The sequence below is a fragment of the Cololabis saira genome, chromosome 11 (genome assembly GCF_033807715.1).
Source record: "Cololabis saira isolate AMF1-May2022 chromosome 11, fColSai1.1, whole genome shotgun sequence".
Classification (NCBI taxonomy): domain Eukaryota; kingdom Metazoa; phylum Chordata; class Actinopteri; order Beloniformes; family Belonidae; genus Cololabis; species Cololabis saira.
Window position 1 is genome coordinate 23382741 of NC_084597.1, and position 144179 is coordinate 23526919.

At 41.5% G+C, this 144179-nt stretch overlaps 6 protein-coding genes across 11 annotated transcripts; 4 read left to right on the top strand and 2 right to left on the bottom strand.

The window, feature by feature from the left end:
- Positions 1-1695: 1695 nt before the first annotated feature.
- kctd9b (potassium channel tetramerization domain containing 9b) lies at positions 1696-30708 on the bottom strand. Of its 2 annotated transcripts, none has more exons than XM_061734076.1 (12): positions 30575-30708; positions 27181-27302; positions 26870-26913; positions 25115-25205; positions 24942-25000; positions 24736-24864; positions 24601-24668; positions 24426-24521; positions 16045-16194; positions 13792-13897; positions 12250-12383; positions 1696-2503 (listed from the first exon to the last, which is right to left on the bottom strand). In XM_061734076.1, exons 1-12 carry the CDS (start codon positions 30620-30622, stop codon positions 2387-2389), a joined length of 1164 nt encoding a protein of 387 aa, XP_061590060.1. In that variant the 5' UTR covers positions 30623-30708; the 3' UTR covers positions 1696-2386. The 2 variants fall into 2 exon arrangements, with proteins under 2 accessions (XP_061590060.1, XP_061590059.1); XM_061734075.1 differs by lacking the exon at positions 1696-2503 and adding an exon at positions 9451-11078.
- Positions 30709-32472: 1764 nt separating this feature from the next.
- marchf5l (membrane-associated ring finger (C3HC4) 5, like) lies at positions 32473-39842 on the bottom strand. The gene is made up of 7 exons (XM_061733358.1): positions 39758-39842; positions 38976-39051; positions 38271-38473; positions 36811-36941; positions 36420-36582; positions 36068-36231; positions 32473-33297 (listed from the first exon to the last, which is right to left on the bottom strand). The coding sequence occupies exons 2-7, from the start codon at positions 39002-39004 to the stop codon at positions 33097-33099; spliced, it is 891 nt and encodes a 296-aa protein (XP_061589342.1). The 5' UTR covers positions 39005-39051; positions 39758-39842; the 3' UTR covers positions 32473-33096.
- Positions 39843-42404: 2562 nt separating this feature from the next.
- On the top strand, positions 42405-60626 carry actr1b (actin related protein 1B). The gene is made up of 11 exons (XM_061734091.1): positions 42405-42599; positions 47850-47914; positions 48007-48082; positions 50067-50192; positions 50269-50393; positions 52347-52563; positions 52638-52730; positions 52804-52978; positions 53166-53227; positions 57032-57072; positions 59485-60626. Exons 1-11 carry the CDS (start codon positions 42552-42554, stop codon positions 59585-59587), a joined length of 1131 nt encoding a protein of 376 aa, XP_061590075.1. The 5' UTR covers positions 42405-42551; the 3' UTR covers positions 59588-60626.
- A 6088-nt stretch (positions 60627-66714) lies between these two features.
- LOC133455170 (drebrin-like protein A) lies at positions 66715-88440 on the top strand. Of its 5 annotated transcripts, none has more exons than XM_061734077.1 (16): positions 66715-66789; positions 68479-68579; positions 68656-68711; positions 72662-72774; positions 74504-74578; positions 74701-74844; positions 78967-79044; positions 81850-82001; positions 82071-82125; positions 84280-84345; positions 84493-84604; positions 84783-84989; positions 87142-87210; positions 87558-87655; positions 87842-87911; positions 88192-88440. In XM_061734077.1, exons 1-16 carry the CDS (start codon positions 66727-66729, stop codon positions 88326-88328), a joined length of 1596 nt encoding a protein of 531 aa, XP_061590061.1. In that variant the 5' UTR covers positions 66715-66726; the 3' UTR covers positions 88329-88440. The 5 variants fall into 5 exon arrangements, with proteins under 5 accessions (XP_061590061.1, XP_061590063.1, XP_061590062.1 ...); XM_061734079.1 differs by having other exon boundaries at positions 87561-87655; XM_061734078.1 differs by having other exon boundaries at positions 87145-87210.
- A 22563-nt stretch (positions 88441-111003) lies between these two features.
- On the top strand, positions 111004-121891 carry cfap298 (cilia and flagella associated protein 298). Its single transcript, XM_061733359.1, has 8 exons — positions 111004-111127; positions 112183-112338; positions 115834-116001; positions 118810-118877; positions 118947-119105; positions 119572-119703; positions 120144-120239; positions 120891-121891. The coding sequence occupies exons 2-8, from the start codon at positions 112200-112202 to the stop codon at positions 120999-121001; spliced, it is 873 nt and encodes a 290-aa protein (XP_061589343.1). The 5' UTR covers positions 111004-111127; positions 112183-112199; the 3' UTR covers positions 121002-121891.
- A 5157-nt stretch (positions 121892-127048) lies between these two features.
- On the top strand, positions 127049-133593 carry LOC133454638 (cytochrome c oxidase subunit 5B, mitochondrial). Its single transcript, XM_061733360.1, has 4 exons — positions 127049-127204; positions 130983-131053; positions 132501-132600; positions 133233-133593. The coding sequence occupies exons 1-4, from the start codon at positions 127108-127110 to the stop codon at positions 133343-133345; spliced, it is 381 nt and encodes a 126-aa protein (XP_061589344.1). The 5' UTR covers positions 127049-127107; the 3' UTR covers positions 133346-133593.
- The last annotated feature ends 10586 nt before the right edge of the window (positions 133594-144179 follow it).

The following is a 144179-nucleotide window of genomic DNA, read 5'->3' on the forward strand; positions in this document are numbered from 1 at the left end:
TTCTGCGTGACGTGTGTGCTGCGTGTGTAGTTCATGTGCAGTGTATTGAGGATGCATGTTGGCTTGTGAGCATATCCAAGGTTCGGGATGGGGAGGGTTGATATCTATAAATGACATATACATAATATATTTGACCGCTTATACATATTATCATATTTAAATATACTAATATGACGTCATATACATGCAGTCAACTAGTACATATGATTATTATGGGAAAAGAAAGGAATAAGATAAAAATATATATTGTGTATATACACACACACACACACACACACACACACACACAAATACATATGTATACATACACTCATATACACACATCCATACATCTACTGGATGTTAGTGTACCTACTGTCACGACCGAGCTCAAAAGTCACGGCAAACAAAAAGGGAGGTATGCAGGAGACAAGGAGGTGGGAAAATAATTCATATTTATTTAAAAAAACAACAAAAAAAACGGTATGAGGTGTGCCCATCAGTAAGATCAGTGGTGAAAGTTGTTATGGATGTGTGAGCAATGGAAGTCAGCATGTTAAGCATAACCAGAAAGAAAGGAATGCAGGGAGAAGAGGGCAGACGGCACCCGGAGGTGGAACAGGACCAGGCACTTTAACCTCCAGCAGTCTTCAACCTCCAGAAGCCTTGAGCTTTCGACCTTCAGCCTTCAATCTCACATGGCCGAGGATGAAAAGGAGGTTTCGAAATAGCGCTTCAGAAACATGTGGGTGACAAATTTGTGTGTCCTGTTCTTTTATAGTCTCCAATGTACCCAGAGTTAGAACCAAACATGGTCAGGTGGTGTGTAACTAACTTCCAGAATTGCAATTGTCAAAAACCTTTTTATTTCCTGCTGCACTTCATTAATCTCCCACAATGAACTTCACCCTTTAATTCTTGCATCTCATTTGTTTAATTATTTTTAACTGATGTATGTTTCTTAAATGTGTCATACAAATAAAGTTGCCTTGATTAAACATCTCCAAGTTCCAAGACCTGGATCTTGACCTGAAACTAGACTAGAAGAGCTCAACGTTGTCACAATTCAAGACACAAAGCCCCAAACTGATAGAATAAGACCTTCTTAGCGCAGCGTCAAGGATTTCTGATGAATTATGCCTCATCATTTTTGAAAGATCTGATCAGGTTCAGTGAACCAGGTCTCTGTTGTGAAACCAGAACTAAACTATGATTGCACTCCTCACCACTAACCACCAATCACGGCCTCTGCCAACACCTCATTTCCTGGAGTAAACCAACAATGGCTGCTGTGGAGCTGACCTCCATCGTGGTCCTGTGATGGTGTGCTCAGACCCAGCCCTCAGTCCGAGTTCTAGTTTTAGTTTACCATGTGGAACACAGACGGAAACAAACTGCTCCAGGCGGCCTCCAAAAAACGTTAGGATTAAAAACTGTACACGTTTCAGGTCTGGAGGCCCACTTCCTGTCTGCACCCATGTCTGCAGGCAGAAAACGGTTCTCCATACCTGCAGACCTGGATGCAGATAGGAGGTGGGCCTCCAGACCTGCATCCAGGTCTGCGGGTCTGGAGGCTGGTTACCTTTCTGGAACCAAGTCTGGAGGTCTGGAGGCCCACTCTGTCAGCAGTTGCAGGATTGTCCCGGTTCTTCCTGTTTTTGAGTCTAAATCACCTTGAATAAACCGGACCAATCTGGTTCAAGAACAATTTCTTGTCAAATCTTCCAGTTTATTTTTAAACAAACATGAGAACATCTTAAAAAAATGGTGAAAGTCATGAATTAGGGAGCAGAAAGGTTCAGTGAAACCAACAAACACACATTCATCTGTCAACGATTCAGCAGGACAAGACATGGAGGAGGTGGGGGTCAGGGTCAGGCTGGTAAAAGTCCATCGGAGTCCATCAGCGCCTAAATTCGCTGTTTGATGCCCATCATCTAAGCTGAAGGCTGATGTTTTATCCGACGCTGAGCTCATTGAACCTTGTTGACGTCTTGAAGACATATGTTTTTAAAACGGCCTCCACGTTCAGGTTCAGATCAGCTCAGTTCTGGTTGGAAACATTCTGGTCCAGGTTCCTGTGAAGAACTTAAGTGGCGGTAGAGCTGGAAACAGTTGATGATGATAAAAAGAACCAAAACCTAATAAAAAATAGATTCTGGACCAGCCTAAATCCAGGTAAACTGTTTCTGTTTCAGCTGCTTCTTTCCATGAATTTTTCTTTCTTCTGGTTTGGTGTGGACGGGTCCAGGGAGGCGCTCCACGAGGCAAAAGCACGACTCGTCACGGCACGATGAAAGAACAAATCCATCCAGAAGACAGCGAGGCATTTAAGACAGATGAGGTCATGAAATCAACGTTGTATACCACAGAGTCAAAAGAAGCTTTGGTGTCGGCGGCATCGACTTCAGCGCACGCTCTGAGACATGTGCAGAGGTGTCAGCATCTCCTCGAAGATGGCTCCCTTCACATTGGAACCTCGCAGGTTCGCTTCCTGAAGATCGCAGCCTGACAGGTCACAGTTCTGAAAATAACCAGAACAAAAAGGATGTGTGAAGAATCATTTTTATGTTTTGCGACTTTAAATCAACTCCACTGGCAGGACGGGTCACGTGAGTGTGTGTGGATGCCACACACACACACACACACACACACACACACACACACACACACACACACACACACACACACACACACACACACACACACACACACACACACACACACACACACACACACACACACACACACACACACACACACACACGATGGAAAAGGCGCTGTCAGCGATGCTGAAACAATGCCCGATCAATACGCCTTACACGTCGCATTTACATAATCAGACAAGTACTTGTTGATATGAACTCACTTCAGGTATTAGTTTCTTTATTATTTTATTTTGAAACACATCGGAATTTTTTGAAAAACATGAAGCAGCATCAAGTGGCTACATTTCCGAGTAGCAGATTGACAGTGGTCGCAACATCCCATCATTATGTAGTTAAAATGTACCTGAACAGATAACAAAAAACTAAATGTGTGTGAGCACTAGATAGAAGACTAGATAAATACCAGGGGACTTGATAGTTGATTGATCAGTTTGACGTTAATGAAGAGTCATCCTCACGTACCAGACTTAACCACAGAGCTCTCCAGGGTTCAGTGTTTGGACTGATTATTGTCTCCTTATATTTGCTTCCATTGGGTAATATTAGATGGCATGGTATTAATGTCCATTTCTATGTTGATGATACTCAGTTATACCGGTCTATGAAACTCGGGGGGCACTAACCAGTTGGACAGACTACAAACATGTCTTAAAGACATATTGACCTAGAAGAGTCAAACCTTTCTCCAGATAAATTCAGATAAAACTATAGTTGTTTTATTTGGACCAGATTACTTTAGGGAAATATTGTCAAGCTATGTAGTTACTGTAGATCAGTGTTTCCCAACCCTAGCCTTTGCAGCACACTGTCCTGCATGTTTTAGATAATACGGTACTCTGTGTGATGGAAAATGTTGCCTTGGTCACTTTGATTAAATCAAAATTGCTGTGAGGAGCACATTTATTATAGAGAGTGCAGACTGATACTTTGGCCCTAAAAGCTCTGACGTTACAGTGGTTTGTCTACCATAATCATAAGGATGAATCATCATTTATGCTTTAAAATCATTATGCTTCCTTTGTTCTTTGTCATTCTCCATCAAGATGCCTGATTTATGTTCTGACCCTTTTGCATGCAACTGCTTAATTAAATCTACAAAAATCTGGATCATCTCTCAAGTCTTCCTAGTAACCTAGACACTCAGTTTCAGTCTGGACATTCACCTAGTTGGAAAGAACATGTTAAAGAGTATTTAACAGGTTTTTCCACAGCACTCTGCTTAAGCACATCTGATTCTAATTAACAGTCGCCACCAGCTTATCCTCAGTCTGTACAACTCTGTTGTTGCAGGGTGTCTACAGGTTTGACCAAGTTAAATTTAAGATTTTTTTAATACTATTTTCAAACTAAATGTAAGACCAACAAGACAGTCACACACTTTGAACACTTGAAACGTAAGCTCACTTATGTTACTCACACAATACGATACTCACTCACACAATACTATCTCACTCACAATACAATACTCCGCTTCTCCGTTAGCGGTGTCGGTGCAAAACATGTTGATTTGAGGCTGGCATAGGCGGGATGTAGCGAAAGCTAATTGTTTACCGCTCTGCATACGAGACTCCAGCGCTTTGATCCCCATTGTGTCCAACTTAAAACATTTACAGCAAACCACACAGTAAGCCTCGCTGTCATCTTTGGGCACAACTTTCAGCCACCACGAGAAACTGGAATTTTCAAGCCATTTGTCGCTAAATCTACATTTACTCATATTTGCTTGTCTTGTCTCGAGACTACACCGACTAAGAAATCCAGCGCTGAGGTCAAAGTTGCCAGATCTGGCTGACAGGTTCCAGCTGTTGTGCAACTCATAGGTAGCTTGGCTGTCCAGTTATCAAGGCTAATGATAATTCTATTAAAGAATTATTAATAATTAATAAAGTTGACTATTTATCAAATTGTATTATCAAAAATGATAATTCTCGTAGGGGCACCACCGCCGGGGCCTTACTTCCGGTGGGATTCGATAACTAACAGCAGAAAATCAGTCTCATTATGATTTGAATTATCCTGCAGAACAGCAAATCTTACAGAATAACAGTGAAGGCGTGATATCCGAACACTAGGCTCTGCTTAAACAAATCAATTTGTGACCAAATCTTGCATGAAATAACACAACCACTCATAAAGAAATCAATCAGAATTTATTTACATACGGGTGTCAAAAGATGATAAACGCAACACCCAAATAAACCTGATGGCAGAAACTACCTTATTACAACACCATTAACTAACAAGAAAAACAACAATCAATAAAATGAAACATAAACGTTAAATGCATGGAATGAAAAGAAGAGAATCAAATGTAATAATAATAAAGATGATAAAGAACACAATAATGATAACGTACAGTAATACGCATACAGTAATCTCATTAAACATAAGTTCAGCTTTACACCGTTCTAACTGACTGATCGCCCAAACACAGCCTCACGTCTCCTCTGGATTCTGCATCTGGAGCGGGTTCTGTCGGGGGTTCCAGTCCGATGCGGCCTCGTTCCTCTCGGCTTTCAGTCCAAGCAGTCTCTCGTCTCTCTCTCTTCTCCTTCGACTCTGAAGAAATAAAAAGACAGGGGTGCAGCAGCCGGGCGATCCCGCCCTGGTCAACGGAGCCTATCACGGCGTCTCGGTGCGCGCGGGGATCCGGTCCACTCGTCGGACCGCGGGCTCCCGTCCGGGCTCCTGAGCGCGTGGGCCTCACGGACACAGGTGGCTGGGTGCTCCTCGGGCTGAGCTGGCAGGCTGACCGGAGGATCAGGCCCTCCTCGGGAGAGAACTTAGAGCGGAGAGAGAAATTAGAAAAGAGAGAAACTTGGGAGCGCAGTGCGCTCCGTGGTAACGGGTCTTACGCTCCGCCGGACACTCCAGGCTCGAAGCGGCTCCCCCCCCGTCTCGTCGCAGCGCTCAGGAATAAATGGGTAGATGCGGCCGTGGCTGCCTCGGTCGGCAGGCACGTCTTGTCCGGTCCGCTGGCTGAGGGAGAGAGAGTGAGCACTGGGCAGGACGGGAGTTTGAGTTCCGCGGGCTGCGTGATGTCACCAGCCCCTGGCAAGTGATTGGGTGCTTCCCGCTTTTGGGCTTGGGGCGGTTTTACTGAGAGGGACAGTCCCCCCCTTCAGGGCTCGCTTCCTGGGGCTCCATATAGTCTGAACCCCCCCTGGTGTCGTCACCCCAGGGAGTCTGTTCCTGGTCCCTTTGCGTTGTCTTTTCCTTTGTTCCTCCAGGTCTGGCAGGAACCCTGCTGGGTTTGTGGGGGCTATACTGCGCCTGACCCCCCTCCCAGGTGTCGTAAACCCCATGGAGTCTGTTATCTGGTCTGGAGTCATGCAGCATAAACTGTGGCTTGGCTTCGGCCCTTTACTGGCCCAAGAGAAATGTTCACCCACTCACATATGTCATGAATTCATAATCATATTAGTCCAATAGTCCAACATCCCCCCTTAGATTTGACGGCGGGAATGCAGGGTCTGGTTGTCAAATCTAACAACAGTGCAACAGTCCATGAGATGCAGTCCTGGTTGGCAGAGGGGTACAGTACTTAAGAGTTCAGAGGTTAGCATAGCGTGGGAGGCTTTGTCTGGGCAGATCAGAATCATCTATGCAACGGTGTAAGAGTATGAAAATGAACAAAACACATTCAAATAATACAAAAATGGTTAACTCGCATAATACAGTGACATCACTTCTTAAGGTGAGGTAGATAAACATAAGGGAAAAACTGGAAAGAAAAGGGGAGGTTCGTTGGATTACAGACCCTTTATACGTAACTGCCAGCAGCAGACCAGGCTCAGTGGGTGTCTACTACGTGTTAATCCCTTGGCAGAGCGGTGCTGAGGAAGGAAACGGATAGGAGGGGGTCTGTCCCGTAACAGAACCGACCTCGGGTAACGGAAGAATGAAGTCTCGTTCCCTATTTGGTACTCTCGAGAGGACGTACGATCATGGTAAGGCCCGGTGCCTTCAGCGCCGGCGTCTGTGTTCCTTTGTGCCCATGCAAAAGTCGACCGAGGGTGGTCACGCAGGTCTGTCACATACTGGCGCGCGGTGCTGGCGGAGGCGACACTAACATTGTCAGGCGGGTACAACGGGTGAAGTGGCAACTTCATTTGCTGACCAGCCGTCCGTTCGAGTGGTGTCATCGCAACCGAGCGGTGTGGCGTGGACCTGACGACCCTGAGATCTAGCAGCATATGGACAAGAGTTAGATTAGCTCGTTTGATCTGACGTGGGGATCGGGTGTCAAAGGGAGCTGTCATGACATTTAAGGCCAAATGTGTGATTCTGTCCGGACCACCCGACCGGGGAGCCCCCCGGCGGCTGAAAACATGGCTCAGGAGGAGGACAGTAATCACCCATTTGGTAAACCAGCAGGTGGCAGCGAGGAGATAACGGTTCCCTCCCAAGGATTTCGGGACCGTCCCCCCACGATCCACCCGCAAGTGTGACCCTGAAACTGTCATGCGTGCGCGTGCTGCAGTCTCCACTATTTGGGAGCTGCACAAACCTGACCCCCCCTTTTCCCACGAGGGCAAGAAGGGGGTGTGGTTGACGAGGGGTACCTGGCTGACCTTTCGGTCCCCGTCCCCTGGGGGCGGGGGTTCTGGTTCCGGATTCGGTCCCAGAGGGGGCATGACGTGGGGCAAAGCACCGGCCTGCCAATCTAAAGACAAGAGTCCCTCACGACCTTCAAGTGGTCTTGGGGCCCCCGAGAATGGCACGGCATCTAAGGAGAAAACGTAGGCGGGACTTATGGGTCTGACCCCGGGACCGGTATCTAGGAAAGCAAGGACACAAACACAGCTGTTAAGAACTGATGAGCAATCAACACGCCGATCCGGTCCATTACGGACCAGTTTACCGAGGGAAATCAGAGAAGGGGGGCGTGCGCCTGCACGCGCTGCCCTGTCCACCCCCACCATGCAGATCCTGGCCACGGCTGGGGGGGTGGGTCCGCCTAGTCATTCTATCGGTGGCCTGGTGCCCCGGTCCTCAGGGGGCCCGGAGGAGCGAGGTGGTTTAATTAATCCCTCGAGGGCCTGGCACACGTCCTCGATGAGGTCATCTTTGTGGCGCTTCCGTCTATTTTTAATGTATTTCGGCGCAGCGGTTTCATACTCGTCATACTGTCTGGCCGGGTAGTTAGACCCCCCTTCGTCATGCTGCTCTAACCTGTACTGTGGTTGGAACTCTGACTGACCTGGCGGCGGGCGAGGCTGGTAGTGGTCCCTGGGACCTGGTTCAGGTCCAGTCCAGGCACGGAAAACCTCGTCTCCGAACTCTACGTGACGGTTCTCAGTTCTCTGGACTGCAAGCACCTCGGTATCGTGCTCAGGGGCCCTCGCTGGTCGCGCCCTAGCTTCCCAGGCAATCTGTGCGTACCTTCTGATGTCCCGCATCTGTAGGTCCCTAGTTTTACAGTACATGGTTACATTATACTTTATGCTATCGTGGAGGTTATGGAGGAAAAGTGACTTAAATGCCTGCTCCTCCTCTAACCCTGGGGCGTTGCACCCCTGGAAGTAGGCAGCCCGAAGTCGCCAGTAGTAATCTCTCGGTTGTTCGGACCTCGTTTGTTTGATCGCAAAAGCGCCGAAGGTGGCGGATGCCCGATCAGAAAATATCGAGTATTCTTCACGCAGCGCCTGACATAAAGCTGAATAGCGATCTCTTGTGTCGGGGTGCAGGGTCTCCAGGAAAACATGCACGCTTCTGGAAGTAGTCTTCCAGATTAATTTAATTTTCTCCCGGGAAGTTGCTCCCGGGAGGTCGAGCAAGCATCGTTCAACCTCCCTCAAATAGTCATCAATGTTAGATCCTTTGATGTGGGGGTCAAAACGCTCTATGTCTCTCGCCAGAGACTCTATTTGGCGCGTGCGAAGACCGTGCCCGTAGAACGGAGCTGGTCCATCATTTTCATCATCTGAGCTTTCCCAGTGATGGCGTCCCCTGTAACGTGGGGGGGGACGTTCTCTCCGATAGGGCGGAGACGGGGTCCTCTGCCGTGAGCTGAGGACCGAGCGGTAACCCCGAGTGGGTTCCGGCTCGAACAACAGCGGGTCATCCGAGGCATAGCGACGACTTCGACTCGGCCAGGGATTTGAATCAAATTCTCTCCGATATTGTACGCCCTGACCGCGGCTCCTCCCTGGAGGGATCATTTCTGGGCTAACCGTGCGCCTTTCCGCTGCCAGCTGTCTGGCCTGCGGTCGGAGGTAAGGGTATTCGGGGGATCGTGAGTTAGCAGCCGGTCCCGAAGGCAGTCCAGCTGTTGAAGCTGGTCCTGCGTTCGGGGCCCTCTGCGCAGGGGGACCCTCGGCGTCCGATGATTCGTCTTCGATTTGTGCTCGAGCCGCAGCTAAGAGGCCCCTCAAGCTTCCAACCGCTTTCTGCAAATCACAATTTTCCAGCCTCTCTGCCTCATATTTCTCTCGCCACTCGTTAATTCTATCCCCGTGCTCCGCCGCCTGCAGTTCTGCCTTACATTGCCCTAATAAGGCCAGCTGGCCCAAAATGTCGGCTTTAAGGAGTTTTTTGGTCGGGTTTTTAGCAAAGTTAACGAGCTCCACTATCTTCTCCTCGCAGGTTTGGAGGTTATAGCTATTTATCGTAAACAGTTCTTCTCTAGGTATTTCCATCATACGTGCAATTACTTCTTGAGTGTCGGAAAAAGTGACGCTGGGGGAAGCCTCGGCCCCCCCTTCATGGTTACCTGAGCTACTCATCGCGCGTCTGGCCAGGGGACCCAGGACTGAAGGGTACCTGGCGAAAAGCTTCCTATTCAAACGGAACTTGCCTGATGGTCCTTCTTAGTCAACCTCGGGTCACCTCTGCTGGCTCTGCGTCCAAATGCGATGAGTTTCCTGCCCTGTGCACCACACGCAGTTCACGAACCGGACACCAGTGTTTCGCTTGCGACTCTGCCAAGAGATTAACACTCAGTAATGAAGTAGATTCACGTTATCACCCAGATTAGGAGGAATGAGACAATAAATGAAGCATGAGAGACTGAACCAACTCTGATCTGTGCCTCAAAGCAGTTGGGTTCTTGGTTATCATAAACAGAATTGAGATAACCTTGGAAGCACAAAAAAAAACAAAAGAGAATCAATAAGGTGGATTAAAATTTAAATGCCACCAAATTAAAGATTCAATTTAACAAACACGGTAGAAATTAATCCGAAAGATTAATAACTCACATGGGGTAATCCCGACAAAGTTCTATTAATAGAATTTAAAGAACTTGAAGCAAAACCAACCATTAACTTCAGTGAAGCAAGGTTGCAGAGAACAGGGAGGTTTTAAAATAACCGTAGGAATCAGATAATGAGGGGAAGAAAAAAAAAAAAAAAAAATATTTTTCTTCTGATGACAATTAATGTTCAATTATTTCATACAACTTGGTCACAAATATTGTTATTAGAGAGCCTCACACGGGGCACCATTTATGTTGTGCAACTCATAGGTAGCTTGGCTGTCCAGTTATCAAGGCTAATGATAATTCTATTAAAGAATTATTAATAATTAATAAAGTTGACTATTTATCAAATTGTATTATCAAAAATGATAATTCTCGTAGGGGCACCACCGCCGGGGCCTTACTTCCGGTGGGATTCGATAACTAACAGCAGAAAATCAGTCTCATTATGATTTGAATTATCCTGCAGAACAGCAAATCTTACAGAATAACAGTGAAGGCGTGATATCCGAACACTAGGCTCTGCTTAAACAAATCAATTTGTGACCAAATCTTGCATGAAATAACACAACCACTCATAAAGAAATCAATCAGAATTTATTTACATACGGGTGTCAAAAGATGATAAACGCAACACCCAAATAAACCTGATGGCAGAAACTACCTTATTACAACACCATTAACTAACAAGAAAAACAACAATCAATAAAATGAAACATAAACGTTAAATGCATGGAATGAAAAGAAGAGAATCAAATGTAATAATAATAAAGATGATAAAGAACACAATAATGATAACGTACAGTAATACGCATACAGTAATCTCATTAAACATAAGTTCAGCTTTACACCGTTCTAACTGACTGATCGCCCAAACACAGCCTCACGTCTCCTCTGGATTCTGCATCTGGAGCGGGTTCTGTCGGGGGTTCCAGTCCGATGCGGCCTCGTTCCTCTCGGCTTTCAGTCCAAGCAGTCTCTCGTCTCTCTCTCTTCTCCTTCGACTCTGAAGAAATAAAAAGACAGGGGTGCAGCAGCCGGGCGATCCCGCCCTGGTCAACGGAGCCTATCACGGCGTCTCGGTGCGCGCGGGGATCCGGTCCACTCGTCGGACCGCGGGCTCCCGTCCGGGCTCCTGAGCGCGTGGGCCTCACGGACACAGGTGGCTGGGTGCTCCTCGGGCTGAGCTGGCAGGCTGACCGGAGGATCAGGCCCTCCTCGGGAGAGAACTTAGAGCGGAGAGAGAAATTAGAAAAGAGAGAAACTTGGGAGCGCAGTGCGCTCCGTGGTAACGGGTCTTACGCTCCGCCGGACACTCCAGGCTCGAAGCGGCTCCCCCCCCGTCTCGTCGCAGCGCTCAGGAATAAATGGGTAGATGCGGCCGTGGCTGCCTCGGTCGGCAGGCACGTCTTGTCCGGTCCGCTGGCTGAGGGAGAGAGAGTGAGCACTGGGCAGGACGGGAGTTTGAGTTCCGCGGGCTGCGTGATGTCACCAGCCCCTGGCAAGTGATTGGGTGCTTCCCGCTTTTGGGCTTGGGGCGGTTTTACTGAGAGGGACAGTCCCCCCCTTCAGGGCTCGCTTCCTGGGGCTCCATATAGTCTGAACCCCCCCTGGTGTCGTCACCCCAGGGAGTCTGTTCCTGGTCCCTTTGCGTTGTCTTTTCCTTTGTTCCTCCAGGTCTGGCAGGAACCCTGCTGGGTTTGTGGGGGCTATACTGCGCCTGACCCCCCTCCCAGGTGTCGTAAACCCCATGGAGTCTGTTATCTGGTCTGGAGTCATGCAGCATAAACTGTGGCTTGGCTTCGGCCCTTTACTGGCCCAAGAGAAATGTTCACCCACTCACATATGTCATGAATTCATAATCATATTAGTCCAATAGTCCAACACAGCCCAACCTGATGTAAAACCGGAAATAATGAAAAACCAGCCCAAATCATACATTCTCTATGTTAAAACCGTAAATTATTGAATGCGTAATAAATTTCAAATCATACGCAAATTAAGTTCTTGTTCTCTCCTCTTTCCTGACCTCTCAACCCCCAACCGGTCCAGGTGATGCTGGTCCTTCCCGAGCCTGGTTCTGTCTGAGGTTTTTTTTCGGTTAAAAAGGGACTTTTTCTTTCCACAGTCGCCTGGTTCTGGATCAGGACACGGAATTGGATCCAAGAAAAGTTTGGATGCTGTTGGTTTCATTAGCGAGCCAGTTCATTTTGTAATTGGTTAAGTTGCAACGAGAAGAACTGTATTGTTAAAAATCCTTGAGATGACATTTGTCACCAATTGGCATTGTATAAACAATGCTGGAGACCTAGACCAGTCTCTCCTCCCGGTGACAGAGGCCGGGACATGAACAGAATGTGTATGTGTGTGACTTCAATTCTTTTGTTTGCGAGTTCTTACCTCCAGATCCGTTCCAGCCAACGTGGCCCCCCTCAGATTACAGTTCTTCAGTTTGGCGTTTTTCAGGGTGGCGACCCTCAGATTGATTCCTGTCATCTGGCTGCCCTCCATGTCCACGCCCTTCAGGTTCGCTCCTGACACAAGACACCACAATCATGACAAAACCAAACATCTTCCACTTTTCCTTCCTGAAGCCAATGCAGAGGTTTAGTTCTTCCAGTGTGAAAATATCTCTTAAACCCTTATTAATGGCGTAAGGTTTTCTATGTGACAGAAACGCTGCAGTTTATTGTGTTAGCGGCTAGCTGTCATCACGTTAGCTAGGCTGTGAATAAGGAACCAAATGAGCTTCATCATTAGAATTTTACAGGCGAGATCTGAGTTTGGTCAGATCACCACGACCAGGTCTGGATGGGCCTGGACCGGACTGGTGAAAACGGGGACCAAACCATTTTAGCAAAGCTTATGCTAGCCCATGAAGCTAACTAATGTTAGCTCACATTCACTTTGTCTTTCCACCTGTACGCCGGGTGTCGTTAGCATGAGCTAAACTAGCTAACTGGTGGTGACTATGCTAAGGTGGGTGTGGCTAAGGTGAGCATGTTTTAAACATCTGCCAGGTTTCTAAAGCCTGATTAATACTTATGCATGTGTAGCAGCGACACACGTATGCAATGCAAGGCACCTACATCGTCGTTTGTTTACTCCTGCATTGTTGCACTGTAATTATACCACCAAACAGCAATGGATGCAAAGTAGCTTTTTTTCTGCAACATCGTTTGTTTTGTTTACTTTCTGTATGTAGCTCAGTCGTAGCGACAGCGTAAGTAAATATTTTGTGTGAGTTGGAGCGGATAAATATTGACCTTCAGGCGTTGCACCAAGCTATTGCTCTACCCAACTTGAAAACAAAGAAGAATGAATAGCAGTGGGGAAATCAAAAACAAAGAAAAACAAATCTACCAATTGCGTATTTTGCGGTCTGCATCGATGTGTAGTTTTGGGCATATCAAGGTGCACGACTACGCCATAGCCTACACTATCTGGTTCACACCTACGCTGTAGATATGGCGCAACTTTGATGCAGAAGTAAAAGGCCCCATCCACACAAAGAAGAGCTTGGGCCTAAATGCAAAAGTCATTCATATGAAACCGGCGTTTCGGGGGTCTGTAAATGACCATCTATGAAACCTGGTTGCAGAGTGGAAAGATTTGAAGATCTGTTGTAACTACCTCTCCGTAACCTTTCTGACACGATTGTGTCAAACACGTCACTCATACTACTGATGTTTTTCCGCCTGTTTTTGCTTGTTTCTGTCATCACAGCGCCACTAACAGGCCTGACATGTATTGTACAGCATCTTCAGGCGTATTGAGGACATTCATGTGGATGCACACATTTATTGATACATCTTGTCTTCACAAAGAATGTTTTTGAAGTTATAAACTTCTAAATCCAGCTTTAGATCTGTTGATCGGTCCAGTTTTGGATCAATCAGGGTTGGGAGGAGTCAGCTCCTCCTGTGTGATCTGCTGCGTCACCTTCAAGGTTGGCTTTGATTCCTGCAGGATCTTCAAAGTTACAGCCCCTGAGTGAAGCCCCTTCAGCGTTTGTGCACAGCATCTTCACACCCTGAAGATTGGCTGCCTGAAAACGCAAGTACACACACACACACACACAAACACACACACAGGCGCATTAAATATGAAAACCGGCTCACTCACTCATCCTGAGTGCACTCTTCAATACAAACTAAGATCTCTGATTATTCTGATTGGACTTTGATTTCCAGGGGGTGGTGACAATGGTCGCAGAAGCAACAGACATCCAACCAATCAGAGAAAGGAATCCTGTGATGTCCACAGAGTTACAATCAGACTACTATCAACTAAAAACACCCAGGGCATCTGCAGTGGAGCAGTAATGCAGAATAGATCTGCTTGGTAAACAGATTACACTGGAGATGAGGGTTTCCAGAGGCTTCATCATATGGCGCTTTTCCACTAGTACCTGCTCGGCTCGACTCGCCTCGACTTGGTTTTGGTGCGTTTACACTAGAGTTCTACCCGTGCTGAGTAGATACTTTTCTTCAATTACTCTGCCGAGGTAAAGCAGGCTGAGTGGGACTGCATCTGACATCATCACACTACAGGTCACCGATTGGTCGGGGGTTGGGAGTCAGACGTCTGAGTCAGGATGTGACATCAGCGAAAGAGCGACTCTGACGGCGGCTTCTTGTTCATTTTATTCGACAGACAATGGCACCGCAAAAGTCTGTTTCGTGATCCAACTCTGAGGTGCAGATGTTCATAATAAACCTGGTGGCTGAGGAGAGAATTAAAAAGGGATCTAGACGGGCGATAAGGAACGACCAGATCTACCAGGAGCTCTGTCACTTCATAGCTGCTCGCGGCTGCCAACGGACTTTTCAGCAGCGCCGAGACAAACTAAAAGAAATTAAAAGCGTCACCGCTTAAAGCTTCTCTCACTCTCATTTTTTAACTTGATATCAAAAACAAGTCACAATCCAAGCAGCACATATACCATCTCCTCCAGGTTCTACATCTTTCGTTGTTTTTTCTTTATTTGTGTCACACATTCAGGTAAGTCACAGCAGCTTCGCTCCAACCCCACCCATTTCTGCTGCGGGTACTGGATTGTAATGTAAAAGAAACTAGGTCAAGTTGAGTCGAGTTGAGATGAGTAGAGCTGAATAGGTACTAATGGAAAAGCGTCATTACTGTCACCATGGTTACAGATGACAACATCTAGGATCAACACTGTTCATGTACCTCAGGGGTAGATTACATTTATTTACAGTTAATTTGTTAAATCTGGAAAGAACTTCAGATCTACAGATCTACTATTGACTACCAAACTTTAAAGTATACCTTTACTACCCAATGCAAGATTAAAGTATACCTTTACTACCTTTTAGACAGCACCACCGCACCAAGACTGCTCTGACCAAAGTCAATGACATTTGTCTGAATACACACGGTGGAAACATTTCAGTCTTAGTTTTATTGGATCTCAGTGCTGCATTTGATACAGTTGACCACAATATTTTACTCAAACGACTGAAAAACTGGGCAGGTTTTTCCGGAACTGTACTAAACTGGTTCAAAACATACTTAGAGAACAGGAAGTACTTTGTGTCAATAGGAAACTTTACATCTGGGCAGACAAGAATCACATGTGGAGTTCACCACGGTTCCATCCTGGGACCCCTCTGTTCAACATCGACATGCTCCCACTGGCACAGATTATAAAAAACAACAAAATAAACTACCATAACTATGCTGATGACACGCATATATATATACACACAACATCACTAGGAGACCAAGGCCCTGTACAGGCTCTTGCTAAATGCATTGAGGAGATGAATGACTGGATGTGCCACAACTTTCTCCAGCTAAACAAAAACAAAACTGAGGTAATTGTCATTGGAGCCAACGAGAAACAATTACAGGTCACCACAGAGCTTCAATGCATACACCTAAAAACTGGTCTATGAAGCTCTGAATGGTCCAGGAGCAGAATACGTCAGTGACCTCCTGACCCAGTATGAACCTTCCACCCTCAGGCCCTCTGGATCCAGTTTTTTTTTTTTTAAATGAGATTTTTAATCACCCAACAGATAAACTTTCTGGTCATCATTGTAGCTGGTGGATGGAATCACAGACTCATCCCACAGATCTACACGTTAATGTTCAATATCCAACATGAACATCATCAGCATGTTCCTGATAAGACAACCTTCAGATTCCATGTCAGCTGGAGAAACTCACGTCAAGGCATGCCACGGACAGGTCCGCTCTTTCCAGGTTGGCGCCACTCAGGTTGGCGTGGGAGAGGTTCGTTCCACGCAGATTGGCCATCTTAAAGTTGATGTAACGGAGATCCAGACGAGACAGATCTGCTCCGCTAAAGTTCAGACCCTGACAGACCATAAACATAAATGGAGATGCACCATGAACAAACAGAGCAATGCAAGATGAAGATCCAGAGGCAGACTAGCTGGAGTCGTCTGGCTACCGTCTTAAAACCAGAACCTTCCAGACCAGGGGTGTCCAAAGTCCGTCCTCGAGGGCCGGTGTCCTGCATGTTTTAGATGTGTCCCTTTTTTTTAAATCAAACCGTGATACAAGGAGCTTGGTCATCAACAGAAGTATCCAGACTTTGATGACAAGGTGGAGATGACCGTTAATTAGAATCAGGTGTGTTGATGCAGGGAAACAACTAAAACATGCAGGACACCGGCCTTCGAGGACCGACTTTGGACACCCCTGTTCCAGACCAACCAGACTCTGGTGGTCAGTGGAGGAACTGTAAGTCTGGATTGAGAGCCTGGTGTTCAGTAGAGGAACTGCATTTCTTTTAACTAGGGATGCAAATTATCGATTATTTCATTAATTGACAGTTGATAACCTTATCGATCGATCATCGATTAGTTGATAAGCGGCGTTTTTCCCCCATCTGAGATACAAACATCATTTTTTTTGCTCATATAAAATACAAAGGACATTTTAATGTATTCCTTAATCAAATATTTATTTGATACAAAAGTAACAAAAAGACATTTTTGTACCACAAGGAATATAATATAAAGTGCACTTCAAGGCTATTAGTAGTAGCAGCCATAATAGTGTCATTTGTGTCAAGCAAATTTTAAGTTCTAGTTACGTTTTAAGTTAGAGTTTTGGCAGTGTTCAAAATAAAATTATGAGACCTGCTGTATTGGAGCACATTTTCTTTTAGTTAAAACTGTAGCGGGGACAGATGTTTAGAGGAACCTATGTATGTACCGGGTGAAGGCTGATTTATGGTTCCGCGTTACAACAACGCAGAGCCGCCGCCGTAGTCGATTTAAGGCGGAACCTTCAGGCTTTAGGGGAGCATATCGGAGAACAACCAGAAGAATATAGAGTGGATTAAAAATAAAAGTTAAGCACTGAGCTACATGTGTCTCCCGTCTGGGCCATTGCAGACTCATTGCCTGAGCATGATGTTACTAAAACCAAACATATCCGCCGTCTCTTTCTTCTTTTTTTTTTTTTTTTTTTTTTTGTAATTTACTGTTTATTCAGTTTTTTTCACAAATACATGAAAACAAAGACAAACACTGAACAACCACAAGTGAACAGGGAGGACTACAGGCAGATACTGACTAGCAAGCTATACACTGTACCGTATATAAAAGTGAGTATAACTATACGCATATTGTACACCACTGAATGTTAAACTATAAAGAAAATAGAAAAGCAGAAACAGAAAAAAAAGAAAGTATGCACACTGGCTTACTGTAGGATGTCCAAATAAGCCCCCCAAATTTTCACATAGACATCCTCCTTGTTTATCATTCTATAGCACAACCTCTCATAAGAGGCAATCTTGGACATCTCATTAAACCATTCCATCATGGATACAGGTACTTGTATTTTCCAATGGCGCAGTATTATCCTGCATCCAGTCATTAGAGCCGTTCGACACCATGAAGATTGGTGGGCATTTAGCCCGCTTCCCTGTGGTACCACACCCAAGAGACAGAGTAAAGGTTGGCGTACCAGAGCAGTGGTCAGCAAATTGTTGATAAAAGACACTATCTCAGACCATAAGGAATCTATCATGGGGCATGAGTATAACATATGTAACAGAGTGCCACACTCAGTGTCGCATCTCCAACACACATCTGAGTTTCTAAGCCCCAACCTTGCCATTTTCGATGGGGTCCAATAAATCCTATTGATAATTTTATAGCGCATCAACCGTGTCTGCATTTCCCTTGAAACTTTGTACCATGACTGTATTACTTCTTCCCACGTTTCATCTGATATAATTTCTCCCAAGTCCCTCTCCCAGCATCTTTTTAAGCCCCGGTAGCCCGGAGGTTGGGATTTCCGTAAAATACAGTAAAAGCCTGATGCTTTAATTGGGAAAACCTTTTCCTGTTCCACTCTGGTTTGTAATTCAGTAGTTGGTGCAAGTGGTGACATTTTAAGACGTGACAGAATACAGCTCCTTAACTGTAAATATTTCCAAAAATCCTTATGTTGGAGACCATACTTTGCTCTTAGCTGTTCAAAGGAAAAGAGAGTGCCCCCCTCAAATAGGTCTCCAATGTAGACAATGCCTAGCTTGACCCAGTCAGGCCACGAAAATGTCTTTTTACCTATCTTGAGGTATTTATTATGCCATAGGGAAGTTTGATAAGTAAAATTTGTTTGTAAGCTAAGGAGTTTGTGGGAAACTTGCCAAGTCTCGTGAGAAAATGCCAGTACCGGGTTATCATGAGGAATCTTACCACTAGTTTGAGTGAAAACGGCCTGTGTCGGGTATGGGTAGGTAAGGGCCCCTTCAATAGACACCCAAGATGGAGCTATATCTGTAGGGATGTATATCTTGGATAACTGTTTAAGACAAAATGCATAGTGATACCAGGCTATGTGAGGCAGACCCAGGCCTCCATCTTCTGGAGCCGCATAGAGTTTTGTTTGATTTACATATGGTTTTTTGCCTGCCCACAGAAAACCATAAACCGCTTTATTATATTTTATTAGTGTAGTACGTGGGAGATTTAGTGGTAGCATATTATTTATGTAATTAATTTTGGGAACAATTATCATCTTCAAAATATTTACCTTACCCAGAAGTGATAAGCCTAATTTAGTCCAGTTTTGGAGTATAAGTTCTATTTTCTGAATCAGGGGGAGGAGGTTGACGTCCATAATATCATTTAATTGTGGGGTGATTTTTATGCCCAAATATGTAAGACCTGAAGGCTGCCACGTAAACTGCCAACCCGTTCTGACAGCAGGGGGACAGACCTTAGATAGGGGCATGGCCTCAGACTTCGACCAGTTGATTTTGTATCCAGACACCAGTGAAAAAGAGTCGATCAAGGTGAGAATATGAGACACTGTGGTTGATGGACGTCTGCACAGTAGCAAAATATCATCTGCATATAAAAGCAATTTGTGCTCTTCACTCCCAGTCTTAATACCAACTATATTTCTATTTTGCCTAATGGCAATAGCCAGCGGTTCCAGGGCCAGGGCAAATAACAGGGGGGATAGGGGACATCCCTGCCTTGTCCCTCTATGAAGCTGAAATGCAGTAGACTGTCTGCCATTTGTCACGACTGATGCTTTGGGGTTGTGATAAAGTAACCTAACCCAATTAATGAAAGAATTTCCCAGTCCAAATTTCTCCAGCGCCTGAAACAGGTATGGAAACTCCACCCTGTCAAACGCTTTCTCCGCGTCCAATGAGAGCGCTACAGTTACATCTGGTTCCCTCCCAGCTTGCCACATCAGATGAAGAAGCCTGCGGAGATTATCAAATGATGTCCTATTCTTGATAAAACCTACTTGATCAGGATGGATAAGTTTAGGCAATAACCCTTCTAATCTAGTAGCTAAGATTTTTGCGAGTAACTTAGCATCAACATTTATTAATGACACTGGGCGATAATTGCCACAAAGTTGTGGATCCCTATCCTTTTTGTGAATTAGAGTTATTATAGCTGTCTGCATGCTATCTGGGAGACACCCTCTCAATAGGGCATTATTATAAACTATCAATAGTCTTGGGGCCAGAATATCTGAAAAGGCCTTATAAAATTCTGCCTGAAGTCCATCTTCCCCTGGAGATTTTCCACTCTGTAATTTCTGAATAGCCCCTTTAATTTCCTCTAATGTAATATCAGCCCCCATTTGTTCTTGTTCATCCTGTGATAAAGTTGGGCAATTCACTGTAGATAGAAAAGTGCTAATATCCTGAGAAGCAGGTTCATCTGATTTATAAAGATTTTGATAAAATGTGAGAAATAAGTTGTTGATGTCCATATTATCCGTTTTCAGTTCCCCCCTGTCATTCTGTATTCCTGTTATAAGTGATTGTGTATATTGTTGCTTCGCCCTCTGTGCAAGAAACCGTCCTGTCCTTTCCCCTTGTTCATAATACTTCTGTTTACTTCTGAATAAGGAATATTCCACTTTTTTCTGTAGTATAGAATTATATTCTAGCTTTAATTTACTCAGTTCATGAAGTGAAGAGTGGTCAGAGTATATTACGTGCCTATTTTCCATTTTTTGAATGTCTCCTTCCAATTCCTGAAAACGATCGGCCGCTTTCCTTTTTAGAAATGAACAAATTCCAATGAGCCGGCCTCTAATGACAGCCTTAAAGGCATCCCACTCCACAGCTGGGTCTGATGCTGTGCCTTCATTGGTCCGCCAGTAATACATTATCTCCCCTTTAATAGATCGTACTAAGTCTTCGTCTCTGAGCATGGATGTATTAAATCTCCACCTACTGGGACGTTTTTTATTTGCTTGGCCTATGGATAGCGCCATCTCTACTGGAGCATGGTCTGATATTAAAATTGTGCCTATTGTTGTTTGTGCTGTAATAGAGATTAGTGATTTCGAAATTAGGAAATAATCTATTCTGGAATAAGAGTTGTGTGGGTGGGAGTAAAAAGTAAACTGTTTATCTGAATGATGAAAAAATCTCCATACGTCCTCCAAATCCAGCTCTTCCATCAATGTGTTAATTTCTTTCCTTGCCTGTGAAGGTCGTTTTATACCCCCTGTGTATGTTTTATCCATGATGGGCACCCTTACACTGTTAAAGTCCCCACCTAAGATTATATATGGATTTCCCAGGCCAGTTATTACATTGCTTACCCTCACAAAAAACCCTGGCGCTTCCATTGTTGGTGCATATACATTCATAAGCGTATACTTAATGCCGAGCAGCTCGGCCTCTACTGCTATCCACCTGCCCTCTTCATCTGCTTGTTGTCTGAGTATTTTAATATTAAAGTTCTTCCGGATCAAGATGGCTACTCCCCTCTGGCTGGAGGAACCCGCACTGTAAAGGACTTTCCCAACCCAGTCTCTTTGCAATAATAATGAATCTTCTTTCTCTAGGTGTGTCTCCTGCAGGAAAGCTAAATCTGGATTTTTCTGTCTCAGATACCACAAAATTTTCCTCCTTTTTAAAGCTGAGTTTGCACCCTTAACATTCAATGATATTAGTTTAAACAATTCACCCATTAAATATAACTATGCCTATAATAGGGTAAGTGCTAGTCAAAAAAGTTTTGAAAAATATAATAACTCCCTGTCCTGTTAGTCTACTCCCTTGTGGAAAAAAGAAACATAAACAAAACAAAACACACTGATGAAAATACGTTGTACACAAATACAAAACTGTCAGGAGGCCACAAAGAACATTAGGCTCTCCTGCACTACTAAACCTGCTATAGTGCATCCGCATGATGGTGTCACCGGCCTGTCCCGGCTCCTCACACCCAGCCCCCTCCCCTTATGTATCTATAACCAGTAACAATAGCCAACAATAACATGATGCCACTTGAAGTAGCCTGCCTTTGTAAAAGTCAACCAACCAAAGCCATACAATTTTTGATGTCAGTCAATCTTGATAAATGAGTTAAATAAAGTTAATTAAAAGTAAATAATGAATTTTTCTTTTTTCCCATTTCCCTCCTCTTGGGAAAAGGAAAAAAAAGAAAGAAGAAAAAACAAAACAAAAAAAATATTCTCAAACTTTCAGAAAGACTGACTGACCATAATAAACCTGCTCATCACACTGCGTGGGCGGAGTCCTGCGCTGTGAGGAAGGCAGTCACTGCGCTCGGTGACGTGAAGGAATGGCGCTGGTTATTTATAGAGCACTTCAGCGTGGCTGGATACTGCATGAAGTAGCGGATCCCGCATCCTCTAAGTTGCTTTTTCACATCGTCAAATTTCCTGCGCTGTTGCAGCACCTCTTGGGAAAGATCCTGGAAGAAGGACAACTTCTTGTCCTCCCACTTGACCGTTCCTTTTTCGCGGGCCGCTGCGAGGACCGCTTCCCTCGCGCTGAATCTCAGGAAGCGGATGAGAACGTGGCGAGCGCGGGCGTCCCCGGTCTGCCCGACGCGGTGCGCTCGTTCAATTTCAAATCCAGCATTCACATCCAGCCCCAGCTGCTCCTCCAGTAAACCAAGCACGAAACACCTCAGGTCTTCACCCTCTGCTTTCTCAGGAATGCCCATCACACGCACGTTGTTCCGTCTGCTGTAGTCTTCTAAGTATGTGACTTTATCCTGAAGTGCTTTAAGGCTCGATAAAGCCGAGTCCATGCCAGACTCTCGGCTGTTGTTAGCATCTTCCAGATCTGAAATTCTGGTTTCAGCCTCCGACATCCTTGAACCCAGCGACTCAACTGTATTTTGCAGCTTTTCCATACCCGTTTTCATACTGCTGACATCTGCCGCTATGCCTTTCAAGAGACCTGTGATGCTGGCGAGCTCAGCCTTAGTATCATCAGGTGTTGCTTCGTCTTCCTCCATCTTATTTCCAGACGTCGCGTTCTTTTTCTGTTGCTTTGCCGTGCGAGTAGGGTTGTTTTTTTGGTCGGTTGGCATATTTTTTCACGTTGTTGATTAATATATCGAAAGGGTCCCGTTTACTGGAATTTTAAAACATATATCGGTGTAATATAGGGGAAAGTAAGGTCCAGCTGAGTGGAGCTCAAAACTATGCAGCCATGCTGGTGTCGTGCCTCCCCGGAAGTCCGCCGTCTCTTTCTTCTAACTTTATGTGCGCGGCGCAGCGCGTTGTGTCGCATTAAATGTGGTCCGGGCGCAATACCAGCTGGTGAAATTAAACGAAAAAAAATAAATAAATAAATAGATTAATTGTAATTGTTAATTTTAATCGGGTAATTTCATAACGGCAATTAATCGAAAATCGATTAATTGTTAACATCCCTACTTTTAACTAAAACACGTCACATTGAAACCTTCCCAAACAGCATCAGCTACTTTCTAAAAAACAAGAAAGCCATCGGAGCTTAAAGGAGACCTATTATGGCATTTAATGTATATTTTAAACAGGCCTTGAATGTCTTAAAAACAATCTAAAGCTTGTTTTTTCTACATAAATCATAAATCCAGCCTGTGGGCCCTGTCACTAGTTTTACCGCTTCTAACCTCTTTTTCTGCGCCTCATTTTTAGGGAAGGGGGGGGTATGATAATGAGGCTCTGTGCTGATTGGCTCCCTGAATGACGTGTAGCAGGGGAGGAGAATAAACCTGCCCCGCCAGAGCAGCCCGAGCCTGTAAATAAATACAACACTGAATTTTCACAAATGGCAACTTTATTGTTAAAAAAATAAAATATGAGTTGTATATAAATAACATTTATGCACTATTTAAGCCGGATCTGCCCGGCGGAGTCTGAACGCTGGCCGCGGAGCCAAGCCAGGCGCCCGGGAGCAGCGCTGCTGGATCAGCGCGCATCACCGCGGCTTTAACCGGGAAATATGACCGGTTCCCACCGGCCGGGACCGCAGGAACCCGCCTGGACTGGTAGCAGGGACTCCCGGGGACCGACCAGCGGAATTTCAGCCGGATCTACCCGGCGGATGCTGCGCGACGGGCGCCGCAACTCCACGGCGGGCGCACAGATCCGCTCCGGAGCGCATCCGCGGCGCATCGCCCGTTATCGGGGATCAAACCGACAGATTTCGCTGAAAATCTCGAAGGGTGAAGCTGGTCCAGCCTGGGACAGACCCCCGAGGACCCAGCTCCCAAATCACCCGGGAACCTGCATGATTTAACCTGGATCCGCGGCGCTGCGGCGCCGCGTCCGACTGGCTGAAGGATGGACCGCTCCAGCCAGAGCCAGAGAGCTGGTTGTGGGCGTGGTTTCAGCAGCGGAGGCTGAACCTATGGAAATGAGCGCCTATGGTGACGTCACCCTAGGCGCAGATTCAGAATGGCTCAAAAAAAGGCCACGTGACACTGGGGACTCAGTCCGGCGGGGGTCAGAGAGCTTGCAGAATTTCATGGTATTTTGTCTCCCCTGTGCTGGCAGGGTGAGGGGAGACCACTTTATATATGTTAAAACAAGAAAAAACGTGTTTTTCATAATAGGTCACCTTTAAGCAGGAAAAGATGGCAGAGTCATATCAGGCCTCTGGGATGGACCAATGAAACCAAATGAAAGGTATAACCATCCCTGCATTGCTGTTGCAACAGGAAACACATATACGAGCAGATTGATCTGAGTCCATAAACAACTTAATCCTCAGAACAGAGGTCAGTTTTGTCTGGTTCTTTTATGTTGTGAACTGTTGTGAACATTCGTGGAGGTACCTGACACCGCAGCTCTGCCTTGGTGGTTGTCGCCAGCAGGAACCTGGTGAACTCTTTTCGGGTCAGAGGAGAATGATCATCGGGAGGCTGAGACAACTGAATGAAGGGAAAGACATGAGAAAATTAACCAAACAAGACTAAAATCTAGCTGCTTGCATAAAGTTACACCCCTGACCTTTATGAGTGTCTCCAGCTGTTCAGCCAACTCCTCAATTCCAAAGAAGCGAGCTTCTTCCAGCACACCTGCAGCAGAAACCAACAGGTGAGTTCAGGTAGGCAGGATGGCTCATCGGCGTGATAATGTTCTTACCCAGCGGGTTGATTCCCTCATTGATGATCAGCTGTCCGTGTCTCAGGAAGTTCAGTATTGGTTCAAAGTAATCTGGACTGCGGTCGATGAGATACGCCCCCTCAGAGTCCCGTTTGTTCCCCCAAACGTCTGGATAAAAGAAAAGACGTCACTTAATGAAGGAACGCCCACAGAAAAGTGATTGATGAGGTCACTGATCAGCTCACCTTTCTCTCTGAACATGTGGGCCAGCATGCTCTCCGGTTCTTTACTGACCAGCGTGCTCCTGAACAAACAGAAACAATAGTTACTGCGGACATGAACGTGCTCGAAATGAGAAGACGCTGACACCTTCAGGTCTCACTGGAAATGACACGTCGCGCTGCAACGCCCCGGTTACCTCGTGGTGGTGAAGCGCCGTCCGCCCACGTTGAGCGTCAGCCAATCGGTGTGAGTCTGAGTCTTCTCTGGGTCTCCATCATTCTCAGGATCTAAACAATATCTGAGTTAGTGAAGAAAACCGTTGTCCAACCGCTGACAAAGACATATGGGTGTCCAAGTTTCAAAGCTTGACAGCAGACCTTGAAGATGTTGCCCGTCCGAAGGCTGCTCTTGCTCAGAATCACAAATGGCATGATATTGAAAGCCTCCCCAAACCAGACAAAATTGTGTTTGAAACTGGGAATGCTGCTATCCACGACGTTTATGTGAACATGAAAAAGTATGCACTTGGGGCCTGATTTACTAAGATCCTAAATAAACAGTACTAAATTGCGTGTGCACTGAAAAAGTTTGCACGTGCTGTTGTTGTGTGTTTTGCGGGTGATCAACTAAGATTGCGTGCGCAATTGATAACAGGTGCAAACCGCAGTATTTAAATGAGGTGTTGCGTGTCTTACGGTTTGCGCCATGGAGAGTCTGGATGGAAAGCAGGATAGTCGCAAGCGCAAAATGAAATTTGACGAGTTGGAGTTAGAGATATTAGTGGAAGAGGCAAATAAACACATTCATGAACTACAGCAAAGAAATTTAAACATTACCAAAAGAAACGCAATATGGAAGAAAATCTGCGATAGAATAAATGCAGTTGGTAAGACAAAAAGAACGGCAGATGAGGTTAAAAGATGGTGGCAAGATATAAGGCGAAGAACTAAAGAAAAAGTGGCCTTTAATAAAACTTGTGCAACCATTTTTAAAATAGCATGCAGCAGAATAAAGACTCTCTCTCTAAGTATTCTTTGATTTTGGCGATGTCGCCTCCTTGCCACAATAACAGCAGCCATCGGTGCGTAATGCTGGGCAGATTAGCACCTTCCTTTCGAACGTATTAAATACAGACGCAATCACAATCCCCGCAATTACTTTCAGGCTTGGTAAATCTCATTGCGTGTGGTAAATTAACATATTTGCATTTTCCCCACCCAGTATTTAGCGCTTTCTGGCGGGTACGGCCCATATTGATTATTCATCAGGGCAAAAGTACTAAATGAACAGTGTGTGCTATTTTGCTTATTTCAGAGACGCAGTCCTCTTTGCACGCTGTTAGTAGATCAGCTTGCACATTGGTTTGCGGGTGATGTCAAGTTTGCACACGTTTTTACGCACGCAAACCTTTAGTAAATCAGGCCCTTGGAGTCCTGTCGATATTTGGATCCACATATGTATGTGAGCAGATGTTCTCCAACATGAACTTTATTAAAAGCAAACGTTGCACACGCCTCACAGATGACAGGTTACGGTCCTGTGTAAAGATGAAAGTGACGGCATACAGTCCTGATGTGCAGACGCTGTGTGCTGAGGTTCAGGAGCAGAATCACATTAACCAAGTATGATAAATACTTGAATTGCCTATTATTGTGCATATATTCATATTGTTCCATTGTTCAGTGAAACAATCTTCTTATTATACAGGTTGACAGCTGATTGCCGCGCCAGTAAAAGGATGACGGTACACAGAGAAAGGACAGCATTTTTGGTTTGTTGCAGGTGGATAATTTAAGTTCTGCGTTTTCTTTTTCATAAATAACTTCTTCGCCTCATATAAAGATCTTAATGACCAACTTCCATCAGATCTTAAAGAGCTCATAGTTCCAGATTTTCCAAGCAGAACATTTGTCTCTCAGACAGCAGGTTTACTGTTGTGGTTCCGACTCACCTTCGAATGTGTCGCTGTTGGATATGTAGAGGACATCATCATCTCTGTGAAAACACAACATTGTGATCGGTTTTAATGAAACCAAGAGTTTTCAGACCATTTAAAACCAGTTCTGAGGCAAGGACCAATAGGACGTTTCTGGAACCAGTTCACCCCTGCTCTCCTTTGTAAAATGATCACATCATTAAAAAAAAAAAAAAGACTTGCAGTTCTTAACTTTGCCCATACAAGATGACAAGCTCATCAAGTACACTGATGACATCACAAGGGTGGGACTCATCTGCACAAAAATAAGCACAACACAAGCTCACCTGATCAGGGACACGTCGTCGATGAGGCCGCCATTCCCATTATAAACACTGGAGGCTCTGATTCCCAGCTTGGAACTGGCCACGCCCAGGAAGTCCTCCATGGAGCCAAACACAGCTGCCACCTACAGGAGACACACCAGCCCCGTCAAAGCTTTCTGGTGACAAAATCTAGAGATGCACCGATCGATCGGCAACCGATCGGTATCGGCCGATAATGCCCCTATCGGTTTTGATCAGTGTTCTCAAAATAATAATAGTTCAAAGCAGGTCGATCCGATGACGTTTACAACAACAAACCGCCGCCCGCGTGTGTGTTCCCACATCTCTGACCGACGTGTCCTAAGGGGGCGTGGCAGTCTCTATAGATCATTAACACTGAAAATGGCATCGTTTTACAATGTCCGAATACTTAGGACAACAAATTAGCAGTTTGCAAAAGTGTGTTCAAAGGAAGCTGATAAGACATTTGAAAGTTTCTCACACGCAGTATATTGAGTTTTCAAAATTGGCTGCCACTAAGGCAGAGAAAGAAAAGGAGCGCGCAGTAATGCCGCTAACTCACCTGTAACAGAGACCTATAAACAACAGCAGGAACAGCAAGAAAAAGTTGAGTCTAAGTTGTCTCTAAGATTCTCTAGACTAGAGGGTGAAATATTGCACATTGCCTCAGCCTGAAATAAAACAGTCAATTCATGATACTTTCTCATCTCCAATTTTTTATACCTAATAAAACAATGTCAGTGATGTATACATGAGACAACAATATTGACAATATTATCATTCACATTGGTTTTTTTCCAATAGAATTCTGATTCATCTTTGTCCCTGCACAGGAAGTTAAATCATATTACTTTTCAACTTCCTGTCTAGAGCCTCCAAGTGGGGGATGAGCGACATGATCACCAAGCTTGCTGTGGCATCATGCTGGTTATTGGTAAACTGTCAGAAATGAGAGAAATCTACTAACCAGGTGGACAAAACTGCAATATTCATGTAATATAAGCAGCTAGGTTCAGTTGTCTGGGTCAGAAATCTTTTGAAGGTGTCCTTTTTCAACCATCTGAGATCATAACTGAACATCTGTCACATTTATGACAAACATTTAGACCTCCAACACAATGTCTGACTGGCACAGGATCAATATTGGTCCAGGCCTGGAACAGAATCAGTAATCAGTAATCAGCCCATGATGGTTGAGGTGATGATGTCTCCATCCATGATGCCAGCCAGCATGACGACCTCAGGGTGTCACATGACGTGCAGGTTTGCTCTGCCATGGCTGCAGATTTAACTCTTACTGTGATTTTGGGACATTTTCTGATGGGTTTCACTTCCCACCTGAGCCGAGTGCGTGCCAGTTAGAGAATGGACATCGTTCCCAGCTGAAGATCCAGAACTGAGAGTGTGGTCTTCAGCACATCCAACTATGTCTGAAGTGAAACTGGCTGAATGTTTACTTTGAGATGAAGATGTGAAGAGGTCTCCTGCCTCCACTCTTATAATGTATGTTCCTGCCTCTCCCAGAAGAAGAAAAAACAAATCACTACAACCATCTCCATCCTTTTTACAAAGTCTACCACCATCTGTCCTTCTGTGTTTCCTGAGACCAAACCTGTCCATCACTTCCTCGTCCCCTCTGCCATCTTCTCCAAACATGTCCACTTAAAGGGAAAGTTTCGTTTTTTACAACCTGGACCTTATTTCTGGCATTTTTTATGGTCGTATACTCACCCAGAAAAGTTTGGTGTCATTTGGAGTCCTTCGGAAGATATTAGGAGTTTTGTTCGAGCCGCTTATCCATATAATGGTAGCGAATGGGGCACAGCGGGACACAGACGATGCAGCGTCTAAATAACACATGATTGCCGCGAAACTCGTTCATTTCTTTTGCCCACTCTTGCTACATCTTAGTCCCCAGGTTTTTATTCAGTTAAACTCATAATAACTCACTAACAACAAGGAAATCAGTTTGTAAACAAGACCTCTGAACTCATGACGTCGTCTCTGTGCGCGCATCCCAGACACAGCTCCGTGTACAGCTGAAGTTCGCTACTGTTAGTTTACTGTTAGTTATTTGAAACATGTCTGAATATTTGTCAAATTCTGAGGTTGTGGACGACGACTTTGAATATGATGGACGTCCTTACCGTTTTCTAGTCTAAGTTACCGTTTTAAATCTAGCTGTACCTGTCCGGGATGCGCGCACAGAGATGACGTCATGAGTTCAGAGGTCTTGTTTACAAACTGATTTCCTTGTTGTTAGTGAGTTATTATGTGTTTAACTGAATAAAAACCTGGGGACTAAGGTGTAGCAAGAGTGGGCAAAAGAAATGAACGAGTTTCGCGGCAATAATGTGTTATTTAGACGCTGCATCGTCTGTGTCCCGCTGTGCCCCCATGCGCTACCATTATATGGAGAAGCGGCTCGCACAAAACTCCTAATATCTTCCGAAGGACTCCAAATGACACCAAACTTTTCTGGGTGAGTATACGACCATAAAAAATGCCAGAAATAAGGTCCAGGTTGTAAAAAACGGAACTTTCCCTTTAAGTCTGCACTAATCCCCACTCTCTCATCTCTGGGGATGCTCTCCATCTAGGGTTGCCACCCGTCCCGTAAAATACGGAATTGTCCTTTATTTGAGAAAAAAATGTTGCGTCCCGTATTGAACTAATACGGGAGACGATTTGTACCGTATTTTCATTAACTTTTACACCAAATTCTAGTTGAATTATTGAAATAAGTTAACCTTTACACCATATTCTAGTTGAATTATTGAAATAAATTAACTTTTACACCATATTCTAGCTGAGTTATTGAAATAAATTAACTTTTATACCATATTCTTCACCTGTAGCTTTATTCTACATCTGGGCTGATGTGGACATACAGTATCATAAGAGGCTATTTCAGTTGCTAGTATGGTTGGCTGTCTGGACAGTCATGCAAGTTCAATGCTATTAAAGCACTTTAAATCAAAGCGTTTTGTTTTTTCATAGAAAATAAATACATTTTTATGCATTTAAAAGTTTTGTGGATGTTCCTTTTTTTTGGCGCCTGCGCTGCTGAAATCGGGGCGTCCCTTATTTCTATTTCTGAAAGGTGGCAACCCTATCTCCATCACAACCTCCAGAACATTCCTAACAAGCTCCTTCAAGATAGCTCCTCCCATCCACACCATAATTAAACCAGCTTGAACCCTGGTCTCCTGAACAGAGAACATCCACCTCTCTGCTCTGCACCACGTCAACCCCTTCCAGCATTCATAGCTCCTACTGTCAGCTCTCGTCTCTCCATCCTCCGACAACAACATCAACCCAACCACCACCCTGGAGCTGCTTCCGCTCTGTCTGTTCCGTCCGTACGCTAGTAAACACATTTCCCGCTCGTTACCTTCCCGTTGGTGGAGGTTCCGCTGAGAAACAGCGTGACTCTTTTCATGACGAGCTGAGATCAAACCATGGAGGTATTATAGATCAAACGCAGCGTCTCGGTCTGGATGTTATTCCTCCTTCCTGCTTCTGGTCCGTTCAAACACCAACGGCGGCATCAGCCAATCAGGGCTCGAGAACGAAACGCAGCAGCCAATCAGAGAACGAGGAAGGCGGGACCTCTACGTCTCCTCCTTATAAGGTAATTGGATAATTGATTACTTCCAGTTTTTAGACCTCCGTGATTGTTGTCACCAATAAAGTTACACGACGACGGAGTATTAGGGCCAAACTAAGACAAAAAAAAAGCAAATTACGAGAATAAAGTCATAATAATATGAGAATAAAGTCGTAAAATTACGAGAATAAAGTCGTAATATTAAATATATTATTAATATAACTTCACAAGATGCTCAATATTCCTCATTTTAACACAGGGAGAAGACTGCTCTTCCTGTTATTCTCATAATATTACGACTTTATTCTCATAATATTACGACTTTATTCTCAAATTACGACTTTATTCTCGTAATGTTACGACTTTATTCTCATAATATTACAACTTTATTCTCATAATATTACGACTTTATTCTCGTAATGTTACGACTTTATTCTCGTAATGTTACGACTTTATTCTATTACGACTTTATTCTCGCAACACCATGACTTCATTAATTAATTAATTAATGACGTAATTGTACGACTTTATTCTCATTAAATTATTACTTTATTCTCGTAATTTCCCTTTTTTTTGTCTTAGTTTGGCCCTAATACTCGTCGTAGTCGTATTATACAGTTATATTCAGAGTAACTTTAAATTCTGCACAAAAACCACACAAAAAAAAAACAGCACACCTTTACTCTTACTGTTCATGCACACACAGACACGCCTCAGGGTAGGTTGTGGTGTTGTTGTTTTCTAGTTTTTGTGAAGTACTGTATATTAAGATGATTGTTAGAAAAGTAAAGAGTCTCCTTCTCACGTATATAAGTACTCAAGTACTTCAGTAGTGTGGAAGTATTTTGGCACAGAAGTGGCACAGAACTGCGTCTTATCTCACAAAAACGATATAATATTACACAAATAACTAGGTACACACACAATAATAAAGCTTAAAAACGCAGTATTTGAAGGCCTGAAAAGTGTTCAGTACTTTAGTGTACTTAAAACCAGACCAGGGGCCGGATTCACCAATATGTTCTTAAGAACGATCTTAAGAAATGTCTTAAGATCTAAAATTAAGAAGTTCATAAGAAAGTTCCTAAATGCAATTCCTCAATATTTTCTTAAGAACTGTCTTAAGAACTGTCATTTCTTACGAATTTCTTATTTTTATTCTTATTTTTCCTACTTAAGAACTTCTTAAAATACTGTATGTCATTGCATTGCACGCGCCAACAAACAACATTTATACAGGTAGTTTGGGTCTTAACCGTCAGTCACTCACTAAACATGGAGAAGGAGAAAAAGAGATGCAGGAACTTTTCAAGGTTATGGTGGATGAGATTAATGTGCGAAAAAAAATACTATTGGGGAAAATGACTAATAATTAACTACCACGCTAACTAACATGCTAACAAGCAGTTAACAGGCTCTTTGTGTAATTAATTACAAAGTATATCCTCAAACTATGACCTACTAGTCTAAACTTGTCTAAAATGTGTTGAAAAAGATGATATTTTTTAAGACAGGTCAAAGTTGTCTTAAAGTTAAGAAAAAAGTCAAGAACAAATTTGAGAACTTTTATTTCAAGAATACCATTTATTTTATCAAGTTTTTTCTTAAGAAGAAATTTAAGAAGAAAATTGAGAAAATACTACTTTTTTGGAGAATATATATGACTTTTTTCTTCTTAAGACTGAACTTAAAAAAAAATTGACACTTAAGAAGATTTTTTTTCTTAAGAATGTTTTGTGAATCCGGCCCCAGAACCAGAACTTTGTGAAAAAGAAGAACACTTTGGAGCAGAACAACTCGATGAAAACCAAAATCCCAGAGGCCCATGGAGGAAGTGTGCATGTCTGTAACACCCTCTGGTGGCTAATGTAGGTAAATGTCATTAAAGACTACCCTTGTTGGCTGGCACAAATCATCGCAAAAATCATCAAGACTCCTTCAAGGCTTTTAATAGAAAGATCTTGGTTCAGCATTATTTGTGTTTTTCACAATCAGTTCATTGATCACGTCCAGCAGGTGAAGGCCACGTGGGGTCATCAATCTGAAACTGTTGCACAGCTACATTTTGAACGCTAATCAGCAACAGCAGTAATTAACTTCCTGACAGAGACTGAGGAGGCAGCAGATCCTCACCAGAGGAACCTCCAATAGTACAATGCATCAGAACCGCTGAGTTGAGGGTGTCTGGAGAAATGATATCATGTGATGGGTCCAACTTAGTCCAGATGAAAACTGCTGCCTTCACTGGCAAGAATGTGTTTATCCAACAGCACCACCCTCCCCTCACTCCATTATCCCTGTCCTCCTCAGTCATCGCCGCTGTCCTCAGCGTCTTCCTCTCTGGGTCTGTCTCCCGGTCCATCTCCTAGCCTGTCTCTGGGTCCCTCTAGTCCTTCTCCGGGACCATCTGGGTAGTCCAGGATGTGTTTGCTTGCCTGAAGGATGAACTGCTGCTGCTTGAAGTACACCTTCAACACACCTTTGATCAGAATGAAGGCGATGCCCCCCTGCAGAGACAGGAGGACAGGATGTGGACCAAAGACAGGAAATCATGTTTGATGACATGTACAGACCAAAAATAAGCAAACACTCTACAAATATTCAGACTCTAAACAAAAGCAACACATGTAATGAAACTTCATGATCCGACATATATGTTCACTCTGGTGAAAGAGGTCTGGGACGCCCCATTCACAGCCATTACCGGTACAGAATGTCACAAACTTATCTCATCAGGATGGAAGTGTACAACGGAGTATTAGGGCCAAACCAAGAAAAAAAAAAAGGAAATTACGAGAATAAAGTCATAATAATATGAGAATAATGTTGTATAATTACGAGAATAAAGTCATAATATTACGAGAATAAAGTCGTAATAGAATAAAGTCGTAATATTATGAGAATAAAGTCGTAATATTACGAGAATAAAGTCATAATATAACGAGAATAAAGTCGTAACATTACGAGAATAAAGTCGTAATATTACGAGAATAAAGTCGTAACATTACGAGAATAAAGTCGTAATATTACGAGAATAAAGTCGTAACATAACGAGAATAAAGTCGTAATTTATGAGAATAAAGTCGTAATATTATGAAAATATCATTTATGAGAAATCTTAACAGGAAGAGCATCTTCTCCCTGTGTTAAAATTAGGAATATTGAGCATCTTGTGAAGTTATATTTATATATTTATAATATATTTAATATTACGACTTTATTCTCAAAATATTACGACTTTATTCTCGTAATATAACGACTTTATTCTCGTAATTATACAACTTTATTCTCATATTATTACGACTTTATTCTCGTAATTTCCTTTTTTTTTGTCTTGGTTTGGCCCTAATACTCCGTCGTCTCAACGAAACAGCAAACAGCAGCATCCAAGAGCAACTATTTAAACCAACTGAGAAAAATCCCTAGTAAAAACTTGGACCAAGAAGTTTTTATCGTAAAACAACCACATTCACCAGTGTGTGCAGCACCTTCACAGGGTCGCGGGAGAAGGAGGGAAATTTTTGTCTGCATCCTGCATCGTATTCTTTTTCACTCGCCAATAATTTAACAATGCTAAATTTGGGAAATACAAAAAAATCTATTCGTTTTCAAAGAGAAGATGAAATAAGGCGCTACGTTATGTTCCAATTGAAGAAACAGTTGAATGAACACTGCTGGAGCCGCACCCTAATGTCTGGACAAGGAACTGGTCACAATTATTCAGTATGACGTGAACATGGAAAGAAAACACTGATGAAATTGGCATAAAGTAATATAAATATTTTTAACCGTTCCTTTTTGCCGCCCGTACTCATAAGCACAGGAGCCGCACTTCACTATTAGGGACGATAAACGGCAGCTGGTGAGGAAGACCCAGATGCTTCCAGCAGGAGGAGCTGCAGCGTTTTTATTTACTGTACTGATGCTGTACATGCAGCTGAATCTGTCTAGTTCAGAGGTTGGCAACCCAAAATGTTGAAAGAGCCATATTGGACCAAAAACACAAAAAACAAATATGTCTGGAGCCGCAAAAAATGAAAAGTCTTGTATCAGCCTTAGAATGAAGGCAACACATGCTGCATGTTTCTATATTAGTTATAACTGGGGGAATATTTTTTTTTTCATTATGCACTTTGAGAAAAAAGTCGAAATGTTGAGAAAAAAGTCGAAATGTTGAGAAAAAAGTCGAAATTTCAAGATTAATGTTGAAGTACAATTTCTAGAAAAAAGTCGAAATGTTGAGAAGAAAGTCAAAATTTCGAGAAAAAAGTAAAAACTTTGAGAAAAAAGTCGAAATGTCAAGAAAAAAGTCGAAATGTCGAGAAAAAAGTCACATTTTCGAGAAAAAAGTTGAAATGTCGAGATTAAAAAGGAAAGGAAAAAGGAAGAAAAAGAGAAAAAAAAGGAAAAAAAAGAAGAAAAAGGAAAAAAAAGAAGAAAAAAAGAGAAAAAAAGGAGAAAAAAAAGGAGAAAAGGGAAAAAAAAGGTCAAATATTTTGGAAAAAGCTCCAGGAGCCACCAGGACGGCGCTAAAGAGCCGACCCCTGGTCTAGTTACATTGTTCAAACATTCACAGTCAACCAAGTTTCCTTCTTTTCCTTTGGGCAGTATGTAAAGGCAGATGGAGTAAAATTGGTGGTCCACTTTTACTGAAATTTTGCAGAACACAACAACAGTTCTGCCATGCAAAAATGAAGACTGCTAAATTGTAAAATCATTAATTAGCAGATTATATGGCAATATTTTAATTTACACATTATGAAACTTTAATTATTTTAATAGATTTTTTAAACCCACATAATTAATTTATCGAAAATTTCTCTTCAAGTTTTTTGAGTCCATCTAATAAGCTTAATCTGAGTCTCTGTAGTTGTTCTTGTACCAGCTTGATTTGTTCTGTGTCTTGCTGGAAGCGCAGGTTTACATAGAATGTAAATAGATGTCTGAGATCATCAAATATTATTTATTTAACAAGGTTTAAGCTTATTAAACTGTAGATGTACTTGATTTAGTTATTGAATACAAAACAAAACAAGACTGTGTTAAAGTGTTAATTTTTGAATGGAACCCGGGCCAATTTTGTGCTGGGAAAATTGGGCCCAGAGATCAATAAGGTTAAGAGCCCCTTCTCTAGAGAACATCAAACAGACCATAAGTGCCAAGTCTTATACAGTTTGGGTACTGACATCACTAGATACACACCAAAAATTAACTTTGTGCCACACCCCCACATAAATCTGAAATGGATCATCCAATCAAAATTTCAGGGGTACTCACCAGAACTGTACGCTGTAGGTTGGAGGAAACCCGGCGGAAAAGCAAGCGACCCACCATGGTGGCGATGGAGGGAAAGATGAGTGCTCCACACAGGGTCCTGGACACCGACAGGTGATCTGAACCAATATTGTCAGCAGGTGATCGGGGGAGGTAACCACTGCTGCCTGACAGTCATAAAACACAGAACAAGTTCCACCATAACAGGACATGTTACACTGGTGAACGTTACCAATTACCTCCTTGTGGTTCCTTATATTTATTGGTGTATTTTGCATAATATTGCACCATTATTGTACATAATGTATATATGTGTGTATATGTAGTCACACGTGACTTGTATGTGCTAGCATACCTGGAGGGAAGTAGCGGTATCTCTGCCACAGCCTGACCACATATTCCTCCCAGCGGACCATCTTTCCAAGCACCAGCAGGACTGGTATGGTGGGCAGGCCCATGAGGAGGAATATTGGGTCGGCCCGCTCCATCACATGCAGTCCTTTCTTATGTCCAACTACCTGGAGGCAGAAACATACAGGTTAAAGCAAGGGTCCATCCAGTTATAGTCCTGGAGGGCCCTGTCCTGCATATTTGAGATGTTCTCCTGCTCCAACACATCTGGATCAAATGGCTGGTTCATTAACAGACCTGTGCAGAGCTTGATCCTTTCATTTGAATGAGCTGTGTTGACACAGGAAAACATCTAAAAGGCAGTCCAGGTTCTATTCAGAGTCCAGTGCCTACACCTGCATGACAGTCACTGCTCCATAGGTGACCGCTGACCAGTACACCGTCCCCACCACCACTCCTACTGCAGCGAAAGGACTGACCCGAGACAGGGCTCGATCTACCTGCTGCAGGAAGTAGACCAGCGGACCTGAGGAGAACGTTTGAACAGATGTAGTTATCAAACAAAACGACTTTATATTGGTTCTGGATTCATCATAACAACTGTATGACACAATTTCACGCAGATGTGATTATCTAACCTATAATGTATTAATTACTACAGACACAATAAACAGATTTTACTGTGATTCAATTCCAATCAGATTTATTTATAAAACAGTCTATTACAATACAAACTATCTCCAGGATCTTTCCAGAGACCAGAACATGACCCCTGATCAATTACTACTTAATGGCAGGTAAAAACTCCCCTTTAGGAGGGAAGAAACCTTGAGCAGGACCTGGATCATAAGGGGGGACCCTCCTGCTGAAGACAGTTGGGCAGAGCAGGAAAGGAGAGAACAGACAGAGATAATGAAGAAGAGAGAAAAGGATAGAGACAGGCACAATGGCTAACTGGTGGACAACTGAGACCACGATATAAACAGGTGGAGACAGCAGACACTGAGGTGTTCAGAGGGGGTCAGTGGATCATGTTATGTCCCCCTTCAGCGTAGGTCTATAGCAACATATCTAAGATGAAGCTTTAGACCAGGGGTCGGCAACCCAAAATGTTGAAAGAGCCATATTGGACCAAAAACACAAAAAACAAATATGTCTGGAGCCGCAAAAAATGAAAAGTCTTGTATAAGCCTTAGAATGAAGGCAACACATGCTGCATGTTTCTATATTAGTTATAACTGGAGACGATTTATTTCTCATTATGCACTTCGAGAAAAAAGTCAAAATGTCGAGAAAAAAGTTTAAATTTTGAGAAAAAAGTCGAAATTTTGAGAAAGAAATCGAAATTTTGAGAAAAAAAGTCGAAATGTCGAGATTAATGTTGAAGTACAATCTTGAGAAAAAAGTCGAAATGTCGAGAAAAAAGTCAAGATTTCGAGAAAAAAATCGAAATGTCGAGATTAAAAAGAAAAGGAAAGGAAGAAAGAAGAAAAAAAGGAAAAAAAGAAGAAAAAGAATAAAAAAAGGAAAAAAAAGGTCCAACATTTTTGAAAAATCTCCAGGAGCCAATAGGGCGGCGCTAAAGAGCCGCATGCGGCTCTGGAGCCGCGGGTGGCCGACCCCTGCTTTAGACCTTTAGACCAGCTGCTCTAATCTGGATGAATAATAAGTTGTTCTTGCTATGTGAAAGGCTTTCTTATGTACTACTACAGACACAAGCCTCGTTGAACTGGAGTTAGAGTTTTAGGTCTTTCCATGAATAATATTCAGTGTTATTGTTAGTGTGGATTTGTGTGAAACTGAACGTCAGGTTGAAATAATCCCAACCGTGACAGGTCAGGACGCTCTGACCCACCCATCTTGGGGAAGACGACGTGGTACTCTGTGCCACACTGAGGACAGTTGACTCCTGCTCCACTGTTGGACTTCTGCTTCTCGTCCAGCCAGCGCTGCAGACATGACTGGTGGATCCATTTTGTGCACCCTTTACACCTGCAAGGACGAACCCACTCTGCTCCACGGTCGTCACACTCAGTGGCAAAACACACCCAGCAGTGTCTGCACACACACACAAGCAGATGTTAAAATACAATAAAACTCATCTGATGGATGAAGACGAATGATTCCCTGTGGCGACAAGAAAAGGATGTTGGTGTCTGAAGATATTTTATAAGCATATTTTCAACATCAGTTTCTTCTTCTTTTCCTTTCACCTGCTCCTTCCAGAGGTCGCCACAGTGAATCCTTCTTCATCTAACCCTGTCCTCTGCTTCCTCTTCTCTCACACCAACTAACTTCATGTCCTCTTTCACTACATCCATAGACCTCCTGGCAGTTCTAACCTCATACTCCTTCTACAGATGTCTTCACCATCCCTCCTCTGGACATGTCCATACCATCTCAGTCAGGTGTCTCTGACTTTCTCTCCAGAACATCTAACATGCACCATCCCTCTGATCTTGATATTTTCACCATGAGTGGAGAGCTAATACGTAATGATCACGTGTTTGAAAAGTGTTTTGAATGTTAGAGGAAGATCTCATTAAAATGTAACTGTTACTTCTCATTGTTCTCTTCAGTGGCAGCCATCTTATCAAACAGAATCTGCCGAGGAACCCATCAGACTGCACCAGGCCCTGCAGAACACACAACGCGGGCATCAGATGCGGCTGAACCGTCAAAACAGCCACACTCAGCTGCAGTGGCTGTTGTGTCCACCAGAGGGCAGCACTGTCAACCTGTCCTACCTACAATAATAATAATAATAATAATAATAATAATAATAATAATAATAATAATAATAATAATAATAACAACAACACATGGATAGAATGTATTAATTTACCATTAAATAAAACAATATATAAAACATTTACATTATTTTCTACAGGATTACATGTATATTGTGAAGCCTATTTGTGAAGGAAACTTCACAAAATGTATATATCTATGTCTGTCTGTCAGTGTATTTTTTGTGTATATATATATATACATTTTTATTTATAAAAAATAACAATAATAAAATAGAAAACAAAGCATAAAAATACAAACATAAACCAAATGAAATGTACTGTATGTATATATGTATGTACACACACCTATATATAATATATATATATATATATATACACACACACACACACACACACACACACACACACATATGACTTTTCAGAACCATAAACTGCTGCTCTGACGTCAATGCTGCAGTTAGCTCCTGTGGCTAAGGAACTTTAATCACGAGTTTAGAACATCAGATAAACCACAGACATGCTCAACAAACACCCCTAAACCACGGTTTACTGAATAGTGGTGTGTTACTGACGACAAGCTGAAACTTACCTGACATAAATCCAACCTTTAAGAAACTTAAACCGGTTAAATTTGGTTGTGTCTTTGCTCTGACAGCTGTCAGGAAGGGCCCACCCATAGATATATAAACATAGTTGCCTCACTGAGCGCTGAATCACACGTCAACGCCGCCGCCATCTTGGATGTGGCAAAAAGTGGAGCGACAGGAAAAGATGCCTCATTTATGTTCTGTGTGGAACTGTACGAAATCCAGATAGGGTCTGAGGATGTGTTTTTTATAGAGGGGAACTTTCAAGAAACACAGTTTGGAATTGACCACCACAATTTTGTGTTGATGTCACAAGTCGTGTCTGTCTTCCACAAACTGAGGCTGCACCAGTTGCAGAGTAGCAAGACACAGAAAAAGCTCTGCGAGGCTGTTCTTCTTGAAAGTTTTTAACTTCTGCAAACATAGATTGAAACATAGATTATCAGGGTTTAAAGAAATTAATCAGAATCAGATTCAGAATCAGAATCAGGTTTATTTGGCCGAGTCAGGTCAAACAAGACAGGGAATTTGACTCGGTTATTTTCGCTCACTGTACAGTAAATAGAGACATAAAAGAACAACAATCAAGTAATAATAGTGATAATAAATCAATGAGATATCTGCAAGAGGTAGGTAAATATAAACATACAATGGATCGATTAATAAAGTTAAAAAGTGTTTTATACCAAATGAAGTTAGACAGGAATTACATGGTATGAGAGAGGAAGAATAATACATTAGGAGGGACAAATAAGACTCAAACAGGAGAAAAAGGGAGGGACAAAACAAAATAGATAATCATATTTCATAAAAGAATTACTGGTAATAGAAGTGTTGTCTTTGTACTGTGGTGAGACCAGTGATGTTGTTTGGACTAGACTAGAGACAGTGTCACTGAGGACAAGACAGGAGGCAGAGCTGGAGGTAGCAGAGATGAAGATGCTGAGGTTCTGTATAGGAGTGAACCAGATTGGATAGGATCAGGAATGAGCACATCAGAGGGACAGCACATGTTAGAGGCTTTGGAGATAAAGTCAGGGAAGCCAGACTGAGATGGTTGGGACATGTCCAGAGGAGAGATAGTGAATATATTGGTAGGAGGATGCTGAGTTTTGAACTGCCAGGCAGGAGGCCCAGAGGAAAACCAACAAAGAGGTTTATAGATGTAGTGAAAGACATGACGGTAGTTGGGGTAAGAAAAGAGGATGCAGAAGACAGGCTCAGATGGAGGCAACTGATTCGCTGTGGCGACCCCTGAAGAAGAAGTTGTCTTTGGTGCTTGTTTGATTTCCAAATATATTAGTGTTTGTGTGTGAATGGATCAACGACGGACATTACCGTAAAAAAAACAGAAAAACATTCAAGTTCGGTCCATTTCAATCGCTGCGTCCGAAATCGCATACTTCCACCCTAATGAGTATGCAAAATGCGTGTGCGAGTTTTTTTAGTGCGTCCGAAACATTAGAACGTACTCAATAGTATGCTCTATCCATACTCATTCCGGAGAACTTTTTTAGTGTGGATTGATGGACACTAGCCGAGCAGAAACTTCCCACAATGCAATGCAGCGGCGTTTGGCCAAGTGATACGAATGTCATAAGTATAATATTAAGTATAATAATATTATTATATAATATTAATATTATAATATTCGTATTTAATAATATTATATAATGTCATCTTGTTTCGGCCAGAATAAACGGGAAGCAGCGGAGCGCTGCTACCGCTGCTACCGCTGCTACCGCTGCTACCGCTGCTACCGCTGCTACCGCTGCTGTGACAGGTTACCATGGTAACAACCCCCCCCCCCCCCCCCCCTCTACGGCAGGAAGTGCCGTGTGCGCTCTTAATAGTACGTCCGAATTAATGCACACTACTGATATTTACTCAAAAGTGTGCCGAATTTAAAGGAGCTTGAGGCTCCTTTTAAGAAATGAGACTCTCTAGCGCCACCCTTCACCACGACGGCCGTCGGGGGTACTACAGCCAACAGCGAAGCCGGCACGGGAGAACGGGGAGAATGCGCATGCAGCGTCATGTGACGTCACATCCGCAGCCCAGCGCGGGAAATTTGGGCCCGAATTGCAGCACATTTTGCAGCACACAGCCTGTTCAAGGCAACGGACAGATACACTAGAGGGCTCATTCTTTTGGGTTTGGAACGCTTCATCTGACAATATTACTAGAAAACTTAAAACGTATACGAATTTTTTTCATAAATCCTGCCTCAATCCTGCCTCAACCTCCTTTAAGTATAATAATATAATTATATAATATTAATATTATAATATTCGTATTTAATAATATTATATAATGTCATCTTGTTTCGGCCAGAATAAACAGGAAAGAGCGGAGTGTGCCGAATTTAAGTATACTTTTTAGTATATACTTTTTAGTATGGCATTTCGGACGCACCGTACTTGCCACATCCAATATGGCGGACGCAGTGCCGTATCACAGCAACGGGCCAACTCGCGCTGCGAGGCGTCTACGTTCATATGTCTATGGCCGCCCTCCAGAACGTCTACTCATTTACTCCCTCCCCACATCTTCACTGTGATTGGTTAAAGCGACTGTCGTTCAGAACGGTCCCCTCACATGATTGGTCCTCGTCGCTGTCAATCACCGAGACCCCGCCCCTTCATATTTGTGTGGCTGGTCTGACGACACCAGGCTCATCGGCAGCGGAGGCGCGGTGACCGAGCGTTATTCTTCTTTAGATATCAATAAAAACACTAAACCACGACCGAAACGCGCGCGGACTAATAGCAAGGCACCTGAACAACCCTGTCAGTCATGGAGTGTTACGACATCTTGGCTAACCAGCCGGTGGTGATCGATAATGTGAGTATGATGATGTCATTTATCCACACCCAAACCGAGGCCATTAGCCGCTAGCTCCGGTCTGCTGTGCAGGAGACAATAGTTCCTGGTAAACCTCGAGCCTCGTCCGTGCACGGGCTTCACACCTGGCTTCTCCCCTGACGGGAGCTCGTACCCGGGCGTCCCCTTGGAGCGGTGCCGGCAGGGATCCCGCCGGGGCGGCGCCTGCAGCTGGCCGGCTAGCGACCTGCGGTCCCGCAGCAGGGCGGAGAGGATACGGGCATCATAAATGTGTGGACGAGAGGGACGTCAGCTGTTTGCAGAGGGATTGTCACAGGTCCTCTTGCAGGCTCCGGAGCGTCGTCACTAACCTTCCAGTTCTGTAGTGTTATTGAAAAACTACCTGTGCAGGTGAAGTTAGTCTCTGATTGATTGATTGAGGAATTTATTAGAAGAATTGCATAGGATCAGGTACAGTTTCATGACAGTACAGATTCGCTGATACAAAGTCAACTATTTCATTTCATTTCATTTATTTATTTATTCAAACAGGTTAAAACTACAAAAACAAAATAATCAGAATACATAAAATGTATATACCGAAAAAACAACAAAACAACAAAGAAAACCATAAGCAAAACAAAGCAAATTAAAGAGACAAATCTATATGTAAATAAATATTTCCTGTTTGAAAGGGTGTAAGATGAAGTTTCAAAAAAACTTTTCTAGTCCTACCCCTTCTAATGTTCTATTTTTACCGTTTCTTCATTTCACACAACTTCAAAAAGAAAAGCATAAAAGAAAAGAAAAAGTGGTTCAGCTGAGCAAGGCACTTTGGTCATTGGCTGTCAGTTCATGTGTCCATTTTCGTTTTGTATCCATACAGAGTAGTGTTTTTAAAGATTTGTTTAAACTTACTTAGTGATTTGCATGATTTCATTTCGTCTTTACAGTTGTTCCACAATTTGACTCCCTTAAAACTAAAAGGCATCCAAGAAAGCATTACACTTGGAGACCTTTTTTAACTCATATAACATTGAATGACATACAGGTAAGAAGCAGCACTTTATAGGGACGATTGTAAAAAAAAAAAAAAAAAAAAAAAGGGGGGAATTACTGTTATTTTGCACCGAGAGAGACTAAAAAGGTGATGAGACAAATAGAATAAGCTAGGTAATACAAAACAAAAGCAGAAAACAAAACAAAAACAAGAAACAATAATCAGAAGGAACAGCGGGATGTGCAGTAGAGGCTTTGATTTTTATTTATCCTTTATTTATTCAGGAAAGTCCCATTGAGATACAATATCTCTTCTGCCAGGGAGTCCTGGTCAAGATAGCAGCAAAAAAATAAATTCAGTTGTGATTATTCCCAGTTACGAGTAGCAGCCTCCTGTAGGTGGCTTTTTAGGGCAGTCTGGATCCACCTGTGCAGGTGAATTTAGTCTCTGCTGTCTGGATCCACCTGTGCAAGGCAAGGCAAATTTATTTATATAGCACAATTCAACACAAGGTAATTCAAAGTGCTTTACATTGACATTAAAAGCGGCAAGACATAATTAGACAGTAAATAACAAATAAGATTGAAAAAATTAAGAATAAGATGATAAGAAAAGAAGTAAAATAATAAAAATACTAGCTGTTAAAAATAAGGGCGGTAGAGTGCAGCAGGTACGTTTAATTTAGGAGTATGCTTGAGTAAACAGTAATGTTTTTAACCCTGATTTAAAGGAGCTGACAGTTGGAGCAGACCTCAGGTCTACAGGAAGTTTGTTCCACCGGTGAGGAGCAGAATAACTGAACGCTGCCTCACCTGGCTTGATTCTGGTTCTTGGGACAAACAACAAACCAGATGTATTTTGGTCCAAGACCATTCAGTGCTTTGTAGACCAGCAGTAAGATTTTAAACTCTGTCCTTTGACTCACTGGAAGCCAGTGTAGTGATTTCATGACCGGTGTAATATGGTCCAGTTTCCTGGTGTTTGTAAGGACTCTGGTGGCAGGATTCTGGATCAGCTGCAGCTGCCTGATAGATTTCTTGTTAAGGCCTGTAAAGATGCCATTGTAATAATCCAACCTACTGAAAATGAAGGTGAATTTAGTCTCTGCTGTCAACTGATTCTTATTCTTCCAATTTATTATTATTATTATTGTTATTATGGGCATGCCAAGTAATGGCATGACCATATTGCAATCGTCCAGAATGGCCCAAAGGGCAATGTTGCTAGCATTTTGCTAACAAGTCGCAAAAGTCTCACTGCGCACCAGTAGGGCTGCAACTAACGACTATTTTAATAGTCGACTAGTCACCGACTATTGAAACGATTAGTCGACTAATCGGATAATTAGTAATTTTTTCTTAAGTTTAGTATGAGGTTGCTTTAATTATGTGGCAAATGATAATAAACAGAAGAAAGATGGGTACTTCAATGAAAATAGATATTTTATTCAACTTTGCCGCTGTTCATACAATAAAATGTCCTATCTAAAACCAAGGACAGGCACAGTGATCAGTCAGTATAGACATAAATCCATAAATAAATAAACCTCTGTCCATTATTTTTCATTTTTTAAGGACAGGCAATTGTGTTATATATAAAATAAAACATCTCGTATTTTTTCTCCATCAAGTGGGTGAAATGGGTTCTGGATGGCAGGACGTTCTCTGGGTTGAACTGGTGTATCATTTGTTGAAACCCGTCACCATCAACCATGGAGAGCTGCTCATATCACAGATCAGCATCTGCAGTATTGATCAGTGAGGGCAGTCGCCTGTTGCAGGGAACACTTCTGCTGCTTTTGCAGAAAGGGGTCCATGGTGGCTCTTCATCGGTCTGCATGCATTTAATTTGAAATACTTTTGTCAGGCACAGTCAGGCATAACGTTAAAGCTGTCTAAAGCCAAAATACGCTTAATATCTTACCAAGGCGAGTCCGTTTCGGACAACTGTCCGACGTGCTTTTTCTTCAAATGCTCGTGCATTACTGACGTGCTCCCGTGATAAGCAAGGTCTGCTTTGCAAACCTTGCAAGTCTTCTTTTTATTTGCCGTATCGAGGCTAAAATGCTCCCAAACTTTTGAAGTTTTGTTACGTGCAGCTGCTGTACAGGACGCTGTCATTTTTGTTTAACCGCTACCCGCTCGGCTGAGACGCAGAGATTGTATTGAAGTGAGATGCCTCACTCCATTGGAAAAACACGTCTGGCGACAATTGTCGACAATGGAATTCATCGTTGACAATTTTGATTATCGATATTTGTCGACAACGTCGACGAATCATTGCAGCCCTACTGTCTGGATCCACCAATGCAGGGGAAGTTGGTCTCTGCTGTCGACCGATTCTTATAATTCAAGTTTATTATTATTGTTATTATGGGCATGCCAAGTAGTGGCATTACCATTTTGCAATCGTCCAGAATGGCAATGTTTTTAGCATTTTGCTAACAGGCTAAAGTCCCAAAAGTCCCACTGTGTACAGCCTGACCCCGCTCTGATGTAGAAAAAAAAAAATCCACCTAAAATAAAACACGGCCAAGAAAACCTGAAAAATGAAGGCGATATATTAGTATAGAATAGAAAGCCTTTATTATCGTCATACTGGTACAATGAAATTAGGCAGCAGCTCTGTCAAAGTGCACATATGCAAAGACAAGTACTGTAAACAACAAAACGTAAACAACAAAAAAAAAACTGTAAACAACAAAATGAAAAACAGGAAATATATATATATATACACTATAAAAAAAGAGTGAATGGGAAGATAAAAATGTACATGAATGGATGGATATTGGAACATTATGGATAGAAAATAGAAAAATATTGCACAGTATGAGATAGTTTATTGGTTGAGAAAGTTCACGGCTTTGGGGAAGAAGCTGTCCCTGAGTCTTTTTGTTCGGGTTCGTAAGGACTTGAAGCGTCTCCCAGAGGGCAACAGGTCGAAAAAGTGGAAACCGGGGTGGGTGTTATCCTTTACAATGTTCCTTGCCCTGTTGAGGCAGCGGGAGCTGTAGATGTCAGACAGGGATGGCAGAGAGGGCAGAGGGCAGCCCATGATCTTCCGTGCTGTGTTTGCCACCCTCTTCAGCCTCTTCCTGTCTGCTTCCGTGTAGCTGGAGTGCCACACTGTCACGGCGTGGGTCAGCAGGCTCTCTATGGTGCAACGGTAGAAGGCCACCAGCAGCTGTGTGTTCAGGTTCTCCTTCCTGAGCACCTCAGGAAGTGCAGCCGCTGCTGAGCCTTCTTAACCAGTGCAGTGGTGTTGACAGACCAGGACAGGTCTGCAGTGATGTGGACGCCCAGGAACTTGAAGGACTGCATTTGCTCCACGCAGTCACCGTTGATGTACAGGGGGGTGGGGGCAGCTCGGTTCCGCCTGAAATCCAGGATGAGCTCCTTGGTTTTGGTGGTGTTCAGTGCCAGGTTGTTCAGTGCGCACCACTCACCAAGTTTAAGGACCTCATCTCTGTAGGCCGCCTCGTTTCCCCCTGTGATCAGCCCCACCACCGTTGTGTCATCAGCAAACTAGACAATGACGTTCTCTGGGTGGGCGGGGCTGCAGTCCGATGTGTAGAGATTAATTTAAATACAAATTGCTTGCTTTAATTCAAAAATATTAATGTTCATTGTCACTTGATATTAACTAGTGTTAAAAATGTTGATCAATTCTTGGTATATTCAGTGATAATTCTGCGCATCAGCAACATGCATAGTCTATATATATATATATATATATATATATATATATATATATATATATATATATATATATATATATATATATAATTTGTATGTATTTGAGCACATTGAGTCAATGCTCATCATGTGAAATGTGCTTTATAAATAAATTTGCCTTTGCCTTTTATATACGGGATCTACGTTGTTAATACTTGTTTGTTGTTGGTTTTGTGTCTCTGTAATTCCACGTCCAACAACCAGGTGACACGTGGGGTCTTTTCCAGGATGCGGTATCTTCCTGGAAGTTACTTCCTGTAGTTTACTTTCTGTTTGTGGCTTAGACATGATGATGAGCTGACGTTAATACAGTAACCTACTGAAATTCTACCAGTCTTGAATTTATGAAGTTGTAGCGGGAAATACCAACCAGTAGTTGGTGGAGAGGTTTCAACCCAGGCTCCCCAGCTATGGTGTACTTGTGTCATCGGTTCAACACAGAAGCATAAAGAAGCATAAACCACTCTCTATGTGCTTGGACTCAGATTTGAAAAGTTGAGGTTACTCTTGAAACATAATTTTCTGTCTTCTCTGCAGGGTTCAGGGGTCATCAAGGCTGGTTTCGCTGGTGACCAGATCCCCAAATACTGTTTCCCCAACTAGTAAGTGTTCTTCAACCTCACGCTGATCTCCTCTCAGATCTGCTGATCATGGAGATTACTGTCGGACGTTTATCTTAACCGTTTGTGTGCAGTGTGGGACGTCCCAAACATGTGCGTGTGATGGCCGGAGCACTGGAGGGAGACCTGTTCATCGGACCCAAAGCAGAGGTGGGAACATATGAGTCTAGGCCAGTTGACACCACAGTAGGTGTATGATAATTGAACAGCAGTGGTCTCATTCTGCTCTAAACTACGACGGAGTATTAGGGCCAAACAAAAAAACAAAAAAAGGAAATTACGAGAATAAAGTCATAATATTACGAGAATAAAGTCGTAAAATTACGAGAATAAAGTCATAATATTACGAGAATAAAGTCGTAAAATTACGAGAATAAAGTCATAATATTACGAGAATAAAGTCGTAATATATTATAAATATATAAATATAACTTCACAAGATGCTCAATATTCCTCATTTTAACACAGGGAGAAGAAGCTCTTCCTGTTAGAGTTCTCATAAATTATATTCTCATAATATTACGACTTTATTCTCGCAACATTACGACTTTATTCTCGTAATGTTACGACTTTATTCTCGTAATGTTACGACTTTATTCTCGTAATATTACGACTTTATTCTATTACGACTTTATTCTCGTAATGTTACGACTTTATTCTCGTAATGTTACGACTTTATTCTCGTAATATTACGACTTTATTCTATTACGACTTTATTCTCGCAACATTACGACTTTATTATCGTAATTTTACGACTTTATTCTCGTAATTTCCAATTTTTTTTGTCTTAGTTTGGCCCTAATACTCTACTAAACAAAAACAAATTAAATAAAGAAAAAGAAAAAAGTGTGTAGTTTTTTAAGAGTGATGTGTGTTGTAACTTAGGTTACCTCCACAACGCATTCATGGACCGCGTAAAGCGGAAACTCAGACCTTACCCGGTAACAAAAAAGTCTATTTTCTGATTGGCTGATAGGTTGGTAACTCCAGAGAGCTGCTTTGAGCTGAGAGCTCAGCACACAGTAGCATACCTTGACTCGTTTGTAAGATGGGTTGTTGGAGTTGCTGTGCAGTGAAGTTAATTTTTCAGCATGAGAAATGCCATGTGTGGCGTGAGAGCATGTGAAATTGTTGAAAAGCGTGAGTCTCACGCTCAATGCATCAGACTTGAGAGCCCTATTATTTCGTCCACGGCTATGTCAGCCGCTTCTTCGTTTGAACCATCAGCCATTTTTCTTGGGTTCCTTTTCTCGTTCAGTCTGGATGGGCGGAGTCACGTGACTACACACATACAGTCTAAAAGGGGAATGGAAATGGCCATCAGCACAGTCAAAATGGACAAAAGATGTTTTTTTTTTGTTTTTTTTATCAAAACACAGAATTTACTGTCACCTTTTCTTTTTGAAAAATGCAGGTCTGAACATTGAGGTGCTGATTGAGAGTTAAACATCACTGAAAAAAAAACTGCTGAAAATGAAAAATTGTTAGTCAGGTGGCAATGTGGAAAAAATAGTTATGTTTATAATATAATATTTTATAAACATATTATATGATAATATGTTTAAAGTGTTAGGAGTTGACGATCAAAGGTGGCATTGAAATGAGGAACAATATCTGAAATGAAGAAAGGAGATATAGACCTCGAGAGGAAGGTGAAATGAAGAGAACTAGATACTGAAAAATGGCAGAAGGATCACAATAGGTTGAATGCTGACTCAGCCACAGTTTAGGTTATTGAATTCCCATTTAAGCTTTAAGTTCAACACTTAATATTCCCAGACTTAAAATACACACGCAGCTTTATGATACATGGTTTGTTCAGGCTTCATTGGTCCTACTGGGACGGCCGATATTTCAGACTAGCTGGTCCATTCCATTAATCATGATGCTGGCCCTGTGGTTCATAAGGAGGATGGTTTCTACTCAAACCGGAGCAGGCCATTCATCACATCTCACGGCACTCTTCTGATTTGTATGATTTCACATCACAGTGTCTCTTCTGCTGTTTCAGGGAAAATTCTTTCTTCTATGAATCATGTGACAGAAACATTGAGTCTGAGACCTTAGAGTAGCAACATGTTTTCATAATGTCACTGTTTTTTTTTGTTTTTTTTTCCACCAATCTGTGGATCAGGAGCATAGGGGTTTGCTGTCGGTAAGATACCCGATGGAGCACGGCATTGTGAGCGACTGGAATGATATGGAGAGGATCTGGCATTACATCTACTCCAAAGAGCAGCTGCAGACCTTCTCGGAGGAGGTGAGGTGCTCTCCAGAACCTACCTTTCATCTACCAGCTGTCTGAGCACCTGTAATCCTATTGGTTTGTTTCCCAGCATCCTGTGCTCCTGACGGAGGCTCCTCTCAACCCTGGCATTAACAGAGAGAAGGCTGCAGAGATTTTCTTCGAGACTTTCAACGTACCGGCACTCTTCATCTCCATGCAGGCCGTGCTGAGCTTGTAAGAACTTCCTGTCACACAGGTTTCATCATAAACCGAAGATAGCTGTAGTTTTATCAAACTGTGTGTTATTTTTTGAGTTTTTAAGTACTAACACTACTGCAGCGTGACTGTCTCCTTGTTACATCATACACTGTTTCTTTTTAAAGATTTTTTTGGCTCTATTGGCCTTTTATTCAAAGTGTAGACAGGAAGGGGGTAGAGAGAGAGAATGGAGACGACATGGGACTCAAATCTGCAAACGCTGCAGGAGAACTGTCGCCTCAGTACATGGTTGATCTAACCCAGGGGTCGGCAACCAAAAATGTTGAAAGAGCCATATTGGACCAAAAACACAAAAAACAAATATGTCTGGAGCCGCAAAAAATCTTGTATAAAAGTCTTGTATAAGCCTTAGAATGAAGACAACACATGCTGCAAGTTTCTATATTAGTTAGAACTGGGGGGAGATTTTTTTTTCATTATGCACTTCGAGAAAAAAGTGGAAAAGTCGAAATTTCGAGAAAAAATAAGAAATGTCAAGATTGATGTTGAAGTACAATCTTGAGAAAATAGTCAAAGTCGAGAAAAAAGTTGAAATGTTGAGAAAAAAGTCGAAATGTTGAGATTAAAAAGGAAAGGAAAAAGGAAGAAAAAAAAGGAAAAACAGATGAAATAAAGGAAAAGGAGAAAAAAAAGAAGAAAAAAAGGGAAAAAAAGAAAAAAAAAAGGTCAAACATTTTTGAAAAAGCTCCAGGAGCCACTAGGGCGGCGCCAAAGAGCCGCATGCGGCTCTAGAGCCGCATGCGGCTCTAGAGCCGCGGGTTGCCGACCCGTGATCTAACCACTGTGCCACCCAGCAGCCTGCATTATACACTGTTATAGAAAACAAAGAAAGTCCATTGTAGTGGTTTAAATCAATCAATGGGTATTTTACTTCCTTAGCCACTGCTCCTAAAATACAACCATGGAAGTAGGGAAATGATAATGATAATAATAATCAATTTTAGTCCAAACACCACTGATGTGGGGTTAGGCAAAGGTGTGATGTGAGTTAGAAGAGAAGGGGAAGTTGTGGAGTGAGGTAGATGAAGTGATGGAGAGCATCCCTATTGTCTAAGAACTAGGTTGCTACCCTGCTGAGTATTCTCTGTTGGTGGCTGAATTCTGCTACTGACCTGAAACATGTTTAGTCGGAGCAACTGAAGAAGATGCATGTAGATGCTGTTGTCTGTGGGCTCTCAATATTGCAATGCTTCCCACAATGTAGGGCCGGGCTATATATCGAGATTTTAATATATATCGATATATTTTCAAACACGATATGGTACGAGACAATATCGTTTATATGATTTTAAAAAAAAATATATACATTTTGTTGTTTTTTTTTTTAAATGATTTTGATATAGCTTATTTTGTAACAAATTGACTTGAATGTTTTATTTGAGATTTGCACACATGTTTTGTTATTTGCACAACTGTCAACCTCAGTGGAAAAGTCTGCCTGTTACTGTCTACATTGTATTAATTGCACAGTGTATTTTAATTTAATTGTTATGCAGGAAAGGAATATTTGTTTTATTTTATTCAAGAAGCATTTTTATTCTATATATGCAGGCAGTTTATTTTTATTTCATTTGTTTTGTACATTTTGATATTGTGCAGACCTCTGTTAACAAAGGTACCTGTGTGACATTTGGCACGAGGCTTTGTATTAAAACTGACTGTTTTTTTAAGGGTTTGCCTCAGAAAAAAATGAAGCTAACAGAGATGCTATGCTATAATGATTTGGGGGAAACCCCAATTAAGGCACAGAAAAAATATCGAGATATATATCGAGTATCGCCATTCAGCTAGAAAATATTGAGATATGACTTTTGGTCCATATCGCCCAGCCCTACCACAATGCATTGCACACATTGGTTTCTGTAAACGTGTATAAACCCCAACGCATTGATGTCCTCCCTCCTGTAGGTATGCCACAGGCCGGACTACTGGTGTGGTGTTGGACTCCGGTGACGGTGTGACCTATGTGGTGCCCATCTACGAGGGCTTCGCCATTCCTCACTCCATCATGCGTGTGGACCTTGCCGGTAGAGACGTGTCACGGTACCTCAGTCTCCTGCTGCGTAAGGAAGGCTACAACTTTAAAACGTCAGCTGAGTTTGAGATCGTCCGCACAGTCAAGGAGGTGAGCTGGAAACCAGTCAGATAATCATAAAGGAACTGTTTAATAAAGTCTAATCAGATGTTTCCCGTCTATAGAGAGCCTGCTACCTGTCTCTAAACCCTCAGAAGGACGAGACCTTAGAAACAGAGAAGGCTCAGTATGTTCTGCCTGATGGAAGCAGCTTAAATGTGAGTCCAGAACCATGTTCTTCCTCCTCATCCTCCTGAACCCCTCCCTGAAACCTGAGTTCTCCATCTCCAGATTGGCCCGGCCAGGTTCCGAGCCCCAGAGCTGCTGTTCAGACCTGACCTGATCGGGGAAGAGAGCTCTGGTATCCATGAGCTTTTGGCCTATGCCATCCAGAAATCCGACATGGACCTGCGGCGCACACTCTACTCCACCATCGTGTTGTCTGGAGGGACAACGCTCATCAAAGGTGGGCGAAAACAAAACTCACCCGTATGGACCACAGCAATACAGGCAATTCAGTTGGGCTCAGGAACTCTGAAAGATTGAAAATAACACCTTGCCGTAGGTGTCTGAATCGGTGGCCTTGTTCTGAATGATGAACGAACCTCATCTCAGATGTATGTTTGACTTCAGCTGAGTCTGGTTTCTTTCAGGTTTTGGGGAAAGATTACTAACTGAAGTCAAGAAGCTTGCACCCAAAGATGTAAAGATCAAGGTATGTCCTCTTCATGTTTGTTTAAATGTAGCACAGAGGGGCGAGGCCATCACCGAGGCATCAAGTGTTTACAGATAAACTGTTTTACTGTAACTGGTAGGGTTGCACGGTATACCGGTACCAGTATAGTACCGCAGTACTAGAGTTTTGAAAACGGTACTATACCAGCATTTAAAAACAAACGGTACTTTTATATATTTTTTCTATGCAAACGAATTGGTAAATTGGAGCCTGTCTCTTTAAGCACGGCGAGCTCAGCGAGTGTGACGTAGGTGCAGAAGCAGAGCCGCCTCCCCCTCCCACTCGCATGCGGAGGAGAGAGAAACGAGAAGTCGCGTGTTAGACAGACAGAGCGGGTTGAAATAAAGTTAAATAAATAAATATATAATAAATGGAGATGGCAGCTAGCTGAAGAAAAGCCCGTACTTGTGGACAAAATGGGGGCCCGAAGTACGGTGTGGAAATATTTCGGGTTCAAACCGAGCGATAAGGGCGAGCCACTGAACCAGAAACCCTGCAGTGTAAGCGCTGCTACAAAGTGAGTCTCGCAAAAGGAGGCAACACTTCAAACTTGTCGAAACATTTAAAGGACAACCACGCGGACTTGTTCCCCGACTTCAGTCAAAAACGACAGCTGATAACTTTGTTCACCAGTTCACTGCACTGTCATGTCATGAAAGAAGTACAGAGCCTCTCCCAGCCCGTAGTAAACCTACAGCAGCCTATACAGAGAGTTAAAACATGTCCATGGTTAATAAATGCAATTTTTAAAATATTTAAATAAATTCCACAGACTATAATATAACTTTAATATATTTTTTATATTTTAATATTATTTAATGTTTCATATATATTATAAACCATTAAGGCAATTAATTATATTAATTAATATTATATATTAAAACACACTTTTGTAAAACATTCCATTAGCCTACAATATCTAATCCTATCCTAAAGGACTGTCTCAGAAAATTAGAATATTGTGATAAAGTTCTTTGTTTTCTGTAATGCAATTAAAAAAAACAAAAATGTCATACATTGTGGATTCATTACAAATCAACTGAAATATTACAAGCCTTTTATTATTTTAATATTGCTGATTATGGTTTACAGTTTAAGATTAAGATTCCCAGAATATTCAAATTTTTTGAGATAGGATATTTGAGTTTTCTTAAAGTGTAAGCCATGATCAGCAATATTAAAATAATAAAAGGCTTGCATTATTCAGTTGATTTGTAATGAATCCAGAATGTATGACATTTTTGTTTTTGTAATTGCATTACAGAAAATCACAATATTCTAATTTTCTGAGACAGTCCTGTAGATGATAGAATGAGCCTCAATTTATTTTTCTAGTTATGCCCATTTAATGTTTCATGTGGCCTATAGTTTCAAAACAAACATTTTGAACAATGAGAACAAGTAAAATAAAGCAATGGCATTTAAATTAAAATGACCATGTTAATTAAAATACTGTACCCCCTCCCTCCCCCAATTACAGAAGTCCAGTGCTCCTGGCTCAGAGAGGGTGACACCACCCACTCAGAAGCAGGAGTTTTTGCGGCTACAGTATTTTATTTAACATGGTGACTTTAATTTGAATGGCATTGCTTTATTGTATTTGTTCACACTGTTCTAAAGGTTTGAACATTTTAATATCCCATGCCAATTATTTATTTTATTCATTGTTGTTATTGTTCCCAAAGTCTGCTTTAAAATAAAGGAAAATATTGACATTTGAGAGTGTTCCACCTTTTTACAAAAAGTATCGAAATACATATTGGTATCGGTATCGAAACAGAAATTTGGTATCGTGACAACCCTAGTAACTGGACATCACTCTCTCAAATGCTCCGTTTTAGCTCTTTAGTCTTTAAGAACCATCTTCTTAAGTCCATGCTACTTTGATTGGTCAGCTGATTGATCCAATTCACATACATTTATTTGTAAAGCACCAATTCACAACAAAAGTAATGTTCTATACAGTTTGTTGAAGCCAATACACTGATTTGTGTTTTACCTACTTATACCTTATTATATTTATCATATTCATGGGATTCATTTATAATCAGGCTGCCATCTATATACCAAAATATGCTGAACTCTTACTGTTTATGTTGAAGTGATACATCCAAAGTGATTATGATGATGCAATGATGATGTGAAGGGGTGTTAACTTTATACTTAGACATCACCCACAGGCGAGGGGTGTGTTTTGAATAGAGAGCAGAAGGGAAAACTATTTTTCAATCGCATTTCGAACCTAATCGGAATTTTTGCTGTTGCTATAAAGCAATAAAGAAGGATTATTGTGACACTACGAAGAGTAAATGCGCGTTGATTTAGGGACCGCTCCTACACAGTTAAATAAAGCCCAGTTTGTTTGTTTTTTAATCGAAATTAGTCCAACAGAGTCCAGATTCAAGAGTCATATGATACCACTTGTGAGGCCAAGCTAACTTAACAGGGCTTGGCAATGTGGGTACTGATGATCATTAGTGCCTATATTGTGTTGCCATAGTTACAGTCCCTACATAGGACGGGCTATGCAGTAACAAACATTTTCAATGTTATTTTTCACACTATATTTTTGATATTAACTGTGAGAGTATGGAGTATGGAGTTATTATCGTTCACGAAAACGAACGAAATAACGAAAACTAAAATTGAAAAAACAATTTCATTAACTGAACTAAATAAAAACGAAAATGAAAAGACAAAAACGATAACTAACTGAAACTATATTGCGTGTTTAGAAAACTAACTAAAACTAACTGAAATTATAGATATAATTTCCTCCGTTTTCGTCCCTATCAATATTAGCCTCTTGGTATGATCAATTTATTCCGCTCTGGCCGTTTATCTCCAACTGGCAGCTACGGCACCTTAACGCCTCACGGTCTGTGACGTCAAAACTAAAACTAAGCATTTTTGAAAATATAAAAACTAGCAAACCCACAGTAAAAACGAATTAAAACTAACTGAATTGAAGGAGAAAAAGTCAAAACGAAATAAAACTAAACTAAAAAGAAAAATTCAAAACTATTATAACCCTGGTATGGACTAGCTGTGTTGTCTGTAATAGTCAGTCACATGACCAAGGTGGAAAGTAAAATACACTTTTTATACAACTTTCCTGCCCTCCGGAACCAAAACAAGATGCTGTATTTACAATTAAAGCAACACTGCAAGTTTATTGGAATAGATGCAGGTGTAGGTGTCTGGTAATAGACGCAGACATTGAAGAAAGGAGGAGGCAGGTGTTGACTAATATTTAGCATAAATTAAGTTAAGAAAATACTAGCAAATAAAATGTTAAAGGGTAAAGTAATGAAATAATAGCATGTTAAATGTTGCAATGCTGTCATAATATACAAAATCAGAGGTCGGTAAAATGCTATTGCTACATGCTAAAATTAACCTGTTCCGCAGTTCAGATGCCTGTAAATGCCCAGCTCATGTGTGACCTGAACCGTAGCTTCTGCTGTCCAGCAGTGTGACACCAGGACCAGAATTATCCAGTCCTGCACTAGACGTACATTATTATGCAGCTGACTTACGTGATGACATCATTATGTCAAAGAAGCTGAACCTGGACAACAAACAAGGCGTCTTAGGGTCAGCTCTTTGTGCCAGATCAAAGGATGGGAAAAACCCAGGGACCATGCGACTCCCTCAAGTCACAAAGACGTATTTGTTTCCTCATCTGAGATAAAAAATGTGACTTGTTTGGATGTGATGCAGTTTTAAATGTCCCAGCACAATGAGTTTTTATAACCTGTGGTTGTCTTCTTCCTGGTTTAGATCTCGGCCCCCCAGGAGCGGCTTTACTCTACGTGGATCGGGTAAGAGTCCAGAACCAACCCAGTTTCATACTGGGACGTGTAGAAACGCAAGTGTAACCTCCAGCAGGCTCTGCTACCCCACATCCCTGAGGCCACTGCTGCAAAAACAGCTGATGGATCATGTGAACATATTTATACCAGAAACTTTCACAAAGCTGTTTTTGTCTCTTACTGAGCTCCATCTAACTTTAAAAAAGAAACGCCTCAAGTGTCTACACTCCTTTTCTAGAGACAGGAAGCTGTTCTGATGGCCAGCTTAAAAACTGATAAGAAAATCATCAATAATGACAAACATTTGGCAGCAGAACAAGAACAACAATCCTGACGGGAAGTTGGTTTTAACCCTCTGCTAATTATTGCTGATGGTTTTTATTGTTTTACACGGAAACCCAAACAGGATTAATGGAGGGTGACATGACTGTATACAGTGTACACACAATACAAACCAAACAGAAAAAATACTCATTCACAAATATATATAGAAACACAAAAATTCACACATATAAAACATATAAACAAGAAAACATACAAGACAATCTCCTACATTGAATCATCACGGATACTTTTGTTACATGGCAAAGATGCCACACCCAACAATATGAGTTAAATATTTAATAATTTAATTAATTAATTATTAAATATTAATCCTTAAAATTTTGTGTTTAATAATAATCTTTTAGTTTCATTTTAAAACTTAGCACATTTTTCTGTTGCGTTACATAATCAGGAAGTGAATTCCACTCCTTCATTGCTCTGTATATCACTGTGCAAACAGATGTGTTAGATTTTGGTAAGGTCTTGTTGAATAGTTATGAGTTTCTGAACTGAAGGTTCATTTTCTATACAAAAGGTGAGTTAACTGGGGGGTTTTTATAGCTGTTTGAGTGTCTGAACTTTCTCGCAGATGTATTCCTCAGCCATAGTCCTTGATAGCGATGGAGTGATATCAGCCAGCATTGGTAAAGTTCTGATTCAGGTGGGGGAGGCAGAGCATCTTTTAGCATAACATCCAGGAGAGATTTAGGTATCCAGTCTTCCAAGGCCGGCAGCCGGGGAGCCAGATTCAAATGGCAACAATTGTTTTGGGTCAGGCTGACTCCAGTGATCTTCCATCTGTCTTAAAGTCTCTCTGGTCCATCTTGGCAACTCCAAACAGCCGAATTTGTGGTCTCCATGGTCTTCTCCATCCCACCAATGAGTTCAAAAACCGCAACTAGCCTGCGATTTTGTTCAAGAATCGCATCCTGTTTGTGATTTTGTTCACACGTCTGAGTGTTGATAGAAAGAAATATTCCATCACACATGCCAGGCAGCCTTGAAAAGAACAGAATAGCTGATGTTTTCTGAATCGATATGCCAGGTAACCGCCAACTCCAAAAAGCAGAAAACCTGTTATCAGAAATCCAATTATGTAGAAATCTTCAGCATCCTCGACCAACAGTATGGACAGTAGGGATGGGCGGTATGGACTAAAAAATGTATCACGATAATTTCTGGCATTTATCCCGATAACTCTTTCTTTCTTTCTTTCTTTCTTTCTTTCTTTCTTTCTTTCTTTCAGACTCATTTCCTTCCTTCCTCTTTTCTCCCTATAACTTTTTCTTTCTTTCTTTCTTTCTTTCTTTCTTTCTTTCTTTCTTTCAGGCTCATTTCCTTCCTTCCTCTTTTCTCCCTATAACTTTTTCTTTCTTTCTTTCTTTCTTTCTTTCTTTCTTTCTTTCTTTCAGGCTCATTTCCTTCCTTCCTTCCTCTTTTCTCCCTTCCTTCCTCCTTTCCTTGTTTTCTCCCTTCCTTCTACCCTTTCCTTCCTTCCTTCCTGCCTTCTTTTTTCCCTTCCTTCCTTCTTTCCTCCTGCTCTCTCCTTCCTTCTTCCCTTCCTCTTTTCTTCCTTCCTTCCTTTCTCCCTTCCTTCCTTCCTTCCTTCCTTCCTTCCTTCCTTCCTTCCTTCCTCCTGCTCTCTCCTTCCTTCTTCCCTTCCTCTTTTCTTCCTTCCTTCCTTCCTTCCTTCCTTCCTTCCTTCCTCCTGCTCTCTCCTTCCTTCTTCCCTTCCTCTTTTCTCCCTTCTTTCCTTGTTTTCTCCCTTCCTTCCTTCTTTCCTTCCTTCCTTCCTTCCTTCCTTCACGTACGTTGTGCGTGGATTTAACGCAGAACCATAAATCAGCTTTACACAAAAACATCATCAACGGGAATTTATCGTTTTTACCGCGAGATGATAAATTCTTACCGTGAGGAATTTTTTTGACGGTTTATCGTGAACGGTAAAATATCGCCCATTCCTAATGGACAGACACAAGATCTACGACCAGACACACGATTATTTGTATATTGAGGGCTTTCAGTTTTGGGTCTTTATTTTTTGGGTTGTGGTGTCTGATCAGAACCAGCTCTGACTCTGCCGTCTCTCCTCGACAGCGGCTCCATCTTGGCATCGTTGGACACCTTTAAGAAGATGTGGGTGTCCAAGCGGGAGTATGACGAAGACAGAGCACGTGCCATCCATAAGAAGACCTTCTAAGGGGGGAAGGGGGCGGTGCGGCTGCTGCCATGGAAACGCCCCTCAGAACTGCCCTCAAACCCCTCCCCCATCATCATACAGCTGGAAGCCTCCCTGACATCGGTAGGAACCGACCCCACGTCCCACACCACCTCATGGAGGCCAACTGTCGGAGCGTTACCACGGTCACCACAGCGGTTAAAGTATTAATGTTCCACAGCTCTGGGGGGGGTGTGGAATGTCGTCAAACATTGATAACTGAAGGTTTCTGTTCCATTCCAGACCGAATGTTTAGATCTTTTGTTTTTGTAGCTTATTTTCTGACGTCAGTTGGCTCGCACACAACAAATGTCGTAAGTCCTGTGGTGATTGCAAATCCCTCGTACGTTGCCTTATTGCTCTGCAACGTAGACATGAACTGCACAGATTTCTCTGCGACGCACGTTAGTTGTGTCGTCATTATGATAATGCTTCTGGTGATGCAGCGCGTCGACGTATCCAGATTAAGCATCACCAAGGAAAAGATTAATTAAAATTAGTTTTCCTTATACATTGCGAAAATGCACGCATTCCAGTTCCTGTTTCCTGCTAACTTAAATGCAGAAAAACTAGAAAAATCCAGAAAAACACAACAAAAATAAGATTGACCGACGAGCATCCAAAACAAGCCTGGTTCATTCAGGTTTCTGAAGCAGAACTAACGACACACGATCTGATGTCAGACGTTATCAATGTCAGCTCTTTAGTAAATCAATCAGGAAATGTGACCACTGGATACAAATAAATGTTAAGACTCTTGTACAGTTTTCCCGTACTTCCATGGCAGTAAAGGGTCCTCCACCTCGTCATCCGCCTTACTCTGGTGCGTCGGCGCCGGAACGTCCGTCTGCTTCTGGGTGTTTTTACAAAAGGAGAAATAAATGTGTCACCGGCCTCGTGTTCAGTGGAATGCTTTCCAGAAACGACCACCACCACAAGATAACGACTAAATCTGTACTATACTGTTGATTCAACTGTTGGATTTACTTTTTCAAACGGTATAATAAATAAGTTAATGGATGCTGCTTGTATGGGCTGTCCTTTTTTTGTATGATGAGTTACATTCTTGAATGCACATTAGGAATGGGCGATATTTTACTGTTCACGATAAACCGTCAAAAAAATTCCCCGGAAGGAAGGAAGGAAGGAAGGAAGGAAGGAAGGAAGGAAGGAAGGAAGGAAGGAAGGAAGGAAGGAAGGAAGGAAGGAAGGAAGGAAGGAAGGAAGGAAGGAAGGAAGGAAGGAAGGAAGGAAGGAAGGAAGGAAGGAAGGAAGGAAGGAAGGAAGGAAGGAAGGAAGGAAGGAAGGAAGGAAGGAAGGAAGGAAGGAAGGAAGGAAGGAAGGAAGGAAGGAAGGAAGGAAGGAAGGAAGGAAGGAAGGAAGGAAGGAAGGAAGGAAGGAAGGAAGGAAGGAAGGAAGGAAGGAAGGAAGGAAGGAAGGAAGGAAGGAAGGAAGGAAGGAAGGAAGGAAGGAAGGAAGGAAGGAAGGAAGGAAGGAAGGAAGGAAGGAAGGAAGGAAGGAAGGAAGGAAGGAAGGAAGGAAGGAAGGAAGGAAGGAAGGAAGGAAGGAAGGAAGGAAGGAAGGAAGGAAGGAAGGAAGGAAGGAAGGAAGGAAGGAAGGAAGGAAGGAAGGAAGGAAGGAAGGAAGGAGCGAGCCTGAAAGAGAGAGAGAAAGAAAGAAAGAAAGAAAGAAATGAGCCTGAAAGAAAGAAAGAAAGAAAGAAATGAGCCTGAAAGAAAGAAAGAAAGAAATGAGCCTGAAAGAAAGAAATGAGCCTGAAAGAAAGAAAGAAAGAAATGAGCCTGAAAGAAAGAAAGAAAGAAATGAGCCTGAAAGAAAGAGAGAGAGAAAGAAAGAAAGAAATGAGCCTGAAAGAAAGAGAGAGAGAAAGAAAGAAAGAAATGAGCCTGAAAGACAGAAAGAAAGAAATGAGCCTGAAAGAGAGAAAGAAAGAGAGAAAGAAAGGAGCCTGAAAGAAAGGAGCCTGAAAGAAAGGAGCCTGAAAGAAAGAAAAAAATGAGTCTGAAAGAAAGAAAAAAATGAGTCTGAAAGAAAGAAAAAAATGAGCCTGAAAGAAAGAAAGGAGCCTGAAAGAAAGAAAGGAGCCTGAAAGAAAGAAAGGAGCCTGAAAGAAAGAAAAAGAAATGAGCCAGAAAGAAAAAGAAATGAGCCAGAAAGAAAGAAAGAAAGAAAGAAATTAGCCTGAAAGAAAGAAAGAAAGAAAGAAATTAGCCTGAAAGAAAGAAAGAAAGAAATGAGCCTGAAAGAAAGAAAGAAAGAAAGAAATTAGCCAGAAAGAAAGAAAGAAAGAAAGAAATGAGCCTGAAAGAAAGAAAGAAAGGAGCCTGAAAGAAAGAAAGAAAGAAATATTCCCGTTGATGACACATTTTGTATTGGTATTTTTTTATAGTTATTGGGATAAATGCCAGAAATTATCGTGATAAATGTTTTTGTCAATACCGCCCTAATGCACATGTAGTTTATTTAGCATGTTTTAGACTCACAGTTAACTTAGACACTTGAGATTCCTACGCCTGGATCAAACTTGAGCTCCATGTCCAGCAGAGGGCGGTGTAGCTAGTATGAACTGGAAACGCCAGTGGACCAGTACAGTATCATCTACCCTAGTGTTTCCCAACCCTGGTACTCGAGCCCCCTCTGTCCTGCATGTTTAGATGTTACTCTGGTTCAACACACCGTGATACAAGTATCTGTGTCATCAACAGAGTTGTGCAGACCTTGGTGAGAAGTTAATGAGGACCGTTAATTAGAATCAGGTGTGTTGGTGCAGGGAAACATCTAAAACATGCAGGACAGGGGGGCTCGAGGACCAGGGTTGGAAAACACTGATCTACCCTACATGGATGAACTCTTTCAGATGGTCTTTTCTTTTTGGTTTTGTTTTAGGATGGAAGAAAGATGAGTTCCACTGGTTATCCTCCTTTCTTTATACTATTTCAGTGGGGTTTTTTTGTTTGTTTTAATGTGATTCTTTTTGAATGATTTTGAAAGAATCCCCTTGAAATATGGAGTCCCTCAAGGATCAGTCACTGAGCTTTTCTTTTTCCAGCTGCCAGTGTTTTCCATGGTCTCCAGTGTTATGTTTCTGATCACACCTATGGAGATGGTACCCAGATCTCTGGAGAACTCAAATGGCTATTGTTCCAGTTGATAAACCATTTCACCGCCTCCAGGAGGTACAACCTCAAACTGAGAACTGTTTCTATTTCATAGGAAATATTAGCTCAATTTGGTGGCAGTGACATACGGTTTATAAAAGGTTGGAGCAGGACGACCAAAAGGCTTATAAGCCGAGTCCAGTTCATCAGACCAGACCAGGTCCTGAACCATCGGTCAGGTCTAGTTCCATAGACCAGGGGCCTGTACTACGAAGCGGGATTTGGGGTTAGCGAGGTAACTTCAGGTTTAACCCTGGGTTTTCAGGACTACGACGGTGGTTCACTTCTTACCGGGGTACATCGCCATGGTAACTTATGCTGAACAGCTAACCTGCTCCGGAGCAGGTTATGTTCGAGATACAGATCGCCGGGTATAAAAGCACCGCCCACTGACCAATCACCTCTCTTGGAAAATGGCATGCCCTTTCGAAGAGAATCCAGTGGAGCTCGGTGCGCGGATCGTGAGAGGATCCCTCCGATCTTCTTCTTGTCATTTCTTTTTCTGTTTGCTGCAAGTAATGTCAATGCTATTTCATTGTGCTTTTGTATACTGTTATCATCCTAAAACAGAGAGTGATAGAAACACTAAAGCCTTGTACTTGTTGTACTTCTAAGATATGAAAGTGAGCCTACTTACCGCTTTGAATTATGTTTTTATATTTATTTTTTATTTGCTCCCATGTGCGTTTCACTCCGCTGGGGTTGCAGCTGAAGGAATGAGGCTACAATTGTCAGACACGCCATACGAATACATCTAAGCAACACATGCATTTAACAGAATAGACAACTGTAATTATAGTCAGATCTACTTATGCCCTAATGATGGGGCAGTGATGTTTATATCCCTATGAACTTACGCATTTATACAGTCAGCGATCTTTTGCCAGCTGTCTTTCCTGCATTTTGCAGCTGCAACTGTGTTGCTTTTTGCCTGTATTCTATGCCTATACTCATCATATTTCCGTAAAATTATTGTTTGCTCTTCGCTACTGAAATAAGCGGCTCTGACAGCGGACTTCTCCGTGCTTGCGATTGGTCATGCGCTGAAAACACCGCCCCTTTTATGTGCACGCGCTCATATCCAGATTGGAGAAACCTGGGTTGATATACCGAGTTGATAACCACCGTCGTGTGACCGCTTAGCGTGATTGCAATTGTCCGGGTTAGTGAATCTGGATAAGGAAAAGATATCCTGGGTATGTTGAACTTGCTTCGTAGTACAGGCCCCTGGTCCTGAACCATCAGTCAGGTCTAGTTCCATAGACCAGAACAGACCTGGTTTGAGGTTCTGCAGTTCCGGACAACGTCCTTTTAATCTGAGGGGGGATTCCAGGGAAATGGTAGTTACAGTTGAGTAGGTAACACGTGCCAGTGAAGATAACTACGAGGAGTGGAAACAGCAAGGCCCATCCACGAGACACACCTCATCACCTCGTCCTCTCCATGGCATCCATCTCCTTTAAATCATATTAAGTCCACAGAGCCATAATACCAAACATTACTTCATGATGAACTTATGTCAGCCTGTTTAGACAAACTTTACAATATCATGGCAGCTTTACATGTCATTTCTTTATCACTACAAAAGTTGGTTACAGCGGAAAACTCAAAGGCATACACTTCTTTACCCTGTTGCAGATCACAAAAAAGTTATTATCAAGAGAGGATATTATATTTGGGATCACCCTCGAAGACAAAATAAGTGACTTTGTACTCAATAACAAGTTCTTTATTCATATATGAAAATGGGGAAAGAGAAAACCCAACTTTTCAGCCTTTAAAAGATACCTGATAAACAACCATCTCAGTGTCTGACTGATTATAAACAAACATGGTAAACAACTCCTTAATGCCTACAGATCTTAAGTAATTTGAAGATGACTAATGCCCCTGCTTCTCACCATTTCTTTCATATTTTATTATTATAATTGTATTTATTTATTTATCTTAAGTTGTTGTTTTGATCATGTCATTGCTTTACACCTTATCTATTATATTTACTGTTGCACTCTTAAAGTGATGTAGAATGTGCTGTGTGCCTTATAAATCTACATGCTATTTTATGTTTTTATGTACCTCAAGGATTTGTACAATATCCAAATGTTCAATAAAAGAGGGAAAAAAACAACTTTTCCAGCCGCATGTCGGTCTCGAAACTCCATACAAACTCCAACTCCAACTAACCCACTGGATTGGTTGTCAGTTTCTTAAAACCCAATCACAGAACAGAAATAAGAATACCGACATTATACCAATGCAGGTTAGTTTAAACAACTTACATTTCACAATAAAACGTGTTTTACTCTTGAACAAATGTTTTTCTTTGACCTTTTTTAACATTGTATTATGAATTCCTCTTATGTATCCAAATCGTCATCAGTATGACTAAACATGTTCAAATTTGTACATATTTATCCATTTTAAACAGCACATATTTTAAACTATTTTATATTATGAACTTTTAACTTGTCTTTTCCTTTATCATTGTACAAATGCAGTTTTACTGATTGTATGTACTGGACTCATTCTCATCAGGTCTACATGAGGAAAGGAAAGAGAAGAAGGGGGGGTGATGGCCACCGCTCAGTGGATCATGTTGCTCTATAGCAGCATCTACAACCAAGCTATGTTTGAGACGAACTATTCTAGTCTTGTTCTATCACTGCAGCTATGACTCTAACACTAAAGTTAACACTAACTATAGGCTTTGATAAACAGAAACATTTTAAAGGGGACCTATTATGGCATGTAATACCTATTTTAAACAGGCCTTTTGCTAAATAAATGAGAAATTCAGCCTCTGAGCCATGTCTTTATCATCCCAGTCTCTAACTGCATTATCTATGTGGTATTCTGAGTGGGCGGGGAGGCTATGATAATTTGATTTGATTTGATCTTTATTCATCTTGAACAAAACAGTTTAAAACACATACATAAACAATAATAATAAAGCACAACCAGTTTTGTTCAAGAAGGGACAGGAAGAAGCAAATGCTTATCTAGTCCGGCCCCTTCTTGCAATATAAGAGTATCCGATATATAAAAGAATAATAGTAGCAATAATAATAATAATAATAATAATAATAATAATAATACATATATACAGTGTATACCCTTCTTCTTGACATATAAAAGTATGTCAATATAAAAGTAATTAAAAGACATGTGAATCATTAATAAAAGTAGCTAAAACGAAAGGCATCAAGCACAGTAGAGAAGGAAAAAAAGTCAATGAAAAAAAAAAAAAACAATCACCATAATAAAAGTAGCTAAAAAAGAAAGAAAAGCATCATGCACAGAAGAAAAAAAGACAATGAAAAAATAATAAAATAAAAAATCATGGTCATTATAACATCAATTGTTGGTAGTTCAGTATGAGAATCTGCTTATAGCAGCGTTTGAATAGCCTGATGATCTTGCAGACCTTCACACTTTCATCAAGATTGTTCCAGAGTGTTATACCATATACTGAAATGCACATCTTTTTCAATGTAATGAGGCTCTGTGCTGATTGGCTGCCTGAATGACGCGATACACCGCTACGAAAAAATGTCGGAAGCTCCGGCCGGCGGAGTTAGTTGTGGGCGTGGTTTCACGCATCGGAGGCAGGCCCCCAGTCTCGCGCTCAGCAGGCACGCCGATTTTTTCCAGTGGCCAGCCGCGGTACTGCAACAAAAAATCCCATGGGGCCCAGAAAGCTTTTTTCCCATAGACCGCAATAGTAAAAGAGAAGCCTCTAAAACTGTTCACAGGACACCTCCAGCTGTAATCACCGGCAATTACTAATCTTTGTATTCTATATTTTTAAGTCATGGACTTTATATCCGTCAAAAATGTTTTATAACGGTCAGAAAAGTCAAAGAAAAGTCTCTTTCTGGGCGTGACGTCACGGCTTTGTCCGTGCACTCGCAAAGCGCGGTCGTGTGTGTCTCGGGAACGAGCATGGCTGAATCTAAGCCGTTCGGCGGAATAATCACTCAGAAAAGTGGAAAACACGGCTCAAAGGTGTGTTTTTGTGGTCTCTTTTTTTTTTTTTCCATGACAAAAGACATTGGGTTTATAATAAAACCTCAGTAAACGAGGGGGAGCTGCTCTGATCAGTGTTGAGCAGCAGCTGAGCAGGAGACCCTCTGTCATTCATTGAGCTGGAGCTGCGCGCTATGGCACAGAGCTCAGGTGGGACGCTCAGGTCACACTCGGTCTAAACGCCCTGACCAGGGGGATCACAGACGGAAATGTTTAATAGCAAGAATAATAATGGTTTGTCATTCTTGTACTTAAACATTTCCGTTGTAGCCAACGGTGTATGGTTTGTGAAAATAAGATATCAGGCAGGAATAACACTTAATGTGAGCCCAGAAGCTGTAAAAGAATCAGAGAAAATGCAAAGTTAATTACGCCTAACATTCGGACTGCACGATCATTAATAGACAAAAAGATTTACCCAAAGGTATATAGATAAATAGCATATGACAGCTTGTGTTATTGTGGGGAATCCCATGTGTTTTTTTGTTTGTTTGTTTTTATAAAGATGACTCGTTTTATCCTTACTCAAAAAAATTAAACTCCACAAATTAACCACATTTAAACATAATATTTGACATATTTAAACATAATACTTGACAAAACTTGTAATACAAAAAATATTTGTCTTAATGTAAGTAATACACTTGGGAAGTTTCATGGTGATACCTGCTATTTACATTTTTACCCTATTTTAGCCTATTAACCTGGGGTGTCTCATCTTAAATAAAAATGACTCGTTTTATCTTTAATTAAAAAAAACACACAAATGAACCATGTATAGTCTATAACCATGAGTTTGAGAACAGCATCGGTTGATTTGCCCTATAAATCCCTAATTTCATTGTGTACATCTATCATTACCGGTCTGAAGGACTCATGAGCGCGCAGCGCTTGTCCAGAGCGCGCAGCGCTCGTTCTCATTGCCCCGGGGCATGATGGGAGGCCCCAGAGCATCATGGGAGGTGACTCAACTGCGCATGCTCTATGGGCCCGTGTACCAGGAAGTAAACCAGGAAGTCAGAAATTTTTTCGGCGGATGCGCTGGGTGAGCAAACTCCATTGAAATGAATGGGCGGCCATTTTCGATCCGGTATCCAGTTATATAATACATCCATGATCGGAGGCCAACCGATGTAAATCGCTCCCGTCGTTACGTAACAACAGGAGCAGAATCTTATTGGCTCGTAGATCCACATCACACTGGACGGCTCATCCGGGCGGCTGTACAGACACTGCAGAATTTGGTTTCTTTCCTCCTTCTCTGAGTTGGCAGGCTGAGGGGAGACCACTTTATATATGTTAAAGCAAGAGAAAACCGGTTTTCCACAATAGGTCCCTTTTAAGTTTAGTTTTAAAGGTGGAGGTGGTATCAGCCTCCTTAACCCAGATTGGAAGTTGGTCCCATGGTAATGGTTCCTGATAGCAGAAGACCCTCCCTCCCCATCAAGAAGACTCAACACAATTAGTGTTTTCTCATCCGTTTTTCTCCTGCTGATGAATGAAGGAGTGGAAGTCAGGGGGAGGAACGTCTGCAAGAATGCTGATCATCAGGTTTGGATCTTCTGACCCAACTGGTTAAACGGTCCGGCCTCAGTACTGTGTGCAGTCACACTGCACTGCTTTTGTCATAAACCGTATTCCTTCCTTCATTCTTCCTCCTGAAGCTAGAGCGTTCCCTGGAAGGAGATGGCTGCCAACCTGAGTAAGAACGGTCCTGTTTTGATGGATGCCTACAAGGATGTGGTGGATCCCAAGTCAGGTGTAAACTGGTGAGCCGTCAGTTTTTGTCCAGAGCACATACATATTGAAGTTTGGCTTAGGTTTGATGAGTGAGGTGTGTTTCAGGGCCCTGTTTACCTATGAAGGCAACACCAATGACATCCGACTGGCAGAGAAAGGAGGTGAGACATACGATTGACCATCTGAATTCTGCGCATGAAACATCCAATTATTATGTGTTACTCAGGAAACCATTAACCCCGTACTAACCAGTCCTGTTTCTGAGAAACCGGTTCTAAAATGACATATTTTAATCTGAAATGAGTTTATCTCAGCAAATGTGAGGTGTCTGTGAACAAATCTGGTGTTTAAATAAAGAATAAATATTACCAGTTCAGAGTAAACGAAGATGAACCGCAGGAATCTGACTGAATATTCAACTTTTAGAGCCCATATCTGTCTGGATTCATGTATTTAAAACCTAAACTCTAGAAGTCCATCCTAGAACCTCTCCCCATCCAGGATCAGGACTGATGATCCTGTTGAGGACCAGAGAGTTTTTAGAGGTTTCTGAAGACCAAGGTTCAGATGGACTTCAGGTACATTTAGTCACATCTGTGTCATTGAGCTTTTTCAGGAACTAAACTAAAAACTGCTTTTAGCTGATAGAAATGTCACTAAATGTTTGACTTCCTTTTATCTAGAACAGTTCTGGGTCTGTTTGTGTCAGTAGGTTTTCAGTAGGTTCTAGCGCCTCCATGTGGAGCAGCTGCTGAACTGTGAGTGTTTGAACATATATCAGGAAGGACCATGGACCTGGATGATTGACAGCTCTATGGAAGCTACACAGCTGATAAAATCAATAAGTTCATAAATTAACATCAAATCTAATCAGAATCAGTGGTGGACAGTAACGGAGTAAATTTACTTGAGTACTGTACTTAAGTACATATCCAGAGGATTTGTTCTTTACTTGAGTATTAGATTTCTTTGGTACTTATTACTCTTACTTGAATACATTTCCAAGACAAATATTTTTACTTTTACTCGAGTAAATTTCTAGGAAGGCTGAAAAGTACTCGTTACTTTCAGGTCTGCTCTTTTTTCTTCTTCCCTAAAATCCTATTGGACACAAGCTGTTTTTGTCAAAGGAGGAGACCTATCACAGTGCACGCTCTCCACTGGGATGTACGTAAAGCGGAAATACGTCAAGCCTCCTCAAAACGATACCGCCAAAGTAGCCTGCGTTTGTCAGGTTCATTTGGTTTCAGTTCATGATTGTTAATAAACTCTGCATCATCTGCTGTCCTCTTATGATCCCATTCATTTGATTTGTTTTTGGTGTTTCTGCAGGTTCTATATAACATTGTGGTTCTAAAAGCAGCACATCAGTGCAGCTGGTTTCAAAGAGTTAATTCTCAGAAACAAGAGTTAAAAGATCCTTAAATTAATTTAGAAAAAATATAGTAATTTACTGATGTGGAAAAGAAATTGACTCTTACTCTTACTTTTACTTAAAGTAAATTTAAAAGCATTTACTTTTGGATACTTAAGTATCTTTAAAAGCAAGTACTTTTCTACTCTTACTCGAGTAATATTTTGACTGAGCTACTTTTACTTGTAACAGAGTAAATTTTGACCAGTAGTATTTGTACTCTTACTCAAGTACTGGGGTCGAGTACTCTGTCCACCTCTGATCAGAATGAAGAAAAGGTTTTATGATTCCTAGAGAAAATCCAGGTCCAAGCCCTGAGGACCTGCTGTCCTGCATGTTCCAGATGTTTTATTGACAGACGAACAGTTCGCCATCAGCCGTCATCGAGGTCTGCACAGGTCTGTTTATGACCCGTTAGGGTTAGGGTTAGGGATCTAGGTGTGGTAGAACAGGAGACATCTAAACATTCAGGGTGTGATGGGTCCCATGGACCAGGACTGGGAAACACTGCTCCAGGAGGTTTCCAGAAGTCCTGTTTCTGTGCACTCATACTGCTAACAAAAGCTGTGTCAGGGATCAGAACTGATCCTGGTTTGTATCAGATGTGTCTGAGGAACCTGAACTCTGAAGATCAGACCAGTTCATGTGGCAGTCTCGTCTTTTTACCATGTGGTCTCTTACCCGCTTGCTGTTGCAATATGTTCAGTTTAGGTGGAAATGGTCTGAAACTGAAGCTGAGTTTTTTTTTTTATACATTTGTTTGATCTCCAGTGCTGGTACCAGTACCAGTACCAGGGAGACTGTCAGCTTCAGCATAAGTAAAGGAATAACAGCATGGACTATAAACAAAGAGTTTCAGAGGCTTCTGTCTGATTTGGTGTGAACGTTGGCCTTTTGGAGACGTATGCAGATGCAGGGATGTTCGTAAGTGGGATCTTCTCATCCACATGAATGAATGAATGAAAAAAATGTATTGGTCACTACCAAGCATGTACACTTATGTCACGACCAAAGGGCCAGGGCTGAAGCCTCGGCTTGTGAATGCCCCCCCTTCTTACATTTCAAAATGTCTTTTGTCCGACATGTTTGATACATTTTCCTTGTATGAAATACAACAAATGAATAATTATAGCTAACAACAACAAAAAAGATATACACATTTACAGTACATGCATACTTATCTACTTATGACGTACCTACACATATATCCATACATGTATATACATATATACAAGCACATTACATATCCACATACTAGGGATGGGCGGTATGGACTAAAAAATGTATCACGATAATTTCTGGCATTTATCCCGATAACGATAAAAATGACGATAAAAAAAACAAAAACAATTCAACTCCACCTTTTTAACTATAAATCTGTCACCACATTCAGTCTTTGGAGCCCCCAAATCACTGCTCTAAAAGAATACTGAATGCTACAAAACGTCATCAATGGGAATTTATCTTTCTTTCTTTCTTTCTTTCTTTCTTTCTTTCTTTCTTTCTTTCTTTCTTTCTTTCTTTCTTTCTTTCTTTCTTTCTTTCTGGCTCATTTCTTTCTTTCATTCTTTTATTCTTTCTTTCTTTCTTTCTTTCTTTCTTTCTTTCTTTCTGACTTATTTCTTTCTTTCTTTCTTTCTGACTCCTTTCTTTCTTTCATTCTTTCTTTCATTCTTTCTTTCTTTCTTTCTGGCTCATTTCTTTCTTTCTTTCTTTCTGACTTATTTCTTTCTTTCTTTCTTTCTGACTTATTTCTTTCTTTCTTTCTTTCTGGCTCATTTCTTTCTTTCTTTCTTTCTGACTCCTTTCTTTCATTCTTTCATTCTTTTATTCTTTCTTTCTTTCTTTCTTTGTTTCAGGCTCATATCTTCATATCTTCATATCTTCCTTCCTTCCTTCCTTCCTTCCTTCCTTCCTTCCTTCCTTCCTTCCTTCCTTCCTTCCTTCCTTCCTTCCTTCCTTCCTCCCTCCCTCCCTCCCTTCCTTCCTTCCTTCCTTCCTTCCTTCCTTCCTTCCTTCCTTCCTTCCTTCCATAAATCAGTCCTTACACAAAAACATCATCAACAGGAATTTATCGTTTTTACCGCGAGATGACAAATTCTTACCGTGGGGAATTCTTTTGACGGTATATCGTGAACGGTAAAATATCGCCCATTCCTACCACATACATATGTACACTACACATGCTTACACTTACATACATGCATGTATCTGCACACACATATGTTTAAAAAAAAGGATTATTTAAATGTTTATCAAAATAATACTCAATGTATCCATCCTTTTGTTTCCTTTCTTTATGACATAATTCCATTACCTGGGAACAAGTCTGTACTTATCCATCATCATGTCTTTATACCTTTTTTTAAAATTCAACACATTTTTTGCTATATTTCAATTCTTCCGGTAATGCATTCCATAACCTCACTCCACAGACAGAAATGCACCTACTTTTCGCAACTGTATTCCAGATCGGTTGTTTCCAGTTGAATTGGTCTCTGAGGGCATATGGTTTGTATGTTGGGAGGAAGTAGATTTGTTCTGGCTTTAAACATAAGCAAAACATAAAAAACTTTGGTCATAATCCTGCCGGTGGAAGAACCTCCTGAAGTGTAGATAAGCTCCAGATCACTGAAGAGCCTGAAGGTCAGATTTCTTTGGCGGTCAGACGTCTTTCATCTGTGTGTTTGTGTTAAGATGGAGGTTTAGAGGAGATGGTGGAGGAGCTGAACAGCGGGAAGGTGATGTACGCCTTCTGTCGAGTCCAGGACACCAACTCTGGCATGCCTAAATACGTCCTCATTAACTGGGTGAGACACACTCACGCACCCAGTTTCCTTCTTCAGAGGATACAATGTTATTTCCTTGAGATTTTACCTCAAGTGGAATTCTTTTAAAGGCTTGTTTTAACCTGGAGGACTCGTCAATCGAAGCCTTTCTTGAACCAGAAAGCACACATTGAGATTTAAAATCTTTTACAAGAGCTTCCTGGTCAAGAGGGACCAGCTGAAACATCAGTCCTCCTGCGTTACTGCACTTTCTCATCTGCACTAAGGTCACTATTGACCAGGATCCTGCCGGTTGGTGAAGAATCTAACATTTACCGTATTTTCTGGACTATAAGCCGCATCCGCTCTATTAAAAAAAAAAAAGATATGCAAGCCGCAGATATTTATGTTGTTAGATTAGATATTTACTACATGTACAGAACGATTTTGAACTGTAAATGAGGTACATGTTTGTACCTAAATAGATCCTTTCCTAACAGTGTCTTTTAACACGGCAGCAACTTTGCTGATTAAAACGGGACAAAACAAAGAGAAAATAACCGCTATTTATTTATCAATGTATCTGTTTGAAATCTGCTTCTACCTTCTTCTATCTGCTAAAGAACAAGTAGCATATTATTCTTTGCATTTATTTTTTCTTAGTTTTGTCTTAGCGGTGGAAGAAAAATCCACAGAATAGCTGCACCTTTGTATAAGCCGCATGGTTGAAAACCTATGAAAAAAGTAGCGGCTTATAGTCCAGAAAATACGGTAGCTAAAACCAACGAGGAAAATCTGGTTTTTGGAGTTTATTTTATTTATTTTATTGAACCTTTATTTAACCAGGCAAGCAAATTAAGAACAAATTTCTTATTTCTTATTTACAAGTGGAGTTGAATTAACTGTGGTGGTAAACAAACCTGCAGTTCCTCTACCGATCCACTGACCTCCAGGTTAAAATGTTCAACTTTGCAACAGAAATAAACATTTTTACGTTTTGGTACAAAAACAGTTTTGGTCTCCAAGGTTACATTTCAAATCCATGACAACTGTTTGGGGTAATATTTATAAAAACCTCATCAGGGAAAATGTATGTATAATGAGGGACATAATATTTGGATGGACAGCTGACTACCGGTAATGACTAGCTGCCATCAGTTTCACTACTTGCTGCTATATTGACTTGTGAGCTGTAATGAAATACCTAACACAACATATTTAATATTTGATTTTATTTATTAACGATCCAGCAGCACCTCAACTCCAAGGCTGCTGTTAATTATCCAATCCTGCTGGTGCCTGACCAGAGCTCCGCTAGTCCTGGTTTCAGCTCCCTACATTATTTATTTCAAATGTTGTTTCAGTATAAATGGATACTTGTCACAAGTTTGTCACTGCTCAGTATGATCCTGCTGGGTATGTGACGATAAACCTCCGAAATCTTGGATCGAACATGCTGTCAGAAGTAACTGTTGTTGTGCGCGTGTGTGTGTGTGTGTGTGTGTGTCTGCGTGTGTGTGTGTGTGTGTGTGTGTGTGTGTCTGTGTGTCTGTGTGTGCATGTGTGTGTGTCTGTGTGTGTGTGTGTGTGTGTGTGTGTGTGTGTGCTTGTGTCTGTGTGTGCATGTGTGTGTGTGCATGTGTGTGTGTGTGTGTGTGTGTGTGTGTGTGTGTGTGTGTGTGTGTGTGTGTGTGTGTGTGTGTGTGTGTGTGTGTGTGTGTGTGCTTGTGTCTGTGTGTGCATGTGTGTGTGTGCATGTGTGTGTGTGCAGACAGGTGAAGGTGTGAGGGACTCTCGGAAAGGAATCTGTGCCAACCACGTAAGCTCCATGGCAGGGTTCCTGAAGGTCAGTCCGGTTTCATGTGTTATGTCCAGCCATGCAGGGACTTCTTCATGAACCTTCCACACTGAGCCCGACGTGTGTGTGTGTGTGTGTGTGTGTGTGTGTGTGTGTGTGTGTGATCACAGGGAGCTCACGTGACCATAAACGCACGGGGTGAGGATGACGTGGAGCCAGAGACCATCTTGGCCGAAGTGGCCAAAGCGTCTGGAGGAAACTTTCAGTTCCAGAAACAAACACAGCAGTACATAGAACCACCCCGAGGACCTGTGGTGAGAAGATACCAGAACCAGAGAAAAACCACATACGACATAAAAAACAACCAAAACTAAATGCTTTGATTCAGAGGAAAGAGGCTCAGGCATAAGTAAATGTTCAGTTTAGTTTTATTTATATACCCTCTATTAATATACAGTATATGTTGTCTCCATGATCTTTACAGAGACCAGAACATGACCCACGATTAATTATTACATAGACAACAGCAGGTAGAAACTCGCCTTTAAGAGGCAAGAAACCTGGACCAGAACCTGGATCATAAGGGGTGACCCTCCTGCTGAAGACCAGCGAGGTAGAGCAGGAAAACAGAGATAGGAAAGAGAGGATGAAGAACAGAAAGAGGAAACACAGATACTGTATATTGTCAAAGATACAAAAGAGCAGATATATTAGTATTAATGATCCATTCGAACTAAGGGCCAATTTACTAAGATCCTAAATAAAGAGTACTAAATTGCGTGTGCACTGAAAAAGTTTGCGCGTGCTGTTTGCGTGTGGTTTGCGGGTGATCAACTAAGATTGCGTGCGCAATTGATAACAGGTGCAAACAGCAGTATTTAAATGAGGTGTTGCGTGTCTTAAGGTTTGCAAGCGCAACTCTGCGCCATGGAGTCTGGATGGAAAGCACAGTCACAAGTCACAAGCGCAAAATGAAATTTGACGAGTTGGAGTTAGAGATATTAGTGGAAGAGGCAAATAAACACATTCATGAACTACAGCAAAGAAATTTAAACATTACCAAAAGAAACGCAATATCGGAGAAAACCTGCGATAGAATAAATGCAGTTGGTAACACAAAAAACGGAAAAACGTCTGGTTTTTCATATTTCAATTTTAGGCACAGATCAAAAATACGAAATAGAAAAACGGGCCACAGGACTGAATTTGATTTTAATATTGAATTGGTCGGGTTTGCGTGACTCCGCGGTGCTCGGCATGATCTGAGGAGAAAAAGACATCAGACACAGAGCTGGAGAGCGCTTTGATTCAATCTATTTATGAGTTAAGTTTTTATTCAGATGTCCACAGTATATTGCAAATATTATATATTATATAGCAAACACTGACAGTAAATGTGTGACAGACGGGACCATCATATGGCCGTCGATTTAACGCAGAACCATAATTCAGGCGAAGCTGCAGTCTCTGCGCTGATCCTGACACAGCGGGTCGGAGCGGATTTGGTCATGATGTTTAACCTGTGTTTTGTGATTAATAAGCACGGGTTTTAATTAAATGTAATTTACGAAGGATGATTTCACGTTCAATAAGATAAGTAATCAATAAAATACAAAGTTTTGGCACAAAGGCTTGGCCTGCTTGTGGGCGAGTGGAGGGGGGCACATTAAGAGAAGGTGGCAAGATATAAGGCGAAGAACTAAAGAAAAAGTGGCCTTTAATAAAACTTGTGCAACCATTTTTAAAATAGCATGCAGCAGAATAAAGACTCTCTCTCTGCGTATTCTTGGATTTTGGATGTCGCCTCCTTGCCACAATAACAGCAGCAGCAGATTAGCACCTTCCTTTCGAACGTATTAAATACAGACGCAATCACAATACGCGCAATTACTTTCAGGCTTGGTAAATCTCATTGCGCGTGGTAAATGGAGCAATTTGCATCTTCCCCTCCCAGTATTTAGGATTTCTGCCGGGTACGCCCCATATTGATTATTCATCAGGGCAAAAGTACTAAATGCGTGTGCAATTTTGCGCATTTCAGAGACGCAGTCGTCTTTGCACGCTGTTAGTAGATCAGCTGGCACTTTGGTTTGCAGGTGCTGTCAAGTTTGCACAGGTTTTTACGCACGCAAACCTTTAGTAAATCGGGCCCTAAGAGTTCTATGTAAATATGACTGATACATGGTTAGTTAGTTAGTGGACTACAGAGACCACTATATAAACAGGTGTAGACAGCAGACACTGATGTAGTCGGAGGGAAAACGCGAAACACGTAATTAATGGTTGAGGAGCTGTATGGTCTGATGTTATTTTGCTACATTGATCCAACGCAAAATCATTAAAAGCCGTGCTTAATTATCACAATACACAGTTTAAACAATATGACCAATTAGGGCTTGGTCACCAAGGTGCATTCTGGGACGCGGCGGCCGTGTTGGCAGCCTCTTGAGTGTAAACAAACAGCAGTGTGGTAGCACCAAGTGAACAGACGGAACGCAAAAAAAGATGTTAAAATGCCGGAAAGGAACTGGAATTTACCGGGATACCTTAAACAAGGAAGCCAGGGACCGGTATATGGAGAAAATAATGATTATTAACGGTTTGGATCCATATGAAATCCCTACTGAAGAGTGGAGCTCCTCGTCGGAGCTCCACTCTTTAGTTACTTAGTTACTTTTTTCTTTTTTGACTGCTATATTATGCGGAAGAGGCTCCGAGGCGTGAGTAATATTTTTGTTTTCTTCGTGAGATTATTTTTTTCCTCTGCAGCTACAAATAGAGTTAATATCTTTTCCTCAACAAACTAGTTTTATCTGAAGATTGGGGTTAATCGCACCGCAGGGAGCTGGCCAGCAACTGCGTTTAGCTGGAGAAGTGGGAATAAAACCCGTGTGAATGATCCGGTCCTGGTCTGTGTGAGTGTTTGTTTGTGGTTTATTGTGGAAGGTTATGTTTGGTCGTCTTACAGCCGCGATCCAACCGAGCCGACGACTCTTTCACTCTGTTATCTCAGATACTTGGCCTCCGTGGTTCTGCCTCCGAGCAGGAAAGCGCTGAAAAGTTAAACCATCTTTTCCCCACGTCTGTTATGTGTGGAGCTGCTGCAGCTACAACACAGCAAGGGGTTACCATGGTTACAGAATAACGGAAAGTAACGATTAGAAGTACCGGTAGGCTAAGAAACAACCAGGGAGCTCGTCTGTACACAGTGCGCAGTGGTCCGAAGAGCAGCTCAGGTAGCATCCAACAGGGCGGCTCCGCCAGGTGATGACGTCAAGACGACCAAGCCCTCTTCGCTACTGCCCGGTGTGTCAGTGGGAGCAATTTTACTGTTAAAGAAGCTCATAAAATCTTCACTACTGAAAGCTGCAGTAATCCACGGCTCAACCGAGTTTGTGACTGTTTGTCAGCCTGGCTACCCTCTGTCAAAGTTGCTGTTCAAGCTTTGCAAAGGGCTTTTTTTATATAGTCTACTGTTAGACTATTTTTCCATGCACGATAAAGGCTGAATTATGGTTCTGCGTCAAATCAACGCCGTGCCTACGCCGTCACCGTGATGCCGTCGTGAACCCTTCGGACTTCTCCGTCACTCCATTTCGCCCCGGTGCAGTACCCCCCGCGACCGCCAGGTCGCAATCTTTTCCTGAATGGTTTATCCGACTTTTCCGGTCACAGTGAATCAAAGAGATAAAAGATATTGTGCAAAAAACCAAAACCAAAAAAAAAATCACACATACACGAAGAAAAGAGCGCTGAAATTCACGACTGCTTCAAACCGGAAACCGGAAATGCGTTTATACCAAACAAACCAATCACAGCTCTCTCCGTCTGCGTTTGGTCTGCGTCGCCTTGACGCGTAGTTACAATTTTTGGGAGGTACGCGTCAGTGACGGCGTCACTGACGGCGTCACTGACGGCGTCACTGACGGCGTCACTGACGGCGTGTGGTACGCGTCGACGCGTACCCTACGGCGTACCCTACGCCGTAGGCACGGCGTCGTTTTGACGCAGAACCATAACTCGGCCTTAAGAGTCTACAGACTTACAAGAGAACCACTTTTTTTTCGATTTTACGCACTTTTTGTTGCAACATGCGGAATAATCGCATTTAGGTTTTGATTTTATTTGAAGACTGGAGTTACAGATCACCGCTATTCGTCCGCCTCAGCGGTAGTCCTGGAGAACCAGCAGAGAAGCGTGTAAGACTACAGCTCTGCATCCTGGCCTGGACCCTGGATTGTCAGATAATAATAATAATATCAGCCAAAGTTTTACAAATAAGAGCTACACGATCCCGGGTGGGATGAATGCCGTCTCCTCTAAGCAGACCGGACTTTCCCCAAAACGTCTTCCAATTGTCAATAAAGGTCACTTTGTTTTCTGATGGTCAACAGAAGAAAGAAATCTGATCCTAAGCTGCTTCTGCTTATCTACAGGGTTCTGTTTACCAGAAAGTCAACGCCGTCCAGGAGATCCAGGAGACCAAGAAGGATGACTTCTGGCTCCAGGCCCAGGTCTGTCCTCGTGTAAAATACCACAAAGTGGACAACATTTTTTAAATCAAGCTCTGATTCAGTGAATGCTTTAATGGGAGGAGCAACGTTATACAAGGATTTTCTGTTTACAATCAGCTGAGAGAAGCAGGGCATTTGTAGCATATTTGAGGCCCTGGGCAAATGATCTGCCCCATTTGCTCTACTTAAGCCATACATTGGTAAACCTTCCCCAAATTTGATGCATGTGTTTGCAGTCCAACTCTGAACACATCTGCAGTAATATTCAGGAAAGGGTGTAGCACTACCTGTTGGAGACAGGAAACATGCTTTGTATTACGTATTGCATTGTCCTAGAGACCTCAGATTTACTGTGTGTGAGTACAGCTGGAAAACATCTAAAACATGCTGGACGGCATGTCTCTGGGTCGGCTGCACGTCTTCGGGTCCTGGAGATGTTCAGCTCCTGGAAAGATGAGAGGTTGCAACCAATCATCTTCTTGTAAGATTCAATGACTGCAGCTTGGATTGTCTCTGGTCGTGATGCAGTAAACCAGACTGTGATGGAGGATGTGAGGATGGATTCTACGATGGCAGTGTAGAAGTTCACCATCATCTTCACCCAGAGATTAAACTCCTTTGGCTGCTGTATGAAGTACATCCTCTGTTGAACTTTCTTGGTGAGGGAGGGTTTTCTCCCACTTTAGCTCCTGGGTGATGGTAGTACCCAAGAAGCAGAAGGACTCAGAGGTCACTGGTACGGTGGCCGACAAGGGCCAAACGCACTGCAACGGCCTAATAAGTCTCAGTTAAGGAAAACTGCTTCAAGTACAGAAACGATTCAAATTCACAAACTCAAAATGAGGTACAAAAAGAGGAACGTGGTGCAAAAGAAAAAACGTGCTGCAAAAAACAAAGACAAATGCAGCATCATCAAACGCGCTGCAAATAGAGAAAAGATGCAAAGCACAAAACGATATAAAACGGAACCACAGTGTTTACATCCATGGTTTTAACATACAGCGGGAACGGTAATGTGTTTTTTATCTGACTATATTTATATACGATGTTTATATCACTGTACATTACGAGACGTTTCTTTATTATATTTTAACGTAACAGTCCATTGAGCTGTTACGCCGAGAGCGCCCCCTGCAGGTTTGGAGCACTTCCGGTTGTAGTGACCGGTTATGAAGCGTTTTTCTTTTGAAGATGGTTTCTTGTTTTATATCGTTTTGTGCTTTGCATCGTTTCTCTATTTGCAGCGCGTTTGATGATGCTGCATTTGTCTTTGTTTTTTGCAGCACGTTTTTTCATTTGCACCACGTTCCTCTTTTTGTACCTCCTTTTTATATGTTTGTGAATTTGAATCGTTTCTGTACTTGAAGCCGTTTTCCTTAACTGAGACGCATTAGGCCGTTGCAGTGCGTTTGGCCCTTGTCGGCCACCGTACACTGGAGTGTCACAGAAGATGATGGGGGAGAGGGGGGCTGGGTCTTTCCTGAAGTCCACTGTCATCTCCACTGTCTTGAGAGCATTGTGGTCCAGATTGTTGATGCTGCACCGTGACACCAGACAGTCTCTCTCACTACAGTATTAGTATTAATAATCCTAATATTCAGTGATGTGCAGCACTTTGTTTCAACTATGGCAGTTTTAAAGTGCTTAAAAATTAAAGATGGTATGGTATGGTACTCCTGCAGGTCAACTCGCCCCCATCAGAAATGAGGCCGATGAAGTTTACATGTCTGCAAACTTTAGGAGTTTGACAGACATGTGTCCAGATGTGCAGCTGTTAGTGTCACGGTCTCAAGCAAACATGGTCCATACTGAGCTTTTTGTAAAACCCACTGGTCTTGGTGAATGATACAATGAAATGTCCAAAGAGCTGGAAAAAGCTCATCACTATTTTACAACCCCATGAGGCCATTTGTGGCCCCCAAGATCGCTGATGCACGTCTGTCTGCAGTTTTGAAAGAGGAGGTTTCGCCTCATCCACAACCCCATCAGCGTCTTCTTGAGTCACTGATCTTCTTTTGAAATATCACAATGTCAAGGAACTTTTCTTTAACCACACAGCAGAGTCCAGTACCGTCCGCACTGCTGAGTCTAGCACAGTCTGGTAGTCCAGTCCGATACAGTCCGGTACTGTCCAGATAGCCTGTTGTCCTAGAGCCCACAAAACTTTAACAAGTCTCTGTTCTTGTTCAGCAGCAGGATCACCACGTTAATGTGGAAACATGTTAGAGAGGAACATCCCGAGGAGTGTAATCCGGGTTCGTAATCTGCGCATTTGTGGAGTCTCACTTTGTTAGAAGCCTCCTAGATCAAACCGGCCGGTAAATCCACTGTAGAGCCAGAGGATGGACATAAGTCAACAGGAGTATAAGCCCTGATGTTCATGAACCCTTTTCTGGAGTAGGAGCCAGCAGAACTGTAGCAGAAAACTAAATTAAAACACAAGACAAAACAGGGTGCGCTACTACAGCGAGGCAGCTTCCTGTGACGCAATCTTAAATCCCCACAACCCTCCGAACGGGATTGGAGTCAATTAAGTCATTCATGAGGGCGGGACAGTTTCAGAGCACACAGCTGACTTGTTTAGCAACAAGGAACAAATTAGATTGGTTGTTGATGGTAAAGTGAGTTTACAACATAAAAGCTCAGAATAATTCAGGGTGAGACTCGAGTAATCCTACAGAGGAAACCAAACCAGAGCAGAACAAACTATTGTCTAACTTTAACCCTTCTATAACCCTAAACACACCAGAACAAACCCAACCAAACATTCACTCTGTGAATTTGAGATGTTGGTGTCTTCCTCAGAGGGAAGAGGAGGTTCGACGACAGCAGCAGACCAGGAAAGCTGAGCAGGAGAGGCTGAAACTGGAGGAGGAGAGGAGAGAGATGGATCAGAGGCATGCAGAGGAGAGGGAGAGGAGGACCAAGGAAAGGAACCAGAAGATTGAACAGGAGAGGTGGGTCCAAGAACAGCAGAACACCAGTCACACCACTAATTGCTCACTAAGAGTTTGTGTCCATGACAGGATTCAGCAGAAGAAAAATGAGGAAGAGGAAAGACAAAGGGAGGAGCAGCGGCAGGTAGGGGGAAGTCTTCTTCTTCGTGTCTGGCCGTCCTCTATATCATGTCCTTCCAATGGGTCTGAAAGTGTGGATCCTCTTTTGTCTGAAAGGACAAGTACAGCTGGTCCAGACTGGTTTCATGTAACCTCTGATTCCAGCTGGTCCTGACATAGCTGACAGGTTCTTGCAAACCCAGAACCTTCCAGATCAACTCAGAATTTTCCAGAGTACCGGTAACCCAGAACCTTCCGATCCCACTCACTGCAAGTCACAGTGGTCTGGTAATAAAAACAAAACACGTTCTCTTTAAAACTTGATTGGATTTGATTTGAAGATTTTATTTCGAATATGCATCATAAAAAAAGAGTACAAAAAGTAAAAAAAAAGAATACAAATATATATATATATGTATATATTTGTATTCTGTTTTTTTTACTTTTTTGTACTCTTTTTTTATATTTATTTATATATATATATATATATATATATATATATATATATGTACAGAACTTGGCAGACCTCACAGATCCACCAACATGCTCGAAACGGAGTAGGATTGAAGTAGCCACTTACCGAGTCCTACCCCTGAATCTTACATACATTCTTACATACAGTATAACAAGAGTTTCAATAAACTTACTTATAAAACAAGCATTCCTACTTTAATAACTGTTCTATACAGTGATGTAATACTCAATTATATGTATATATAAATATAGTCAAAATCAAACAAATCAAGGCAAACAAAAGAAAACAAAACAAACGCCCAGCATTTAGTTGTGCTACTATGTATGTATGTACTAATTGAAGTAATTATAATGCATAGTGTTACATTATCATTACTTATACTTATACTTATACATTACTATAATACTACAATATAATAGAGAACAATAGACAGTAATGGTATAACAGAGTAGAAGAGTAAAAGAGTAGATATGCTATATATACATTGGTTCATATATTTACCTCCAATTATACTACTATACTATTATTATACTATAAATCTATATATCGACATATCTACATATAACTATAAATCAATATAGATTAATATATATAGATAGTCAAGTCAATTTTATTTATAAAGCACATTTCACATTACAAGCATGGAGTCAATGTGCAGCATTTTGAATAAGATGGAGTTTATGTAACACTTGCTTTGTTAGTCCTGCAAAAAGTGCATTGCAATAATCTAATCTACTGGATATAAAGGCATGAACCAGTTTTTCAGAGTCTGATTGTGGAACAGCCTGAGCATGGAGCTAAAACAAAGTCAAAACATATCACAATTTAAAAAAAGATACAAAGAAGCATTCTATTCAAAATACAGATGCGAATAAACATGTAGATATGTACATTTATTTATATATATATATATATATATATATATTTATATATATATATATATATATATATATATATATATATAAAGTATATATATATATATATTTACTAGTATATATATATATATATATTTACTAGAAAAACATAGTATATATATATATATATATATAAATAAATGTACATATCTACATGTTTATTCGCATCTGTATTTTGAATAGAATGCTTCTTTGTATCTTTTTTTAAATTGTGATATGTTTTGACTTTGTTTTAGCTCCATGCTCAGGCTGTTCGACAATTTCACTCCATAGGTCGACATACAGAAGCTCTTCAGTGTTGTGTGATGAATGAATGATCACGCTCTGCTCGGTCTTTATTCACTGGTCAGAAGTCAATGCAGCTAAAGTAGTAGCTAAAGTAGTAGCTAAAGCAGTAGCTAAAGTGATGACAGGTAGTCATCGGCTTTTAATGGCCACAAATCCAAATTATATGTCAATTTGTGGTGTAGTATAATGTACGTGACAAGGTGGATAAAAATTCCACCCGCACAGTTGTCATGGATATGAAATCTGTAAATGTGGAGCCTCTACATAGAAGCATGAATAATTGTTCCACCCTAGAGCTTTTGGTTCTGGTCTGAGCTGGAAGGAATTGAACTCTTGAATTCTGTGCCGTACACGGCTGTAGGTGTTAATCATCATAGCCACCAGTCGCATCCTTTTCTGACCAAAGTCTTTCTTTTTTAACAAAATGGCTCATTAAAGTGTGTGGCTTCACATAAACAAGTTTTATGTAGAATTACACAATTTTTTACTGCGACTGTTATAGAGCACGCAGGAAAACAGCAGCAGGACGACGGGAATCAGCGCCGCTGCATCTGTGCAGAAAGCTAACGTGAGTAGTTTATCTTCCAGGAAATTCTCCTGGCATCATGAAGTCACCATCCACTGCTGCTGCAGTTGTCAAACTTCTGATGACAGGAACTTTAGATCCCGCTTTTGATTTTAAACAAATATAGTCTTGAAACACATTCTGTTACAGGAGGCAAAAGCACTCATTTCTCAGAGGTCCATTAATCCCAGAGACATCTTCAAGCAGAAGGAGAAGAGCTTCGATGGCAGCAGCGGAGCGCCCGCCGCTACATCCAGACCGGGTAAACGAGTCTACCAGCGCAAGTCCATTAAGCAAAGCTACGAGCGTTCAACACCATACAGACAATGTAACAATGATGATGTGTTGTTGCAATACTAATTAGAAAGCAACGACTTCAGCCAAACATTAAATGTAGAGATGGAGTAACAGGTCTGTGTCGGTTCTGTTCTGGTTTTCAGGGAAGCTCCAGAGTCCCTTTCTCTCTCAGATATCATTCAAAGGTCCGGTTCAACCTGAGACTCCACCATCTCCTGATCTGGTCTCTACTCCCTCCTTGACCCCCCTGTCCCCAGTCACGCCTGTCTCACCTGTGCGGCCCAGTTCACCTGCTGCAGCTCAGTCACCTGTACCTGCAGAGACCAGCAGCGCACCTGTTCAACCTGCAGGTGAGATGGCAGGACCAGCCCACTTTCATTCTAGAACAGGGGTCGGCAACCCAAATTGTTGTAAGAGCCATATTGGACCAAAAACACAAAAAACAAATATATCTGGAGCCGCAAAAAATGTATAAGCCTTACAATGAAGGCAACACATGCTGCATGTATCTATATTAGTTATAACTGGGGGAAGATTTTTTTTTTTCATTATGCACTTCGAGAAAAAAATCGAAATTTTGAGAAAAAAGTTGAAATGTCGAGATTAATGTTGAAGTACAATCTCTGGAAAAGAGTCAAAATGTCGAGAAAAAAGTCGAAACGTCAAGAAAAAAGTTGAAATGTTGAGGAAATAGTCAAAATTTCGTGAAAAATTTCAAAATGTCGAGAAAAAAAATCTAAATTTTGAGAAAAAAGTAAAAAAGTCGAGATTAATGTTGAAGTACAATCTCGAGAAAAAAGTTGAAATGTTGAGAAAAAAGTCGAAATGTCAAGAAAAAAGTCGAAATGTTGAGGAAATAGTCAAAATTTCGTGAAAAAAGTCAAAATGTCGAGAAAAAAGTCAAAATTTCGAGAAAAAAGTTGAAATGTTGAAATTAAAAAAGAAAGAAAAAAAGAGAAAAAAAAGGAAAAAGAAGAAGAAAAAAGGAAAACATTAAAAAAGAGAAAAAAAGGAAAAAAAGAGAAAAAAGGAAAAAAAAGAAAAAAGAAAAAAAGAAGGAAAAAAGAAAAAAAGGAAAAAAAAGGTCAAACATTTTTGAAAAAGCTCCAGGGAGCCACTAGGGCGGCGCTAAAGAGCCGCATGCAGCTCTGGAGCCGCAGGTTGCCGACCCCTGTTATAGAAGGTCTACTGGTTCTGGATTCTACGTTGTGTTCAAGGTGGTTCTGGTTGTGTATGAGGTGGTTCCAGTTCTGTTCAGCGTGGTTCTGGATTGTGTTCGGGTGGTTCTGGTTCTGTTTGAAGATGTTCTGGTCCTGTTCAGCTTGATTCTGATTAGGGCTGTAATCTCCCAGTCCACTGGTCGATTTATTAGTCAATATGGCCTGACTGAACTAAAATTCTGATTCTTTAATTTAATTGAATCAGGAAGAAAGTACCAAGTTCTAAAGGGGGTAATTTCAGAGCACACCTCTTTCACAGGTAACGTCTCTCACTGGATACCCCGTCGTTTTTGCTATTTTGGATTAGCCCTACCCACTGACTAGTGACGGATAGATTGGTTTGTGATTTTTTTTAACTTTATCATGTCAAGACATCTGCAGTGTGGCAGAATTTCATAAAAATAGACAATGGAATAAAAGTTAAATGCAAACTTTGTAAGCAACGGTTGGATATCACAGCTCGACATCAAACATGGTGTATCGCCTGAAAATGGTAAGCAAACTTACCCTGTCCGTTTTGACAATATGAACATATCAGAATTGACATATTTCAAAGTTTTAGTCTCATAATTTGTAACTGAGGGTGCACCCGCCCGGAAAAACGGCGGCATCCCCCAGAAAAACTCAGACCACCCTGCTCCCCCAGATACATCCAGACCATGGTGGTTATTCAGCTTCTCACTCCAATCCACTGTGTGCTGTTAATGTAGCGTCGTCGTTGTGTCTCTTTCTCCCTCTCCCTCTCTGCGCGCTGCCTGTTTCTAGCTGTAGATGGAGGGTGTTGTTTTATTAAATATATATTCACATTGAAATTATGGTATTTATTTGAGCCCCACTAAAATATGAGTTAGCCCCATTGTGGTTGAAGCAGAAAAAAATACTCGCTGACACTGTGTGCAGTGCAAAATGATAGAGTCAGTCAATTATTATTAAAACATGACAAAACAATTGTTTTATATAAATAATATTCTATTAATGTGTGTAATTAATTTGGGTGCAAAATATTAGATCAAAAACTATTTAATATATAGCAAATAGGAAAAAAAAAAAAAGAAGAGTTGAATTTTAGTCGACATTGTAGGGCTTCAGTCGACCAAGAATTTCTCTGGTTGATTACAGCCCTAGTTCTGGTTGTGTTTGGGTGGTTCTGGTTCTGTTCTGGTGGTTGTGGTTCTGTTTGTAGATGTTCTCGTTCTGTTCAGGGTGGTTGTGGTCTGTGGTTCGTCAGATGGTTCTGGGGGGATAAAGGCTGCTGTAACATTTGTCTTCTTCATGCTCTCAGAAGCTGGTTACATGGAGGAAGATGATTGGTCTGATGAGTTTGATGATGATGCAGATGAACCAGCTCCAGGTAAGAAAGCAGCAGGAGTCCGAACAAGTACTTTTACTTCAGTACTTTACTTGAATACCGTCTTGATTTCATTATCTTGTGCCCAAGTAGTTTTCAGAGATAATTATCAGACTGTGAACCCTTCACAGTTATTTCTCGGCTGAAATACTGTCACTAGTCACTAGTACCGGTACCAGTGCAAGTTCTAGTAGCAGTACCAGCACTGAACTGAAGGAGTACTTTTACTTGAAGAGGAGGATTTGAACAGTGGTACTGGTCCTGTTTCTGTCCTTTAGTGATGGGTTAACAGATGCTGGTGCTAAATCCACCTCTGACTTTTATGAATCACTGATGTCGACGATCCACAGCAGAACCTCTGGGTCAGGAGGACCTGTACAACGAGCCAGAACCGGTCAGAACCAGCGAGGATGATCTGTATGAAAATATATACCAACTTCCCTTAGAGGTGAGTTTGGACCAAAACAAGGACATGTTCACATCTACAGAGGCAGGATCGTTGACTTTCTTCTTCTGTCCCACCTGATATCAGCTCTTTGTTAACCTGCTCCGTATTCTTTCATCCAGACGATCATTTCACTCTGATGTGTTTCTGCAAACTTAAATGACCTTCGATGATTGTTTTTAATGTCAGAATGAAGACGGTGATGGGCAGGACGGTGGGCGGGGCCTCAGTGCAAGAGCTCTGTATGACTACCAGGCTGGTACGTAGACTTGCCTCACATGACCAACAACAAAGGCTAGGGGTTGAGCAGGTGTTCATCGCGCCTGACCTTCAGATGGTTTTATTTTGTTTTTACACAGAAAAATTTGTTGGATTAAAAATATCTCCGCATGACTGTATGAATTCACACCTTTCAGTTTGTGTTGTAACCTCTGTTTTGACGTTAGTGCTGAGGTTATAACTGTTAGTCAGCTGATTTGGACCACAAAACAGCTTTTATTTTGAAGGCAGCTCACATGTTTTCTGCCTGTCCTCCCCAGCCGATGACACTGAGATCACATTTGACCCTGATGATGTCATCACGCACATCGAGATGCTGGACGAGGGCTGGTGGAGAGGTTTTGGACCTGACGGACACTATGGCATGTTCCCGGCCAACTATGTGGAGTTTATCTAGCTGTTATTCTCGGTTTCAGGTTTTGAAAGACCCAGAGGTTTCTCCTACATCTGCTTATTTGTTCTTTCTTAGTTTTTCTGTGTTGCAGTAATAGTAAAGTCAAAAAATCAAAAATAAATGCTGTCCTTCAAGAGCTGATGTCTTTTTTTTTTTTTTTATAAAAACTAAAAATTGTAATTTATAACTCAGTATTCATGAAATACATGATGATCCATTGGTGATCCAGTCAGTCAGTCTATCAAGGACAAGATGCATGTCTAAATCCATCCCTCTGTCCTGCCAAGGTTGTAAAAAAAACCTGGCTGACAATATCGGTGACCAGTTGTCCTCTGACCATGTGGCATCTTCTCCAACATCTTGCTTTGCGTTATCCAGCATAAGAAAAATCCGGCCGTGTCTATCTCAACATGTTCAGGTCATGACCCGCCTCCATTACTGCAAAGCTCTTCTCGTGGGTCTTCCATTATGAACAGTTAGGCCTCTACAGATGGTCCAGAACAAAGCAACATGTCTGATTCAGATTCAGATTCAGACGACTTTATTAATCCCTTTGGGAGGTTCCCTCGGGGAAATTGACATCTCCATCTCACTCACTCAGCACTGTCATATACAAATAAAACATCCCAAAAACCAAACACCCATATAAAGATAAAAAGATAAAAATAAAAATAAGAAGTGCAGTGCCATACAAAGAATTATATGAATGGAAAATAAATGAATGTTGTGAAATATTGCACAAAGTTATTGCACTGTCCAGGTTATTGCACAGTCCGGTTTGTTGTTGGTCAGACTGACTGACTGCCCCTGATGATGATGATGTCTGGTGGTCAACCAGCCCAAAAAAGGAGTCACATCTAATGGCGATTACAGAAGAGGGGGTGATAACGGCTAGACATTGGCTGATCTGACTGTCAATCAATCAAATCAGAAATAAATGTAACGCTTTATATAAACTCTGCTGGCGTGGCACAGAAACATTCACCCCCGTCAGAGTCGTCATGGATGTGAAATCATACGATTGAATCCAAAATGTTTTTTTTTTTTTTTTAAAACCAGACTGTAAATATGTTTATTTCTGCTCTAAAGTTGGACATTTTAATACTGAGCTCAGTGGAGATGAAGCCGCTTTAGCATCCTCTAGTGTGGTGGGTGTGTTACGTGCAAAGTAAAAGTAATTGTTCAATAATTTTGCCTTATTTAACTTATTGTGTTGCAATCTGGGGCAACACATATCCAACGAATATGAATCCTTTATTTTTATTACAGAAAAGATTATTGATAGAAGTTATTTACAATATGCATTACAGAGAACACATCAACAGATAATTTTTTTAATCAAGATTACTGAAACTCGATGATTTGGTTAAGTTACAGACACTCACAATCACGTACACAGCTAAAAAATAAAGCATTACCAGAAAACTTACAATACATGTTTACTTTCAGTTCAAATAATGAAGATAGTCGTAGAAAATGTAATTTTAAACATTTATTTGCCCGAACAACTTTAAAGCAGATGAGTGTTTCAATTGTTGGAATTAAGTTATTACATTATGATTTAAAGGGCAGTATAAACATATTTCAGTTTAAAAAGAAATTTAAAGAGAAAAAAATAGCAATGTATGAATGAAATAGTCCAAATTTATAATATATGCATATGGAGATAGACAATCTATCTTTGATTTTTTTGTTTTTCTTTCCTTGTGATATTAACTAAGTAATTGTGCAGACCATCTGTTATTATTGTTCAATTTTGTTTTGAGGGAGGGGCAGGTATAATAAGATTTTCTTCTTCCTGCTCCTTTCTGGTTATGGAATATGCTTTTAATTGTGTTGTCATTTTACTTGTTTGTCTCTTTTGTTTGCATATTTCCACGATCGGAATAAATAAAAATGAAATGAAAACAGACTTCAAAACCAAATGCCAACCATCTTACTTTCACATTTACCTCTTCTCCACCAAACCGGTCCCAGGGCAGGTTCTGGAGAACCGGCTGGTTCTCAGCTGGTGCTTTGCTACATCCATTTTAATTTGTCACTGTGTCGAAATGGCACCTGTCCAATCAAAACTTTATTAAAGTCAGATTTTATTAACGATTGAAGCAACAACAACACAGAGAGATATCATTAGCTGCTACACTAATCTCACTCATGGTGCACCAGCAACCGCAACTGGGAGACCAAATAACAATTTTAAAAAAGTGAGATGAGTGTAGCAGCTAATGATATCTCTCTGTTTTGTTGTTGCTTCAATTGTTAATAAAATCTGACTTGCGGAACTTCAATAAAGTTTTGAGTTGAAGCAGTCAGCTGACTCGGTCTGAATGAAGCGTTGAAGCCAGAGCAGTGGATAAAACAGAGTGGCGACAACTTTTGTTCTCGCCGCCAGAGTGGTCACGTGGTTCATGGAGGCCTCGAGAGTTCCAAAACAAAGCTGCTGTCATGTTAGTCTATGGGACAGACAGCAGTGAGCTCGCTTTTGAACGGTAAATATGAAAATAAACCGTACACATGTACATTTACAGCTGATAAAGAATCACTGTGAATACATCAAGGGCGTAGGTTTGCATAAGGACAGTAGGGACATAACACTACCAACTTTTCAGGAGCAGCAGCAGCCACTGTGAGTCATGTAAAAAGACGTCAGTGTAGGACAGTGTAGAAAACTCGGGTAGGAAGCTGCTTAGAGAGAAGTGTCCTCCTGTGTTTTCTACTCTTTACGTTAATTAAACTGTGAGAAATGTAGTGAACTCTGCTGGAAACTATAGAACCAGAAAAACGTGAGTGAGAAGCTGGAGAGAGAGAGAGAGAGAGAGAGAGAGAGAGAGAGAGAGAGAGAGAGAGAGAGAGAGAGAGAGAGAGAGAGAGAGAGAGAGAGAGAGAGGTTCCAGTCTGTGTGTGTTTGACAGTCAAAAAAGCTGCTGATTTTCTTCTTGTAAACGACCTGATTTAGACACTTTTAGACACCAAATACCTATTAGTGCATTTATTTATTAAAATGTGAAGATTTATTTATTTATTTTCTATATTATTTATTTAAAAATATTTTTATTTGCAGCCTATGCAGACATTGTTTCAGATAATCGTACATTAATCATAATCGAGGTAAAAAGTTCAATTAATCTTGATTTAGATTTTTTCCATAATTGCTCAACCCACTGATGCATTTTAGAGATGAAAATAAGGGAGAAGAAGGTGAAAGAGACAACCAATTAAAGCAATGTATTACGCTTGTGGTGAAGGACAAAAATAGATAAGAAATCAAACCGAGGTTTACCCCCTTCTCCCCAAGTTTCATTTGTATTTTATTTATGTGGTCTTAATGCAGCCCAAAGGAGCTTTCATTTTTTGTTGAGTTTGGCTGTGCTTGTGGACAAAAGCAGTAGTGTTTAACCTGAAGGAAGGTTCCATTTTTATTTATTTTAGTTTTTTCAGTTATATTTAATTTATTTATTTAGACAGACACGGATTGAGTGGTCTTAAGACAAATGTTTATTTTTTGCATTCTGGATAGTTAAGAGATTATTAATAAGTACACTTAATACATTTATTGTGTATGTTAATATAATTTAAATTATGTTCAAATATTGCAATTTAAATTGCTAATAAAATCCTGGAATATTCTGGAAGTTTTCAAAATGTTTCTTTAGTAGTTTTTGAAAACAAAGGTTTGAATCGAACCGTGTATCAGGTGAATCAATACACATGAAAGTTAGTATAAGTCAATACAGATTTATTTTACATTGATCATTTAGCCTATCAATTAATTAGGTTCATTTTCGTGACAAATGTAGCCCTGACCCACTGTGTTGCCTCACAGCAAGAAGGTCCCCGGTTCGACTCCCAGGCCCAGCAGGGTCTTTCTGTGTGGAGTTTGCATGTTCTCCTCGTGCTTGCGTGGGTTCTCTCCGGTTACTCCGGTTTCCTCCCACAGTCCAAAAACATGCATGCTAGGTAAATTGATCATTTCTAAATTGCCCGTAGGTGTGAGTGTGAGTGTGTCAGGTTGTTTGTGGGCACTGCGGGTGGAAACTAGCATTTCTGCTAAACCCGGTGTATTTACACTGCTTAATGTAGTGTACATTAATATGCATTGTCCCGTCTAAATAAACTTTGAAACCCCCGTTCACCCAATCTGTTTGGTCTTATTAATGTCCCGTCCCCAGCAAAAAGTGTACATGCAGGTTATGCTGTTATGTCGTCCCTACCAATGTTGAGACCAAACCTACGCCCTTGGAATACATCAATGTCAGTCACGTGTATTGAATGGCTGGATGACAACTAAAAGCGTAATTTGACAAGCTTTTCTGTGTTATTTGGGGGGGAGAGAAAACTTTGTTTCATGGATTGCAGATAAATTAGCAACTGAACTGCAATCTGGTGCAATGCATCTCTTTTGTAGCTACATGAGATTAATGTAAGCAATTTATTAATACTGCCTTACATTGGAAAATGATAAATTATGGTTTTCAGTTAAATATTTTATGATCCAGATCTATTGACATCTGCAGTACGATGCTGCAGATGTTTATCAGTCTGTGGTGTCAAGTGTGTTGTTTTATGCTGCAGTCTGCTGGGGAGGAATCAGACACAAATACAGTTTTATGTATTTAAATGATGAATGTGACAATAAGAGCAAGTGTCTGTCTGTGAGAACAAGTAAAATAATTAAAAGACAATGTATGAAGGCTCTTAAATCACAGAAAAATATGTTTGGCATTACGGAAGAACAATTTTATTTAACAGAGACTTTATTCCAGCATTAGGACAAAGGTGGGGCTACGAAATGTCTTATATTTCTTAAAGTGGAACACAAGTTCCTTTTACACACTTACAGAGAATATGAGCATATATTTTATTAGAATACTCTGAAAAGTGCCTGATGGCATTTCCTGCTAAGGGGCAGGACGGACCCTAAAACCTTTAATATTTAATCAGTGTAGTGTTTGACCCACTCTGACTTCTCCAAAGGGGAACAATTTGAAAAAAAGAGGCGTATCTGGTGTAAAAGTTGGCTTTATTACAATATCCTCTAGCAATATCATCTGTGCACATCAACCAAACCAGTGGGAAACAGAAAGAAGAGTGAGAAAAATTAATCTAGCATCCGAGCATTCACTATCTTAATGTCTATATATTCATCCATGGCAACAAAATAAAAGTGTCAATTAAATATACACACCACTACAAAGTATTAATCTATACTGTGTGCACAATTAATTAGGCAAGTTGTATTTTTGAGGTTTAATTTTATTATTTAACAACTGCAGTGCTCTCAGTCAATCCAAAATGTTAATAATCATCAAGGTGAGGTCTGACATGCTTTTTTTTTTTTACATTTATTATTGTATGTAGAACAGTGATCATACCATGGTATGATGATGACTAGTTGTGTTAGTGGAGCAGGGAAATAAATTATATTTCTATTTGCAGATCAAGGATGAGATGGAGCAGGATCGAATTGCTATCTTGCAGGGGGTCTCCTATTCCTGCTCTTATTTTTTCCTTGTTACCTGCAAAACCTGCAATATACAGATAATCAAGTGGTCCTCAACACAGTTAAAGTCTGGTTTCAATTTAGACGTCACAATTTTTTGATTGCCTCTGCTTCAGGCCCTGTGGCCAAGAATCATCTGTTTCCACCCTCTATTTTAGATTCAGATTTAGACCGCACTCAGAAACGTGACAAAAACTCTAACAATCAATGCCATACACACAGTAGCCATCCCTTTTCCTCCCTCTGAAACCTCCTGTTCTCGTTGATAACCTTGAGAGGAGCTGATTTTCTCTGTTATACAGGGAGTCATTTTCATGGACTCCACAACCTCCGTTAGTGGTTATCTACGTTAAACAGATGTTAAACCTTCTGTCCTGTTGCACACAGTTCTTGAACAAGAGTTATATTCATGAGCTGAACATTACATGCATGCAGTAATTTTCCATTAAACTTAGCTACTAAAAAATCCCTTTTATACCAGCAAACACAACAATTTGAATGTATTAGTAATTAGTTGGAGAATTAAAACACACAACTCACAATTGGTCATGTTTTCACACACATATATGACTTTTATTCCTCACAATTTTCCCCTTTTGATATCTCATAAGAGATCACAACACCAAAGAAGATCCTTCCATCCATCCATTGTCCACCGCATTATCCGAGTCCGGGTCGCGGGGGCAGCAGTCGGAGCAGGGATCCCCAGACTTCCCTCTCCCCGGACACTTCCTCCAGCTCTTCCGGGGGGACTCCAAGGCGTTCCCAGGCCAGCCGAGTGACGTAGTCACTCCAGCGTGTCCTGGGTCTTCCTCGGGGCCTCCTCCCGGTGGGACATGCCCGGAACACCTCACGAGGGAGGCGTCCAGGGGGCATCTTATACAGGTGCCCGAGCCACCTCAGCTGGCTCCTATCGATGTGGAGGAGCAGCGGCTCTACTCCGAGCTCCTCCCGGGTGACAGAGCTCCTCACCCTGTCTCTAAGGGAGCGCCCCGCCACCCTGCGGAGGAAACTCATTTCGGCCGCTTGTATCCGGGATCCCGTTCTTTCGGTCATGACCCAGAGTTCATGACCATAGGTGAGGGTGGGAACGTAGATCGACCGGTAAACCGAGAGCTTTGCCTTTCGGCTCAGCTCCTTCTTCACCACGACGGACCGATACAATGACCGCATTACTGCGGCCGCCGCACCGATCCGCCTGTCAATCTCGCGCTCCGTTCTCCCCTCACTCGTGAACAAGACCCCAAGATACTTAAACTCCTCCACCTGAGGCAGGAACTCTCCCCTGACCTGGAGGGTGCAAGCCACCTTTTTCCGGTCGAGAACCATGGCCTCAGACTTAGAGGTGCTGATTCTCATCCCAGCTGCTTCACACTCGGCTGCAAACCGCCCCAGTGCATGCTGAAGGTCCTGGCTCGAGGGAGCCAACAAGACCACATCATCCGCAAAAAGCAGAGATGAAATCAAGTGGCTCCCGAACCGTACCCCCTCCGGCACTTGGCTGCGCCTAGAAATTCTGTCCATAAAAATAATGAACAGAACCGGTGACAAAGGGCAGCCCTGCCGGAGTCCAACACGCACCGGGAACAGGTCTGACTTACTGCCGGCAATGCGAACCAAGCTCGTGCTCCGGTCATACAGGGACCGTACAGCCCTCAGCAGAGGGCCTCCGACCCCATACTCTCGGAGCACCCCCCACAGGATGCCACGTGGGACACGGTCGAAAGCCTTCTCCAAGTCCACAAAACACATGTGGACTGGTTGGGCAAACTCCCATGCGCCCTCGAGCACCCTGCGGAGGGTGTACAGCTGGTCCAGCGTTCCACGGCCAGGGCGAAAACTGCATTGTTCCTCTTGAATCCGAGGTTCGACTATCGGCCGAATTCTCCTCTCCAGCACCCTGGAATGTGATGAAGTTGAAATCTTAAAAAAAATATTTTACACTGACTGATTTGGTGTCACCAAATAATGTTTTTGGGGAGTGGGAGGAAGCCGGAGCGCCCGGAGAGAACCCACGCAGACGCAGCAAGACTCCAGCCCTGAACTCAGACTGGGAATCTTCCTGCTATTAGGTGGAAAGGCTGATGACCAGACCACCGTACTGCCCGGACTTTTTAATCTTTAGTATGCGTTGGAGATGGAAAAATGGGGGCAGAAAGCCAAATTATATTCTAGTTGATGTGGTGCAGAAAGAGATGAGTGTATTTAGTAACCTTTTATGTTCAATAATATTCACTCATCTTTCTTAGGTTGGATACAAAATAGCTTGAGTATCCTAGAGAAGAGATTGCGAATCCTTCTGAATCGTTTCTTGGCAGGCTTAACTTCACAGACACTGGTCTTCTCAGTGAGCTGCATTGTTGGCTCCCCCTGCTGGTCTTCTGTCCCAGTTCTTGGTGCAGATATTTCTTCTTCACTCAAGTTTTCCTCAGATGCTTTGTTTCTGAAATCCAGATTTTCAGAGGTGGCCTGCTGGGATGTTTCACTAGTTACCAGTGCAGATAATATTTCCTCTTCACTGGAGTTTGCTTCAAATTCTTTGTTTATGAAAGGCCTGATTTCAGATGAGTCCTGTTGGGATTTTTCTCCAGTTATTGGTGTAGATAGTATATCTTCCTTACTGGAATTTGTCTCACTGTCTCTTTCGCTGAAAACCTGGATTTTGGAGATGCTCTGCTGGTCTTTTACCTCAGCTCTTGGTAAAAGTTGTATTTCTCCTATACTTGTGCTGGCTTCACAAGTTCTGTTTTTGAAAGACGTTTCTTTTGTTACGGATCTTTGTGCAGATTTGTGTTCATTTTTACTATTGCTGCCCACAGATGTGTTGCTCCTAAACAACGTTTTTTCAGAGATACCAGGAACTCTGATATTTTCTTTGTTGCTGTTTGTAGAGACTTGGTCCATCTTGTCATTGAGGTTTTTGCTGCTCAGGCTGGGCGCTCTTCCTATTTTGTGATCCCTGCTGTCGTGGCTTCCAGAGAATCTACTTTTCTCCACTCTACACTCAATGGGAATTGACTTTTTCTCCTCATTGGAGTTTGCTTCAAATGCTTTGTTTATGAAAGGCCTGATTTCAGATGGGTCCTGTTGGGATTTTTCTCCAGTTGTTGGTGTGGATAGTGGGTCCTCCTTACTGGAATTTGTCTCACTGTCTCTGTCGCTGAAAACCTGGATTTTGGAGATGCTCTGCTGGTCTTTTGCCTTGGTTCCTGGTAAAGGTTGTATTCCTCTTATACTTGTGCTGGCTTCACAAGTTCTGTTTTTCAAAGACGTTTCTTTTGTTACGGATCTTTGTGCAGATTTGTGTTCATTTTTACTTTTGCTGCCCACAGATGTGTTGCTCCTAAACAACGTTTTTTCAGAGATACCAGGAACTCTGATATTTTCTTTGTTGCTGTTTGTAGAGACTTGGTCCATCTTGTCATTGATGTTTTTGCTGCTCAAGCTGGGCGCTCTTCCTATTTTGTGATCCCTGCTGTCGTGGCTTCCAGAGAATCTACTTTTCTCCACTCTACACTCAATGGGAATTGACTTTTTCTCCTCATTGGAGTTTGCTTCAAATGCTTTGTTTATGAAAGGCCTGATTTCAGATGGGTCCTGTTGGGATTTTTCTCCAGTTGTTGAGAATCTACTTTTCTCCGCTCTACACTCAATAGGAATTGACATTTCCTCCTCATTGTGGTACGCCATCATCATTTCCTTTGCAGAGTCCACATAAGGGTCATTACTGAGAGCAGGAAAGTGTTTCATTGTAAAAAAATTGTGATGGAGCGCTTCATTTGGGGTGATGCGGTCTTGTGGATTCACAGCTAACATTTGCTTGAGAAGGCTGATAAATTCCAGAGTGTCTCGACGAATAACGGGGACCCGTTTCCTTCGCTGAAACAATATTAGGTCGTCCAGAGAACTATAGTCACAAAACTTTCCACAAAAATCCACAATCTCCTCTTCTGTCTCTTCTTCGTATTGCTCCGGGGATTTCAATTCCCACATACGTTCAGGAACGTCTTGTACAAGATCAAAAAATCTATCTGAATCGAATGCAGTATCCAGAAAGTCATTATTGGGCTGACCATTTAAGTCACAAATCATCCTCATGGCCTCATATTCACACTCATATGGATATAAATCATTTCCAAGGAACAAGAATGCAAGGACAGTCGCAAAAGACCACATGTCCACAGCTTCATCCAGGGTGGGAAGGTGCAACAGGACTTCTGGGGGCCTGTATGGAAGATTTTGAAGGGCTCCTTCCATCCAAAGATTAGGTGCCTCAGTTGCAAGACCAAAATCTATCAGTTTTACTTTGAAAGGCTGTGACTGATGGTTTACTAGCATGATGTTAGGCGGTTTAATATCACTGTGAACAAGATTGATGCTCTTCATTGCTTTGAGAGCCACCAGTATTTGCTGACCAATCACTCTAATTGCATTTAGTTCAAGTGGTCGGGAATGCCGCATTCTCATGAAGTCATATAAACTCACGTCCAACAGATCATAAACCAGACAAAAACGGTTTCTGTGTATAAAATATTCATTCAACATGACCATGTTGTTTTTTTCAGGGTCAAGTTTTCGAATTTTTTCCATAGTTTTAGCTTCAAATAGAGCTTCTTCAAAACCATCTTTTCTCAGTACTTTCACTGCAACATATTTGTTTGTCTTCGATATTCTACATTTGGCTACTTTTCCAAAGCCCCCTTCACCCAGGAACGATTCAATGTGGTAATTGCAGGACTCATTAGAGAGAACGTCACCACACCGTACGTCAAAAAGTGGGTCGGCTTGATTATTGTTGTCCATTTCCATTTGTGAGAATCAAAGTGCGTTAACCAAAACGTTTCTCCTAAATCAATCACAGGGAACGGTAGAGGTCTGCTACTTCTGTTGTGAATCTCACTAGTGAAAAAAAGCCAATGCGACAAATTGTCGCCGACAATTGGTTTTATAATCTCTGATGTGCGTTCGACCTGATTTACGTCACACCTCTGACGTCACTAGACCTCTGAACCTTCTTTTTTAACACTGAAGCAAAGTGATAAAGCTATATAAACAAAAAAACTACAGGCTTGTTTTTTTGCAAAGATAAATGTCTAAATATAAATAATATATAATATTAAATAATAATATTATAAGAAAAATCACGTGACTCGCCACGGCGCTACAGCGTTCCGATCAGAGCAGTTGATAAAACAGCGGTCACGTGGTCATGGAACCGCCGCAAGTTCCATTTGTCCTCGGAAGTGGGGATTTCCAAGTTCCCAGTCGGAATTTTCAACTGGAACGCCCCTCGAAGTGGGATTTCCCACTTTGCTGTCATGTTCGTCTATGGGACAGACAGCAGTGAGCTCGCTTTTGAACGGTTAATATTGAAATAATCTGTACACAGGTACATTTACAGCTGAAAATGAATCACTGTGAATACATCAATGTCAGTCACGTGTATTGAATGGCTGGAGGACAACTAAAAGCCTAATTTGACAAGCTTTTCTGTGTTATTTTGGGGAGAGAGAAAACTTCGTTTCATGGATTGCAGATACATTAGCAATTGAACTGCAATCTGGTGCAATGCATCTCTTATGTAGCTACGTGAGATTAATGTAGTCGATTTATTAATACTCCCTTACATTGGACAATGATAAATTATGGTTTTCAGTTAAATATTTTATGGTCCTGATCTATTGACATCTGTAGTATGATGCTGCAGATTAGATGTTTTATCAGTCTGTGGTGTCAAGTGTGTTATTATGAATCTTTATTTCGGCTTGTACAGAACAAGATGAAAAGGAAGAAAAAAACAACAATTGACGTTTCACATCCTAGAATGTTTTTGATAGTATACTTTATAATTATAGTGTTTTATATTTATTTACAGTATTTTCTTTAAACAATTTCTTAAACTTGACGATAGAGCGACACATTTTTAGGTTGTTATTACAACTATTCCAAATTTCTCTAGCCTTAACTGATGTAAATCTCTGTTTAATATTAGTTCTTGCTGTCGTCATCTCAAACATGAGTTTCCCCCTCAGGTCATAGCGGGTTTCTTTTATCTGGAACAGGTCCTGAATGCAGTTTGGAAGCAGTTTCTGCTGGGCTTTAAAGGCAAATAAAACAGTTTTCTGCTCTATTATATCATGGAATTTTAAGGTATTATATTTAATAAAAAGATTATTTGTTGGTTCATAATAGTCGGTTTTATTAATTATCCTTAAAGCTCTTTTCTGTAATAGAAAAATAGGGTTTGTATTTGTTTTATAGGTGTTACCCCATATCTCCACACAATAAGTCATGTATGGAACAATGAGTGAGTTATACATTAAAAACTGTGCTCTTTGACGGAAAAAATAATTTGTTTTATTTACTATTGCTAGGGTTTTAGACATTCTTGATTTTACACTATTTATGTGTGATTTCCAGCTAAGTTTATCATCGATTATTACCCCCAGGAACTTATTTTCAAGTGTGTTGTTTTATGCTGCAGTCTGCTGGGGAGGAATCAGACACAAATACAGTCTTATGTATTTAAATGATGAATGTGACAATAACAGCAAGTGTCTGTCTGTGAGAACAAGTAAAATAATTAAAAGTATAATATAAAAAATGTATGAAGGCTCTTACATCACAGAAAAATATGTTTGGCATTACGGAAGAACAATTTTATTTAACAGAGACTGTATTCCAGCATTAGGACAGCAGAACAAAGCTGGGGCTACGAAATGTCTTACATTTCTTAAAGTGGAACACAAGCTCCTTTTACACACTTACAGAGAATATAAGCATATATTTTATTAGAATACTCTGAAAAGTGCCTGACGCCATTTCCTGCTAAGGGGCAGGACGGACCTTAAAACCTTTAATATTTAATCAGTGTACTGTTTGACCCACTCTGACTTCTCCAAAGAGGGAACAATTTGAAAAAAAGAGGCGTATCTGGTGTAAAAGTTGGCTTTATTACAATATCCTCTAGCAATATCATCTGTGCACATCAACCAAACCAGTGGGAAACAGAAAGAAGAGTGAGAAAAATGAATCTAGCATCCGAGCATTCATTATTTTAATGTCTATATATTCATCAATGGCAAAAAAATAAAAGTGTCAATTAAATATACACACCACTACAAAGTATTCATCTACACCCTGTGCACAATTTATTAGGCAAGTTGTATTTTTGAGGTTTAATTTTATTATTTAACAACTGCAGTGCTCTCAGTCAATCCAAAATGTTAATAATAATAAAGGTGAGGTCTGACATGCTTTTTTTTTTTTTTTTACATTTATTATTGTATGTAGAACAGTGATTATACCATGGTATGATGATGACTAGTTGTGTTAGTGGAGCAGGAAAATAAATTATATTTCTATTTGCAGATCAAGGATGAGATGGAGCAGGATCCTCGTCTTCCCAAGGAGTATCTGCGGAAACTGACTTTAATAATCTGTTGATTTTTGTCTGTTCAAATAAATTGAAATTAATTGAAATCACTAGAAATCTTGGTGTAGGAGCAGGGATGTATTGTCTCACCTTGTCACCATGTAGTGGGTGTGTCTGTGCGTGTATCCAATCAACCTCTCCACCCTGCCTCCCCTCATAATGAGCAGCTGCACTCCAGAGAGGGGCTGCTGTGGCTGGGAGAAGGTTCTGCTTTTCACGTGTGTCTTGGGTGAAGGGAGAAATAAAAAGAGTTCCTGCACTAATTTCTCCCCCCTCATTGCAAAAGTTACTTCTGATTTGCAGCAATGGCGTAATCTTCCTCTTTCCCTCTTGGGTAGGATTAATGCCATTAAGATGAATATCTTACCCAAATTCCTTTACTTATTTCAGTCAATTCCTCTTTTTCTGCCAAAATCTTTTTTTGATTAATGGAAAAAAATTATTAGCGGTTTTATCTGGGATGGGAAACCACCTAGAGTTCATAAGTCTTTGCTGCAGAGATGCAGACTCAGCGGGGGACTTGTTCTGCCCAATTTTCAGTTATATTATTGGGCAGCTAATATACAAAAGATCTGCTACTGGTTAAAATCATTTAGCTCCGCCTGGTGCAGAATGGAATTGCTATCTTGCAGGGGGTCTTCTATTCCTGCTCTTATTTTTTCCCTTGTTGCCTGCAAAACCTGCACTATATACAGATAATCAAGTGGTCCTCAACACAGTTAAAGTCTGGTTTCAATTTAGACGTTGTCACAATTTTTTGATTGCCTCTGCTTCAGGCCCTGTGGCCAAGAATCATCTGTTTCCACCCTCTATTTTAGATTCAGATTTAGACCGCACTCAGAAACGTGACAAAAACTCTAACAATCAATGCCATACACACAGTAGCCATCCCTTTTCCTCCCTCTGAAACCTCCTGTTCTCGTTGATAACCTTGAGAGGAGCTGATTTTCTCTGTTATACAGGGAATTAGTTGGAGAATTAAAACACACAACTCACAATTGGTCATGTTTTCACACACATATATGACTTTTATTCCTCACAATTTTCCCCTTTTGATATCTCATAAGAGATCACAACACCAAAGAAGATCCATCCATCCATCCATTGTCCACCGCATTATCCGAGTCCGGGTCGCGGGGGCAGCAGTCGGAGCAGGGATCCCCAGACTTCCCTCTCCCCGGACACTTCCTTCAGCTCTTCCGGGGGGACTCCAAGGCGTTCCCAGGCCAGCCGAGTGACGTAGTCACTCCAGCGTGTCCTGGGTCTTCCTCGGGGCCTCCTCCCGGTGGGACATGCCCGGAACACCTCACGAGGGAGGCGTCCAGGGGGCATCCTATACAGGTGCCCGAGCCACCTCAGCTGGCTCCTCTCGATGTGGAGGAGCAGCGGCTCTACTCCGAGCTCCTCCCGGGTGACAGAGCTCCTCACCCTATCTCTAAGGGAGCGCCCCGCCACCCTGCGGAGGAAACTCATTTCGGCCGCTTGTATCCGGGATCCTGTTCTTTCGGTCATGACCCAGAGTTCATGACCATAGGTGAGGGTGGGAACGTAGATCGACCGGTAAACCGAGAGCTTCGCCTTTCGGCTCAGCTCCTTCTTCACCACGACGGACCGATACAATGACCGCATTGCTGCGGCCGCCGCACCGATCCGCCTGTCGATCTCGCGCTCCGTTCTCCCCTCACTCGTGAACAAGACCCCAAGATACTTAAACTCCTCCACCTGAGGCAGGAACTCTCCCCCGACCTGGAGGGTGCAAGCCACCTTTTTCCTGTCGAGAACCATGGCCTCAGACTTAGAGGTGCTGATTCTCATCCCAGCTGCTTCACACTCGGCTGCAAACCGCCCCAGTGCATGCTGAAGGTCCTGGCTCGAGGGAGCCAACAAGACCACATCATCCGCAAAAAGCAGAGATGAAATCAAGTGGCTCCCGAACCGTACCCCCTCCGGCACTTGGCTGCGCCTAGAAATTCTGTCCATAAAAATAATGAACAGAACCGGTGACAAAGGGCAGCCCTGCCGGAGTCCAACACGCACCTGGAACAGGTCTGACTTACTGCCGGCAATGCAAACCAAGCTCCTGCTCCGGTCATACAGGGACCATACAGCCCTCAGCAGAGGGCCTCCGACCCCATACTCTCGGAGCACCCCCCACAGGATGCCACATGGGACACGGTCGAAAGCCTTCTCCAAGTCCACAAAACACATGTGGACTGGTCGGGCAAACTCCCATGCGCCCTCGAGCACCCTGCGGAGGGTGAAGAGCTGGTCCAGCGTTCCACGGCCAGGGCGAAAACCGCATTCTTCCTCTTGAATCCGAGGTTCGACTATCGGCCGAATTCTCCTCTCCAGCACCCTGGAATGTGATGAAGTTGAAATCTTAAAAAAAATATTTTACACTGACTGATTTGGTGTCACCAAATAATGTTTTTGGGGAGTGGGAGGAAGCCGGAGCGCCCGGAGAGAACCCACGCAGACGCAGCAAGACTCCAGCCCTGAACTCAGACTGGGAATCTTCCTGCTATTAGGTGGAAAGGCTGATGACCAGACCACCGTACTGCCCGGACTTTTTAATCTTTAGTATGCGTTGGAGATGGAAAAATGGGGGCAGAAAGCCAAATTATATTCTAGTTGATGTGGTGCAGAAGGAGATGTATTTAGTAACCTTTTATGTTCAATAATATTCACTCATCTTTCTTAGGTTGGATACAAAATAGCTTGAGTATCCTAGAGAAGAGATTGCGAATCCTTCTGAATCGTTTCTTGGCAGGCTTAACTTCACAGACACTGGTCTTCTCAGTGAGCTGTATTGTTGGCTCCCCCTGCTGGTCTTCTGTCCCAGTTCTTGGTGCAGATATTTCTTCTTCACTCAAGTTTGCCTCAGATGCCCTGTTTCTGAAATCCAGATTTTCAGAGGTGGCCTGCTGGGATGTTTCACTAGTTACCAGTGCAGATAATATTTCCGCTTCACTGGAGTTTGCTTCAAAGTCTTTGTTTATGAAAGGCCTGATTTCCGATGAGTCCTGTTGGGATTTTTCTCCAGTTGTTGGTGTGGATAGTATGTCTTCCTTACTGGAACTTGTCTCACTGTCTCTGTCGCTGAAAACTTGGATTTCCGAGGTACTCTGCTGGTCTTTTACCTCAATTCTTGGTAAAGGTTGTATTTCTCCTATACTTGTGCTGGCATCACAAGTTCTGTTTTTGAAAGACGTTTCTTTTGTGACGGATCTTTGTGCAGATTTGTGTTCATTTTTACTATTGCTGCCCACAGATGTGTTGCTCCTAAACAACGTTTTTTCAGAGATACCAGGAACTCTGATATTTTCTTTGTTGCTGTTTGTAGAGACTTGGTCCATCTTGTCATTGATGTTTTTGCTGCTCAAGCTGGGCGCTCTTCCTATTTTGTGATCCCTGCTGTCGTGGCTTCCAGAGAATCTACTTTTCTCCACTCTACACTCAATGGGAATTGACTTTTCCTCCTCATTGGAGTTTGCTTCAAATGCTTTGTTTATGAAAGGCCTGATTTCAGATGGATCCTGTTGGGATTTTTCTCCAGTTGTTGGTGTAGATAGTGGGTCCTCCTTACTGGAATTTGTCTCACTGTCTCTGTCGCTGAAAACCTGGATTTTGGAGATGCTCTGCTGGTCTTTTGCCTCGGTTCCTAGTAAAGGTTGTATTTCTGTTATACTTCCGCTGGCTTCACAAGTTCTGTTTTTGAAAGACGTTTCTTTTGTGACGGATCTTTGTGCAGATTTGTGTTCATTTTTACTCTTGCTGCCCACAGATGTGTTGCTCCTAAACAACGGTTTTTCAGAGATACCAGGAACTCTGATATTTTCTTTGTTGCTGTTTGTAGAGACTCGGTCCATCTTGTCATTGATGTTTTTACTGCTCAAACTGGGCGCTCTTCCTATTTTGTGATCCCTGCTGTCGTGGCTTCCAGAGAATCTACTTTTCTCCGCTCTACACTCAATAGGAATTGACTTTTCCTCTTCATTTTGGTACGCCATCATCATTTCCTTTGCAGAGACCACATAAGGCTCATTACTGAGAGCAGGAAAGTGTTTCATTGTAAAAAAATTGTGATGGAGCGCTTCATTTGGGGTGATGCGGTCTTGTGGATTCACAGCTAACATTTGCTTGAGAAGGCTGATGAATTCCAGAGTGTCTCGACGAATAACGGGGACCCGTTTCCTTCGCTGAAACAATATTAGGTCGTCCAGAGAACTATAGTCACAAAACTTTCCACAAAAATCCACAATCTCCTCTTCTGTCTCTTCTTCGTATTGCTCCGGGGATTTCAATTCCCACATACGTTCAGGAACATCTTGTACAAGATCAAAAAATCTATCTGAATCGAATGCAGTATCCAGAAAGTCATTATTGGGCTGACCATTTAAGGCACAAATCATCCTCATGGCCTCATATTCACACTCATATGGATATAAATCATTTCCGAGGAACAAGAATGCAAGGACAGTTGCAAAAGACCACATGTCCACGGCTTCATCCAGGGTGGCAAGGTGCAACAGGACTTCTGGGGGCCTGTATGGAAGATTTTGAAGGGCTCCTTCCATCCACAGGTTAGGTGCCTCAGTTGCAAGACCAAAATCTATCAGTTTTACTTTGAAAGGCTGTGACTGATGGTTTACTAGCATGATGTTAGGTGGTTTAATATCACTGTGAACAAGATTGATACTCTTCATTGCTTTGAGAGCCACCAGTATTTGCTGACCAATCACTCTAATTGCATTTAGTTCAAGTGGTCGGGAATGCTGCATTCTCATGAAGTCATATAAACTCACGTCCAACAGATCATAAACCAGACAAAAACGGTTTCTGTGTATAAAATATTCATTCAACATGACCATGTTGTTTTTTTCAGGGTCCAGTTTTCGAATTTTTTCCATAGTTTTAGCTTCAAATAGAGCTTCTTCAAAACCATCTTTTCTCAGTACTTTCACTGCAACATATTTGTTTGTCTTCGATATTCTACATTTGGCTACTTTTCCAAAGCCCCCTTCACCCAGGAACGATTCAATGTGGTAATTGCAGGACTCATTAGAGAGAACGTCACCACACCGTACGTCAAAAAGTGGGTCGGCTTGATTATTGTTGTCCATTTCCATTTGTGAGAATCAAAGTGCGTTAACCAAAACGTTTCTCCTAAATCAATCACAGGGAACGGTAGAGGTCTGCTACTTCTGTTGTGAATCTCACTAGTGAAAAAAAGCCAATGCGACAAATTGTCGCCGACAATTGGTTTTATAATCTCTGATGTGCGTTCGACCTGATTTACGTCACACCTCTGACGTCACTAGACCTCTGAACCTTCTTTTTTAACACTGAAGCAAAGTGATAAAGCTATATAAACAAAAAAACTACGGGCTTGTTTTTTTGCAAAGATAAATGTCTAAATATAAATAATATATCATATTAAATAATAATATTATAAGAAAAATCACGTGACGCGCCACGGCGCTACAGCGTTCCGATCAGAGCAGTTGATAAAACAGCGGTCACGTGGTCATGGAACCGCCGCAAGTTCCATTTGTCCTCGGAAGTGGGGATTTCCAAGTTCCCAGTCGGAATTTTCAACTGGAACGCCCCTCGAAGTGGGATTTCCCACTTTGCTGTCATGTTCGTCTATGGGACAGACAGCAGTGAGCTCGCTTTTGAACGGTAAATATTGAAATAATTTGTACACAGGTACATTTACAACTGATAATGAATCACTGTGAATACATCAATGTCAGTCACGTGTATTGAATGGCTGGAGGACAACTAAAAGCCTAATTAGACAAGCTTTTCTGTGTTATTTTGGGGGGAGAGAAAACTTTGCTTCATGGATTGCAGATACATTAGCAATTGAACTGTAATCTGGTGCAATGCATCTCTTGTGTAGCTACATGAGATTAATGTAGTCGATTTATTAATACTCCCTTACATTGGACAATGATGAATTATGGTTTTCAGTTAAAAATGTTATGATCCAGATCTATTGACATCTGTAGTATGATGCTGCAGATTAGATGTTTTATCAGTCTGTGGTGTCAAGTGTGTTATTATGAATCTTTATTTCGGCTTGTACAGAACAAGATGAAAACGAAGAAAAAAACAACATTTCTTTTGACTCTAGGTTTAGGCTGAAGCCGTAGCTTATAGTGCCTACCCTTTTTTCTTATGATCAGCAAAAATATGAGACATTAGCTTTTACTCCGTGGAAACAAACAATACATAAAGAAGAAAAAAAATAAGTAAGACAAAATATAAAATTGACGTTTCACATCCTAGAATGTTTTTGATAATATACTTTATAATTATTGTGTTTTATATTTATTTACAGTATTTTCTTTAAACAATTTCTTAAACTTGACGATAGAGCGACACATTTTTAGGTTGTTATTACAACTATTCCAAATTTCTCTAGCCTTAACTGATGTACATCTCTTTTTAATATTAGTTCTTGCTGTCGTCATCTCAAACATGAGTTTCCCCCTCAGGTCATAGCGGGTTTCTTTTATCTGGAACAAATCCTGAATGCAGTTTGGAAGCAGTTTCTGCTGGGCTTTAAAGGCAAATAAAACAGTTTTCTGCTCTACTATATCATGGAATTTTAAGGTATTATATTTAATAAAAAGATTATTTGTTGGTTCATAATAGTCGGTTTTATTAATTATCCTTAAAGCTCTTTTCTGTAATAGAAAAATAGGGTTTGTATTTGTTTTATAGGTGTTACCCCATATCTCCACACAATAAGTCATGTATGGAACTATGAGTGAGTTATACATTAAAAACTGTGCTCTTTGACGGAAAAAATAATTTGTTTTATTTACTATTGCTAGGGTTTTAGACATTCTTGATTTTACACTATTTATGTGTGATTTCCAGCTAAGTTTATCATCGATTATTACCCCCAGGAACTTATTTTCAAGTGTGTTGTTTTATGCTGCAGTCTGCTGGGGAGGAATCAGACACAAATACAGTCTTATGTATTTAAATGATGAATGTGACAATAACAGCAAGTGTCTGTCTGTGAGAACAAGTAAAATAATTAAAAGTATAATATAAAAAATGTATGAAGGCTCTTACATCACAGAAAAATATGTTTGGCATTACGGAAGAACAATTTTATTTAACAGAGACTGTATTCCAGCATTAGGACAGCAGAACAAAGCTGGGGCTACGAAATGTCTTACATTTCTTAAAGTGGAACACAAGTTCCTTTTACACACTTACAGAGAATATGAGCATATATTTTATTAGATCACTCTTAAAAGTGCCTGATGGCATTTCCTGCTAAGGGGCAGGACGGACCTTAAAACCTTTAATATTTAATCAGTGTAGTGTTTGACCCACTCTGACTTCTCCAAAGGGGAACAATTTGAAAAAAAGAGGCGTATCTGATGTAAAAGTTGGCTTTATTACAATATCCTCTAGCAATATCATCTGTGCACATCAACCAAACCTGTGGGAAACAGAAAGAAGAGTGAGAAAAATGAATCTAGCATCTGAGCATTCACTATCTTAATGTCTATATATTCATCAATGGCAACAAAATAAAAGTGGCAATTAAATATACACACCACTACAAAGTATTAATCTATACTGTGTGCACAATTAATTAGTTAAGTTGTATTTTTTAGGTTTAATTTTATTATTTAACAACTGCAGTGCTCTCAGTCAATCCAAAATGTTAATAATAATAAAGGTGAGGTCTGACATGCTTTTTTTTTTTTTTTTTACATGGCGCCTTTGTGCCTCTTCATGGCGCCTCTGACTGGCCTCCTCGGACTCCCGAAGGAACTGGAGGACGTCATCCTGTCCCCTCCGACGCTTATGAGGCCGTGTGGGTGTGGTGCTGCTTGATGTTGGTAGTCTAGCAGAGGAAGCCTCTGCTAGAGGTGCCGTGACAGCTGAAGACCCAAGCACCTCCGGTCTTCTTACTTCTAGCCCCGCTGCTGTGCCAACCACAGGGAAGACAACGTCATGCTGCCCTCTTAAAGGTCATCCATTTCTCCAAAAAATTTGAAGCGGATGGTTCCTTTTCCTGTGCTATTATTGTTGTTCAGCTATCTGGTCAAGTGCAGCGAAAAAAAATATAAACAAACTTCAGATAGTGCAGAACAGAGCAGCTCGCCTTGCACTCGGGTGTTCTATGAGAAAGGGTGTTGGCCGAGTGCATAGTGATCTTGCATGGATGAAAGTAGAGGACAGATTAACACACAATTTACTAACATTATTCAGGAATATAACTGTCGAAACAACCAAACTGCCTGTACTCAAAAATAACCTTTTCCCAAAACAGACATGAGCACAGGACAAGACAAGTTAGCTGGGGTCATATTTCTATTCCATTACCGAGATCAAATGCAATGAAAAGAACTTGTATGTACAGGGCCATCTCACAGTGGAACAGGTTGCCATATACCATAACTAAAGCAACAAGCAGAGACAGTTTCAAAAAGCAACTAAAAAGGTTATTTTTGGGTACAGACATAAACAATGGTTAATATATATGTTTGATATACATTTTTTGATTTATTGTGTGGAAAATACAGCTCAATGTAGTTGCAGGTTGTGATGGTTACCACTACAGTGATGTTGTGGGTGGGATGTGGGGGGGGTTTAATGGAGTGATGTAATTGTAATTACTTATGTATTTAGTTATGTATTTATACATTTAAAATGTAAAGTACTATAGGAAGTATATATATGTATGTGTAATGTAATGTATTTTAATTTTCATGGACCCCAGGAAGACTAGCTGGCGTTTTGCGTCCGCTAATGGGGATCCAAAATAAAAAAACAAAACAAAACAAATTCGTTGCCAACAGTTGGGGACATCCAAAGTTTAGTCCAGATCACTAAATATGAGTTCAGGAACCACCACCAAAAACCTTTTTTGGACAAGACCTCCAATTGTTTTTTGCTTGATTGTGTACTGGACGCCCTTACATACAGATAACCACATGATTTCAGACCGCCATCATTTTAAGCTTCTTTCCAAATGCATGTGTCATCAATGAAATAACAACTAATATCTAATGTTTTTGTATTGAAATATGTGACAAACTAACATTTAACAGAGTTCACCTACCTCTCTTCACTTTCTGCTTTCCCTTCTCTCTCCATCACCTGCTCCTTTCTTCTTATCTTGTCTTTGCATCATACTGCCACTCTCTCCATCCGGCAGAATGATACTAAAAACAATGTTTAATATTAACATGAGTTTATAATGATCTGAGTCGCTGCATGGGTGTCTGTCAACAGATAACAGTCCACTTAAAGAACCCACTGACACTTTAAGAAACACAAAATGAAGCATTTACACTTTTATAAATGCTTTTATCTCAACTAAGATGAGTGTTATATTTCAATGTTATTCTCACATTTAAAAGTATCTGCATATTGTGAAAACAACAGTCCATGTAAGATATGTCGTAAAGTCTGAGACTGAGACAGCATATACAGTTTAGTTATGAATTATTTTATTCAACACTATCTATCTATCCACGTCCGTAAGACCCTGTGACCCTGTTTATGCACAATCTTTTGGCCAAATTCCCCGAAAAACAGCAATAAATCAATAAGAAACTGTAAATGAATCATTTAAAATGTCAATAGATTTGTATGTATAAAGTTAATTTATAAAAGTGACGGTCTGCCTGTCCGTGTCACTTGCAGCAGTACCGCTTTTCGCCGCCAGGGGGCGGTGAGAACAGCGGACATAGTCGGAGCCGTCAGTTAAACATCATTAGAAGAAGTATTCAGACATGTCCAGTGTGCTTTGAATTTCTCTCTCTGGAGTTTATTAAATCCTAAATCCACCTGAACCGCGACCCTACCTGCTGTTTTACCGCGCAGGTAAGTGTTTCCATCGCAGTCTTCTACAAAACTGAGCCCGTAAATGTGTCAGTGGGTAACTATTAGCGAGTTTTAGAGTGTTTTGTTGTGGTTCTGGAAGCTTCCTGGGAGCTGCGCGCGCATCCTCGTCGCCATGGCAACACTGTTGTCTCCGCGGGAGGTGCATCATCTTCTATCATTAAAGAGCACGTTTTTAACGTTTAGGTATTTTCTTAACGTTTAAAGGTCTTATTTGACGTTTAAATGTCTTTTTCTTAACGTTTAAATGTCTTTTTTCACATTTAAATTTCTTATTTTACGTTTAAATGTCCTTTTCTTAACGTTTAAAGGCCTTATTTAACATTTAAAGGTATTTTTAACGTTTAAAAGTATTTTTTTACGTTTAAAGGTCTTATTTAACATTTAAAGGTATTTTTTTACGTTTAAAGGTCTTATTTAACGTTTAAAGGTATTTTTCCACGTTTAAAGGTCTTTTCTAACGTTTAAAAGTATTTTTTCACACTTAAAGGAGCATGAGGCAGGATCTAGGCAGGATTTATGAAAAAAAAATGTGTATATGTTTTAAGTTTTCTAGTAATAATGTCAGATGAAGCGTTCCAAACCAAAAAGAATGAGCCCTCTAGTGTATCTCTCCGTTGACTTGAACAGGCTGTGTGCTGCAAAATGTGCTGCAATTCCGGACCGGAATTTCCCGCGCTGTCCTGCGGATGTGACGTCAAATGACGCTGCATGCGCGTTCTCCCCGTTCTCCCGTGCCGGCTTCGCTGTTGGCTGCAGTAACCCCGACAGTCGTCGTGGCACTAATGAGTCTCATTTTTTAAAGGAGCCTCATGCTCCTTTAAAGGTCTTTTTTAATGTTTAAAGGTTTTTTTCACGTTTAAATGTATTTTTTCACCTTTAAAGGTTTTTTTTAAAGTTTAAAGGTCTTATTTAACATTTAAAGGTCTTATTTGACGTGTAAAGGTGTTTTTTAATGGTTAAAGGTCGTTTCTCCGTATTTAAAGGTCTTTTTTCACGTGTAAAGGTCTTATTTAACCGGTAAAGGTGTTTTTCAGGGTCCAGGAAGGTGAAGATGGTGCAGCTACACGTCAAACGCGGAGACGAGAGCCAGTTTCTCTTCAACACCACGGTGCAGGCCCCCGTGGATGCGCTCATCCAGCAGGTTACAGCCATATACAACGGCAGGCTTAAAGTGGACCGAATATGTTCAGGTAAAAGTCTGTGTTTTCGCGAACAGGTCGACATTTAAATCCTGATGAGCTAGTAAAGCTGGACGTGATAGTGATGTTTGGATCAATACTGAAGTATCGATACTTCCGATACCAGATCTGTATGCTCTAAAAATGGATTCTCAAATAAAAATATCGATACTTTACATTTATGGTAATATACATCATTAACAGGAATAGGGTGGAAAGTAACTAAACTATTCAGATTCTGTCTAAATGACACGCTGCTGGTAGGAACTACTTTTTTTCATTTAAATTTTTATAGTAGGTCTTGAATGAGGCCGCTACCTCAGTATACTTATAAAATATAAATATTATATATTATTATTATATATATAAAAAATGATACTTCTGACTTTAAAATAAATAGTTAAATAAGTGACTCTGATGTCTTCTATTCTTAAACTATCTAAAAAAATTTTACCGGCACATTAGGTGTATTTGGACAATGTATCGAATCAGTATCTCCGATACCAGGCTGAATTTTACTCAATATCGGATCGGAAAGGTAATCGGTGGTATCCAACATCACTAGTAGTTCGCGGGTATCTTTTTTTTTTTCTTCTTTATTAGAAAAGCCATTTATAGTGTACAAAACAAGTCAGGGAAGTAAGTTTGACAAATGTACAGTTTTCAGAACAGACCGTGAAGTGAGAATCTCTTGTAGATAATAATAATAATAGCAATAACACAAAAATGAAAAATAAAATAAAGAAGCTGTGACAAAAAACAATATGGCAAAGGCTAAGCATCGTATTTAAAACAGTAATGTTTTGATGAATCACAGCAGTTTTCTTATTCTAATTAGAAATATAATTAAGTGATTTGAAATATACTACAAAGTAGTTTAGAAGTATGAATAAAGTATGAATAAAGTATTTACTCAAAATGATCACAAGATTAATGACTTCAGAAAATATCAGAGTCCAAAATGTCCCTGAAATAAAGAACATCCTTAGATGTGAAAGAAGGAATATTAAAGATTTTAAGTCATACCCAACTATGAATATCAGACCAAAAGACATTAAAATGTTGACAAGAACAGATGAACTGCTTTTTCTATTCCAGAAGAACAAAAGTCACATGGATCAGAATAAAATTTAAATCTTCTATGCAGAAAATCTCCCACAGGAGAGATTTGAAGTGGGTTTATTTTACTTTAGGTGGAATTGGCTATTTCACATAGAAAGAAAACGGTTTATTTTTAAATGCATTATTTAGCCATTATCTCTTTTAATAATGGCATTCAAATTACAAAATATTTTTGTTTAAAGGCTGGAGTGACCAATTTATTATTCAATTTTCTATCTCGTAGTAATACATTAACAATTGCCAGTGAGAGCAAGCAAGGGTTAATTGATGATTAATATTGCCTAGGGTTTTGGTTAAGTTTAATTAAAGGTACAGGAATTGCTTTAGAGACCTCGTTATAACCGTTAAATGAAACCTTTAACTTATACTTCTTCATAAAGTCATCATATGATAACAACATTCCATTTGTTTGGAACAAATCATGAATAAAACATTTACCGTTATCACGCCAATCAGATTTAAACAGAGATTTCTTGTTCGTAGTTATAACCCTGTTATTCTTTAAGACAGAATTGTGAGGAGAAAAATTATGGGTGAAAAGTAGCTATCCAAAATCTGATGCTTGCTTATAAAAACTTTAAAAGGTATCTTGAAAACTTGGAAATCACATCTGAGTAAAACAGTGGTGGTGCATTTCACACTTAGGCCTTCAGTGATGTCCAACTTAATCAATAAATACCTTTCATCATGCAGCATTTATACCAGCAGGACTGGAGAGAAGTTAGAAACACACTGAAGCACTATCAGGCATTATGGGCTGTTATCCGACGCATTTTCAAAATCAACAAACCCGCATCAACAATTAAAACATATCTGGTATGTTACTGCCAAAACTTCAATATAAAAGGGTCTTTAAAATGATCTCTCCAAAAAGTTTTATTAAATTAGTCCGCAGAGAATATGCAAGCTTTACCAAGATTACAGTTTAATATCAGAAAGACACAAACAAGACGGCCAAACTTTGGCGACAGCGACACAATAAACAAATCTCTTTGTGAAACAACGTTTTCATGTTAAAACGTGACGTTTCACGGCTTTCTATTACCTGCTGCTTTGACTACAACCACACAGCTTTAGATTATTTACTTACACTGCAGAAGAAGGGCAAGATTTTTGTTCCGTTTTCAGTATTTGTCATTTTAGTTCGTTATTGTGGATTTGATATGAACGAAATAAATACAAAAATATATTAAACGTGAAAATAATAAATAAAACGTTTGCACTCACCAAAACGGCCATGGCCAACACTTATTTCAACATACATATATATATATATATATATATATATATATATATATATATATATATATATGTATATATGTATATGTACACCGAGCCTGCAGACAAGAGACACATAGGACGCAGAAAAACAGGTAAAATGGTCCTGCACTGCCACCTACAGACCAAAGTTATTTGGAGTGAAAACGGAAATATCAGACCCAAATTGGGTCTTGAAAGGATAAGTAAAAATAGACAATTCCAAAACATTAAACACAAATAACACCATCTAATGTGATGACACTTATTGGTCATCACATGAACAGTCCCGGGTGTGACTCTATTAATCTGCATTGCACTGCCGTGTCCAAGTATCCAACAGGACTCGCTGGCCCCGACGGCCCCCACTGGAGTAGAAATCCAACCTCCAACGGGACATGAGACCACGTAGGTTAAGGCTGCGTTCTCAATCAGTGTGTTTACATGGGAAGTTTAATTCCTCTTTAATTCAGAATTAAAATTAAATCCGATTTTAAAATGAATAAAAATTACCATGTAGACACCTAATTCCGAATTAAAATGGCCATTCCGAATTAAACTTAATTCCGAAGTAAGTGGCTGGTTTAATTCCGATTTTAAATCCGAATAGAATAATTCCGCGATCATGTATAAACTCATTCCGCTTTAAATGAATTCCGGTCTTTCTGCGCTGCTCGTTCCCCAAGTGTCGCGATGACACTTATATTCCGCGCTGGGCTTGTTTTCCAAACAAAGATGGCAGCACGCAGTAACCGGTGGTCAAGAGCAGAGACGATTTATTTAATAAATAGCTTGGAGGACCTGGAAATAATCAAAAGAACAGATGGCAGGAAACATCAAAATTGTGAGCTTTTCAAAGCTGTAGCGGCTAAGCTGCTAAGTTAGTTTTTCTTCCGGTAGACGTAACTTCCGGTCCGCCCCTCTATCCAATCAGAACCTTTCCAACCCCCAGACCTTAAGCGGAATTGGATAAAGCCGATCAAACGTGTTTTCCATGTAAACCTCAATTTGGAATTACTATTTCCATGTAAACTCGAAGGAAAATAGTTTCATTCGGAATTATTTAATTCGGAATAATTCATTCAGAATTAAAAAACATCATGTAACCGTGGCCACTGCCTCCCTCAGAGATCCCGGAGCTGGCCGACCACGGCGTCACGCTGCCCCCCCCCATGCAGGGCCTCACCCCGGACCAGGTCCAGGAGCTCAGGCTGCAGGACGAGTGGGAGGACCGCTGCTCCCCCAGTGGAGGGACGGTGTTTCGCAGGGATGAGATCGGGAGGAGGAACGGCCACGGTGAGGAACACGCTTCGGCCTGGTTTATGAAGAAGTATCTCGGTTTTAGCTAGGCAAAACATTTCTTGAACTATAAAGCACTATTCATCCTATACAATGTACTGGTTTTACCGTACTTAAAGGGGACCTATTATGGCATCTAAGACCCCGTCCACACGTAGCCGGGTATTTTTAAAAACGAATATTTCCCCCCTCCGTTTATAAAAAAATTTGCATCCACACATTACCGAAGATCTGCGTTTTCGACCACATTCATAACCTGTAGATCATCTGCGGCTCCCGGGAAGCTGCACCTCCGCGGGCTCCGCGGCGGCTCCGCGGGCACCGTAGGGTGCGCGTCGCCGCGTAACCTACGGTTGTAGGCTCTGTGTCGGTGTAACGCAGTAAGCGGTGGTCAAGACCAGAGACCATTTATTTAATAGCTTGGAGAACAGATGCTGGATCATCTGTAGTAAACAAAAGGCGCACGTCAGAGCAGATTTGTTGTTGTTTTGGCGCATAATGTGACGTTCGAAAACGCAAAACTCCGGTTGTGTCCGTCTACACGCATCTACATAAACGGAGTTTTCAAAAATCTTCACTTTGCCCGGAGTTTTTTTAAAGCTTCGTTTATTTGCGTTTTCGTGTGGATGACAGGTCAAAACGTAGGAAAATATCTCCGGTTTAGCAGATATCCGCAGATATCCGGCTACGTGTGGACGGGGTCTAATACCTATTTTAAACAGGCCTTGAATGTCTTAAAAACAAGCTTTTGATTGTTTTTGCTGAATAAATTAGAAATTCAGTCTCTAAGCCATGTCTTTATCTTCCCATTCTCTAACCTCCTTCTCTATGAGGGATTCTGAGTGGGCTAGAGGCTATGATAATGAGGCACTGTGCTGATTGGATGCCTGAATGACGTGAAACACCGCTATGAAAAAATGGCGGAAGCTCCGGCCGGCGGAGTTACTTGTGGGCGTGGTTTCACGCATCGCTCCCGTCGTTACGTAACGACGAGCAGAATCTGAACGGTTCATAGAAGCCACATCACACTGGGCGGCTCATCCGGGCGGCTGTACAGACACTGCAGAATTTGGTTGCTTTCCTCCTTCTCTGAGTTGGCAGGCTGAGGGGAGACCACTTTATATTTGTTAAAGCAAGAGAAAACCTGTTTTTCATAATAGGTCCCCTTTAAGTTACTGTTCGTAGGTCTGGGGGAACACATACAAAGCTCACTCCAACCCTTGTGCTACTGCAGAAAAGAGCAATGAGAACTACAGTATACATAACGCAGGTTACCAGGATCACACTAATCAATTATTTCTACAATCCAGATCACTAAAATTTCTGGATCTTATCAGTTTCAATACAGCACAACTAATGTTCAAGGCAAAGAATAATTCATTCCCGGGACAAATATAGGGGATAGTTTTTGAAAGAGAGGGGGGCTACAACCTCACGGGTCAGTTCTCAACAGACGCACAACACTGAAGAGCTTCTGCATGTCGACCTGCGGAGTGAGCATGGAGCTAAAACAAAGTCAAAACATATCACCATTTAAAAAAAGATACAAAGAAACATTCTATTAAAAAATCAATGCAAATAAACATGTAGATATGTACATTTATTAATATATGTAGATATATAGATATGTTATATGTAGGTACGTATATGGATATATTGCGTTGTATTATACGTACCGTATTTGTGTATCTATATCTTGATTTATAGTTATATGTAGATATGTCGATATATAGATTTATAGTAATTAGGGACCGAGCACTTACAATGCGAAGGCCCTATTCTATCTATCAGGAGATGTTCTCGTTGTTTTTCTCGTTTTTATTTTTCTTCCGATGAAAGGAGGGCCTTTTTGCCCCCCTAAACGTGCCCCAAAAGTCACCAAACTTTGCACGCAAGCCAGGTCTAGCGAAAAATTCTTATGATCGGTCGATATTTGATATTTCCTATTATCTGCCATATTTTTTTAATGGTTTGACATAAAGAGTCATGGGTGGTGTCATCGGACTTAGTTTTGAGTCCTTGATCTTTATGGGTGAAAATTGCACGCGCGAGGGCCCGTTCATCACTGCTTGCCACTTTAATTTTTATGTATAATTGGAAGTAAATAGGTAGGAAGTAAATATATGAACCAGTGTATATATAGCATATCTACTCTTATATAGTTATTCAAGTATATTGTTATACCATTGCTGTCTATTGTTCTCTATTATATTGTAGTATTATAGTAAAGTAATGATAATGTAATACTATGCATTATAATTACTTCTATTAGTACATACATACATAGTAGCACAACTAAATGCTGGGCGTTTGTTTTGTTTTCTTTTGTTTGCCTTGATTTGCTTTGATTTTTACTATATTTATATATACATATAATTGAGTATTACATCACTGTATAGAACAGTTATTAAAGTAGGTATGCGTGTTTAATAAGTAAGTTTATTGAAACTCTTGTTATATGTAAGAATGTATGTAAGATTCAGAGGTAGGACTGGATAAGTGTTTACTTCAATCCTACTCCGTTTGGAACATGTTGGTGGATCCGTGAACTATTATTATATGTAGTGCTGTATATATATATATATATATATATATATATATATATATATATATATATATATATGAGAGAGAGAGAGAGAGAGAGAGAGATTTGTATTCTGTTTTTTTACTTTTTTGTACTCTTTTTGTTTTTTATCATGCATGTTTGAAAATAAAATCTTCAAGTAAAGTAAAAGCAAGTAATGATCACTTAGATTAAAGATATTAACCTAAACTCCGTCTGTCCTCTACGCTCTGCTCCGCAAGCTCCAACCGATAAGATGAAAGAGGTGCTGATGAGGACGGTGGAGGAGGCGAAGGCCAGCGTCTCCAAGGTGAGTGTTGATGGACAGAGTTGATCATCTCTGGTTGCTAAGATCTTACAAAGGTTCCTTCTCCTGCAGAAACAAGTCCAGGCCAACGTCTGTGTTACCATGGAAACGGTGAAGGACGCCCTGGACCAGCTCCGAGGGGCCGTCATGATCGTGTACCCCATGGGCCTCCCTCCTCACGACCCCGTAAGGATGGAGTTTGAGGACCAGGAGGACCTTTCAGGGACGCAGGTGACGCCAGAGGATCACTTATATTCTGAGATGATAATAATGATAAAAAAATAATAATAATAATTATGATAATAATGATTAAAATAATAATCATTATCATAGGAATGATGATGATAATAATAGAGACGATAATAATGATTATAAAAATAATGATTATAATAATTATGATTATTATAATAATAATTATGATAATAATGATTATTATAATGATAATAATAATTATAATGATCATAATAATAATTAGGATAATAATGATTATAATGATAATAATGATGAAAATAATAATAATAATAATAATAATTATTATTATTATGACGGCCATAATGATTATAATAATAATTATGATAATAATAATTATGATCATAATGATCTGGTTTCCTGTAACACCTGAAATGATCCGTATTTATTTATCTTATTTGTATTTTTTTTTTTCATGTGAATCTCTTGCCTCCGTCTGCGTCCCCAGGCGTCCCTGCAGCTGATCCCCGAGGACGAGGCTCAGCTCTGGTGGGCGGCCAAGCAGATGCAGCGAGGGAAGAAGCTGCAGGACTACATCGGCTCCAACGAGAAGACCAAGCTGGTGGTGAAGATCCAGAAGGTGGGGGCTGCTCACTAGTGATGCACCGAATGTTCGGTAACCAAAATTGTTCGGCAAAAAAACACTTTCGGCGTTCGGTGGAATAATTGGGGAAAAAACCGAACAATTAATAACGGCATGTTAGATGATGCAATCAAACAGAAAATTAAAAAGGATTATGAGAAAAAATACAATACAGTAAGACAAATTGTAACTGGCAGGTATTTCACTGCACATTTATTTTATTTATGCAATGGTGAAAAAATTGGCAAAATAAATGAAACACTGCGAACCATTGTTCGGTATTATTCGGTATTCGGCCAAGTGTTTATTATTATTTTTGGCCATAAATTTTCATTTCGGTGCATCACTACCGCTCACCTGTCTCAGCTTCACCTGTCTCAGCTTCACCTGTCCGTGACGCTACTGAGAGCCGTCTAACCCCGCCCCTCTCCCCTCAGGCGGGGCAGGGGGCGCCGGCGAGGGAGCCCCCCATCACCGAGCAGCAGCAGAAGCAGCTGATGCTGCAGTACCACCGGAGGCAGGAGGAGCTGAAGGTGGGCCCGGCCCGGCAGAAACAGAACCCCCTCACAGACCTCTCACTCATCCAGTCTTGTTTTTGGCAGCCATTTTAGATTTAGTCTTAGTCTTTTGGACGAAAATTATTATTAGTTTTAGTCACATTTCAGTAATTTCTATATGTGATAGTTTAGTCTACGGAAACTCAAAAAGGTTTTAGTTGATGGAAACTCAAAAAGGTTTTAGTTTAGACATTCTGACTTTTTTCTCAAAATTGAACTTCAACATTATTCTCGACATTTCAACTTTTTTTTCGACATTTCGACTTTTTTCTCAACATTTCGACTTTTTTCTCAAAATTGTACTTCAACATTATTCTCGACATTTCGACTTTTTTCTCAACATTTCGACTTTTTTCTCAAAATTGTACTTCAACATTTTTCTCGACATTTCAACTTTTTTGTCCAATTGCATAATGAAAAAAAAAATCTTCCTCCTCCAAAATATGATTTTTATTTTTCTCCTGCCTGGCTGGCCCTAATATTCTCACCGGCTTCAAATGCTATCAGATATTCTTCTGTAAAGCTCGTCACCGTCTCTTTATCGTCATGAAAAAAAAGTGCGTCAGCGTAATAATTTCGTCATCGTTGACGAAAACAACACTGACCCTCATCCTCCTGCCATTTCAGAAGCTGGAGGCAGCCGACGACGACAACTGCCTGGACTCGGACTGGTCCGACCGCCAGGCGCTCAAGCGCCAGTTCCAGGGCCTCACCAACATCAAGTGGGGGCCGAGATGAAGCTCCCGGAGACGTCCCACCAGGGTTCCCTGGAGACGCCTCCTCCCCTGTTACAGTGTTATTTATCCAGCGGAGGGACGTCTGCAGTACGACAGGTTACACCGAGGCCTTAATAAATCTGTACGTATCAACGGTTTGCCAAAAACACAAAGTGACATTTTTAATGTGTTATATAATTAAACATTGGTTTCCAGTTCAGTGTGTTTGTTTCTTCTGGATGTTAAAATATTTGAGAAAAAAAAGTGAAGAAATGTATGTTTTTACATCGGTTTTTAGAGGACTTTTTTGTCCTCAAATTACTCCAAATACAATAAACTGAAGCAAGACTACATTATTTGAAAGTTTAAGTACATTATTTCGAAGTTTAAGTACATTATTAACTGACGAGTGAAGTAGGTTGTAAAGTTTTGTGTTTTGGATTTAAAATTAAATTGTTGTCTTGGGTTGTGATGTCAGTGGAGTTGGTGATCTGGAAGGTGAAGTGCTGACAAAACAACTAAGGAAAATGGGCCATGTTCTTAACAAACCTCATCCATTTGGCTAAATTACCGGTAAACTGGTTTATTTATTTTTTAGGAATTCTCTTTTTAAATGTATTTTTCATTCATTTAGTTGTGGATGAAATATTTTCAGTATTTGCCTTAAACATTTAGTCATATGTAAGTAGCCAGTGTCTACCTTCAGAAACATTTTCAATATATTGTGACTGAAATATTTACTGCAAGACCCAGAACGAAATAAAATAAGAAATTCAGGTTTGGTGAAGTTTTTAACCATTTATGTAGACAGTGATGTGATGTTCACATGTTTGTATTTTTCTTGATTTCGATGTTTTATCTTTGTGTCTGTGAAGCGTCTTTGAGGTCTTTTAAAAGCGCTCTATAAATAAAATTGATTATTATTTATTATTATTTGAAAGTTTAAATACAATATTTGAAAGTTTCAGTCCATTATTTTGAAGTTTAAGTGCATTATTTTAAAGTTTAAGTGCATTAGAGGACTTTTTTGTCCTCAAATTACCCCAAATATATTAAACTGAAGCAACACTACATTATTTGAAAGTTGAAGTACATTATTTCGAAGTTTCAGTCCATTATTTCGAAGTTTAAGTGCATTATTTCAAAGTTTAAGTACATTATTTGAAAGTTTAAGTACATTAGAGGACCTTTTTGTCCTCAAATTACCCCAAATACAATAAATTGAAGCAACACTACATTATTTCGAAGTTTAAGGACATTATTTGAAAGTTTAAGTACATTATGAAAGTTTAAATACAATATTTGAAAGTTTCAGTACATTATTTCGAAGTTTAAGTGCATTATTTCAAAGTTTAAGTACGTTATTTCTGCTGTAAAGTTGTTAATGACGTCACTGAAGATGGCCACACGCCATCTTCGCCACTTGTTCACACACCAGTTTGGCCTTCGGCAGGAGGGCCCCCGCTTATGATCCAGGTCCTGCTCAAGGGTTCTTCCCTCCTAAAGGGGAGTTTTTCCTTGCCACTGCTTGGCTTAAGGCTTTTCTCCCACTAGGGGAGTTTTTACCTGCCATTGTTTATCAACCACATCCCTTGGGACGGGGTAAAATATAGTTGACAAGGGTTGGTTATAATAATGCACTGATTTTCTTCAGTAAATTCGACCAATAAATAATGTTTTGTGCTTTGGCATAATGTAAACATGCTGTTGCAAGCTCCAACTGTACAGTATCCCGGAATGAAGAGAGCCACTCCCTCACAGACAGTGTGTGTGGTGGTTTCCACCGGCAGGCAATCATCCTTTCAGCCGCTGTAAGACCAGCTAGCAGAAGACGCCTTTCATTGGTGGTGAGCTCTAAAGAGGAAGTGTTATTGAGTAACAGCAGACACTGTGAGTTAGACATAATGCTTGAAACATTTTCCCAAAATCTATTAACCTCCGGACACTGCCAAACCATATGAAGAAAGGCGCCAATGGTATTGTCTGAACAGAAGTCGTAATATGGATTATCTCTCAGTTTCATTTGTTGTAATCTTTGAGGTGTGAGGTATGTTCTGTGGATAAATTTATAGTGAATCATTTGATGATTAGGGTTTCTGGATGAAAGAGATATATTTGACCATATGGTATGCTAATTCAGATCTGTAGAAATATTAAGGTCCATTTTCCAGATTCTACGTAAGCCTGAGTTATGGTTCTGCGTCAAATCGACGCCGTGCCTACGCCGTCACCGTGACGCCGTCGTGAACCCTTCGGACTTCTCCGTCACTTCATTTCGCCGCGGTGCAGAACCCCCTATGACCGCTAGATCGCGATCTTTTCCTGAATGGTTTATCCGACTTTTTCCGGTCACAGTGAATCAAAGAGATAAGGACAACTATTGTGCAAAAAAAAAAAAAAAAAAAAAAAAATCACACATACACAAAGAATAGAGCGCTGAAAGTTCACAACTGCTTCAAACCGGAAACTGGAAATGCGTTGCTACCAAGCGAACCAATCACAGCCCTCTCGGTCTGCATTTGGTCTGTGTCGCCTCGATGCGTAGTTACAATTTTTGGGAGGTACGCGTCAGTGACGGCGTCAGTGACGGCGTCAGTGACGGCGTCAGTGACGGCGAGTGGTACACGTTGACGCGTAGCCTACGGCGTAGGCACGGCGTTGTTTTGACGCAGAACCATAACTCAGCCTTAAGTGATAAAGGTTTATATGAGTGGTCAGTTATACATTTATAGAGCTCAGAGACAATGCAATTTTTACCTTTAGTGCCACATATCCGATTTCCCAGCTCCCAAATTAGTGTCTCACGGGACACCTTGACACCTTGTATTGCTGCACGCAGCTGCAAATAAAAAAAGAAAGAAGTGCTCGGGAGGTTATAGGTTCTTTGCAAATCTTGGAATTCACGAAGACCTTGTTGCCCTACGATATCTTGGAGAGTACGAACACCACTATACCAATGTGGAAAGAAAATCGTCTTCCTGTCTATTAAATGACTATTAATGATTTTGAAAAATTGGAGAATAACTGAAAAATGTATTACGGATTTTTGCAAATTGATGAACTCTATGCCAAAACTGTAAAGAGGTGTGAGATGATTGGCCCGCAATTCTGTCTCACTATCTTGAGTGGTACGTTAGCATATATCAAATTTGTGATTATATCGATGCGTTAAATTTTTTCTTCAATAGGGCACAATGACACCAAAGGAGTTTGTTAAAGTACAAAGCCTGGAAATTACTAAAATACATGAAAAATTACATTCTTTTCAAAATGGCGGACTTCCTGTGTGAGTTAGAGCATGGGTCCAAGTGACTTTTTTGTAGGTCTTAGTCTGATAAAATAGACACATAAATGTCATTGCTGTAGGTGAAAGCATATTGTGGGGCTTGTCCACAAACATGGAGTAGGTGGTGCCATCAAGCTCATTTTTATAAACCCATACTCATCGCCCATAAAATACGTAATTTTACGCATTCAAAAAAGAACCCTGCCCACTCTTGGTGGTGGCAAGCAACACATGTAGAAGACACCCTGTGCCGATGGAATGGCAACATATTTTTAAAGAGGGGCCTCAGACTGATATTTTCTGTATTGAAAGTATGTTTAGCATTTTAATGACAAAATGTTATCAAATCCTGTACGATGACATTTGACACATCATAAAGGTAAAAGAACCTGAAAAGAACATAAATTGCCAAAAACAGTGGATTTAACATCACCGGATCCTGACAATTTAAGCTCATGAGGACAAACTGGATTTTTAAAAAAGATTTTATGAATAATATAAGCTTAGGAGGGATAAAGGTCCCCAACACTGGGATGATGCAACAGATATATCTTAGAAATATTAGCTTCCTAGCACAAAAGGATAATTTTTAGGAATTTTTCAAAATGTTGATGTGGGGAAAATTCATTTCCTCATTAACCCTAATTAACCCCCTAATCACAACCTTATGCAACAATTCATATTAAGATGTAGAGGAAAAGATGCTTATGAGTTTGTTGCAAATCTGTCCAGCAGTTTTTGAGATATAAACTACTCATATTTATAGTGCCCCCCACCCTCGTGTTGGACCTTTTTTTAAAAAAAAGATTTTTTGCAGCTCTAGTGGCCTTTATTCAAGGTGTGGGCATGAAAGGGGTAGAGAGAGAGTAGGGATGACATGCAGCAAAGAGCCGCAGGCCGGGAGTCGAACCTGCGACCGCTGCAGGAGGACTGTAGCCTCAGTACAAGGGCCGCTTAGTTTAAACACTGTGTCAGCCAGGCCGGTGTTGAATGTTTTCCAAAATTGGCACAGGTGTCCAGCACTGAGGTCTGGACTAGGTCCATTAAATTTCATGTCATTCTCTTTTGTCATTCTCAGAATGATAGATTTTAGCCAATATTTATTTTGCTAATTTTTGCATGTTTAAAAATGCGAGAATTCATTATAAAGCAAAAATTAAAAAATAAGCTGAATATTGTTTTTAAAGTTCGTACTGTAGTTTTATGAGCCAAAATTTGAAAATGATCAGGGAAAAGCCCTCAGAAAAGTTTGAGAAATTAAAAATCATATTATGATTTTTGGCCTCATAGCTGAAATGTTTTAATATTCACAGAAAATAACAACGATGCTTAAAATTCATAAAAAATATTCACACATGATAGGAACTCTGTTTGACATTTGTAGTTTTTTTGTAGTTCACCTCAGAGTGATATTTACAGAGTTAAAATATGTTAAGTCTATTAAGTCAAAATACAAAAGATTGCTGTACACTGCTGCTTTGATGAAACTTTACCAAACTTAACAGACTTGCCCAGGACTATTAGGAGAATGACTGGAGCAAGTTTGGTGTCAATGGCATAACCTGTCATGAAGATACATTTGTTGAGCTAATTTGCATACTTCTGACAAAACAGAGTGAGTGACATTTCTATCGAGTAAAACTTAGAGTGTATCAAATGTTTGACATTATTAACGGATATATCTTGGAAATATCAGCTCTGTAGCACAAACGGCTGATTTTAGGGATTTTTCCAAATGTGAAGATGGGGAAGATTTAATTTGCTCATTGACCATGCCCACTTCCCATTCACAACTATATTCCATAATTCGTTTTATGAGGTTTAGGAGAAGATATTGGGTTTGGTGTAAATCTCTTCAGCCGCTTTTTAAACTTCTCACATTTATGGCGCCCCCTGGAGTTTGACTTTTTCAGGTTTTTATCTTTTGTCATTGTCACGATATTATCCATTATTTAGCTAGTTTTTGCATAATGTTTAAATATGTGTTACTTCGTTATGAAGTAAAAATAAAAAATGTGCCGAATATCCTTTTTACAGCTCGGCCTCTAGTTTTATGAGCCTGAATTTGTTATTGATCAGGAAAAATCCCTCAGACAAGTTCACAGAAATAGGTTCACGTTTACGTTTACGGTGGAATAATGATAATAATAATAATAATAATAATAATAATAATAATAATAATAATAATAATAATAATAATAATAATAATAATAATGATAATAATAATAATAATAATAATAATAATAATAATAATAATAATAACAAACAAATTAACTTTTAACTTTTATTTTTTCCAATAAATGAAAATTGGTTTAGTTTTAAATAATATACATTTTTGGGGAAAACAAATCCAAATGAAATAACATTATTAGTTAGATGGTTTGGGAGGCACGCACAACCGCAGAAACCCCTCCATAGTATGTTTTAAAAACGAAATAAAAAGTTATATAACATCTATTAAGGTACTTTCAAAAGAAAATCAGTCTATAAATGATTTATGTGAAACCATGTTAGAGTCTCTTGCTCTTTAAGCTACGCTTTTTTGTTGAAATGTCAACCCCTGTGATTATTTTATTTTGTGATTTGATTTATTTTATTTATTTTCTTATTTTTTAATTTTAGAAGATCATCTTGGAAAAAATGTATAGTTACATATTCGCTACTGTGTTGTGAACTTATGTTTCAGTTGCAAACTAACGTTTCCTCAAAGGAATTTGCAATTTTGAAATGTGGAATAAAGTTTGTAAAAAAAAAAACGCAGAAACGGAAGCGGAAACGGTTGTTTGAGACCGTAGAAGAAGAGGAACTACGTCACCGGCTGACTCAGATCTCAGAAGACGAAATGGCTGCAAGGTTACTCCTCCGAACCGGCTTCAGAGCCGCGGCCAGCTGCAGGGTGGCCCGGGCTCCGGCTCTGTCCCGCGGCATGGCTGCTGGAGGTGAGTCCTGGAGCCGCACATCGCGGCCCGTTTACGGGGGGAGAGTCGGCGACACAAGGTCGATACCCGCCCTCCTGTCTCACACGCTGTGGTTCTGCTGACTCTCTCTGAGAGTGACGGCTCTTATTTCTGCTCTTTGCCACCAGGCTGAAGTCCTTCAGTTCGGCTGATCCACAATTAACATGAAAACTGTTGCCTGAATGACAGAGGAGCATTAGCTTAGCTCAATGGCGAGAGGTCAAACCTTATTTTTACAAATATTAAGGAAAAAACTATGTTATTAACAAAAATATTTGGTAAATGTGTGTTTCTGTAACTGGATTCCACTAATAATAACCGAATACTGTACATTTATTCCTTAAACGTGGCTATAACATAAGCTTCCTTTTTATACGACCTCAACTGCAGCCACCAGGGGGCGCCCGAGGTCAGCGTGCACACCTGGTACCGCCTGTTACTAGTGATGCACCGAAATGAAAATTTGTGGCCGAAACCGAAAATAATAATAAACATTTGGCCGGATACCGAACAATACCGAACATGGTTCTTCAGCAGTTTTTCATTTATTTTGCCAATTTTTTCACCATGCATAAATCAAATACATTTGATTTAGTCATGCTTTTCAAAGAAAAAAATCTTTTACAAAATTACAAGGTAGAAAATATTTATTGAACATAAAAAAATGAAAAATGTTTAATTTCCCAGCATTATGTTGTTTTGGTTCCACCTCCTGGTGAATGTTAGGTAAAATTCTTATGGGGTTAGTTTTTAGTTGGCCAACGATTTATGTAGTGCGTTACGGGACGGAGCGGCCAGTCTATTTCCTTATTTTGCAACGCCGTTATTAATTGTTCGGTTTTTTTCCCACTTATTCCACCGAACACCGAAAGTGTTTTTTTGCCATTTTCGGCCGAACAATTTCGGTTACCGAACAATCGGTGCATCACTACCTGGTAACACCTGGTAACACCTGGTAACACCTGGTAGCGGTTGTCGAGGTCAGCCTCGATTCATCTGGGAATTTGTTTCATTGAGCTTAAAGAGCATATTGCAGGTTGGAGACCCCTGTGAATCAATCTGTAGGAAAATAATGTAGGAACTGAATTTTCATTGAAATACGCATAAATATATACTACAGTGACCTCTGGAGTTGTTTTTGTGAGAGTATTTTACTTCCGCATCTGAAAAAGCTGAACCGGGAGTGACGTCACACTGGGGAGCGCGGTGAATTCAACAATAAGAAAAATAATGGATCTTAATGTTAGTTGTGACACTGAAGAGGTTGTGAATGTGTATTCACACCAATATGACTAAGAACCCGTTAGTCCCCCCACGTTCTTTTGATTGACAGCTGAAACTCGCTTTTTAAAAGGCTGATTTATGGGTCCGCGTTACACCAACGCAGACCCTACGGCGTAGGTTACGCGGCGACGCACCGAACGCTGCGTGCGCTGCGTACCCTACACCGTAGGCTACGCCGTCGATTTTACGCGGAACCATAAATCCGCCTTTATTCACTGCAGCACCCGCCCGTGCTCCCGAAAGAAACTCCGAAAATAACTCCTTAAAAACGGGTGAGTACTTGTAATCTGTCTACGTTTGTACTTTCTAAACAGAAAACAGGCTTATTATCTTATCTTTTTTTTTTTAAAAGCATCCGAAATAGCCGGGTATTTTTAAAACCAAATACTCCCCTCCCTTCGTTTATAAAATAATTTGTATCCACATTACATCGTTGTTAAAAAAAAAAAAAAAAACCTTCCACACAGAACCGAAGATCTGCCTTTTCGACCACATTCATAAGCACAGACCTGTAGATCATCTGGTCTTCCGGACTCCGGGCCGCCTCCGCGGCGCAGTTACCCCGGGATCAGCGCCTCCTCCTCGGGCAACGAGCTGGAGTTCCCCCCGGTGTCCGCCACGGAGCTGCCGCGTTAATCGACGCAGGGCTGCAGCAGGGCTGCGCAGCTTTCCCGGGACCCGCGTCTCATTCTCGGGAAACGAGCTCGACTCCCCCCGTGTCAGATCCATGGTCCCACCGCGGAGCTGCCGCGTTAACCGACGCAGCCCTGCCGCAGCCCTGCTGCAGCCCTGCCGCAGCCCTGCCGCAGCCCTGCCGCAGCCCTGCCGCAGCCCTGCCGCAGCCCTGCCGCAGCCCTGCCGCAGCCCTGCCGCAGCCCTGCTGCAGCCCTGCTGCAGCCCTGCTGCGCGTCGCCGCGTACCCTACGGCGTAGGCTCCGCGTCGGTGTAATGGTGTCAAGAGCAGAGACCATTTATTTAATAAATAGCTTGGAGAACAGATGGTGGATCATCTGTAGAACTGTAGTAAACAAAGGTCGCACGTTAGACGTCAGACTCAGAGCAGATTTGTTGTTGTTTTGGAGCATAATGTGACGTTCGAAAACGCAAAACTCCGGTTGTCTCTGTTTACACCAGGTCTACACGCATCTACATAAACGGAGTTTTCAAAAATCTTCCCTTTGCCCGGAGTTTTTTTAAACATTCGTTTATTTGTGTTTTCATGTGGATGACAGGTCCAAACGTAGGAAAATATCTTGGGTTTAGCAGATACCCGGCTACGTGTGTACGGGGTCTGGGCATACAGATGGGGCAGAGCTGTGGAGACTGCTCCCTGGCGTGACGTCATATGACGCTGTGTTCGAAAAAAAGAGCGTTTGTACGAGCTTGGCTAAAATCAGCCACTTTTTCCTCTGAATAAGTGCCCTTATGTCTTGTAAAACATATTAAATCCTACATTAACTTCTCACATAGTCATTTTCACATAAGGTCAGGTATCATTTTTGAAAAAATTCTAACCTGCAATATGCTCTTTAAGTCTTAAAGCTTTGGATGACGCTTTGGTTTTCACATAGGTTGCAGTTTTGTGAGATTTCCAAGATAATTAATTGGGATTTTGGGATTTATTTATTTATTGGTGGGGGGGGTATTCCAAAGTTTGTGATTTTGGAATTTCAGATCTTCCAAAGTCAAAATTTAAATAATGCTCATGTCCGTTGCAGCAGATATGTATGTTTTTTAGGGCTGAAACGATTCCTCGAATAATTTGAGTAATTCCATTACAAAAAATGATCGAGGAATTTTCTCTGCCTCGAGGAATCGTTTAATTTCACCAGCTCAAAGCAGGTATTACGCCCGGACTACATTTAATGCAGCACAACGTGCTGACGCAGCGCACGTAAAAGGTAGAAGAAAGAGGCGGCGGCCGGCGGGTATGTTTGGTTTTTATAACATGTCGTGCTCAGGCAATGAGTCTGCAATGGCCCAGACGGAGACACATGTAGCTCAGTGCTTAACTTTTATTTTTAATCCACTCTATATTTTTTTCTGGTCCGTTCTCCTATATGTTCCCCCTCTAAAGCCAAAATTATTGTTCCGCGTTAAATCCACGTTGCCACGTTGGTGTAACGCGGAACCATAAATCAGCCTTCACCCGGTACATAGGTTTCTCTAAACATCTGTTCCCGCTACAGTTTTAACTAAAAGAAAATGTGCTCCAATACAGCAGGTCTCATAATTTTATTTTGAACACTGCCAAAACTCTAACATAAAACTTAACTAGAACTTAAAATTTGCTTGACACAAATGAAAGTTCAATTGAAACACGTGGGAAAAACACCTAACCTTTTTAGTGATGTGTGTTATCAGGTGTAATGGCATTTTTAGGCTATTTACTGTGAGACAAATATTCAAATAAGGATCTGGTTGAGAGGAACCCTGGTTATGGTTTTGTGCCTCATACGTGTGTTTCTGTTTTCAGGGATTCCCACGGATGAGGAGCAGGCCACCGGAATGGAGAAGATCATCATGAAGGCCATGAAAGACGGAACAGTAAGACACTTTGTGTTAACATAAAATTAAAATGTTGGCATTTGTCTGCAGCAACCACATCTACACCGTCACTGAAGAGGAACGTTGTGTCTGAGTCGTAAAGACGATTCAAATTTCTTTGTAATCACCGTTTTATTCACGACAGGATCCAGATTTATCATCAAACATCAATTTTTCTTGATTCATTTTGGTCCTTAACAATTGTTGTAAACTCTTCTTTCATCTAATGACAGACCAGCGGTTGACTTAGTTTTTTGTTAATCAGTTTGAGCCATAGTGTCAGGATAAATTTGTTTTTATTTTCACATTTAGAGTAAACAAATGTAAGGAATGACGTGGTGGCAGCTTCTCAGATGAAGAGTGATGTGGATGGACTCCGAGTCAGGAACTAGTTACCTGTAGTCACCTACTGGTCAGCAGCTGGAGTACCAGCACAGCTGAGGTCCTCCATGATGGTGATAGATCTGAACCAGAACCACAGGGTCCGAAACACCCAAATTGAATCAAAAACCAGAACTCACACCAGTTTTCTGAGGAAAAAACTTTGTTCTCCAACACTTCTGCTCAATGATATTGATATTTTCTCATAAAGATCTTCATTGATTGGTCTGGTGTCATTAGGGAATAAAATCCCGATTTTTTTATTTATATTTTTTTTTTTCTCTCTCTCTCTGAAAACCCGATTTTCGATTTGATTTTTTTTTTGGTAAAAGTACAAAAGACAATGGAATAAATTGTTTCAAATATTTTATCTTTATTTTTAAAGAAAAATAGCAAACACATTTCCCTATTGGGAATGAAGTGCAATTGAAAGATACTGTAAATCCTCCTTGAGTTTAGTAAAGTGACAACATTTACTATATTCTTGACCAAACAAAGATGACTAGACGCATGCAGCCAGCTGCAAAAAAGGAAAATCGATTTTCCGATTTTCCTTTTTTTAACATTGTCTTGATTAATAAATCCAATTTTAGATTTAAAATCGATTAATCGCACAGTCCTAGGTGTCATCCTTTTTCTCTGCTCAACCGGGAGCTACATGATTTGGCTCCACGCGAATTAATTAGGCTTCTTCAGTCATTAATTAACAACTGATTTGGTTGAAACGGGGGAATTTTCAGGTGTTTTACTAAAAAACAGCTGGTCTGGTTTATGGTGATTGAAACACGCCAGACACAGGAAGACGCCCAGATACACGGGAGGACTTCCATAGTGATTCAAACAAACATGGCAACATTCTACTTTCTGTATCAACAGACACAAATATCTTCCAAGGAAATAATCAGAGCACCTTCTTGTCAGCTACAGAGCAAGTCTAGCACCGAGCAGTGATGGACAACATCCATGCTGATCTGAGACTGAGACCTGATTGATTGTTGACAGATGAGTGCAGGTAAACTCTCAGGTGCGGTACCTGGCATTCACCGTTCCCCTCTTCCTTCTGCAGGATCCCTACAACATGATGAAGCCTAAGGCCTACGCTGGCTCCAAGGTGGACCCTCACCTAGTTCCCTCCATCACCAACAAGAGGGTAGTGGGATGTGTCTGTAAGTAATGACTTCCAGTGTGCTCCTTTTAAGGACTTTGATTGTTCAAGCTTTTTAAATCTAAGTTCTGAGAACTCTCAGCTTGTCCAGACAGTCATTAAATTATAAAAACTGGTATTAGAGTGTACATCAAATTTAAACGGTAGTGTGTTTCTACATCCAGAAGGGAGCAGAGCTGCAAACAGGGGAAGACTTCACTGATAACAGAAAATAAAACTTAAGGCATATAAACTCTAGTTAGATCCCAGCTGGAGATGTACTGGACTGAGGTCAAGGATCTTAACAGATCTGAATGGTTTGAGATCCAGGCTCCAGACTCTGCAGATGTAGTTCCCCCTACAGCCACCAGGAGGCTCCAGACTACAGGTTAAAACACGATAATCCAGAATTAGTGGAGAATTTAAACGTGTAGATGCCTATATGTGAACTTGAAGAATCGAAATTAGTTAAATTATGATGCAGTAGTTAATTTGAAGTCCCTTTTTTGTTTTCTTCTTCTTAAACTTTTCAACTAGAAATGCACCAATTGGAATTTTCAGGTCCAATTCAGATATTTCAGTCAGTGTGACCTGCCGATGCACAATATGCTAGTTTTTTTTAGGTCTCACCTGCTCCGTTTTTCCTCCTCTCAGGTGAGGAAGACAACACCGCTGTGGTCTGGTTCTGGCTTCATGAGGGCGAGCCCCAGCGCTGTCCATCCTGCGGCGCCCACTACAAACTGGTGGCCCACGAGCTCCCCCACTAACCTAAATCCCAGTTTGGCTTCCCTGGGACCATCTTCCATCTCCAGATCGACGGGAGCACCAGATATCTTCATGTCTGTTTCCTGGTCTGGTGTTCCGTCGCTGGTTTCCTGCTGACCTCATCATTTTACATTTCCTTCATATATTGCGTGTTAGGGACCTTCACCTCAGTTTACATGACACTTGTACTGTACATGTTACACTCGGACCACTTACCTTCTCTTAAAACCAATAAATTGCTTAAATCTTACTGGTCTGTTGTTGGTCTGCTTTGCCAAATGGGAGGAACCTGCAGTCTTGGAAGTGAGCTGTATGCCATTCTGACCAAAACTGTCCAGACACCCTCGTTTATTGGTGGCGGTTAGTTCACATGGTTTCAGTCCATGTGGCAGCAGCCCAAATATCAAGTGGCTCAGGTCCGAGTCCCGGTCTGTCGACCTGCTGACAGTCCTCGTTTCAGCTCCGGCTGCATGTGTTTGTGTCCATAGCAACCACAAGTTTGGACAAATGTGACCAAAATGTATTTAACATCATGTTTGTTAGCATGAGCTTAACTAAAATGGGTAACTTAAAACTGAGCTGGGGTGGGTGTGTTCCGGATGACCTCTAGGTCTTTATGCTCAGATGAACCACAACCCTTTTGTTCTCACCATTATTCATTGAAAAAAATGCACTTGGCTGAGGGTTCAGGAGCTGCTATTCATCATCGACAACCTGATCACCAGCAGCACTGCAGACACGGTTACCACAACTACGGTACACTTATGAAACGCAGATAAATGCTTTATTCTAAAAAGATGGACAGCATTGGTTGTTCTGGATCCCTGAAATAGCAAAATGAAGCCTTAGACCAGGGGTATTCAATTAGATTCGGCCGGGGGCCACATCTGCAAAAGGACTGTATGGAGAGGGCCGCACAATTTGAAAATGTGGGGGTTTTCAAAATGTATTTTGCACTCAAAGACGATGACTTATGTAAATATAATACATTTGTATTATACATTTGAATATATCTAGTTTACATATGAATTATGTATTAATTGTCTCCAGATTTACTAATTGTGAATGTTAAATATAATATTCAGATAAAGAAAATATTATTTTGAATGCAAGTTCATGCATTGTGCAAACTTAATGAAGTTGATATTGACCTACTTTTAATAAAACACGCCATAATGACAAAGCACCACTTTCCACCAAGATTTCCTTATTTGAATATTATATTAAGCATTGAGCACAACCATTTTAGTCCATAGTAGCCAGTTATAAAAATATTATTTAAAAAAAAAAAAAAAAAAAAAAAAAAAAAAAATTTTTTTTTTTTTTTTCAACAAACACCCCCTTTTTTGAAATATGACCAGGGGCCACATAAAAGCTCCTGGCGGGCCGCATGTGGCCCGCGGGCCGCCAATTGAATAGCCCTGCCTTAGACCTTTAGAACTGATTGAAAGCTTACTTCAGTATCACTGGAACAGAAGATTTATCACTTAAGATTTCCTGCTAATGTTAGAGGTGCTGAACATTGTTTTGATCTGAATAAAGACTGAAACTGACACATTTCTCCTGCTGTCCAAGAGATGGCATCTTCGGGGGACCAACATCGATCCTGGCATCTCTCCAGAAGTCTGGGTCTCAGTTTAAGGGGTACTATTCGTGGGCCAACCGTAATGTCAGTATTAATTAGGGCCCTATTGTATCTGTAGGAATTTTTCTTTATTAGGGCCCGAGCACCTTCAGTGCGAAGGCCCTATTGTATCTGTAGGAATTTTTATTATTAGGGCCCGAGCACTTGCAGTGCGAAGGCCCTATTGTATTTGCAGGAATTTTTATTATTATTATTATTATTATTATTATTATTATTATTTTTCTTCTGACAAAGTGATGGCCTTTTTGGCCCCCTTAACATGCCCAAAAAGTCACCAAATTTTGCACCCAAGTCAGGCCTGGCGAAAAATTTGATATTTCATGGTTTGCATTAATGGGCGTGGCAAAATGGCTCAACAGCGCCCCCTTGAAATCTTTGTGCCTCAAGCCCCACGATACGGTTTGACGTACATGCACGAAAATCGGTACACACCTGTATCATGGGACAACTTAAAGAAAAGTCTCTTGGGGTCATGCCCGAAACCGAACAGGAAGTCGGCCATTTTGAATTAATCGTGTCACTTTGGCGCAATTTATGCCATTCCTTCGGCAGTTAATTCAGCCCGAACCGTAACGTGCACCCAGGTGTGTTATACATCAAAATGTGCGTCTCCCTCCTGCGACCACACGCATTACTTTTCTCTTTCAAAAGCTTTACCGTGGCGACGCTAGACGCCAAAAAGCGCGCCGACCCTTCATCTGGTTGGTTCAGACAGAAAAAACTTTGCGCCTCAAGCCCCATAATACGCTTTGACGTACATGAACGAAAATCGGTACACACCTGTATCATGTCGCAACTAAAAGAAAAGTCTCTTGGCGCCATGGCCGAAACCGAACAGAGAGTCGGCCATTTTGAACATTCTGAATTAATTGCGTAATTTTGGAGCAATATATGCCATTCCTTCGAGAGTTAATTCAGCCCGAACTGTATCGTGAACCCAGATGTGTTATACATCAAAATGAGCGGCTCCATCCTGCGACTACACGCATTACTTTTCTCTTTCAAAAGTGTTACCGTGGCGACGCTAGACGCCAACAAGCGCACCCCCCCTTCATCTGATTGGTCCATATTTGATAGTTCCCCAAAAGGCACCAAATTTGGCATGCAAGCCAGGCCTGGCGATAAATTTGATATTTCATGGTTTGCATTAATGGGCGTGGCAAAATGGCTCAACAGCGCCCCCCGGAAAACTTTGTGCCTCAAGCCCCACAATACGGTTTGACGTACATGCACGAAAATCGCTACACACCTGTATCATGGCACAACTTAAAGAAAAGTCTCTTGGAGCCATGGCCGAAACCGAACAGGATGTCGGCCATTTTGAATAAATTGTGTCATTTTGGCGAAATTTATGCCATTCCTTCGGCAGTTAATTCAGCCCGAACCGTAACGTGCACCCAGGTGTGTTATACATCTAAATGTGCGTCTACATCCTGCGACACCACGCATTACTTTTCTCTTTCAAAAGTGTTACCGTGGCGACGCTAGACGCCAAAAGGCACGCCCCCCCTTCATGTGATTGGTCCATATTTGATAGTTCTCCAAAAGTCACCAAATTTTGCATGCAAGCCAGACTTGGTGATAAATTTGATATTTCATGGTTTGCATTAATGGGCGTGGCCTAACGGCTCAACAGCGCCCCCTAGAATACTTTTATCTGCCATAACTTTTGAATGGTTTGACATAGGAAGTCGTGGGTGGTGTCATGGGACATTGTACTGACTTCTTAAGCTTCGTTGGCCAGAATTAGCCCCGCCTCTTCTTCTGATTGGTTGTCCCTTTTTTCTGCTATAACTTTTTAATGGTTTGACATAGGAAGTCGTGGGTGGTGTCATGGGACTCTGTAATGAGTTCTTAAGCTTCGTTGGCCTTAATTAGCCCCGCCCCTTCTTCTGATTGGTTGTCCCGATTTTCTGCTATAACTTTGGAATGGTTTGACATAGAGAGTCCCGCTTCCTGATTCAAACGTCTGCTGGCCCCGCCCCCCGACCAATCAGTGGCGAGTAGGGTGATGACGGCCCCGCCCCCCGACCAATCAGTGGCGAGTAGGGTGATGACGGCCCCGCCCCCCGACCAATCAGTGGCGAGTATGGTGATGATGGCCCCGCCCCCCGACCAATCAGTGGCGAGTAGGGTGATGACGGCCCCGCTCCCCGACCAATCAGCTGCCTGTAATATGGTGTCATGCTCTCGCGCTGACTCCCGCTTCCTGATTCAAACGTCTGCCGGCCCCGCCCCCCGACCAATCAGTAGGGTGATGACGGCCCCGCTCCCCGACCAATCAGCTGCCTGTAATATGGCGTCATGCTCTCGCGCTGACTCCCGCTTCCTGATTCAAACGTCTGCCGGCCCCGCCCCCCGACCAATCAGTGGCGAGTAGGGTGATGACGGCCCCGCCCCCCGACCAATCAGTGGCGAGTAGGGTGATGACGGCCCCGCCCCCCGACCAATCAGCTGTTGTAATGTGGTTACGTCAGAAATAGTCCCGTGCTCAGCCCGGTTAGAACCTCGGTGGAATGGTTACAGAAAAAGTAATAATAAAAATATAGTGTTTTACTAATATTTATACCTTACAAATATTTTAAAAATTAGGAAAAAATGGTTCCAGATATTTTATCGCTATTTTGGTCTGTCATAAGCTAGTAAGTCATAACAGTACCTAAGCTGACATGTAGCTCAGCCAGATCATTGGGGTCTTTGGTTCCTGAGGTTGAGAGTTCGAGCCTGGCTGAATTCTGAATTTTTGTGAGCAATTTTTGTCACCAAAGTCACCAGATTTTGCATTCAAGCCAGGCCTGGTGATACATTTGATAATTCATGGTTTGCATTAATGGGCGTGGCCTAACGGCTCAACAGCGCCCCCTAGAATACTTTTCTCTGCCATAACTTTTGAATGGTTTGACATAAAGAGTCGTGGGTGGTGTCATGGGACTCGGTATTGAGTCCTTGACCTTCATTGGCCTGAATTAGCCCCGCCCCTTCTTCTGATTGGTTGTCCCGATTTTCTGCCATAACTTTTGAATGCTTTGACATAGAGAGTCGTGGGTGGTGTCATCAGACTCTGTATGGAGTCCCTGACCTTCATTGGCCTGAATTAGCCCTGCCCCTTCTTCTGATTGGTGGTTCCTTTTTTCTGCTATAACTTTTGAATGGTTTGACATAGAGAGTCGTGGGTGCTGTCATTTCTGATATGCTTATGGGGGGCGGTGGACGTGAGTGCGAGGGCCCGTTCATCGCTGCTTGCAGCTTTAATTATTATTATTATTTTCCTGACAAAGTGAAGGCCTTTTTGCCCCCCTTAACATGCCCAAAAAGTCACCAAATTTTGCACCCTAGTCAGGCCTGGCGAAAAATTTGATATTTAAAGGTTTGCATTAATGGGCGTGGCAAAATGGCTCAACAGCGCCCCCCGGAAAACTTTGTGCCTCAAGCCCCACAATACGGTTTGACGTACATGCACGAAAATCGCTACACACCTGTATCATGGCACAACTTAAAGAAAAGTCTCTTGGAGCCATGGCCGAAACCGAACAGGAAGTCGGCCATTTTGAATACATTGTGTCATTTTGGCGAAATTTATGCCATTCCTTCGGCAGTTAATTCAGCCCGAACCGTAACGTGCCCCCAGGTGTGTTATACATCAAAATGTGCGTCTACATCCTGCGACACCACGCATTACTTTTCTCTTTCAAAAGTGTTACCGTGGCGACGCTAGACGCCAAAAGGCGCGCCCCCCCTTCATGTGATTGGTCCATATTTGATAGTTCTCCAAAAGTCACCAAATTTTGCATGCAAGCCAGACTTGGCGATAAATTTGATATTTCATGGTTTGCATTAATGGGCGTGGCCTAACGGCTCAACAGCGCCCCCTAGAATACTTTTCTCTGCCATAACTTTTGAATGGTTTGACATAGAGAGTTGTGGGTGGTGTCATGGGACTCTGTAATGAGTCCTTAAGCTTTGTTGGCCTTAATAATAATAATAATAATAATAATAAATTTTATTTCTAAGGCGCCTTTCTAGGCACTCAAGGTCGCCGTACAAAACATGTTAAAATAATTGCAGAATACATTTAAAAACAAACATCAGAAGTATTAAAAAACAGTAGAGGTAAGAACATTAAAAGAGATGAATTGTTAAATGGGATAGGCAGTCTTGAACAGATGAGTTTTGAGTTGTGATTTGAAATTAGGAAATGAATCAATGTTCCTGAGTTGGGGTGGTAGTGAGTTCCAGAGACGAGGAGCAGAGCGGCTGAATGCTCTGCTCCCCATGGTGGTGAGACGGGCGGAGGGGGCAGACAGTTGTAGGGAGGAAGAGGATCGTAGAGCTCGGGAGGGAGTGTGGACGTGGAGGAGATCAGACAGATATGGGGGGGCGAGGTTGTGGATGGCCTTGAAAGCAAACAGAAGGACCTTGAACTGGATACGGAACTGAACCGGGAGCCAGTGGAGCTGTTGGAGGACAGGAGTGATGTGATGGATGGAGGGGGTCCGAGTTATGATGCGGGCAGCTGAATTCTGGACCAGTTGGAGTTTATGGAGGGATTTGTGAGGGAGGCCGAAGAGGAGAGAGTTGCAGTAGTCCAGGCGGGAAGTGACGAGGCTGTGAACAAGGATGGCGGCAGTGTGGGGGGTAAGGGAGGGGCGGAGGCGATTGATGTTACGTAGATGGAAGTAGGCAGACCGGGTAATGTTATTGATGTGGGATTGAAAAGATAGTGTGCTGTCCAGGATGACACCCAGGCTCTTAGCTTGGGGGGAGGGTGAAACAGTGGAGTTGTCTATAGTGAGAGAAAAACTGTCGGTTTTGGATAAGGTGGATTTAGTGCCAATGAGGAGAACCTCTGTTTTATTGCTGTTTAATTTAAGGAAGTTTTGGGTGAACCAGGTTTTTATTTCAGAAATGCAGTCAGTAAGGGAGGTGGGCGGGAGAGAGGATGAGGGTTTGGTGGTGAGGTAGAGCTGGGTGTCATCAGCATAGCAGTGGAAGTGGACGTTGAATTTGCGGAAGATATTGCCGAGGGGAAGGAGGTAGATGATGAAGAGTAGGGGCCCCAGGACAGAGCCCTGGGGCACACCAGAAGTGACGGAGGAGGGGGTGGATTTCAGGGACTTGAGTTGGATGAACTGAGTGCGGCCAGAGAGGTATGACATGAACCAGTCCAGTGGAGTGTGGGTGATGCCGATGGAGGATAACCTGTTGAGGAGGGTGGTGTGACGGATGGTGTCGAAGGCCGCACTCAGGTCAAGGAGGATGAAGATGGTGAGGAGTCCAGAATCAGCTGCCATGAGAAGGTCGTTGGTGATTTTGATGAGTGCTGTTTCGGTGCTGTGAAGTGGGCGGAAACCGGACTGGAACTGTTCATACAGGTTGTTATGGGACAGGTGAGAATGGAGTTGGGAAGCAACTGTTTTTTCGAGGATTTTGGAGATGAAAGGTAGGTTGGATATTGGACGGAAGTTGTTGAAGTTGGAGGGGTCGGCACCAGGTTTTTTAAGGATTGGAGTAATGGCAGCAGTTTTAAAGGATGCGGGGACAGTTCCAGTGGTGAGAGAGGAGTGGATGATGGCAGAGATGAGGGGAACCAAGGAGGGGGAGCAGGCTTTAACAAGATGTGTGGGCAGGGGGTCCAGTTGGCAGGTGGATGACTTGGATTTTTGTATGAGTTCTGAGATTTCTGAGAAAGTGGGGAGATGGAAGGAGGAGAATGGGTGTGTGGACGGATGAAAGTTGGCTGAGGAGCTGGGGTGGGAGATTGATCCGAGGTGCTCATGGATGATCTTGATTTTTTCATTGAAAAATGTCATGATGGAGTTGCAGAAGGAGGTTGTGTGGAGGTGGGAGGGGAGAGAGTCCTGGGGTTGGGTCATATTGTTGAGTAGGGAGAATAGTGACTTGGAGTTTCCTTTGTTGGCAGTGATTATGGCGGAGTAGTAGTGGGTTTTGGTGCTGACAATGGCGTCCTTATAGCATAGTATGTGATTATTGTACATTTCCTTGTGGATAGTGAGACCAGTTTTTTTATGGAGGCGTTCCAGTTGCCGACCTTTGGCTTTCAGGAGATGGAGATCAGGGGTGAACCAGGGGGCGGAGACAGAAAAAGAAACGGATCTGGTTTTTAACGGAGCAAGGGAGTTAAGAATATTATGGAGTCCAGAGTTGTAATGAGAGACCAGATCATCAGGGGTGGATAGACTGTGGATGTCAGGGAGGCAGGAGGAGTGGATACATGAAGTGAGAGTGGCAGGGTTAATATTTTTTAAATTCCGGAATGAAATGAGGCGTGGTTTTTTAGTGGTGGAAAGAGTGAGTTTCACTGTAAATGAAAGGAGAAAGTGGTCGGTTATGGGAAGTTCATCAGCTGTAAGATCGGAGGGAGTGACACCAGAGCAGCAGATTAAATCAATAATGTGTCCTTTTGAATGCGTGGGAAAGGTGGTGTGTTGCTGACATCCAAAACTCTCTAAACAGGAGGTGAAGTCTTTGGTGAGAGGCAGATTAATATTGTCCATGTGGATATTGAAATCACCCAGTATTATGATGTTTGGTGAGAGGGATGATAGATGGGTGAGAAAGGCAGCAAAGTCATTTAAAAATTGATTATTGGGTTTGGGGGGGCGGTAGACTGTGGCGATGATGGTTGGAGTGGGACCAGACAGCTCACACACAGTGGACTCAAACGAGCTGGACACAGGCACAGACACCGGCGAGACTTTCCAGGTCTCGCGGTGAATTACCGCGAGACCTCCTCCCCGGCCGGAGCCACGGGGTTGACAAATGTAAACAAACCCACGCGGGGTGGATTCATTCAGTTGTGAGTAGTCGTTGGGCTGTTGCCATGTCTCGGTTAAACAAATAAAGTCAAGCTTACGGTCGGTGATGAGGTCCTGGATGAGATGTCCTTTGCTTGTCAGTGAACGGATGTTGAGTAGAGCAAAGTTGAGTGAAGTGTTGTCGCAGCTGCTGGTGGTGTTAGCCGACCGAGCTAGGCGGGCTAACACACCGTGGTTGACAGCTCGGCTGGTGGAGCGTGGAGGGTGACGAGAGCTGGACCAGATGGACTTTATTGCTGTGGAGCTGTTATGGTGGAAATGCCGGCGGGGCCCTCGGGGCCCTCGGTGGATATATCTCCGGCGTGGCTGGAAGGCGATGTCCGGGTGAAGGTGGAGAGCCTCCGGCGCAGGTCCAGGCAGGTGAAACCGCAGCCGGAGCAGGTCAACGGCCGGGTATTGTATCAGACCCGTCACTGGCAGGTGAACAGGCAGTAGAAAGAGCCAGGCACAGACAAGCAGGATGTATGTCCTGCCGACCCTCATTGTGGATACAGACTTGGAAACGTACAGACTTGGAAACGTCAAACAGCCGGAAAAAAGACGGAAAAAAGACACCAGGTGAGCGGTGAGCAGCGGCACCAGGTTGCGCCAGCGTTCACTCACAGCGTTCACTCACAGCGTTCACTCACTTAATTAGCCCCGCCCCTTCTTCTGATTGGTTGTCCCGATTTTCTGCTATAAATTTTGAATGGTTTGACATAGGAAGTCATGGGTGGAATCATGGGACTCTGTAATGAGTTCTTAAGCTTCGTTGGCCTTAATTAGCCCCGCCCCTTCTTCTGATTGGTTGTCCCGATTTTCTGCTATAACTTTGGAATGGTTTGACATAGAGAGTCCTGGGTGGTGTCATAAGATTCTGTATGGAGTCCTTGACCTTCATTGGCCTGAATTAGCCCCGCCCCTTCTTGTCATTGGTTGTCCCTTTTTTCTGCTATAACATTTTAATTGTTTGACATAGGAAGTCGTGGGTGGTGTCATGGGACTCTGTAATGAGTCCTTAAGCTTCGTTAGCCTTAATTAGCCCCGCCCCTTCTTCTGATTGGTTGTCCCGATTTTCTGCTATAACTTTGGAATGGTTTGACATAGAGAGTCGTGGGTGGTGTCATCAGATTCTTTATGGAGCCCTTGACCTTCATTGGCTTAAATTAGCCCCACCCCTTCTTCTGATTGGTTGTCCCTATTTTCTGCTATAACTTTTGAATGGTTTGACATAGGAAGTCGTGGGTGGTGTCATGGGACTCTGTAATGAGTCCTTAAGCTTCGTTGGCCTTAATTAGCCCCGCCCCTTCTTCTGATTGGTTGTCCCGATTTTCTGCTATAACTTTGGAATGGTTTGACATAGAGAGTCGTGGGTGGTGTCATCAGATTCTGTATGGAGTCCTTGACCTTCATTGGCCTGAATTATCCCCGCCCCTTCTTCTGATTGGTTGTCCCTTTTTTCTGCTATAACTTTTCAATGGTTTGACATAGGAAGTCGTGGGTGGTGTCATTTCTTATACTTATGGGGGGCGGTGGCCGTGAGTGCGAGGGCCCATTCATTGCTGCTTGCAGCTTTAATTCTTTCTTTTTCTTCTGACGAAATGAGGGCCTTTTTGCCCCCCTAAACGTGACCCAAAAGTCACCAAATTTTGCACGCAAGCCAGGCTTGGCGAAAAATGTGATATTTAATGGTTTGCATTATTGGGCGTGGCCTAATGTCTCAACAGCGCCCCCTAGAAAACTTTGTGCCTCAAGCCCCACAGTACGGTTTGACGTACATGCACGAAAACCGGTACACACCTGTATCATGTCGCAACTTAAAGAAAAGTCTCTTGGCGCCATGGCCGAAACTGAACAGGAAGTCGGCCATTTTGAATTAATTGTGTAATTTTGGCACAATTTATGCCATTCCTTCGGCAGTTAATACAGCCCGAACCGTAACGTGTACCCAGGTGTGTTATACATCAAAATGTGGGTCTCCATCCTGCAACGACGCGCATTACTTTTCTCAGTCAAAAGCGTTACCGGGGCGACGATAGACGCCAAAAAGCGCGCCCCCCCTCCCTTCATCTGATTGGTCCATATTTGACAGTTCCTACTTTCTGCCATAACTTTTGAATGGTTTGACATAAAGAGTCATGGGTGGTGTCATCGGACTCAGTTTTGAGTCCTTGAACATTATTGGTGCAAATTAGCCCCGCCCCTTCTTCTGATTGGTCGATTTCTGATAGTTTTCTGCAATATTTTTTGAATGGTTTGACATAAAGAGTCCTTGATCTTTATGGGTGAAAATTGCAAGCACGAGGGCCCGTTCATCGCTGCTTGCAGCTTTAATTGTGTTTATGATTCTCCTGCCACAGACTCAGCTAATGTTAA

Excerpts from the sequence above, each read along its gene's own strand:
- LOC133455170 (XM_061734077.1), top strand. The coding sequence starts at position 66,727 with ATGGCTGAATCTAAGCCGTTCGGCGGAATAATCACTCAGAAAAGTGGA. Across the intron at positions 72,775-74,503 it reads AATACGTCCTCATTAACTGG|ACAGGTGAAGGTGTGAGGGA; the intron begins GTGAGACACACT and ends GTGTGTGTGCAG. Across the intron at positions 74,845-78,966 it reads AACCACCCCGAGGACCTGTG|GGTTCTGTTTACCAGAAAGT; the intron begins GTGAGAAGATAC and ends GCTTATCTACAG.
- marchf5l (XM_061733358.1), bottom strand. The coding sequence starts at position 39,004 with ATGGCTGCCACTGAAGAGAACAATGAGAA. Across the intron at positions 36,583-36,810 it reads GAGCAGTGACTGTCATGCAG|GTAGTTGGACATAAGAAAGG; the intron begins GTGTAGGCACTG and ends TTCTGCCTCCAG. Across the intron at positions 33,298-36,067 it reads ACCTACAGCGTACAGTTCTG|GGGGGCATCGCCTTCATTCT; the intron begins GTGAGTACCCCT and ends CTGTCTCTGCAG.
- cfap298 (XM_061733359.1), top strand. The coding sequence starts at position 112,200 with ATGGTGCAGCTACACGTCAAACGCGGAGACGAGAGCCAGTTTCTCTTC. Across the intron at positions 119,704-120,143 it reads TGGTGGTGAAGATCCAGAAG|GCGGGGCAGGGGGCGCCGGC; the intron begins GTGGGGGCTGCT and ends CTCTCCCCTCAG. Across the intron at positions 120,240-120,890 it reads GGAGGCAGGAGGAGCTGAAG|AAGCTGGAGGCAGCCGACGA; the intron begins GTGGGCCCGGCC and ends CTGCCATTTCAG.
- kctd9b (XM_061734075.1), bottom strand. The coding sequence starts at position 30,622 with ATGAAAAGAGTCACGCTGTTTCTCAGCGGAACCTCCACCAACGGGAAG. Across the intron at positions 16,195-24,425 it reads AGGCAGAGCTGCGGTGTCAG|GGTCTGAACTTTAGCGGAGC; the intron begins GTACCTCCACGA and ends ATGGTCTGTCAG. Across the intron at positions 11,079-12,249 it reads TGGCTGGAACGGATCTGGAG|TTCTCTCCCGAGGAGGGCCT; the intron begins GTAAGAACTCGC and ends CTCCGCTCTAAG.
- actr1b (XM_061734091.1), top strand. The coding sequence starts at position 42,552 with ATGGAGTGTTACGACATCTTGGCTAACCAGCCGGTGGTGATCGATAAT. Across the intron at positions 47,915-48,006 it reads AAATACTGTTTCCCCAACTA|TGTGGGACGTCCCAAACATG; the intron begins GTAAGTGTTCTT and ends GTTTGTGTGCAG. Across the intron at positions 50,394-52,346 it reads ATGCAGGCCGTGCTGAGCTT|GTATGCCACAGGCCGGACTA; the intron begins GTAAGAACTTCC and ends TCCCTCCTGTAG.
- LOC133454638 (XM_061733360.1), top strand. The coding sequence starts at position 127,108 with ATGGCTGCAAGGTTACTCCTCCGAACCGGCTTCAGAGCCGCGGCCAGC. Across the intron at positions 127,205-130,982 it reads CCGCGGCATGGCTGCTGGAG|GGATTCCCACGGATGAGGAG; the intron begins GTGAGTCCTGGA and ends TTCTGTTTTCAG. Across the intron at positions 131,054-132,500 it reads AGGCCATGAAAGACGGAACA|GATCCCTACAACATGATGAA; the intron begins GTAAGACACTTT and ends TTCCTTCTGCAG.